The 144,179-nt window shown below is 36.1% G+C and overlaps 3 protein-coding genes across 4 annotated transcripts in view; 1 reads left to right on the top strand and 2 right to left on the bottom strand.

Moving 5' to 3' along the window:
• The window catches only part of MS3_00002583 (uncharacterized protein), an 8,728-nt gene extending 6,480 nt beyond the window's left edge, over window positions 1–2,248 (bottom strand). For both annotated transcript variants that reach the window (XM_051210180.1, XM_051210179.1), the window contains exon 1: window positions 2,179–2,248. The gene's annotated coding sequence lies outside the window, so the exon portion shown is untranslated. The remainder of the gene's footprint in view (window positions 1–2,178) is intronic.
• Window positions 2,249–25,799: 23,551 nt separating this feature from the next.
• Window positions 25,800–26,433, top strand: MS3_00001043 (uncharacterized protein; the record flags this gene model as incomplete). The annotated part of the gene is made up of 3 exons (XM_051208567.1): window positions 25,800–25,904; window positions 25,953–26,045; window positions 26,094–26,433. Coding segments are annotated over 3 exons (351 nt in total), but the record flags the coding sequence as incomplete, so codon positions are not given.
• A 22,287-nt stretch (window positions 26,434–48,720) lies between these two features.
• On the bottom strand, window positions 48,721–100,597 carry MS3_00010274 (uncharacterized protein; the record flags this gene model as incomplete). The annotated part of the gene is made up of 18 exons (XM_051218638.1): window positions 48,721–49,118; window positions 51,422–51,626; window positions 53,403–53,596; window positions 56,832–57,111; window positions 59,840–60,175; window positions 61,587–61,867; window positions 66,240–66,925; window positions 72,978–73,008; window positions 76,822–76,884; window positions 78,648–78,783; window positions 82,203–82,960; window positions 85,815–86,043; window positions 87,123–87,186; window positions 91,637–91,850; window positions 94,398–94,431; window positions 95,209–95,377; window positions 97,062–97,336; window positions 100,508–100,597. The coding sequence occupies 18 exons, from the start codon at window positions 100,595–100,597 to the stop codon at window positions 48,721–48,723; spliced, it is 4,443 nt and encodes a 1,480-aa protein (XP_051070144.1).
• Between the last annotated feature and the right edge of the window lie 43,582 nt (window positions 100,598–144,179).

Here is a 144,179-nt window from a genome sequence, read left to right as displayed (position 1 = left end):
CATTTCCCGGCGTAATGTGTTCTTTGGTCTACCTCTTTTCGTTTAGCCTTGAGGATTTCATGTGAAGGCTTGTCTTGTGAAGCAGTTAGGTGTTTTCCTCAATGTGTGTCCTATCCACTTCCAGCGTTTCTACCCGATTTCTTCCTCCACTGTGATCCGGTTTGTTCTCTCCCACAGTACGTTGTCACTAATAGTGTCCGGCCAACTGATCTGAAGTATTTTGCGTAGACAACTGTTAATAAACACCTGTATTTTCTGGATGATGGCTTTCGTAGTTCTCCAAGTTTCCAACCCATACAGTAGGACTGTCTTGACATTTGTATTGAAAATCCTTACCTTGGTGTTGGTTGACAGTTGTTTTGAGTTCCAAATGTCCTTCAGTTGTAAATATACTGCTCTTGCTTTGCCGATCCGCGCCTTCACATCTGCATCAGGTCCACCCTGTTCATCAATGATGCTGCCCAAATATGTAAAGGTTTTCACATCTTCAAAATCTTCTCCGTCAATTGTGACTGGATTGGTGCATGTTGTGTTGCATTGTATCGGAGAATCTTGCTTTTCCCTTTGTGTATATTGAGACTTACTTCTGCTGAGACTGCTGCTACACTGGTCGTCTTCTCCTGCATTTGTTGTTGCGATTGCGATAGGAGGGCCAGATCATCTGCGAAGTCTATATCATCCAACTGCATCTTAGTTGTCCACTGTATCCCATGTTTTCGTTCAAATGTTGACGTCTCAAGGACATTAAATGGTATAATAATTGTTCATAGGTTAAAATTGTTAGGATAGTCGGAAAAATATACCAATAATTATCGTGCTAAGTCTACGGTGGCCTTGGACATTAAATGTACATTTCCTATTGGTCGATGTTTATTTCACTTGTTAAATATTGTGTAAATGTTGTTTTCTATTTTATGGTACGATTTGGTTTGTTTGTTTGTTTGTTATATAAATAGAGTATGTCTGAAATACAATGATTCATAACTCAGAGGCTGTGACTTGTGTTCTTGACTCAACTGGCTAGGACAGACAGAGAAGCAGGGCCAATCAGGGCACTAGGTCGTCCATTACGTGTTTGCGTGTTCACTGTAATCGATCGATATAAATACGCTGCTTATTAAAACCTGCAGTTTCACACCCGTTACAACAAAAATAAAGCTTATAATATGGGAAACATGAATATGTATAGCTTAGCTACTTAACTATTATACAATAACAATACGAGTTTAGTACTGGTTCCATAAATAATTCTCAAAAGTTGCCATTCATAATTCTCGTTGGGATATAACACTTTTGTTGAAGAACTCAATATTGTTATTCATACGATTCAAATCAGTAGGTATTAATAAGATCATTATGCATAACTACACATTAACTACAAATCAACAATAATAATCAATATGGAAACGGTGATGTAATTTCTTCAATTGTTTAGAGTTTAACATTAACACCATTGGATACTGACTCAATCGTCTAAAGGGTAAGTATTGATGCACAAAATCAATAAGCGTTACGTTCAAATCTCGAGGAATAATAATCATGGATACACACCACTGAAGATACCCATATTGGGACGAAACGGTCATCCAGTGATTCCAAGTTTTTCACGGTGTCTTAGTTTTAATTAACTCACTAAATAAGTAAATAAGAAACTTATTACCTCTTAGATTTTCGGCATAAATCCATTGGATTCATAACGTATTTCTATTGTAAATGTTATTGCAAATGAATTTTCTGTTTAAAGGATCCTCTTTTCTAAGTTGAATGAAAAAGAAGGAAAGAAGAGCAAGACAAAGAAAAGAAACGAAAAGAAAAGAAGAAAACTGTTTTTAACAATCACAATGGTTGAAGTTAGACATTAACACCGTTGGATGTCAGCCGGCTCAGTGGTCTAGTTAGTCAAGGGCCTTGCGCGAGACTGACAGGTCCTGGGTTCGAATATTGCGGAGGGCGGGATCGTGGGTGCGCACTGCTGAGGAGTCCCATATCGGGACGAAAAGGCCGTCTAGTGTATAATTCAAGAATGATAAATCGTATAATAATCATCCATAGGTCAAAATAAAGCTTATGACAAGAGGGAGACGAATATTTAACAATAACAATATACGTATAGTATTGATCCATAAATGGATCCCAAATGATTACCATTCATTATGATTATCGGGACATATCACTTACTCTTTTGGTTTACTATTCCATAAGAATTATAATCACTATGCATTGATTTATTGTATATTGAACTATTTCAATTCCTTTCTATGATTATTATATTAAATGTTGAATTGTATAGAAACGAATTCAGAAGTAGGAATATAGCAATATGATGAGTTTTTTTGGATATCATTATCACCATAGTAACAATGAAAATACTGACCTTGATGGAAAATATTGACAAATATGAAAATTGACAAAGTACATTTATTTGTATAGAACAAATGTGATCGATAATATATCATTATATAATATAAATGGTTTTGTAAGTAGTATGATTTATATGCCCTCATATAAATCAAATGATTTATGTAAAGGTTAGAATATTGTTCCTAGTGCTTTAAATGAAGCAGATGGTTTTCTTAGGGGCCCATAACCAGAGCCTCTGATCTAAAGGTCTAATCTACAAGACAGTGGAGTAACTTTATGAAATGCAGTCTCATGGTAGCTGATTAACAACAATTGATTCATATGCCATTTGTTTCTTTAGGATATTGGAGCCCATTTACATCATTGGTTTGGAGTTAAGATTTTGCCACTCCCCTTGGTAGAGCCTCCATATCCACCAACTCGGTTAAAGCGCCAAACATTCGCTTCTCGTCCTCTCAATTTCATAAACAACAACGTTTACGCGAGATGGCAGCGAGTTGAACATCCCTGGTAGTGAATGTCTGCACATGGTTATGTGAGGGCATTTCGAGAGAGTCGAATCTCCCCATTCTCAACCGTCCCAGGATATTTGGGGAGAATGCGATCTTACTTGAGTATATTTGATTTAATGTTGTGCAAACCACTGTTAAATAACTTTGTAACTGTGTTACTCATTACTTTACTTAGATTTCATGTTTACACATGAACAGGATAACCTTCATCTGCTTGCATTCCAATTTATTCTTTTATTTGTTGATCAACATAGAAGAGGCCGTTTTCGTGGATATTATAGTAGAGTCAGATGAAGCTATATAACCATAGAAAAACTGAAAGCACTGAACTGGATCATGGATACGCACTGTTTACGGGTCCTATAATAAGATGAAACGGCCTTTCAATACATTCAGGTTTATCATGATGCTCTACTTTCAATTGATTCATGATCAATTAAAGTGTTGTTGAAATATATATGCTCAATGTGTCCATAGCCATATTTTCTTTCTTTTAAAATAATTTCATAATTAACTTCCTTAAACTACTTACTTCAAATCAATATAGATAGTGGCTAGCAATGGAATCCAGTTTGACACTCATTTCGTCCTATTTGGGAATCGTCAGCTGGGTGTACCTGCATCTCAGAGTTGATGTTCACTCTAGGACTCGATCAATTGCAGTCTTAAACCTCAATGGGAAAATACAAGCCAAACAATACCAAGTGAATATATAACTTAATAAAATCACAGTGTTAGTATGATAACATCTTCACTAACCAACTATTATAGGCATATGATTATAAATCAGAACTCAAGTGATGTATTCAGCCTGATTAAATGAAGCACTGGAAGCCCATCAATACCCATTGCCGGTAGCAGAGGATTTATTTGCGAAACTGAATGGGTGTTAGTATTTTGCGAAATCAGACCTATCAGACGCTTATCTACAGATTCCGGTAGCGGATGAGTGTGAGCATTACTTGAGAATAAACACTCAAAAGGGTTTGTTTCGATACAACGGACTTCCTTTTGGAGTAGAGACCGCCCCTTCAATCTCCCAATAAGCTATGGATACTATGCTACAATTGATTTGCCATCCTTACCTAGTACCCGTTTCCTAACAACTGGATTACTTACTCAATGGTCTCAGGATATACGATCAATGCTTCAAAGACACCAATGATCAAATACTAGTAACAATAATATCTGAATATTACTGGAGATCAGTTTCAATCCTAGCAGCTCAATATCTGATTCTCTGATTGAAATTGAGTAATATGGGTTCAACGTACTCAGAGAAAGTCAATCCTCTCAAGATTACAGATATGTCATACTGTCAAGTTCTACATATTATAAGTAGTTGGATAATCACGGCCTCCCACTGAATGGCCCATACCATTTGACATAAATAAATGACAGATCCAAACACATCATATTAAGTGAATATCGAATCACTTAGGAAAGTTGTGTAATACTTCTCAAAGTTTTTTATGGAAATTATTCACTTACAAACAGATCAGTTAAGCGTAATCCTATAATTACATAATTACATTTTTTCATGATTAGATAACTCTGATGAATAAGACATATGTTGATATGGAGAGCCAATCAGAAGTGTTCTAACGCAAAGGTCAACCGATGACAATCACAAATGACCTGAAAGACATTTTCATTTCATTGTCTGTGAAATGGATCAATTTCCTAAGGATTAGAGTGGTATATGTATATGAATGAGTACTGATGATAGTTTTTCTTGATTAAAAAGCAGCATTTGACTCAGTGGATTGAGAGGTGCTGTGATAGTGTCTGTCATTGAAAGGCACACCTCAGAAGTACATAAACCTTGTGAAGGCTGTTCACTCGAACACTACTAGTGGAGTCAGAGCTTATGGCGAACTGTCATCTGATTTTGCAACGTGGTGTCTGTCAAAACTGTCCACCTTCTCAACTTTTGTTTAACTTCATCATAGACCTACTGATAAAAATGAAGTTCTCGTCGATTGAATTCTCGGGCATTGATCTCCTTCCAAGAGGTCCGCTTATCAACTCAGTATACGCAGATGATGTCGTCCTGTTTGGTGAAAACACTGATGAAATGCAACGTTTTTCGGTGGCACTGAGCGACAATGTTAGAATGTCTGAAATGAGTTTCGCCCTCTCCAAATGCAAGTTGTTGATTCAGGACTGGCCTGAATCAACGCCTGAACTGAGGATAGGGAATGATGTAGTCGAACGTGTTGACAATTTCACCGATTTTGGTAGTCTGATCAGCCCTAATGTGTTGGTGTCTGACTAAATCTTAGCACGGACTCAGAAACCTCGTTTGGCTTTTGCCAACTTGCGTCACCTATGATGAAGGCGAGATATCCGTGGAGCACCGTCTTCATCGTAAACACAGTACATTAGCATCTACACCGAATCCAAACCATTTGTCTAAGTTGTGTCCAATGGATTTTGCTGATATCGACCACTGTCATGTTGCACTTCCTCATTTACATAATGATTGAATGGTCCTCCTGGTCTCACACATTGTCCGAACATTCCATGTATCTAAATTAATTGTTGTTCCGGCTATTACAAGGAAGTTTGTCTTGTGACTTCGGAATAATCTCGACCTCGCCATGCACCATCACAGTTGTGGTGCAAGAACATCCTTCAAATTCCAGGTCAGAGTTCGTATGCTATAATTTGTTTCTTGTGTTTGACATATTTTTAGCGACGTTGCTTTCTGAACTATGGAAATGCTGACTTCATATTAGACCGTCCTTATTTACTTGGATATATGATCTGCAATAACCTTAGACGAGCTACAGGAATGACTTGAATAAGAATTTATGTGAATTGTCTAGTCAAAGCAGTTTCGTGTTAACTGCAGTCTTCTGTTGCTAGGTCTCAAGCTATTACGATTTCACTTAATCTGCGAACGAGAACAAAGACTCAGTGACCAAAGACCAATAAGCTAGACATTGTGATGCGCCCCAGCCCCGCTAACTAGAGGAAGAATTCCAAGTTTGGAATGGGTAAGTACATTCTGCAAACAGCCAGAAACGAGCGATAACAATAATCATGAATCCAAACGTATATATACCGCACAAAGCCGTCCTCGCGGAGACTTGACAAACAGCACACTGAAAGGCGCAATAAACCAACAGCATTTAAGATATTTCTCAACTGGGAAATACTACATGAAGGTGACAGGAACGCTTTTACGACAAAAACAAAACAATTCAAATTTTCTAAATAAAATTACCACTACGATCATTTGAAATTAATTGGTGAATGGTTATAGTGTTTATTCATAGCTGGAGCAAGACCATCTATGAATTGACAATCAGGACATTTGTTTTCACTTCATCTTCTTTTTAGAAAAGTAGTAATAATAATATGTAAAATGAGAATTTCACTCATCATTGATGTCAGCCAAATAAACAACAACCAACATTCACATGACACCCACGATACACAATAGAGAATACCAGATTATTTATTGATTAATGAGATGCAATGAGGTGATCAATGATAAACAAAGTATGATCATAGCTGATTCTATAAACAAAAAAGAGGTCAACACAATTATGTTTTTGTTCATTAGACAAACACGTTGTTTACACTGAGATTGAAGAAGAAGTAATCAGTTTTACCTTGAAGGTGTTATCGGATGTAAATAGAAATGGTGATAGAACGTGGTGTTATGTTATATTCAATGCAATGAATCAGACAGAATTCGCAATTTGTCTTTGCAAATCTTATTCCTCAATGCATACGATATACCGGTTTGTGGTGTTTGTATGAAGTAGGTTTGAAAATTGACAAGTTGTCGTGATAATTCCCTTCAAAAATTCACTTTATCTACGGTTCAATGAATATTGATTGAACCTCTAACTTGCGAATGCTAAAATAGTTAACTATTTCCATACATTCATACACACACTCTCGGCCATACTACCTGGGCATTTGGCAACCTTGATAAAATATCACAACCATTGCATTGAATACATCATTTGCGAATTTCCATTATTTGTCCATCACATTCTGCATGATTCTTCCAGTCCACACTCTCTTTTTCCCCTTATATTCTCTTCAACTCGATCTTCTTAGCCTCCTGCTGTCAGGTTTTCCACTTCCGATCGGTGCTACAAGTTAAGTTTCAATAACAACAGCTTGTGTGTTGAAACGTTTTATATCATGTTTATACAAGTGTTTATTTAACATTAACGAATTGCATAAAGTTAAAATGTAAGCATATTGATAATCCGTGGGGCCAATAAAAAAATAGTAATCCATATAAAGTAGGATTTTCTTGTGTTATGAGAGCAATCTCAGGATTTGGTCTAGATAAATATGGTGGTTGCTACTTACCTATCTGTCCAGTGAACTCTTCTTCCTGATCTTGTTGCAGCTTTTGCTGCTGCTGAACTTCGATCTGAAGTATTGTTTGTTGCAGGTAGTTTGAATGGCGCTTGCTCTGCTGCAGGTTTAGACGGTTTTACAGTTGTCTGTTTTTCAGTGTTCTCGAAAAATGCTGGTTTTACTCTGTCGATGCTAACAGAATCATGTTTACCTGCTCTTTCCACTGTAACCGTTTTGTTGTCCTTTCGGATGATTTTAAAAGGGCCGTCGTAAGTAGTCTGTAACGGTTGTCGTACTCTATCATTTCTGACGAATACATGTGAGCATTTGTCCAGTTCATTGGGCACGAATGATTTCGCCTTTTGGGTTCGTGGTTTAACCGACTTAATGGATTCCATCTGCTGCTTTAATTGTTGCACGTAGTTGGTTATATCTGCTGGAATATCTGTTGCACGGTGTTCCAAAAACCAACTCAGCAGCACAACAACCGAGGTCTTGTTTGATGGTTGAGCGATTGCCTAATAGTATCAAAGGAAGCTTGACGAACCATTTGTAATCCCCACGTGCGGCCGTCAAAGAGGCTTTTAACTGTCTGTGGAACCTTTCTATCATTCCTTTAGCAGACGGATGATAAGCGGGGGTTCTAATTCTCATTATACCGAGAGTATCAGTAAGTTGCTGAAATAGTTTGCGTTCCAATTGCGTTCCACGGTTGGTCGTAATTGTTGTAGGGACACCGAAGTTTGTAATTCAGTGTTTCACCAGCTTCTTTGCCACTGTTGATTTTGACGTGTCTTTTAACGGAACAGCTATGGGCAACTTAGCAAATCTATCTATATATGTTAATATATGCGTGTAACCATTAGAAATTGGCAACGGTCCAACAATGTCGATATGAGTGTGGTCGAACCTAGCGCTAGCGGCGGGAAAAATTCCTGTAGGGGATATGATGTGCCCATGTACTTTTGGCTTTTGGCATTCGACGCATTCCCGTAACCATTTTCGTACGTCTTTGTTTATGTTTGGACATACAAATCTATCTGTGACAACCTTTACAGTGGCTTTTATACCTGGATGAGATATATTGTGTAATTTCTCAAAACTGTTTCGTCTCATACCGTAAGATACAGGGGTGCGAGTTTTACCTGATGAGGTATCACAAGCTAAGGTGTCCTTGCTGTTTATTGGGATGTTGTAAAATAATAATTTCGTTTCCTTAGACTGCAAAAGTTTTTGTAGCTCCGTATCGAGCTATTGATGCTTTGCCATTTCTTGATAGTCTATATAAGGGATCGAGAAGGTATTGATATTTATTCTCGATAGTGCATCTGTTGCCTGATTTGCATTGCCTTTATTATAGCGCATATCAGCTGCAAATTGTGAAATGAATTCTAGTTGACGAATTTCGCGAGGACTGCATTTATCATGGTTGTGCATCAAGGACGTAGTTAGAGGTTTGTGATCATTGTATATCGTGAAAGAATTGCCTTCTAACATATAGCGAAAGTGTTTGACGGCTAAGTAGATAGCCAACGGTTCTCTACCGAATGTGCTATATTTTGTTTGCGTTGCGTTTAGCTTTTCTGCGAAAAATGCAAGAGGTTGCCATTGTTGATTGACACGTTGCTCAAGTACAGCACTTACTGCTAAATTAGAAGCGTCGGTCATTACTGCTAATGGTGTATCAACCTTTCGTCGTGCGAGCAATGCTTCTGAGCTTAAAGCGCTCTTCAACTGGTCAAATGCTTGAATTGCTTGTGGTGTCATTGCTAATGATTTAGTTCGTCCCCTTAGTAAATCAGTCAGCAGTTTTGCTAAGTCTGCACATTTAGGGACAAAACGTCTGTAAATGTTGATCATCCCAAGGAAACGTCGTAGTTTCTTGAATGAATCAGGTAAAGGATGATTTTTGATAGCATGTGCTTCCACAGGATCTGGTTTAATGCCTTGATTATCAAGTATGTGACCTAAAATGGTGAAGGATTGTTTTTCGAACTAACATTTGTCAGGGTTGACTGCCAACCCATAGTCGTTTAGCTTCTCTAAAAGAATTTTCAGATGAGTTAGATGTTCATTTTAATCTTTGCTTGCTATAAGTTTGTCATCTATGTAAGCATATATAAACGGTGAGCCCCGTACCACTTGGTCAATAAAACACTGGAAACTTTGTGCAGCATTTCTTGGTCCGAAAGGCATACGGACGAATTCGTATAGTCCAAAGAAGGTAGTAATGGCTGTTTTAGAAACATCGTCCGGATGAATTGGAATGTGATGGTAAGCACGGACGGGATCAATTTTTGAAGAAATCGACACATCAGATAGGCCATGAGTGAAATGGTGAAAATGTGGGAGAGAGTATCTATTTGGTACGGTCCGACCGTTGAGAGCTCTATAGTCACCGCAAGGACTAACTTCTGAAGAGTTTTACTTGGGTACCATATGGAGCGATGATGCTCATGGACTATTGGAGGGGCGTATGATACCCAACTCAATCATTTTGTTGAATTCGTTCTTTGCGAGTGCCGGACGAGAGGGTTCAAGGCATCTTGGGCGTGCCAACACTGTTGGACCCTCTGTCTTTATGTGATGTACAACGGTATGTGTCGGTTTGTCGTGTTCGAAACTCGGTCGTAATAAGTCTGGAAGCTGATTAAGTAAGTTGACGTATTTGTCGCTCTCGTGATGAGGTTTAACTAATAAAAGTATGGAAGTCTCATTTGATATACTTCCTCTAACTTCTCTACTCTGTTTGGCAAGGCCAAGTTTCCTATTTCTGACGTCTACCAGTATTTTGTGGAATTGCAGAAAATCAATGCCGATTATAGGAACGAGGACGTCCGCTATGATGAAGCGCCATGAAAAATCAAATTCAGGACCGAAATTTAATTGTAACCGCCTTTTGCCGTACGTCTTGATGTCAGACCTATTTGCAGCTCGTAGTTTTAGTTTGGGGTCAGGTGTGATTTTCTAAAGTGCAGTGGGTGGTACTACACTAACCTCTGCCCCAGTGTCGACTAAAAACTGTGTGCCGGTTCTTATGTCTATAACATATAATAGACGACTGTCTTCAGGGTTGTGGTCAGTGACTGCAGTCGTCATTTACCGGCAGTCTTGACGTCCCTTTTTCTGTGTGCTTGCAAAGTTACAAGGCGGAGTACATTTTCTAGCTTTTTGCCGCACGTTCTGTGGTACCAACAAATGTTGTGTCTAGTAGTGCTTGAACTACGACTTCTACGGCTTCTGGGTGTTCCTCTACACTCACGATGGGAAGCATTCAATAATTTGATCTGGGCTACTAGTTTGGTAAGCGTGTCAACTGGCCGTCGTAACTCGGCGATCTCGTCAGTCCAGCTTGATTGGATGTGAGATGCAGGATGAGTCTTAGACCGCCCGTAAATTCTGTCGGCTATGTCCGCTAGCCTATCAAAGTCGACGTCTTCGTCTCCAATTGCAAGTATCTGTTGGATGTTTCGTGGAAGACGTCTGAGCCTCAATTGATATAATAGACGTTAGTCTACTGTACGATTTCCTAATAAGTTTGTCATGTGGTGTTTTAACTGTGATGGTGTATTGTCACCTAGCTACACGTTGGCTAAAAGTTGATAAATTGTCTGTTGGTTGGTGAGAGATGTGACACGAATGACCCCTCATTTTAGACAATCGAATGGTGAGTCAGGATCCGGCTTACGTGTAGAAAAACAATTTGTCGTAACCTTGAATTTACCTTGGTAATCCTTAAGTCATTCTATGGCTTAGGATAACGCGACAATTTCGTATTCATTCTCTCCCCTTAGTTATTTTAATTGTACTCTTATTTGTTTGACCTTTACTAATTTTCATATAAAAATGCCCTGACAAGTACATGTATGACCAGATTGTTCGAAATGTAGAGCGCAAATACATCAAATTTGTCAAATCAACTCCGTCTTCTTATTGTTCTATCGAAGTTTATAAAAGGGACTAATTGCTATAAATCTATATTTCGTTAAAATTCGGGACCCAATCACAGCTCTTCTTTACATGCCTTTGTTCACTCAGCCTTATAGTCTTAACATGTAGTCTATGAAAATAAACCAATGAATCACAACTCAATCACAATTCATGACTTCAAACGTCAACCTCCTTGATGATGTATCACACATGGTTATCTTTGTGTTTGATCTACACAGAAGTACACATTCCGGTTTTTGTTTTTAATATATGAAATCTACACAGATTGAATACTGTGATATTGTGCTATTCACTCATTTAATAGATTGATGTATTCAACCAAATGTTGAATAGTAGTTCGATTCGTGTATCATTCAGAAGACACTGGTGTTATGCTGCTAATAAGATTCAGATTCTGTTAGTTTGCTTTCCTCAACAGTTCCGAATGGAAATTAATCTGATCCTAACTGCATTCAGACCTCAGTATTGTAGATGTTCACGAATTGATCTGGAAGATTTCTTAGAAAGTCTATTGCGGTATATATGATCAAGGTGCTATCAAAAATGACGATTCGATGAACCACAAAGTAGCAAATATATATTTATAAAGTGAAGATGAGCATGATGTCTGGGATCATTATCATTACCATCATCATCATCATCATCATCATCATCATCATCATCATCATCATCATCATCATCATCATCATCATCATCATCATCATCATCATCATCATCATCATCATCATCATCATCATCATCATCATCATCATCATCATCATCATCATCATCATCATCATCATCATCATCATCATCATCATCATCATCATCATCATCATCATCATCATCATCATCATCATCATCATCATCATCATCATCATCATCATCATCATCATCATCATCATCATCATCATCATCATCATCATCATCATCATCATCATCATCATCATCATCATCATCATCATCATCATCATCATCATCATCATCATCATCATCATCATCATCATCATCATCATCATCATCATCATCATCATCATCATCATCATCATCATCATCATCATCATCATCATCATCATCATCATCATCATCATCATCATCATCATCATCATCATCATCATCATCATCATCATCATCATCATCATCATCATCATCATCATCATCATCATCATCATCATCATCATCATCATCATCATCATCATCATCATCATCATCATCATCATCATCATCATCATCATCATCATCATCATCATCATCATCATCATCATCATCATCATCATCATCATCATCATCATCATCATCATCATCATCATCATCATCATCATCATCATCATCATCATCATCATCATCATCATCATCATCATCATCATCATCATCATCATCATATCATCATCATCATCATCATCATCATCATCATCATCATCATCATCATCATCATCATCATCATCATCATCATCATCATCATCATCATCATCATCATCATCATCATCATCATCATCATCATCATCATCATCATCATCATCATCATCATCATCATCATCATCATCATCATCATCATCATCATCATCATCATCATCATCATCATCATCATCATCATCATCATCATCATCATCATCATCATCATCATCATCATCATCATCATCATCATCATCATCATCATCATCATCATCATCATCATCATCATCATCATCATCATCATCATCATCATCATCATCATCATCATCATCATCATCATCATCATCATCATCATCATCATCATCATCATCATCATCATCATCATCATCATCATCATCATCATCATCATCATCATCATCATCATCATCATCATCATCATCATCATCATCATCATCATCATCATCATCATCATCATCATCATCATCATCATCATCATCATCATCATCATCATCATCATCATCATCATCATCATCATCATCATCATCATCATCATCATCATCATCATCATCATCATCATCATCATCATCATCATCATCATCATCATCATCATCATCATCATCATCATCATCATCATCATCATCATCATCATCATCATCATCATCATCATCATCATCATCATCATCATCATCATCATCATCATCATCATCATCATCATCATCATCATCATCATCATCATCATCATCATCATCATCATCATCATCATCATCATCATCATCATCATCATCATCATCATCATCATCATCATCATCATCATCATCATCATCATCATCATCATCATCATCATCATCATCATCATCATCATCATCATCATCATCATCATCATCATCATCATCATCATCATCATCATCATCATCATCATCATCATCATCATCATCATCATCATCATCATCATCATCATCATCATCATCATCATCATCATCATCATCATCATCATCATCATCATCATCATCATCATCATCATCATCATCATCATCATCATCATCATCATCATCATCATCATCATCATCATCATCATCATCATCATCATCATCATCATCATCATCATCATCATCATCATCATCATCATCATCATCATCATCATCATCATCATCATCATCATCATCATCATCATCATCATCATCATCATCATCATCATCATCATCATCATCATCATCATCATCATCATCATCATCATCATCATCATCATCATCATCATCATCATCATCATCATCATCATCATCATCATCATCATCATCATCATCATCATCATCATCATCATCATCATCATCATCATCATCATCATCATCATCATCATCATCATCATCATCATCATCATCATCATCATCATCATCATCATCATCATCATCATCATCATCATCATCATCATCATCATCATCATCATCATCATCATCATCATCATCATCATCATCATCATCATCATATCTGTAATGTGATGTCGCGTCATGGTTGACTATGAACACCACTACAAAAGGACTACGTGCCAGTTAACCGATAAAATCCCACGTAAGCCAAATATCAGAAGGTAGGTGATGGCTGTTGTCGATATGTATTTGTTGGCGATTATACAAGCGAGCACAGTAAAACAATCACTGGTACAATTGGTTACAATAATGATTGTTTCCATTAAACCCTTTGTGTTCTCTTGATGATAGTAGGTAACTACATATTCAACATTGCAAACTGTAATCAAATATTGACATTATAGAGAGAAGAACTGTTGCTCAGAAGGTTGATGTTTTATCTTTTGAACTGACGTATTGATTAGTTGCTCTATAAACATGGTCTCTTCCATGTTCCATATGCCGAGTACTTGACTTCTCTATTGGAGCCCAGGCGGTTCAACTCCACCACAGTCATCTTACATCATCATTCATTGTTCATCTGTGTTACTCAGTACAATCGCTTTGTTATTACTGTAATAATTCACATTGCAACTCCAAACAATGATACTTCCATGCATTTTCCGGTCAAACCATTCCATCACTAAATATCTATAGATATACTTATAATATAACATCCTCAATCTAGTAATTTCGGAGTTAATTTGATAAAATTCAAACCTGACATGGTCAGTAAAGAAACCGTGAATCAAAAGCACGATTTATATGGGGACATAATAGGAGCTAGACTACGTGTACTCAGCATAACTGAAGTTATCTGGACCAACCCTTGAAAACCGAACTAATATATCGAGAAGTGGTATATACAGCCTTCATGTTCACCGTGGTCTACAACTGAATCCGCAGACACTTCAAATTCATGTTATAAACTTATTATTCCAATTCTTTTTGTGATTATCTCTTTCCTAATCCACATTGATTCTTTTTCTTCGTAATTACCTTGACTATACTACTCCTTTTATTACATATTATGATCACACAACGTTGTTATTATTATCACCATTATTATTAGTAGTATTATTATATTGATAAAAATGTGGAATCTCACTACAAGTCATTCCGATACTTATGAAGTGACCTTCCTAATCACACCATCTCCAAATATTTCCATGGTAACAGATGAGAATGTTCATCATTGTTTATATATGTAACTATGTTTTAAAAACGTCTGATCTAAAAATATCATCTAAAGCAAATTAACTCAGCGCTACGAGTTATGCGAAAACTTAATTTAAAATAATTACGACTTCTTATGGTGAAAGTAGAAATTCTTTAGAAGTCACGAGATCTAAATGTGTCAGATGTTGCTCAAAATAAGAAGATAAATCATTTCAGAGTTCAAGGGAAAAATGAAAGTCATATATTGCATATTGTGCAAAAAAAGTCTTACATTCAAGGAATATGTTGCTGGTCCTACGTCAATAGTAAACAATCTGTTCAGATTGATCATTACTGATACTTGTATATTTGCGTCAAAGCTACTACTATTACTACTACTACTACTACTACTACTACTACTACTACTACTACTACTACAACTAATACTAATACTACAACTGCTACTACCACCACTACGACAACAACTACTAATACTACTACTACTGCAACTACAAATAATACTAATACAACTACAAATAAGTCTACTATAACTGTTACAATTACCACTACTACTGCTACTACAATTACTACAACTAACACTATTAGTACTACTAAAACTACTACAACGACTACAACTACTACAAACACTACAATTCTACAACTACTTCTACTACTACATCTACTACAAACACTACAATTCTACAACTACTACTACCACTACATCTACTACAACTACTACAGCTACAACTACTAAAACTACTACAACTAATACAACTACTACAACTAATACAACTACTACAACCACTACCGCTAATACAACCAACTAGCATTTTTGGATATATTGATCACTAGAACTGATACAGGAAAACTGGAAACTCAAGTATATAGGAAACCAACCCATACAGATCAAATTCTCAACTACAACAGCAACAACCCAAGGGCTCACAAAATCAACTGCGTACATACATTGTTCAAGAGGGCGAGGACACACTGCAGCACACTGGCAGCACGAAGAAATGAAGAGAAATACCTGAAGGACATATTTCAAAAGAACGGCTACCCAATCAACTTCATCAAAAAGCACCAACGGCACACAGCATCACAACCCAAGTCAAGCACAAAAATCAGTAAAAGGATCACTCTACCGTACATACAAGGGATATCAGAAACTGCAACGAGACTGCTGAAAACCTTCGGGATAGGTGTGGCACACAAACAAACAAAATCACTACAATCACTCTTATGCAAACCAAAAGATGAAATAACAAAGGAGAACAAATCAAACATTATCTACAAAATAAATTGTACCAACTGCGACAAACACTACATCGGACAAAGCGGACACCCCTCCACCTACGCCTACATGAACATCAATTAGCAGTCAAACGCCATGATATCTCTTCACTTATTTCAATACACGTGGATAACTACGGACACTCATTCGATTGGGAAAATGTAGAAATCTTAGACAGAGGAAACTCCAAAAACACCAGAGAATTTCTAGAAGCCTGGCACTCAGGTCAATCAGCAATCAACAAACATATTGAAATCAATCCAATTTATCAACCAATCAGGAAAATCATGCATAAATATAGGAACAAAAATCAAACCAATGGGAGACACAACCAAAACAGAGAAGTGAACAATGATAAATTTAAGGTCAACAAGAACCAATCAACATCGAGGTGCACAGAACAAGCTGTGAAACACATATGGAGAAATTCGAACACTTCACTTCTATCTGAAGTTTGGGCTGATGATGTCGTTCAGAAGAACGATGAAAGCTCCACGACCAAACCATCCAGCTCAGAGAACAAAACTCCATCAAAAACTACTACAAATACCACAAATAGTACTACTACAATTACTACAACTACTACAAATACTACAACTACTACACCTACTAAAATACAACAACTACTACAACTTCTACAAACACTACAACTACTACAACTACAACAAATACTACAACTACTACAAATACTACACCTACTACAACTACTACTACTATTACAACTACCACTACTACTACTACTACTACTACTACAACTACCACTACTACTACTACTACTACTACTACTACTACAACTACTGCAACTACTACAAATACTACACCTACTACAACTACTGCAACTACTACAAATACTACACCTACCACAACTACTACAACAACAACTACTACTACAACTACAACTACTACTACTACTACTACAACCACTACTACTACTACTACAATTACTACAACTACTAAACTACTACGACTACTACTACTACTACTACTACTACTACTACTACAACTACTATAACAACAACAACTACTACTACTACTGCTACTACAACTACTGCTACTACAACTACTGCAACTACTACTACTACCACTACTACTACTACTACTACTACTACTACTACTACTACTACTACTACTACTACTACTTCTACTACTACTACTACTTCTACTACTATTACGTTTACTCTATCATCATCTTTGTGAAATGCACAATTCGCTTTCATATTATCAAGAATTACTATTTTACAAATGTAATCAAAACATAAATATTTTTGCTTTTCTCAATGAAATGATTATTGATTTACGAAAGTATGGACTGTTATTCATTCCATTGATTGTAATCATAAATCAATTGAATTTAGACCACCTTGGAAAACCCGGAAGCACTGGACGGTTGTTTCATCCTAGTCTGGACTCCTGACCAGTGCACATCCAAAATGCCGCAGCACGTGCTATTCGAACCCAGGACATATCAGTGTCTCGTGCACTAAACCTATCCTGATAATAATCATTTGCTCACTAGTGACTGACATCAAGAGACACTCATGGAGTTCTAGTGAGAAGCCGCTACCATTGGAGTTCAACCATGTCTGTTGTCAGATATCAAATCACTGAAGACAATGGTGACGGTGGCGCAACTTCATGGATTGGTTGAAGTTAGACATGAACACCGTCGTATGCTGGCCTGCTCAGTGGTCTAATGGTTAGGCGACCGCGCACGAGACTGATGGGTCCTGGGTACGGATCTCGCGGTGGGCGGGATCGTGGATGCGCACTGCTGAGGAACGGCCGTCAAGTGCCTCTAGATTTTACATGGTTATCTAGCTTCAATTGACTCATGATTTCAACCAGCGAAAGAATTCAATTTATTGGAATAAAATTTAAACATATAAATGTGAATTTAGGTCATTTAATGAAAACAGCGTGCTACTTTAATTTTAACCAATCAAATCAAAACTATGCATCGGTGACAACCAATTCATAGTTGATTACAAGTAACACATAATGTTTGTTCGTGAAAATATGAGCATTAATTACTTAGTTTAAAATATTGTTAATCTTATCCAAAATAGTTTTCATCAATAAGGTGGGGGGTCAGGAATTTCAATCAACTATGGATCAATATCAGACTATATTACGTCAACACGTGTAAGACTATAACATAACAATGAGTTCATCTCCTGTGACGATTGGTTAATAATTATGAAATGATTTTATGAAATTTGATCATCCTAATGGTCAATTTGAATCACCCAATCTGACAGAAACATACAACCACTTCAACAAAATTCTATATAAGACTCAACATGTTCTACCAACGTCTAAAACAAGAAAATGATGTGAGTGTTGACTGTACACTTAAGTCAAATGATTGTATTATACCCATTTCAATTTGATCTAATGAGATAACATTGTTCTATTCATTTGAACCATTTCAGATCTACATTTTCATTTGTTCAGTTGGTAACGATCTATTCAATCATTGTCCTCACATCGGAATCTTTCAACTGTCATGAATTTTGTGAAAAACCTGATTTACTTAGTGAAGGAAAAGTTATTTTCGAAACTGCTACATATAAATATGTAAGTGATCAGTCAATTTGCATTACAAATATTCAGTCTCTTTTTTATCACTATTCCCAGTTCATTCGCCTAGATCAATCCCCTCCAAAGATTAGTGGAAATTTTGTGAAATTGGTTGATGATGAGGTGAGTTAACAACATTTTGCAACGGAGATGATAATCTATATGTTTGCATATTTCTAGAAAATAGATCTGAATTTCCCTTTACATTTTACGGTGCTGATCTCAGCACATTCAATATAGATGATGATGGTAAGAGAATTCTTTTCCTCGAAATAAATTTTTATTGACTCACATTACAATTCCATGAATCAAAGTCGTTTTCATTACTTCAATAGATCAGTTTGAGCCATTTTTTGTTTCACATTCAATACATCTGCTAGTGTATTTCCTTGTTCAAAATGTACCGTTGTAGTAAACTAATTACAGTTCATGCAATTCATTCTAGTCTCCAGTGAATTTCAAAGTGTTTCATTCATTCACTATAGATTATCAATCAAATTGCATATTTTCATTTGATTAACACAGGTAGAATTTTTTTAAACGGAGAAGGGATTCAAGACAAATTTTCAACTATATCAGGGATGTTGGGTGTGAAGTTGAGATTTTGAATGGGAGTGAGTTCTTCTATTATTCAGAGACGTGTTTTTGTTTTATGTTTTACATTACTCATTTTTATTTTACATAAATGATTCAGCATCTAAATTGATTGTTACATGAGAGCTAGTCAGTACACAGTGATTATTTTATTTGTGTGATCTCATGCCCCAAAAATGTGTTCACAACATGTTTTCATTACTGTGAAGGGAAAATCTTGAATAAAACAGTGATTCACTTCAAAGTAGACACAAATTGATTGAGTAGAAATAAGAAATCAAACAATGTAAATGCGAAGGTGAAAATTATCTACTCTTCAATCTGTTCAAACTATCATAAAACTGATATTTCATCAATACGACACTTCTTGATAGATTGAGCGAATCAAGCTGATCACAGATGCATTAATGAGCAATGTTGTGTGAGAAATCAGTTTAAATTATTGAAGCACATGAACTATCAACGATTTATATTTGATGTCCTCCAAATTTATCTGTCACTTACTTGGTTCTTAAAAATGCAGTCCCTTTTATTCACTGTCGTTGAACTATTGGATATTAAACTCACTCTTAATGATCATAATCGGGTAATCATGAAGTTCGAACTCATGCACCACCTCAAACATACAATCAACCAACAATCACGAATAATGTGCTAGTACAACATGATTGATTTGAACTGGAACACCTAAAATATCAAGATGAAGGGTATTTATTTAAGTCACTTAACGAAATTAATGTCATTGGAGTAACATTTTCGGGCAATAATGGGTTCAGTTAAGAGAATACTGTTCAATTAGAATGACAGAATTTCACAAGATAATTATGTATGTTTATTGCCGAATAGATATTAACGGTGGTTTAGGTAGCCAAAAGCTTACAAACAAGTCGAACATTGCAGAAGTATGATATTTTACTCAGTCGATTAAAATGAAACGTTCATCATATCGGTGAAATAATAGTGCAGATCACTGAGACTCTCATTGAGTTGAATTGTTTCATTTCAATCTTGAAAAGGAACATCATAACTTGTGTTGAAACACATTTCGTGTTAAAAATGTCTGTTTATTGAAAGAGGTCAATATTCATCATACGGATAGATGAACACAAATTTATTTTACTTTCATTGTTTCAGAGGAATCCTTCGCTGTCAAAGTGTCTTGTCCTACAAACATCGATAATAAAGGTATGTATCCATATCCATGATTGTTTGACCACGTATGAACTATGAACACTTTACATCATTATCATCATTGATTGTTATTACTCAAATGTTTTCTATTTCGTTTGAGTAATTGAACTCTTCTTCAAAAACTGACGACAGTATTCAAGTGTAACCATTCTACACATAGAATCCATCGATTTGCCATACATATTTGAATACATTAGGTCATATTCTCATTTCATCTGTAGATAAACGAATATAGAGATTCATCTTCATTGACAGGTTTCAAACGAACATGATGACAAGTCTGTACATATGTGTTCATCGGAAAATCATTTCTGTATACATCACATTCATCTAGATATTCACTCACTATGCAATCATGCTTAGCTTTTATTCTTTTAAATTAGGAGATCGCTAAAACAAAATGTATTAAGCGTATTTACTTCTCATCTTTAATACATAATGTGGACAAAGTCATTTGATCGAAAGATATACCAATGTGTTACATAACTAAATGAATTCTAAAACTCACATTATAAACAAACAAACAAACAGCAGCTCATGTCACTTAAGTGTAAAGTCGATTGTATCAGCTGAAATAAAGGAAATATTCCACCAATTTGAATACCACTCCAACTACCAGATCCAATTAGAAACTAGATGATCTATTGTTTGAATATGAAAACTAAACAAACTAAGCATCTGACATTCATTATGAAGGATACATGCTTATTTCATCTACACAACATTCACGAGATTATTTTCATTACGAAAACATTTGAGATAACACAGTATATATCTGCAAACATCTGATCCCACTGTGTGTGTAGGCACATACAATGTGACATCTAGCAATGACATGCTCGACACTAATCCTTGAAATTTTAAATATCGATAGTTTTCCATTTTGCAGATGATACATTCAAGGCAATGCACCTGATACACTCGAATGGGAAGATATCTTTCTATTATGAGAACGTAAGTTGCACAAATGAATGGATTATTCTATAATTTCATGCATATCAGTATAGTCAAATACATCGAAATATATTGAAAAGGATAAACCGATACCAGCACTTTGTATTGTGCATACAGACTTTATGAAACTACTCATAATCCGTTCATGACACAGTGTATTCTAGCACATTTTATAAAATAATGAACAACAGAGAAGTGATGTAGTTTGTAACCAAATTCTGATACCAACGAGCCAATTAACGACAAAGAGTGTATGTCAGAGTTCTGTACGTGAATGATCATTTTCAGACTTCCACAGACAAGTTGTTAGAAAAGTTCATAATTGAATATTTCGAGAGAGAGATGTTGTTAAGATCTTGATCGCTTCTCAGATTGTATTTGTTCGGATGTCACTATTTAGAACTTAATCGATTTGCAATACAACAAATACTGGATGACTAGAACTGACCGGTGAGATGATAAGTTTTATGAGTGTTGAACTGAATCCGTCTTGTTTGTTTGAAGGTCATCAGAACAAATTTTGGAATCAATACTGTTGAGAAATGAACGGCAATTGATATAAGTAGGCACATAAACACAAGTCCACAACAAAACAACCAAATTCACGTTCAGCGACACTGCAGTTATTAACAATCACACTTCTACCAACGGACGTAGATATTCATCTTACTGTGCATAGCCTCATTCCGTGATAAGTAGATCGTTCATCTAAATTCACTGAAGTTGTCAGCTGAGGTGAGTCAGAATAACTTTGTAAATTAGATGTAGAATATTTCTTAGGGAACTGGGGAGATCAGTTTGCTTACTGTAAGTGTAATTACTTGTCTTCGAATAAGTTAATGTGAATGACGACACAGTGCTTCAATGTTTGGCTGGTTTTGATATAGGTGGTTGTGTATTGACAGATCTTGACTCAGACTTACATTACTTCTTTTCAGATTCCTCGAGGACTTGAGGATTACAATGTTATATCAGGCATTGGTTATTATATCTGGTGTGAGAATCAAGGTAACATATGTTATTTACATTCTAATTTACATTGGCTTACATGATTAGTCATCTGTTAGCATGATGTCGCCTTCTGTTTGTACACGATCATCACTATGTCAACGTGGAGATTTTCTGTAATTCATAATGGTGACCGAATTTTTGTTTCTTACAGTCTACAGTATTCAGTTGTTTTCTGTATGTACAATAAATTGATGAAAGTGCCGATGAAGTGCTGAGGAAAATTGTGTGAAATAGAATCTGAATAATTTAGGCAAACTCACTGTCCCAATGTTACTGTGTATTGAAAATTCAACGTCAATTTGATGTTTAGAAATCTTGAAGCGACATTCATGTGTCACATGTAATAAAAACGCATAATCAATACTCATCCTGAAAATATTTTGTCTTTCAAACTGATACCAAAGTATTTGTATCCTCAATTCAACAACCGTCATCCACGTTGATATTGCAAAGCAGATTTGAATTGTTGTGATTCAATCGGAATCGTATCGTTTTGTCGTTTTGAGCTAAGCTCCATAAAAAGAATTCCAAGATCCACGTCAGCTAACGCTTGTCTAACTTGGAATACTGATTTATATAACTAAGATGTGTGAATGTCTTCATCACGAATTGGCGAATAGATATTTGGGGAAGTCCTCTGTAAAGTCTTAACGATCCAGACAGGAATATATGAACGAGAATACTAGACAGACGATTTATCTACTCATTTATTCACTCACCCACTAATAGACAGTCTAACTTGCAGCCTCTCAATATTGACAATTTCTGAAACAATTTGTAACGAGATAAACATATTTTCTCTGTATATGTTGCATTGACACCTTAGTGAAACAAATCAGCAATTTGACGAGATCATTTTTCATTTAGTGGTTGAACATCGGTCAATTTCAGTACCTTAAGCGATGTAGAGCATATTTCATAAGGATGTTATTTGACAGTCATTTTATCTTTAATCAGATATTAAACAGTTTCTTTTTTGCTCGCCTTTTAAACGAACAAACAACGTGTTATATCCAAAATTGAAATCAGAATTTTAACTGTCTTCTTCTGTTCAATTAGTCATAGTAGGTTATCAAAGGCTTAGTGTGAAAGTTCCTTTCGAATGGATCCGAAGTGGAACGCTAGTGGAATATGAAGTTCTTGGGGGTATGTCAAACCTTATTTCATCAGAGTTGACAATTTTCACACTTGAATGCATCATCTTCGTTTCATAAAATTGGAAATTTCATGTATGATTTCAGACAGTTATTACATGATATCAAGCCATCAGTCTCAATTAGACGTTACATCAAACAACGACTCACTGTTGAACATTTAAAATGATTATAGACACATTTGGACTACAATAGAAGTTTTCATTTTGATGAAATTTACTTGAACAAAATGTCGCAAGACAATGGATGAGATGATATCAGTCAGTTAGTTGATTTTGCATTCACTGGGAAGTGTTATTTGATTTTCATTTGGTGCATGCAATATCGAATTTCACCGAGGAATTGACATTACAGAAACACTTCATGAAACTGTTATTGCCTTGGAAACAATAGTTTAATTTTCAAAACCTCGACTTTATCCTACTCATCCGATAAACTGAAGGAGTAGAAAAATCACGTGTTCAAATTTCAATTTATCATAGTCAGTAAATATTTGTACATTATCGAAAACAATGAGGGTTTTCACAGTATGGAAGCGTTTCCTTTCTCCTGACTACGTACAGTGAATAACCACAAACATTGTTTTGTTCATCATGTATTAAACTATTGAAATAATATTGCAACAACAGAGAGAATCATTCCATAATCTGATGTCCAGATCAACTTCAATATTCGTTGACTAGAATATTATTCATTATCGACAAAGTTTCATGAACCAACGAGTCTAACATGCTAACTGATGACACACAGGGTAGAATGTAGCCACATGAAATATTTCAATCATAAAGCAGTAACGAGATTCGTTGACCGTCTAGCGTGTACATTTCTTTTCTAATATTAACAGTCATTGACATCCGTGACATTCGCCTGACAAATTTCATCGTTCAACATGCAACGTAATCTTATTTAATTCCAACATGTTTTCAGGAAATGTGAATCACATTGAAAGTGTATTAATTTTCGGATTGAGCAATGTGATGACAAATGCCCAGAGAATGAAATACTCATTTAACTCCGAAATCGCCATCATTGAGTTACAGTTACATTTGTATTTGTAATTCATTTATCTTTTGTTTGATAACTTGAAATGCAATCACCTTCTTCTTCCTTTCACTGAAGATTGCCCAAATCACAGCTCGCCTGAAGCATGTCATGGCGCAACAACATTGAATAAAACGTGTATTTGGTGTAAATCAGCCAATATATGCACTACAAGCAATGATGAGCATGTTGATGTCTTCGAAGTAAATGGTTGCCAGAAAAAGTAAGCAGTTGGTAGACTTCAAAGATTGTTCTTATATTACGATAATCCAAATTGCAATCATTTGTATTGTTACGAATTAGTAGTGATTTCTAGTGTACCCTAAGTGCATAAATCAAAGTAACTTATACGATATTGAAGCACATATGAATGCGATGCTCTATTTTCATGTGGAAAGATGTTAATTCATTAGCTCATAGAATGTGTAGTGATTCCCGATGTTCCATTTGAAACCGTATATCCACGTGAACTGTTGAAGAATACAGATGAAATCAGTTTGAATGATGAAGCGTAATCTGTTGAAAATTGTGTAGCATGTTCGGATAATGAGTGAACGTTCGTAGTCCCATTGTTGAAGTACAGAACAAGTATTTCTGATTCCTTGTTATGAAATGTTTACCCTGAATGTATTGCTTCAATAAGGCCGCCAGTCATAAGTTTGTTGAATAATGTATAGATTGTGATATGATGTGACATCCAGGAAACAAATTTCATTACCCAAACAAAAGTCGTCAGTTAGTTGTTGGATAGTGTATACTTATCACATTGTGCGAATGTATATTATGTAACTACTTGTCGATTTCACTTCTCTCATCACAATACTGACAATGGTGTATAATGAATGATGAAACATTTGATATTTAATTATATTTCCACTGTTTCTTTCTTCTGAAGAGCTCGGTTGTCAAGGTTTACCCTGAACCAACAACTCCAGCAACTACTGAAAATGATCTAGGAAATGAATTGAAGGAGACTAATCCAACCACTGAATCACATATGGTAAATATTTGATATTTTGTAATCATTATACTATTTCGTTCATTTCAGAACATGTCCACAGATACAACAACTCTAGCTACTACTGAAACTGATCTAGGAAATGAATTGAAGAAGACTAATCCAACCACTGAATCACATATGGTAAATATTCGATAGATTGTAATCATTACACTATTTTGCTCATTTCAGAACATGACTACAGATACAACTGAAGACACTGAGGAAACAAAAATACTGCAATACGTGTATATCGTTGTACCATTAGTTATATCTTTCCTTATTGTATGCGCTGGCTGCGGTATTTGGGTATGGTTCCACAGAAGGAAGAGAGTTTATCCATAGTCCCCACAAACAGCTTGTCAATTGTTTTCATTAACTGCACTTTGTCATTTTCATTCTCGTATTTTATGAAATACACTTTCTATTTTGTTAATCATTTCAATACATTGAAGATTGTTTCATGGAACTGCATATCACATTGATGAATGTTTACGTAATGACTGATGTCAGTTTGTTGGTAGAATATAAAAACATAACCTTTTTGTATTTATGTCATTGTTTTCATTCAATGGGAACATGGGTCATTTCACAAGAGATTACAACATTGCTCTTGTCAATTAACACTATCGTGTATACATGGTTATAAGACCATTGAAATCAGCCAAGAGTCCGTTGTAAATGTCCATTATATTAGAGACTCAATACTGAGAAATACCATTCGAAATTGACGCGGTTCATTGTTTTAAACTAAACTGTCGGAATGCGGCATCAATATTTAACAAAGCACCTCAATCCTTCGTTATTTGAACTAATTTCAGATGGTCTAGCAGATACTCGAGTATGACTGAAAAAGATGTAGAGTGAATGATGAACTAGTGACGGTTCTCTCGTAGCATTGGTAATAAGATGAGAGACTTGAATGAAACACACTTAAGTGTTTGCGTCAATGATTGATCACATTATTAAACATGACTTGGCTAATAATCGGCATTATTCTCATGGATTTGTGAGAAACTAGTCGACAAAAATTCATTCACATTGCGTGTTCGAATGTTCTCGTTAGTGCTTAGGACTGAAAAGTGTTCAGTCTTTTAATGTTATATGTGAATCATGTGCGAGCTCTGATATGAAACGTTGATTGTTGGTTGCAGTATCCCAGAGTGTCTTCATAAAATATAAAAACCACACATTCTACACTTCGCTTGCATGTCTTCCGTCAGTTGACTCTCACTCACTTCATTGTTCTTTTATTCCAGATGAGTTCGACTGTGTTCAGTGTGAGGCAGTTACCTACCAGAAACAATGGTAGATGGTCGTGTAATCTCCTGAATCGGTTGAAGTTACACGTGAACACCATTGATTGCTACTCAGTGGCAAGAGACTGAACGTCCTTGTAAAACTGAACGTCTTAGATTCGATTTCTGCTTTCATGATTGTCAATAGGTACTGTTATGGGGTCTTGTAATACAACAAACAGGCTTCTGAATGATTCCGGGTTTTTAATACAGTCCCAACATTTATCGGTCCATGATTTCAATCAAAACTCATATATCCAGCAATCCATCTTGTTTCATTAACAAAGCATCACACATTGCGTTTATTGTAGTCATTTTTATAGACTATGTGAAGAATAAAAATTTTCGTTTCATGATGATTGTGACGGTGATATTTCAGTTTGAATTTTCATCCATACCACTGACTGTGAAATATTTTATCTATAAATACTGTGGAAATATTTCCGCAGTACGTTACTCGTGAAGTTCACACTGTGTTCACTAGAACAACTTTGTTTCGTTATTCGAAAAAGCTGTCAAGTAAAGTACATTAACAATTCGTTGATCGTTCAGTATTAAGTCAAGCACCATTGAACGCTAACATCAACCTACTCAACTTTTGTTTCAACTAAATCGTTTCACAAACACTTTTGACAATCGAACGTTCATGAATACTTATTTATAACTGTTGCGTTACTAGAGGCCACAGGCGATATCCAAACTGGGAATTAAAAAGTTCTTTTATAAGTACAACGAGTTTAAGGTTGTACGGTTACTTCCCGATTGATGTTTGTTCAAACCACAACATTATTCTCAGACTGATATACTCATCTACATATATTGAGTGATATTTTAGCAGGTTCTAACATTCGACAACATATCTCATAATGATGAAATAACCGCTTCCATAATGAGCACTCAGTTCATCATTCGTAGTGTGAAAGAACTAGTTTTGTAAAGTATCACAGCGTTTATCCCTCCAGTTTAAATAAACGTTTCTAAACTGATTACTTTTGCTTTGAACTCTTCTCTTTATCCAACATTGATTTCACAAAGAATAATTCGTTTACACAACATTTGTCTCTGATGTTTTGAATGGACTAATACCTCCTGTAAGATCCATTTTGATGGTTTTGTGTGTGTGTGTGTGTGTGTGTGTGAAAATCCCTCCATGTATACATTTGTAGTTTGTTCCTATTGTTGTTCGTTTAGTTGTACATTTTGTTATTCTTTTTGATTCCATTTGAATTGGTCATATTTGTATTTTATTATAGTTTTTATTTTTCTTACGCCTTCACTAAGTTTCCATGTTTCTTGCTGAACTGCATTTATGTTCTGTTTACTTGATACTAAGTCTTGACAGCAGCCATATTGGTTTGTTCCTACTTTTGATAATGTTGCTTGTATTGACTAGACTTGTGCAATTTTCGGTTGTGAATTGAAGCGCACCTCCAGAATTCGAAGCACTCTTTATTATAAAGCAATCAAATAGTATCTTTTGAACCAACTAGTGCGTGATCTACCCAGACAGGATGGAATAACATTGATTTGTTGCGATTGGTAATTTTTGGGCATCCTTTATCAACTTCATTACTTATTGTAATTTAGATTTGATTGATTTGACAATTGTTGGCTGAATAGCTGAGTGGTCATATTTGTTCAGGTGATAGGGTATATTTTTAAGTTTATAATGAATTTCAGAAATGTCATTTTACCCACACACATTGTTTTGCTTTCAACTGGGCAAGGGCGCCTATCTAACCCACCTAGACAGTCATTCTTTAGTCCAAATCTTAGTTTGCATCTAACACTTCCAAGAATTTGTACGTTAATTAAAATGAAGTATCTTTCAAATTATGAAAACAAAACTTATGTACCAGAAAATTTACGAAGTTATAGAAGGTGATTTAACGTCATTGAGATTTTCTCTAAATGGAGTGTTAGCGTTAATTCTGGCATTGAATGATGGAATATATAAGAGACATCTCTTTTCCCAATAAAACTTCAAACAGCATTAGAATATTGTCAGAGTGGGTATCCGTTGACATCGCAGTAATTTTCACGTTGGGATTCATGAGTATTATACTAAACGGCTTTCTGATGATTCCAAGTTTTTAATGGTGGCCTAGCCCAGATTGATACTTGGGTTCAGGCATTGTCCTATTCACCATAGTAGTTTAATTTTACATCACCTGAGAGATACACTTCATGTTTTACGCTTCGCAACTCATCCAGTGTATGTAAATCTACCAGGAGTGTGACAAAACAGGAATCACAAAAACACTTATTCTTTTCATAAAATATGAAGTTAGTTGAACAATACAACTGAGATGGTCGATGATTGAAGAGTTTATTCTAAGCTGGAGCAAGACCATCTATGAATTGACAACCAGAACATTTGCTTCCACTTCATCTTCTTTTTAGCAAAGTAGTAATAATATGTAAAATGAGCATTTCACTCATCTTTGATGTCAGCCAAATAAACAACACCCAATATTCATATGACACCCACGATACACAATAGAGAATACCATATTATTTATTGAATAACGAGATGCAATGAGGTGATCAATGATAAACAAAGTATGATCATAGCTGATTCTATAAACAAAAATAGGTCAACACAAATATGTTTTGTTCATTAGACAAACACGTTGTTTACACTGAGATTGAAGAAGGAGTAATCAATTTTACTTTGAAAATGTTATCGGATGTAAAGAGAGATGATGATAGAACGTAGTGTTATGTTATATATTCAATGCGATGAATCAGACAGAATTCGCAATTTGTCTTTGCGAATCTTATTCCTCAATGCATACGATATACAGCTTTGTGGTGTTTGTATGAAGTAGGTTTGGAAATTGACAAGTTCTCGTGATAATTCACTTCATAAAGCCACTTCATCTACGGTTCAATGAATATTGATTGAGACAGGAACTTAAGAATGCTAAAATAGTTAACTATTTCCATACATTCATACGTATACTCTCGGCCATACCACCAGGGCATTTGGCAACCTTGATAAAATATCACAACCATCGCATTGAATACTTCATTTGCAAATTTCCATCATTTGTTCATCACATTCCGCATGATTCTTCCAGTCCACATGCTCTTTTTTCCCTTATATTCTCTTCAACTCGATCTTCTTAGCCTTCAGCTGTCAGGTTTTCCACTTCCGATCGGTGTTACAAACTACATATATCGACAGACAAAAGCAGTATACGCCACAGCTGTATGATTTTTCATTCCACGTTACTCGCTTTCCCCGTTACTGACTTATGCTAGCTAGGGAAATTCTGATGAATATACAACAACCTATATCTCGCTACAATACACGACTCAATCACAGCTCTTATTTACATGCTATTGTTCACTCAGCCTTTCAGTCTTAACATGTAATCTATGAAAAATAAACCAATGAATCACAACTCAATAACAATTCGTGACTTCAAACATCAATCTCTTTGATGATGTATCACACATGGTTATCTTTGTGTTTCATCAACACAGAAATACACATTCCGATTTTCGTTTTGAATAAATGAAATCCACACAGAATAAATACTGTGATATTGTGCTATTCACTCATTTAATAGATTGATGTATTCAAGCAAATGTTCAATAGTAGTTCGATTCGTGTATCATTCAGAAGACATTGGTGTTATGCTGCTAATAAGATTCAGATTCTGTTAGTTTGGTTTCCTCAACAATTCCGAATGGAAATTAATCTGATCCTAACTGCGTTCAGACCTCAGTATTGTAGATACTCACGAATTGATCTGGAAGATTTCTTAGAAGGTCTATAGCGGTATATATGATGAGGGTGCTAACAACATTGACGATTCGATGAACCACAAAGTAGCAAATATATATTTATAAAGTGAATATGAGCATTATGTCCGGGATCATTATTATTATTATTATTATTATCATCATTATCATCCAAATCATCATCATTATCATTATCATCATTGAGTATCATTAAACTGTTCTTCCAATCACTTGATTTCTAACGATCACATTAGATTTCACTTGCTAAGATGATAATTGTAGTGTGGTGTCGCGTCGTGGTTGACTATGAACACCACTACAAAAACTACGTGCCAGTTAACCGATAAAATCCCACGTAAGCCAAATATCAGAAGGTAGGTGATGGCTGTTGTCGATTATACAATCGAGCACAGTAAAACAATCACTGGTACAATTGGGTACAATAATGATTGTTTCCATTAAACCCTTCGCGTTCTCTTGATGATAGTAGGTAACTACATATTCAACATTGCAAACTGTAATCAAATATTGACATTATAGAGTGAAGAACTGTTGCTCAGAAGGTTGATGTTATATCTTTTCAACTGACTTATTGATTAGTTGCTCTATAAACATGATCTCTTCCTTGTTCTAGGAGCCGAGTACTTAACTTCTCTATTGGAGTCCAGGCAATTCAACTCCACCACAGTCATCATACATCATCATTTATTGTTCATCTGTGTTGCTCAGTACAATCGCTTTGTAATTACTGTATTATTTCACAAATCGATGTGGCAACTCGAAGTGACGTACGTCCGTACGAAGTTCTACGTTGTAACTGACTGACTGAATTCACATTGCAACTTCAAACAATGATACTTCCATGCATTTTCCGGTCAAACTATTGCATCACCAAATTTCTGTAGATATAAGTATAACATAACATTCTCATTCAACGTTCTTTGAGGTTCAATAATTCTGGATAATCAAGGGATTATCTTATTTATTTTACAAATAAATGTATACCATGTGTTCATTGATCCCATGTGTGAACTGACTGATTACCAGAGTCATGTTTGTTTAATGCTTTTATTGTAGCGTCACCATCAGTCTTGTCGTTGCATATTATAAGGTTCAATGTTCAGTAATTGAAAGCAATCGAGAGGAGCCTAGAAACGTATGCATCGTGTTAGTTGACAATGACCAAAATGATGTATCTCTTCACTTTAGGGAACTAACGGTGTTTGTGAGATGAGAATCTAAGTCTATTTCCATCTGGAACAAGACCAGTAAGTATTTCTAGAATTGTCTGAACTCTAAAGAATGAACAAACATAACATTGATGTAACAAATCTCACTCACACAGAGAGCTTAATTAGTTCGGTAGTAACTCGAATTCAGAACCTCTTATCCGAATTCTTTTTATGTTTATATCTTTCTAAAACTTCCCATTCATCTCCCCCAATTCACATTGATTTCTCTTCATCGTAATTACCTTGACTCTACCGCATTTATTACATAGTGAATTCACAACAACGTCGGTTATATCACTACTACTACTACTACTACTAATATTATGATTATTATTATAATATTGATAAAAACCTCACTACAACTCATTCCGAACTTCATTAACTGACTTGGCTTATTTACAAACCACACCATCTTCAAGTAGTTCTGTAGAAACAGATGAGAATGATTATCACTTTTCACATATAACATTGGTCATTTTATTCATGCCTGCCTTATATTGTCATACCCTTTAGTTGTGTAAAATAGATTTAAACTATTTATCGAATGTAGTTGTTTACAAAAGAATCCTTACAGAGGCTCTCAAAAGTGAAATATCTTCCTCACCTCTTCTCTGACTTGCAAATTTACAACCATACTAATGAGCTCAACACTAAAGCTTCACTTGACATTTGAGAAGACAACAATCCATCAAATGGAATCCATCAAAGGAAAAAATAAATTTGATCGGAACAAAAGATACTACTTATTTGATGATTATTTTTAAAACAACAACCATTTCAAACAAACAATTTAAAATTCCGGTAGGTGGGAAAACAGTGAGAAGATCAAATAAAAGGAGAAGATGCTGAATGGAACAAAACAACAAAGATGACGACGATAATGACAACATTGACACATGCACACACACACTCACACATGCTTATTTACATGTTACCAGATTTTAAAGATTGTTAGTGTTTACTAATTGTAGGCAAATATATCAGTGTGTGGGTGTGTTCAAGCAAAGAAACTCGACAACAACTTCACATCACACTAAAGTGTATTAATACATGGAATCAACCAGATTGGAGACTATTTGAAAAATCAGACATGATGTCAGGTCCTCCCTTGAACTGTGTTGGTTGACAAGTCATGCTGTTGCTACAATGTGGAATATTGGTACGTAAATGCTTATATGAGTCAAATGTATTGAGAGGAAAAGACATGTTTAGTCAGTAATCAATCAAGTTCAAAATATATCCTGACTGACCTGCTCTTTTAAGTGTAACTTGTATTTCATTGTTTTGTTTCCTACAATGTTATATCATTGTGCTAGACCTGTCATTGTCTTGTATTTACGAAACGTCAATGTCGAAGCTGGAATCAGATTTACTTAAAACATGAACCATGTAGGTTTGTGTCTGATTTGACGATATATTATTGTTGAAGAAGTGTGTTATATCCGAGCGAGTAACCTCTGAGGCATAATAATTGACTAATATACATAAGCCATAAAAATTGCCGGTGATTTTGGAGTTAATATTATTAATAACACTGAAAAAAATGGCGATTTCTGTAGAACAGTTACAGTTAATATTACAACAGCATTAGCAATAGTACCAGCAGATGTTAACAGTGTGTGAATGAAATCACGTATGAAGGAATTTGGATTTAAAAATCGCCAGAAAGAAAGCAAACTAATGGCTCGATAAGGTACGGGAAACATGTACGTTTAGAGATAAGAGTCATCGATTACAAACACTCAAACACGAGCGGTAATACAGGAGATTCGATAATACAGGTAGTTATAAAGAAATATCAAAACTGTCGAAGAGATGCTCCTACTGAGGCAACGTATATTCTAATGCTCAGTTGTATTTGAAATTTGTTAAGTATAAGCTATATGGGATTACGAGTAATTGGACAGTTTACAATTCCATCACATTACAATGCAGTAGCGTTGTAGCTAGAAACGGATAGAGTGAATTTAGTTATGAAATAGAAATTTTCACTTGATAACTGTTGGTCAACAAAAGTAGTTTATCTAAATTCATTAAACGAGCAGGATCAGAGATACAGAACGGTATTTATAAATGGAGTAGTAACAATATGATAAATGGACTGAAGTTAGAGTAGTAAATCAACTGATGCATCGTAGAAAATGTCTGCAGATCTCGGTTTTGTCTTCGGTAAAATAGCTGTTGTGCTCTGTTGAGGTTTATTACGCTTGAACAGAAGAGATTTCATCATAAACTGGAACGATATTTATGTTCAGTAATATCTGTGATTGTTTTGATATCAGCCTTCAATGGAACTGTTTTTCAAGTTAATTGACTTCAGTAGTAGCTTATATTTTAAAAAGATTCATGCAACCAGTCAATTCCTACCGGAGTAACGTTACATTCTGCAGTAGTTACGTGACTTTTGTTACCGTCATTCTAAATACAGGTAGCGATACAAACGCATCATTCATTATAATGCACATTCAGTCAATTCCAGATCGAGCACGACATAAATTGACGACAATTCATGAGGAGAGGATGATTGAAGTCTGATGGTGGTCATATTGACATTCCAAATAATGAAAATTGACTACTACTTTTGTGGGACAATGATCTTTGAAAACATTTGTCCTACTTGTAAATAGTTCAAAGGCATGGATAAAAAATTAGCCACCAGCCTGAGTTTTGATTTGTATTATGAATCGATCAATGCTAGACAACCATTGAAAACCTGGAACACAGGATGGTCATTTCGTCTAAGTACGAGACTCAAAAGCACTGTGCATCCATGATCGCACATTCGTGACCCAAACCCATGACCTTCGATCGTACACTGAAATCGGAGAGAGGTCACTGTACAACTGAATATTTACAAGAGACCGGTCACGGGCATAGTATGGTAGTAGTAGTAGTAGTAGTAGTAGTAGTAGTAGTAGTAGTAGTAGTAGTAGTAGTAGTAGAAGTAGTGTGAGTAGTAGTGATAACCATAGTTCGTAGATCTTTTCAATGTCACATTTTCTTCAGTATACGGTCCGATACAACAACAGTTTGTATAATTATTATGTGAATAAAATGAACTGTTTATCGATAGAGAACTGTTTGTAGCTTAGTCTTCTGTTAAAGATGGACCACATAATGAAACTACAACGAGATTGTTGAAGCCTTTCGGAATAGACGTAGCACGAAACAACAATATTACCACAACAAATAATATGCAAATCAAAAGATGAAATGACAAAAGAATAATAATCAAACATCATCTACAAAATAGATTATGTTAATTGTGGAAATCACTACATCGGAAAAATGGACGCCCTCTTCATCTTCGCCTGTATGAACATGAATTATTGGTCAAAAGCCATAGCATATCTCAATTCTTGTCGTTGATTTCCGTCCATGTGATGAGATATTTCACGCGTGCCTAAGTCAAAGGAGATTAATTCAACTGTCGTTGTACTTTTAATCACAACTTCACTTTATACGTTGTACAGAATATATAGCAAGTAGTCTTTTGATATTTCACCAGAATAATAGTGAGAAATTTAAAAGTGCACAAATGAGAAATTCCTGGCTGATTGATTATTTCACAACGATACATAGTTTCACTCATTTAGATATGACGAGTAGTATGACCTGATTTTCATTCACATAGTGTTAGCTAATTAATAATCAATTAAAAGAACAGCATAATAAGAATAAAGTGGATGATTGAAATGTTGATTTACAAATTGATTAGACGTTTTGACTGAATACATTTGACTAAGAAGGAACAGCAAATTTCAGGAATTGGTACAATTATTCGTCGATGATGTGTGATGAGGTTGGCGAATTCGCTAACACCTGAACCAACAACTCAACAGTATCATGCTCATGGCCATACTCAAGGGTTTTGAACTTGATCTCATGTGAATTCAATGGTGTGTTCAAAATGGAGTCTGGAAACGAATTCACTTACTAATCATTTAGTTTTTGTTTCAACCGAATTATTGTCTGATATAACTGTTGTTTTTGTCAAGACATGTACTGCTTATCAAGATAGACATCTCAAGCAATGAAGTGGAATATGAGGTTTATGGAAGAAAAGATCTAGATGACTTGACTGATGACGATCTAATTGAAAACAATATTGTTTGCCTACATGTGTTGTTCTAATTTTCACAATCGGAGTCCTGAATATTGAAGAAAATTAATACATTTTCCTGAAGTGTCATCCTTTTTATTGACATTTTGCCACAATGTTGTTTTCTATCCTTACTGTAGGTCTCCCAGATATGAAATTAATCATAATCATCCTATTCCGATGAACCCGATTTTTCTTAGTTGCACGCATTTACACCGCTTATATTCTTCACTTTTCAATCTTCCATTTATGTTCTCGAACAGGATCAAACTCATCTGAAGGTGAAGAGAGACATCTTAACAAACCTTCATTTATTCATGATGTTTGTCCGAATGGGCATTTCTTCGGACTAGTTACATTTATTGAATATGTTTCACTGAATATAAAAACTAGAATATTTACTTTCCTTGAAGCCTTTACGGTTGGTTTAAATTTGATTTATTTGGTAATCTTTGCCTTATTTCTTCTCTTTTTTTCACGGTACTGTTGCTGATGTTGTATAAGATTTTGGTGTTCTTAGTAGTAGTAGTAGTAGTAGTGGGTTTTCACCACTAGTTGTTTTGCTTAATCATTTACAACAAGCAAACATTCGTTTTTTCGGTTGTGAAAATGGACTACTTCATCATCATATGAGTAGTATACGTTTATCTGTCTAAATGATATGCAATTTGTTTCAATAGATTTTGATTTTCTTTCATACTTTTTGTTGAAAAAGCTTTGATGTCCAATTTATTCACCTATAATTTGGTCATGTTTGATTTCTTAATGTGTGCCTTCAGGCTGTCGTAATTGAATTTCTATCATGAACAATAACGTGACCTAATTAGAAATCTTTTTGAATCACCAGTCATCATCTACACTTTTACGATTCTAGCGGTTTACTGCTTGGTGTATGTATCAAAGCTAGATTTGTGACATACTCAATCGTCATCAGTAAAAACGCCGCTTTCTTCGTCGTTCTCAATTTCGATGATCCACTTAAAATTTCGGTGCTCAAGTGTCGTTTATCGAAAGTCACATAATCAAACTATTTCAACGAAGTTATCTGAATGATCATCTACATTTCGAATTATTATACGACATTTTGAATTGTCAAACATTCCAGCATTTCCATCCAAGCGTGCCCAATTCAATAAATCTAATCGATAGTGGGAAACTTCACACAATGAAAATTGTTTATATTTGCTTCACTGTCGTTTCAGAATATTCCTTAACATATATCCGTAGATGCTGAAGAGGTATTGGTATGTTTAGAATGAATCTTGTTTAGAAAGTGGTTTTGTCTACTGCTTCACAGAATAAGACTGTTTATTCCATTCAGCTTGATTCGATTAAATTATCTATGTGTAAAATGTGCATTGTACAGAATTATTTATGGTGATCAACCTCTACTCAAAGTATTCCATTGAATTAAACAATGAAGGTAAATATCTTCTTCATTCAAACCCAGGGCCTTCAGTCTCCAGGATATATTTGGTTTTTGGTTTCATATTGTAGACTGACTAAGTTTATAGAAAGTGTATTTCAACTTATTAATAGTAATATAAATGGTTTAACCGATTAAGCATCACCTCATTATAAGAAAGTACTGTGGTGCGTGCTACTTATATTGATATAATTAGTATATGACGCGAGTAAAAACATAATGTCTGGCAGTAGAAGATGGGGTAAGATCAAGATAGGAAGAGCGACAACACAATGCAATTTGTAAGGCAACTCACGAACAATGAAATGTGAGACAATCGATTGATGTTTGCAACAGGATCAATCCAGGTTGATTTGATGCATTGACATTTTGCAAATTGACGATTTGCTATATGGTTTTTCAATTTTACCAAGTAACTCTGTATTTTTGCGCTAAATACAATTCGGTTGACCTCACTTGTGTTCTCCTTCACTACATTTGGCGGCGCCGCCTCCACTAAGGACGAAGATTCCATGGCCGAAGTTATTGGAGGACGGAGATGTGCTGAACTGCCTGAAGCAGTTTGAGGCCGTGGCGGAGCAGGTGGGGGCGAAGGAGCCGAGGGCGAAGCTGGTGGTGCTGGGGACGCTGCTGAGAGCCAGGGCGAAGGCTGTATATGACAGCTTGGACGGTGTGGGCGGAGAGACGACATGAGAGACAGTCACCAGGCGGTTGGTGACGGAGTTCGACAGCCCAGTGGACAGAGAGGAGGCACTGCAGGGGTTCCAGTTGGTGAGGTTGCCGGTCGATGGTGACCCGCTGGTGCTGACTATGGAGCTTACCAGATTGTTACGCCTTGCGCTGCCGAGTCTGGATGTGGAGTCCGGAGAACAGTTGCTGGCGTCGCAGTTTATCGAGAGCGTCCCCGCCACCGTCTTCCAACAGCTGAAACTAGTGAACGCAGCGCAACCAATTGATATCAGTGAACTGGCGAAGGTGACTCGTCAGCCGATGACGCGAGCAGTAGCTCCGGTCGGGAGATAAATAACGTCGAGAAGAAGATTGAGGAGATGGAGCGTGAGATTGCAGCAATACGAGTGAACCATAAAAGGAACGATAAATGTTACGCTTGTGGAGGAACAGAACATTGGAAGATAAACTGTCCAACAAGACGAAGACGCAGATATTTTGGACGTTACAACGAGTGTTCTTTCTATCCTGAGAATCTGAGGGCTGTTGCGTTAGTAGACAGTGGCGCAGTGCATACGAGAGTGACATAAATGAACGAGATATAATTTGTATGATCGATACAGGGGCAGCAGTATCAGTAATAGGCAAGGAGCAATATAAGAGACTCAGGCCGTGTACATTAGCTGTCCACACTACAAGAGGCCATATGTTGGAGCTGTTGGAAGCATCTAACAGCATCGTAAAAGTGAGAGATGCTGAGATAAATTTTCCGTTCGTGGTAACCACAAGCTTATCGAGACCGATATTAGGAGTAGATTTTCTATGAGAAGTAAAAGCGATAGTTGACTTAAGAAGCGATAAGGTGGTCACAAAGTATGGTTCACGGCCAATACACGAAACTAGCGAAGTGGCTGAAATAAGAGTGGCAGCGGATGTCTCGTCGAAGAAACCAAACATTACCGAGTTATGCAAAAAGTACGCGAAACTGTACACTGGAGATAGGGAGTGATAAGTCGTGTGGATCGAACGCTATATTAGTTTCCTAAGCTATTCCGGTAACTCGCAGTCTACAACTACACAGTAACTTGAACAACACAGAGAAGACACAAGTATGAGAGAAGATACTTTGTCCCAAGGTTCATTTTATTACAGAAAATAGAGGGTTTCAATAATATATCTAAGTGTCCTTGTGTCGCTGGAATATTCTGGAACGCTACTAAACATAGTAGCACTGTAGTAGCCAACCAATCAGAGCTTCCACATGTGACGTTTAGCTACCTTGATATTTTTGGCCAAAACTCCAAATGAACGCTGATTGGACGAAACACTTCTTAGTGTTTCTTCATGCTTGCTTGTCTTTTGCGAGCGACTTCTGTATCACCCCAACACCTCCCACCTTACGAAAAACAAAACCTCTTCTCCGGGTCTACGTGCAGCTTGATACTGGTTTCGATCTTTTGTTTCATCGTATGCCAGTATCCGTAACTTCGAGCCAACGCTTTCATCTTATTGATACCAGGATGACCGCTGTGGAATCGTCTCAGAATCTTATAGCGTAAAACTTTTGAGACAATAATTCTGTCACCAAACATAATACATGAGTCGACCATCATAAGTGAGTTCCGTCGGCGAAAATATTATAGCATCTCTCCTTGAAAACGACGGCTCGGCCACTTGGTGAGAAGATAACCACTAACTTCTCTTAAAGTCTTGTCATTCTCCGTGGCTTCTTTGATGGCCATCAACTGCGTCTTCCAAAACTCGATGTACTTCTGTTTCCGTCCCGATTGCTGCCACCAAAGTGTCTTCTTCCCGTTTTACTTGTGAGCCAATCAGTCTAGACAAAGCGTCAGCTTGTCCAAAATCAGTAGTGGGTTGATACTTGATCTTGAAGTCATAACCCAAGAGTGTAGTTCCCCAACGTTGCAGTCTATTTGCAGTGTATACAGGTATACCTTTCTTTGACATAAAGGCTGCTGCCTTTGGAATACCTCGTAACATGGTACGCATAATTTGCTGGAAAATAGAGGGCGTTGTCTTCACTCTAAAAGGTAGTCGGTTATACCGGTACAGACCTTTGTGTGTGTTGATCGTTAAGAGATCTTTGCTTTCGTCCGATACAGGGATTTGTAGGTATGCGTCTGATAAGTCCGATTTTGCAAAATATCTGCCACCGTTCAGCTTAGCGAAGAGATCTCCCGATAAGGGCAACGGATACTGGTGGGACTCTAGAGGTTCATTTAATTCCGTAGAGTAGTCTGCACATAGACGGACACTTCCATTCCACTTCTTGACCAGCACTATTGGTGCAGCCCAATTCGAGAAGTTTACAGGCTCGACAACACTCATTCGCTGAAGTCGTTGTAATTCCTGTTCAACTATTGGAAGAAGAGCATGGGATACAGGTCGTTTAGGTCGAAAAACAGGAGTAGCTGCAGGTTTTAGAGTTAGCACTGCTTTGGCCTTCGTACATTCCCCCAATCCTTCTTTAATCACGTTTTGGTGTCTTTGAAGCATGGCATTTTTCTGGCTCCACTTTGGGGTGTTGTCTGTTCTGATTCGTCTGCAGATACTGTTAATAGAATGGTCTGCTAATTTAAGTTTCTATAAGATCTAACCCAATTAAGTCAACTGCTGGCTTCTTTGTAAGATATATTGTTGCATTTGTTGTTACAGTACCTTTAGAAACAGTGCACGGCAGTTGTCCAACAATATTTAAATTCCCCCAGACGCACTGTGTGCCAGCTGTGTTGTTGAGAAAACTGTGAGTCTTCCAATGTTCTTCCATGTTTCTGGGCTGATTAGAGTAAAATCAGAAGCTGTAGGAAACTAAAGGCGATTACGTTGTTTATTAGTATTCAAGGTTACATACTTTTTTGGTGGCAGCTTCGTGCTTTGTTATGTGATACCAATATTTTGTTGGTTGGAGCAGTATCTCTGTATTTCTTTGGGTTAGGTTTCAAGGAATGTTGTTTACAGTTTCTTCTCCTGCAGAGGTTTTCTTTATGCCTCTTCCAAAAGCACTTACCACAACAATGTTCTTTGTACGGGCAGAACCGTTTATAGTGCCAACCTCCTTATGAACAGCATGGAGATGATGGTTGGCCGTTGTTATTTCGATAATTATGCGTACTGGAACCTTGAAAGACTTTCGTCTTGACCGCACTGACGTTATGGAAACAGTTACCGTTTTCTTACATTGAGGTATCATGCTTCAAGTTTACTAACATTTGGCACTCGGTAGTCACTTCCTGCAGGGACATGTTAGGGCAGTGTTCGAGTTTGCTCAAGATTCTGGTTCGGATATCGGCATCCTCGGATGAACCAAAGCTGCAGATAAATACTAAGCATTTAAACTGATCTTCAGACATGGACGGCAATCTGAACCTTTCACATTCTCGGTTCACAGTTCCAGCATGCTTCACCAAAGTCATCTCCTGGTTCTTTCGTTAACTTGAAGCACTGGTAACGAATATTAAATAGAGATGATTGTTCTCCGAAGATTTGGGATAGGGTTTTGACTGTATCATCAAAACTAAAATCTCGTGGCCACTAGATTTTAGTTCTTCGGAAGAATGAAGTTGCTATAGCGTTCATGTTCCATAGTCCCAAGTTTTCTAAGAAGTATCCTGACTTTTGAAGCATCATCCAGTTTGCAAAGATCAATATAAAACAATTCTTCATACTTTTTAAACCACGACTCGAAAGTTACACCTGCTACACCATCAAAATTAAATTCATGGATGGCGTTAATGACTGAAGATACTTGTGATTCACTAGAAGCAGGGTTTCTCTCGGACAGGCAGAATTTCTGCATCAGGGTTTCCATGCATCTAATTTACAACTCTTCAAACCTCGTTTCTTGACGCACCATATAGGCTTCTAATTGCTCCAAGGAAATATTCACTGTAGTTTTCATCCCCGTTGCCACTGATAAGTCGTGTGGATTGAACGCTATATTAGTTTCCTAAGCTATTCCGGTAACTCGCAGTCTACAACTACACAGCGACTTGAACAACACAGAGAAGACACAAGTATGAGAGAAGATACTTTGTCCCAAGGTTCATTTTATTACAGAAAATATAGGATTTTAATAATATATCTAAATGTCCTTGAGTCGCTGGAATATTCTGGAACGCTACTAAACATAGTAGCACTGTAGTAGCCAACCAATCAGAGCTTCCACATGTGACGTTTAGCTACCTTGATATTTTTGGCCAAAACTCCAAATGAACGCTGATTGGACGAAACACTTCTTAGTGTTTCTTCATGCTTGCTTGTCTTTTGCGAGCGACTTCTGTACCACGCCAACAGAGAGCCGTATGGATTTGGTGACAAAATACAGCACGAAATCCCGATAAACAACGACCGAGTAAATATATTTGCAACACGTCGTGTCCCGATGCATTTGGAAGCTGAGATAATTCTACAGGTCCAGGAAATTTTGAAAGAAGGTATAAATGAGGAAGCGGACAGTTCACCGGTACTCTTGGTAAAGAAATCAAATGGAAGGTATAGATTTTGTGTCCACTTCAGAGAATTGAATAATATATGAGACGTGAAACCTTGTGCGGTACCAACAGTGTTGGAAACATTAGATCGACTTCAGAATGTCGCGGAGTTTACAGTGCTTGATTTACGATCAGGTTATTGGCAACTGCTTATAAAACAGAGCGATCAGAGCAGAACAGCGTTTACTGTACGTGATAAACAGTATCAGTTTAAACAAATGCCGTTCGGGTTGGCGGGTGCACCGTTCACGTTCAGAAGATTAATGACACTACTGCTCAAGAATCTAGATAATGTCGAGGTATATGGCGACGATGCAGTTGTGTACAGTCAGGCAGAAACAGATCATGTCAAGCACGTGGAAGCGGTCTTAAAGCGAATTGACGAATTTGGACTTCGAATTAATAAGGACAAGTCGCAGATAGCGAGAAATAGCGTCACGCAGTTGTGACTTATAGTGTGAAATAAAGAAATAAAACCATTGCTGGAGAAAATTCTTACCATAGAAAATATTGCAGTACCTATTTCGAGAAGGAAGTTGAGACAGTTCCTGGGAAGAGCGGCGTTCTACAGTCGGTTTGTCAAGAATTTCAAAGAAATAGCAGCACCCCTATATAAGTTGTTGTGCAACAGCAGGTATACGTGAACTGAGACTGCCAAACTAACGTTCAACCGATTCAAAAGCACGCTAAATCTCAGCACGGATTCAGAAAGCTCGTTTGGCTTTTGCCAACTTGTCACCTCTGGCAAAGGAGAGATATTTGTCTATCAATTAAGAGGCAAATATGCTGTGCGGCAGTTCCTTCTGTTCTATATTATGGCTGCGAAATATAGCCATTAAGTATAGAAGATACTGAAAGCTACTAGTATCTGACCACAGATGCCTTAGAAATATTGCTCCCATCTGCTGCGATCATCGGGTAAGTAATAGTGAGGTTAGACGCAGGGTATTAGGGGATGATGGTGAGTCAGTTGACGAGGTTATGAATCTTCATCGACTGAGATAGTTGGGTCACGTGTTACGTATGCATGAACACCGATTACCACAACGTGCAATGTTGACTAGTGTTGGGGATGGTTGGAAGGAAGTTAGGGGTGGTCAAACGAAAACTTGGCATCACTCCTTGAAATCACAAAACTCTGATGTGAACCATGTTTGTAGATAAAGTCTACTTGGTTGGTGTCCGTGCCACTATCATAACCAATGGTTGTAGACTGTGGGTGACATGACTCAGAATCGACCGATCACAATGATATGGGTGTATACACACTCTGTCTACCCTTAAATTGTGAGATTGAAATCGCTTCATATCTTTGTTTGTACCAACTAATTCTTTCTTTCTTCACTATATCCTTACATAAAATCTTGCTCTTATATATTACCACGATTGAGTTAACTACTTCTATGAAACCTGTGTTGGTCTTGTTGTGCTAATGAGGTATGGCGACTTGAGCCGATACATATATGTGCCTGATCCTATTTCAAAGCCATATTTTTGACCTTATTGTGTATGTTATTTCCTATCTTATGGTGTGTTGCAGTATTTTTGCTTGATGCCTACGGATACCTGCACAAACTTGGATGTGTGCATCATGTCCTTATTTATAAGCGTTATTTTGTGGACCCTACAACTGGAGTACACACTGACAATATTGAAGTTATGTGGTCGAAGCCAAAAACGTTCTTACGATCCTACCATGGCTCGAGAGGTCGACTATTATAGAGCCACATGGATGAGTCCCTCTATCGTATGTACTATTATTTCAGTACCTCTGAACCTTTTTCAAATCACGATTAGTCTTCGAACCACCTTAATTCTTTGGGTTTTTTGGAATACATATATTTCTGAAGGACATCCAAGATTCGTTCAAAGGTCGTCCATAGAGTCTCGTCAATAAGAGATATAATCAAAATATTAAAAAAGTAAATAATGATGAGTTGAAGATCAACTAGAAACTAATCAACATGAAGATCTACACGAATAAGCTATGAGTTATATGTGGAGAAATGTGAACATTTCATTACTGATGATAACGTCCAGAAAAGCGACGAAATCTTCAAAACCAAATGGTTTAGTTTACTGAAGAAAACTTCATCTAGAATATTTAATAAAACAAAAAGCGATGAGATTATAATTTATAGACGACTCATTTGGAGTTATGAATAGAAAATGTTGGATTTTGACATGAAATTCATTCATTGATTTGGTTAAATACTGTTATATCCAAGTGAACATTACATTACGAGTAGCGTTTGAGATCTATTAATGGACTAATATTATTTAAATATTCTTATGGTATAGATATTCAGTAACTAGACTGTGTATATCTATATTCCCCCTGTTATAAGCTTCATTTCAGCTTATAGATTATTAGTATATGGTTTATTGTTCTTAAGCTATGTTCAGTTTATTAACCAGTGCCTTCCACGTTCATAGCCACATTTTTGACCTTATTGTGTATGTTATTTCCTATCTTATGGTGTGCTGCAGTATGTTTGTTTGATATATAAACTCAGTATGTCTGAAATGAATGATTCACGTAGTGGAGGCTGTAGTTGGCATTCTGGACTCAGCTGAACGGGTTAGGCGAACAACGAACCATGAGGACGATAGGCTGATCAGACCGGTTGGATGTCGTTAGTTTAGTACAGCACACGGGCGAATAAGTCATATTTTGATAGGAAAATAGGTTACGTGATAACTAGCCCAGCATAAAGACATAACAAATACCATTTTGATATTACAGCTGGTGTCTATTCATGATGAAAATACTAAATCTTGTTCCTTAGTCTAACATTCGACTGTAAGTGCTAATCCTCATTCCTCAATCTAATTCATAACTCTCATTTAACTTTAGTAAATAGGTGAATATTGTCAAGGTCATTTTAGCGTTTCTTAGAGGTTGTCCATAAATTATAGTCGCACCATTGACTTCAGTAGTATATTATGGTTAATCTGTACGGATAAATTATCGTAGTCTTATTAAAATTGACAGGTATTTTTGTGTGTTTAACTGTAATATTGCCCATGAATGCCATGGTATGGTCGGGGGTGAGTATAGTCCACTCTCCCTCTCGAAATGCGCTCATATGGTCCCACGTGCACAGCCACTATCAGGGAAGTCCTACTCACTGTTGTTTACGAAATTGAGAGAACGAAAAGCGAAAGTCCGGCGTTGGGTTGATGGACAAGGAGAGTCCACCTAGGGCAGTTGGAAAACCCTGATTCCGAAACAATTTTGTACATGGGCTCCAGGATCCTAAGGAAACAAATAGCATATGAACCTATTGTTGATCACCGGCTACCTTGGGACTGCATCTCGCGACGTTTGTCCACTGCCTTATGGATGACACCTGTAGGTCAAAGGCTTGGGATATGGCCCACTAAGATAACCACCTGCTTTGGTCTAAGCACTTGGTTAGTATCACAGCCCATACTATAATCAAGTGATTTGTGTGGTGTACATGTTTTCCGTGCCCCTCTGTATCAATATTTATGTGTTCAAATAAATAAAGTTCGTCAGTCAGTAACAACGTACAACTTCGAGCGTAGGTACATCAGTTCGAGTTGCCACACCACATTATCACAGACATGCAGTTAACTCTAGGATTGCTCAAAAATAGCTAAAAGTGTTCATACAAGTGTTTAAATAGGTTAACATAAAGACTAAGAATGAACTACAAACTCAACTAGAATATCTGATTCAGTATTTGCTTGTATCTACCATTTATATAAGATGTTTTGTGGTTTTTCAGCTGGTTGGTCGTTAAAACAATAAAGATAAACTATCTAGCGCATAATATTTGTAAGTATTTATGTTCTCTCGTTGTCATTATTGTTAAGGATCAAACTGATCAATCTCTTTTAAAGTATGTACACCTTCAGAGAACGTCTTATATAGTTCTATTTAGTTGCAAGATTGAAATAATGTTATATAATAGATGGCAATGGAACCTAGAAATGGGATTTTGTCCTATGCAGAACTCCTAGATTAGGTGTACTTACACTGAGTGTTAATGTTGGCACTAAGACTGTCAACTAGTAACTTTCCAAAGGTACCTAATCTTTGTATACATCTGATCGTTCGTTTAGTTATCGGATTGTCACACACACACACACAAACAGTCGAACTTTAAAAGGTAATTAATTTGTTACAAGTTGATACTACCCAGCGAGCTGTCAAAAATCATATAACACTGAATAACTATTCTATTCTCGGACAGTATCTTTCAACTGACAATCGAGCTTATAGCATTTAGTCCACATGATCAGATATCTTTTGACCATTGAAATCCACTGTCATTAATACACATTTCCAAATCTAGTCAATTCTCATGACTGAGCAAGTAACTTTAGTGGTCCAGGTTCTGACTCCTGTTGAATCGCATGAGTGTGTAGTGGCTGGTCCTATGTCAAGCCCACATAGCTTATTTTAGCCTCTGGACAGGTCAATTTAACGGTTCTTCTTGAGTCACGTTTTCAACTTGTTAATTATTTACTTATCAACCTTGACTGTTTCTATACGAGTGTATATATATATGTGTACACTGCTTATCCAACTCATCATATGTCTGTAGCTTACTTTTGTGTGACTATAAATATTGATTAACGCTTGGTTAAATAGAGTTGACTTTTGTACATTCTCCACACCTCATCATTTCGCTTCGTCGATCTGAATGTCTGCCCAGATCAGGAGTGTACAATATATATATATATATATATATTCAAAATCCATTTACGTATTTGACTTATATAATTCCGTTAATCACTAACGTAGATGAAGTTGATAATAATACACGACAATTGGCAACATGTATGTTTCAACAGCAATTAATCACACGTTCCAACTGGAGTCATATATCTGGCCACTAAAAATGTTATCGAAATATATATCCTGGCATTCCTCTTAGATAAATTATAATTCAATTCGCGTTAGCGACATGAGGGAATTAAAATAAGTTCAATACGAGAAAGGATTTTGAATATGTATATTTCTTACAACCGTTAATCTGGACAGACATTCAGAGGAACGATAAAAATAGAAGAGAATGAAGTGAAACGACACACAGTGGAGAAGGAGTGTAAGCCAACTCCATTTAACCAAGCTTTATTCAATAGTTGTAGTTACACAAAAATAAGCTACAACCATGTGATGAATAAGATAAGCAATGCCCACACATACACTCATATACAATCAGTTAAGGTTGTTAAGGGAATAAGTCAAAAGGTCTAATTAGCCTGTTCACCCAAAAGCTAAAATATGTTATATGAGCTTAACTATCCGTATAAGGGTAGTGGAGATTATTAATTCATTGATTGAGTTCATGAACCAATTGATGTTAGACCACCACTAAATACCTGGAAGCACTGGAAGGCCGTTTCATCCTATTGTGGCACTGAGTATTGCGCATCCACACTCCCGCTCACGGAATTCAAACTTAAGGCCTTCAGTCTCGCACGCAAACGCTTAACTTCTAGACCACAGAGATCCTCATCATTTAATAGTGTTAATCTCCACAAAACCTTTTCTGATACTATTAAATATATTCTCATTGGTGACTGACTTGAGGTTTATCCTAGAGTTCTAGTGAGAAGCAATGACCAGTGGAGTTCAACTGGATCTGTTATGAAATAGTAACTCATTAATGACAATAATGGAATGATATTTAGAGAACAGTGAATTATCGATCGGACCAATAACGTATTAAGCACTGAAATTAGCATCGTAACCTTGAAATCTCTTTTAAACACCTTTGATTGACTCATTCATCAATTAGTTGTTATATTATATTAATCACAATGATTAATCCTACTTACTTGAATCATTTTCAATAAATCAATATAATTTTGTTTATATTGATTTTGTTTTTTTTTAAATTTAAATCTTCAAATTTTAAATTTTTTAAATAATCATTAAATAATTGATATTTGAATTTTAAAATGTCATTTAAATTTTTATAAGATAAACATTGAATTTGTTTTAAAGAATATTCTAGAATAAACCATGGATTCATTGAATAAGAATTCATAATAGATTGAACTTGTTCAATACGTTTACATTCAATCTCATTGAAATGATGATAGAATTTGTTTAAATTCATTAATTGAATTGGATAAAGTGTACGATTTAATTCTGGTGGGAATTTTAAAATATAAATTTGAGATGGATCTAATAACAAAGTGTGATCTAATGGAGAATGATCTTTTATCATTTGTATTAGATTATCTAAAGAAAGAAAGAGAGTGAGAAAGAGAGAGAGATGGAGAATTTTATTAAAACAAAAGAAAATGAATGATTTACATAGTGAAATCTAATTTAACGCATGTTTCGTCTTTTTGTGAGATTCGTCAATTGTTCATATCTATGATTTACGATTTTACTTCATGTTAACTTCAGGTTATAGAATAAGTTAACCATGTATTGATAAATTATTTAGTGATGTTTAAAAGTTGAAAGAAAACAATCAAACCTTTTTGAGAAAAAGTGAGTAGGATTTGTTATATCCGAGCGAAGATAAAATCACGAGTACGTCTGAGACAAATTAACTGACTAATCTATACATTCTTATGATATAACTATTCAGTAATTGGATATAAATCGAATGTTCGAGTTCCCTAACTGAAGCAGGTGGGTTTCTCAGGGGGTCATAACCAGAGCCTCTAACCTAAAGATCTAATCCACAAGACGGTGGAGTAACTTTAGGAAATGCAGTCTCATGTTAGCTGGTTACCAACAATTGATTCATATGCCATTTGTTTCCTTAGGATATTGGAGCCCATGTGAATCAAGATGTTGCCACTCCCCTATGTTATATCCGAGAGAAGATTAAGTCACCAGTAACTTCTGAGATCTATTAATGCAGTAATATTATTTATATATTCTTATGGTATAAATATTCAGTAACTAGACTGTGTATATCTATATTCCCCTTGTTAACAGCTTTATTTTAACCTATATATTATTATTGTACGATTTACGGTTCTTAATCTATGTTCAGTTTATTAACTACTGCCTCCTACATTCATAGTCACATTTTGACGTTACTGTGTATGAATGTTATTTCCTATTTTATGCTCCGTCGCAGTCTGTTTGATTGATTTATAAACCCCAGTATGTGTGAAACAAATGATTCGATTCGATTTGCATAATGGAAGCTGGTATTGATGTTCTGGACTCAAGTGGATGGACTAGGCGGATATAAGACCAATAAGGACGCCAGACTGCCTATACCAGTCGAACGTCATTGGTTTTGGCACAGTGCGAAGATTGTATAAGTTGTATTTTGATTGGTGAATAAATCACATGATAACTAGCCGGATATAAAGTCATAATAGGAATTGTTGAATTATTACTTCTTCATATGATACAGATGTGAATTTAACAAGGAATTGAATGATTAAGTTTTCATGCCAGGGTCGTAACTACAGTGCAATGTGAATATTATTACAAACAAAATACTTTCCTAATAAAAACACTGGTAAGAGTAGGGAGAAATAAGCGTTTGAATAAATGAAAGATTCAAGATGTAAAAGAGAAGAAGTGAATGAATATATTGGCTTCATGATTGTTCATTTTCATTTTAACAGTTCAGTTAATCATTATATCAAAGTTCTTACAAGTTTTCAAATGACTATTTATAATTTTCTGTGATCAACTCTATGTCTTACGATGTTCCTAGTTAATGTTCAATAAGACAAAATATTACAATCGATTGATCATTGGATGATGATCAATGTTATGTATGTCAGGTCCTTCTTAGTTAAGATTGAATCCTATCGACCAATTTGTAATGTGGCCATCAGCCTAGGTGATTCGACATAACGTGCACTATACAACTTGATCGATAAGATTCGATCTGCACTAAAATCCACCTGACATAAATGACATTGATCACTACCCAATGACCAATCAATTGTAAATACATTTCAGTCATACAGGAGCTCGGTGGAGGCCCAGATAGCTCAGTGGTTACGTCTCTAACTATGAAGCTGGGTGTCTTGGGGTCGAATCTGCCAGGGAGCATCAGTCTACTCAAGATTACAGGTACATCTTGCTGACAAGTGACAAGTAGCACGAAACCTAGGTCAAGGGGTTCCTGTTGACTACCTCCAACCACCATCTTATCTCAATATGATATCACTTCAGCTTAGTACGTACACAGAAATATATGTCTGGGTATCCGTAACACATATATTGATAATTTTATTTCATAATACTAATGACTTCCCCATTCGTGTTTAGGTTGTGGGTAACAGCTGACTGAATGTTCTAGGAATTCAGATCCAACAATATTGACAATTATCAGTCAGAACTCTTTCATACTCATATTTATAAAGTTTGTGAATTTCAAATGGACATGTTCGAATTCTGTACAATTTGAAACCTACAATGTAAATCAGTTCCATCAAGACTACAGACATGCTTAGTTTATGAGTAATGGTTGAGTTGAAACTTAGATTAAACAAGGTCTCTTGATGACAACACATACAACTAACAATAAAAAAAGTTGATTGATTCACACAACTAACCATCAGATTTAATTGTGATCGTCGATCCTGAATCATCTACAATAGTTTTATTATCCAATTTATTTATTAGACCATATTCTTCAAGATAACGGGCTCTTGATAATTCAGCTCTTATTGCTCTACCAGGTTCCATTTCTTCCCAAGCTCTTTTTAAAGCTTTAATTTCTAATATTTTATTATCCATATTAATGATTTTAATGTCATTCTAATAAAATAATAAGAGAGTAGAAACATTCTATAAGCATAAAAGCAGGCAAATCAACAACATTCTATTCTTTCACTCAATTTCTATTCTCCAGAATCAATTATAAATAGTATTGCTTAATGATTACTCACTTACTTACTTACGCCTGTTACTCCTCGTGGAGGAGCATAGGCAACCGACAAGCACTCTCCATCTAAACCTGCCCTGGGCAATCCTTCCCAGTTCTTTCAAGTTGTTATTCATATCTGTTTATATTTCCCAACATAATGTGTTCTTTGACCTTCCTCTTTTCCACTTTCCTTCAGAACTCCATGTTAGCGTTTGCCTCGTGATGCAGTTTGGTGATTTCCTCAGTGTATTTCCTATCCACTTCCAACGTCTTTTCCTAATTTCTTCTTCATCTGGAAGCTGGTTTGTTCTCTCCCACAAAAGGCTGTTGCTGATGGCATCCGGTCAACGGATGTTGAGTATCTTGCATAGACAACTATTTATAAATACTTGTACGTTTTTGTTGATGGTTGTAGTAGTTCTCGAAGTTTGAGCTCCGTATAGTAGAACTGTGTTGACGTTCGTATTGAAGATTGTGACTTTGATATTGGCTTACAGACAGTTGTTTTGAGTTCTATATGTTTTTCAACAGCAGGAATACAGCCCTTGCTTTGCCGATCCTCACCTTTACTTCTGCGTCGGATTCTCCTTGTTCATCGATGATGCTTCCCAGGTATGTGAAGGATTCCACATCTTCCAAAGTTTAACCATCAACTGTAGTATTACTCTGAATGAAATATCTGTTGCATGATCATTGTAGATAATCTGAAACTGTTTCAGTTGCTATGGTGAAAGCAACAATTAACAATCAACGTTAGATAAAAATAACAAAGAAGAAACAGCCCAGTTCAATATGACAAAGTGTATGACAGTTATATCAACCAATAAAACGAGAACTCATGATCTCAAATATTAAGATTACTATGCTATCCATAAAAACCTCTTCTGATATTAATCAACATATGCTCATTAGTGACTGGTTTCAAAGGATATTTTATGGAGTTCTAGTGAGAACCAATGACCAGTGAACTTCAATCGGGTCAGTTGTGAGATAGTAATTCACTGAAAACAATGGTGAATATGTCGCTGAATTTCGTGGATTAGTTGAAGTTAGACATTAACACTGTCGGATGCCGGTCGGCTCAGTGATCTAATGGCTAAGCGCTCGCGCGCGAAACTGATGTGTACTGGGTTCGAATCTCGCGAGGCGGGATTGTGGATGTGCACTGTTGAAGAGTTTTATGCTATGACAAAACGGCCGTCCAGTATTCCCATGTTTTCTATGATGATCTAGCTTCAATCGAATTATGATCTCAACTATTAAAATCATTATAATATCAACCAAAACGCTTTCTGATATTAAAAAAAGAACATGCTTTTTTCAACTGACTATTAGCATCCCGAACTACAATACGATTGACATTTATAAATGTATACTTGAATTCATAAGTCAATTATATCTAGACTACCATGGAAACATGGAATTACTGGATGGCTGTTTCGTCCTAGTATAGAACCCCTCAGTAACTCACTGAAGATAATAACAGACGATGGGGCAATGTTGTGAATTGGTTAAAGTTGGACATTCTTAATGTTCTACTAATAACTATGCATCTATCAAAAGGAAATAAATTGTCTGCCATTAGAACAATTGTCATAAATAAACAACAGATAAACATCGAAATAGTTCCATTTAAGAAACATACTGATTCTAAGAATAAATCTTACAGAATTATTACATATTATTCTCATTTTCCAATGAGCTTGATTAAAATCAATTTTTGCTGAAGTACCACGTGTAGAACCAGATTTTTGACCAGTGATACCAATTGTTTTGTTTCCAGGTGATTTTGTTGCTGATTTAATAGTTCTACTGTCAGAACTTTTATCAGCTGAAGTATTTCGAGAAGTTGTATTATTTACTGAAAAAGTAAATCAATGAATGAACGATGATTAAGACAAATGATATTTTATTATTGTAGTATTTTCTTATAATGAAGTGATGCCTAATTGGTTAAACCACTTATATCACTATTAATAAGTTGAGATACACTTTCTAAAAACTTGGCCAGTCTACAATATGAAACCAAAGACCAAATATATCCTGGAGACTGAAGGCCCTGGGTTCGAATCCCGCGAGAGGAATCGTAGATGCGCACTGCTGAGGAGTCTCACAATAGGACGAAACGGCCGTCCAGTGCTTCAAGGTTTTCAATGATGGTCTAACATCATCAATCGGTTCATGATCTCAATCAAAACTTAACAATCTCCACAACCTCTATACTGATATATCCTGGAAAGCTGAATTCCCACAATAATTCGAATAGTAATTGACACAAACCTATAGTACATACATGTGTCAGGGCTGACCGAAATAGATGTGTGCAAGGAATTTTTTGGTCCGATGAATAATGCTACTCCCTGCCCAGATTGATACAGACAGGGATATATGTACAGTTACCGTGGTTACATGAATGACCTATACTTGTAGCTGACTGATCATCTGCATATCATTTCATAAAAGCTGAGAGTCAGAGAATAAGTTATACAACACAGACAACTAAACTAACTAAGCTTTTCTCGGGCATATGTTAGTTCGAACAAAGCCAGTTTCATTAGTAATGAGTAATAGATGAAAAAAATAGTAGAATTTCACTGGTCACATAATGTCATACGATTTGAAAGATTTCAGACTGATTATTCGAACCTAAGACTATCAAATCACTTTTGATGTTAGACGGTTAGGTGAAATCTATAGGAATCCCTATATTTCATACTAGGTGAAACGTATCAGCAAGGCATGTACCTACACGTTTGAAGAAATAGATATTTACTCTGAAACACAAAGCTGCACTAACCAGTATCACAGTAAAAAAAGTTGCCACTATTGTAGAACATATAAATCAAATCTTCAATGAAGATGTTAGAATAAACATGACATACTCATTGATCAGTCAGTGTGTATATTCTGGTTATACAGAAAATCAATCACGACTCAAATAGCCACATTAGTAACATCTCTATGACATTGAGTGATATGGGTTCAATTCCAGTAAAAGAAATGGGATTCTTCGAGATTGTGAGTATGTTTTGATGAAGGATAGTACATAGCACTGGGAATTATATCTAATACCTCTTCTTGATAACATTCTACGACCTAACACTAGAAAAATAGGGTACTTAATGTCAAGTCACCCATGATAATGATCAAATAATCAACACTTGTTGAGGACGATAGATCCCCAAACTCATATTTTGTGATTCCACATATCGATTAACTTATCGATTAAATGTTTAAATATTTGAATGGCAGTCAATTGATGAGCTTATCGATTAAATGATTAAATAGCAGTCAATTGACGAACTTATCGATTAAATATTTGAATGGCTGTCCATCGATGGACTTATTGATTGATGTTTAAAATATTTTACCATGACAATATCGATTATAAATATTTGCATAAATACGCTTGACTTGTGTGCCTGATTGACTTGACTTGATCTGACATGACTTGGTATCTGCTGGTTACCTGTAGAATACACTTCTACGTCTTACCAAGACTTCTTGATCGAGTTAGCTGAGTCGGGGACAACGGACCGGAATAGTTCATCGAATCTCTGAATCCTGATCCTTCGTTCCGTTCCGAATAAGCCGAATCAGTAGTACCATTCAAGCTTAACGAACCTAACAATTTGGCGGCGGTGGTTTCGGGAACATGGATCCTTCTAAACTTGAATTATTACTCGAGCAGCAGATGAAACTTATTCAGATGTTAACAGATACAAAGCTTACTAGATGTCGCTGTGGTAGTTTTATGCGAGTTGGGTGGTTGTTGGACTACATGAACTTCGGCACGATCTGAACCACCACTCTGTACCATCGTAGTATCACGCTGTAGGTTGATTAGGCGTTGATATTCGTTTGCACTATCATTAAGAGTTAGTTTTGGATCTTGATTCAAACGACTTAGCAAGCGTGTTCTAATGTCACTGAACTTCTGCGATTGAAGGCTGCAGATGAGAATGAGTGCTTTAAGTTGGTCTTCAGTAAGCGACTTCAACCGGAAGCGTTCACATTCTTGGTTGACGATACCCACATGTGTGAGAAAATCATCATCTTCATTCATAGTGAACTTCAAACATCGATAGCGCGCATTGAATAGTGAGTTGTCTCCGAATTGTTGGCTCAATGACTGGACAGTGTCCAAGAATGAACGATCGCGTGGATTTAGAGGCAGAATTAGATTGCAATACCTGTCTAGTTCCTAATATGCCGAATCAGTAGTACCATTCAAGCTTAATGAACCCAACACACTAAAACTAGACAAGAATGAGTTTGATAAATCAGTATCAATGGTGTCTTCGAATCAATAATTGTATATCCTGGAACAACCGAGTAAGTAATCCAGTTGTTAGGAAACGAGTAATAGATAAGGATGGCAAATCAATTGATGAAATGATGAAACTTAATCAGTTGAGATCAATGGGACATGTGTTACGTATGCCCGACCACCGATTGCTCCGACATGTGATGTTTTATGATGTAGGAGTAGGCTGGAAGAAAACCAGGGGCAGCCAAAACAAAACATGACACGAATTCATGAAGTCACTAACAAGTGGACTGAGCCATATTGGTTGGTGTATACTACCTGATTGGGATCCACGAGATGATAGTAACTGATGGTTAGAGACCTTGAGTGACATGGTTCATAATCGTTTGCGATTGTGTGGGTGCATCCACCCTCTATGTTCTCCCAAGTTATAATCTTCTGAATTCTTCATGTCCTTTTATTTCTTTTCTCTTTGCAACTTTATTTCACTGGGTTGTACTCCCTGAATAACATTTTCAAACTGTAATGTTTCCGATTACTGCTTATACTTTTACTACTTCTACCAGTATGGGATTTGACTGGACAATTGTATGTGTGTGCTGATGTGGTATAGCAACTCGAACTGATGTACGTACGTACGTACGTACATACGTACGACGTTCTACGTTGTTGTTGACTGACTGACTGATCAGTCAGTATATAATAGCCTTGATCAAACCATGGACAATTGTTTTCATAAAACTTACTTAAATTATCTGCTTCAATATCAAATAAACAAACAAATAATGAAAGAAAGAAAGAACAAATAAAGTAATCAATAATTAACCTTGACACTCTTCAAGTTTATTACAACGCTGTTCTTCTAAAAATGCCCAATTACTTATACTCAATGGCCAATTTTTACCATCTACATAAGCTTCAATCCAATAATATCGTTCTTCTTCTTTTTCTCCTTCTATTTGCTGACTATCTGATCTATGTGAATGTGGTGAACTGGAATTGAATTGTTCATATTGATTTGATCGCTCTATATTAGCACTATTAGTACTACTAGAACCTCGACCACTTCCTGTTGTACTACCACCAGTTGAACTGCCAGAACTACTCTAAATTATGAATTGATTTGTATAGAGGAAACATTGTTGTTAATTATTTAAAAGGAGTAGAATACTAAGTTAAGTAAAGTTATCAAATATATTAGAAAATAATGGCAACCTGTTCAAACGTTTAACTCCGCCTGGAGCCCCTCTTGGGCTACTGCCGATCCTAAGCTCGAATAAAGGAGGGTTGGGCATGGGGTTAGCAACCCCATCCCGTAGAAAACGAACTCGCTAAAAATAATTCAAACCATTTAAACTCTGCTCTGAAAGTTAGAATGTCTTCATTTAAAGTTTTTAGTTTATGTTTAAACGTTCGCATTACCTATTTTCCAATTGTACAATATCTTTCTAAATAACTATTCTGTTTTACATTTGTTTGAAGTGAATAATTAGGATACCCAAATGTATGTGCTTACTCAGTATTATGAAAGAATTAAAACCCATCATAATGGTAAATTGTCGAGGAAGGTACTGAGTTTAATTTCAAATATGAATATAAACATTAGGCTGCTGGCTCATCCAGCTGACGAATCTCAAACAGGATGAAACTCGCTTCCTGTATTTCACTACTACATATAAATATATTTATTATATACTGTTGTTGTTCTTTCGATACAACGCCGTAATTACTAAGATGACCGTACTGATTATTTTTCTCAGTAAATGTTTGAAGTGGTCGGAGGTAGTCGACTGGAATCTCTAGAACTAGGCTTTGTGTTATTTATATCTCGTTAACAAAGAATACCTGTAACTCTTAGTAAACTGGTGTCCCTTAGTAAACTTGATCGTGCGTCATATAACCTTACAATCTGAGACATCACTACTGAGATGTTTACAGTGCTCATTCTAGTAGAACTTATTATTCCTATGGGATTAGAACCCAATTCAAAATTTACTGAAATAAGAGACTCCAACTATTTTGTCTTAGTTTGTCACTAACCAGTTGTGTATAGACACAACCTTAAACTGGATAGATCCCAGAATCTTGACGTTTGGCAAGTCATGAATGCAATAATCCAAATTCTCAGCTACAAATAATATGTGACATAATATGATCCCTAACCAATGTCACTAGTGAGCTTATAATTCATTCTCAGGTTGAATGGTCTAAATAATCTAAGTCTACCATTTAAAGACTTCTCGAAATTCATACCGAAACTACTCATTAGTAAGCACAAAATTATTATTAAGTAACTTCTAGTTCTCATGAAAATTAGCTTCTAACTGTATAAAAACTCTGGAAGCTAATATTTGAAGAATTAGTTCGCATCACTCTAATATAAATCTATTAATTAGTTGATTTGGTATTTCACAGGTTGAAATCATGAGTCGATGGAAGCTAGACCACCATGGAAAACCTGGAAACACTGGACCGCCGTTTCGTCCTAGTATGGGACTCCTCAGCAGTGCGCTTCCACGATCCCGGTCTAGTGGTTAAGTGCTCGCGTGCGAAGCCAGTAGGTCCTGGGTTCGAGCCCCGCGTGGTGCGGGATCGTGGATGCGCACTGCTGAGGAGTCCCATACTAGGACGAAACGGCCGTCCAGTGCTTCCAGTTTTTCCATGGTGGTCTAGCTTCAATCGACTCATGATTTCAACCTGTGAAATTGCTAAAACTCTACATAAAACCCATTCTGATTTGGTATTGTTTATTTGTATCTTACCATTGATGTTTAGGACTGCAATTGATCAGTCTCTAGTTGGCTAATGTGTATACTGTAGGGATTGCCTCGATATTACCTTACTGTACAAGCATTATAAGTAAAGGTGGATGATGGCTGATAATGGAATCCAGGTAGCGCGTTTCGTCCTATTTGAGACTCTTCAACTGGACGTACCTGCATCCTAGAGTTAATGTTTACCCCGAGACTCATACTTAATACCGTTCGCTTCAAACGTCATCGCGTTATCCTGTATTCTACTGCTAGTCACCATCCATCTTTGCTTATTACTTAGTTGGTTTATGGAATTTTCGAAAAACCTTGATTATAAGTTTTCATTTGCCTAATCAATTGTTACTTTATTCTTTACCATTTGTAAATGATAGCTGATTAACAATCAATGTGTTACCCAACTTTACATCCATAACTATGTCGCTATTTCATTATATAAAGTTATTATTTGTAATGAGTTGTTTTTTTCTGGTCATCGTATTTTTAGAGAAAGAAGCGCTGGAAGTGAATAGGACACACATTGAGGAAATCACCCAACTGCGTCACAAGGAAAGTCCTCATCTGAAATCCTCTAGGCCGAAGAAGAAGAAGAAAACCAAAGATTACATTATACCGAAAAATGGAGACAGACATGAGAAGAATTTAAAAAATTGAATAGGACTAGAAAGGAAGACTCAGGATAGAGTGAGTCGGAGAATGCTAGCCGGCGGTCTATACTCCATTGGGAGTATAAAAGATATCAATAATTGAGATCATGAGTCAATTGAAGCTAGACCACGATGAAAAACCCGGAAGCACTGGACGACCGTTTCGTCCTATTGTGGGACTCTTCAGTAGTGCAAATCCACGACCCTGACTCGCGGGATTCGAACCCAGATCTGGCTTCAATTGACTATTTGCAATCATTCATCAGACCTTCTAATGTTCTGTTTTTTTTTTGTAAGGTTGGAAAAATTTGAATGTTCTATGAGATTAGTAACCATGATGAATACAACGTCATAACTAATGGATTGATTACATAAAATACGTAATTATTTTCATTGATAGAATTTATTCAACTTACTCCCGGTTTCATATTTTTCTTCACTGATGCAGATCTTCTTGGAGATACTTTAGTAGTATTCAATTTATTCGATATAACTTTTGAATTGGTCACATCTTTTATATTTAACTTGACATTGTCACCTTTATTCACTTCTAATAGACGTCCTGAATTAGATGTTTGACTATTTCTGTCATCTATTATTGTATCAGCTAATATAATATAAGCAAAAATACATGCTGCACCAAAACCTTCAGCAGAGATCATTTCTTTATTGCCCATTTTAATGCATAAACGCGTATAAACATTTGGTACAGATAATCGTAAATGAACCGTTATCAAACTATCATTAGAAGCCTATTAGTAAATGAGAAAAAAAAAGAAAATATAAATGGTTAGAATTTTTTGATTGAGATCATGAACCGATTGATGTCAGACCACCTTTGGAAACCTGGTAGCACTGGACGGCCGTTTCGCCCTATTGTGGGACTCCTCAGCAGTGCGCATCCATGATCCCGTTCGTGGGATTCGGACCCAGGGCCTTCGGTCTCGAGCGCGAACGCTTAACCTCTAGACCACTGAGTTGGCCGGCATGCGACGGTGTTAATGTCCAACTTCAACAAATCCACGAAATCGCGCGACCATCTTCCATTGTACTGAGACAGATACCTATCTCTACCCGATATGGATTAGCTCCACTGGTCACGGTGAATAAGTAGTTGTTTTCTTCCAGATTTTCCATGTTGATCTAGCTTCAATCGACTCATAATCTCAACTATTGAAATTATTATAATATCCATAAAAACCTCTTCTGATATTCATCAACATATGCTCACTAGTGACTGGTTTCAAGAGATATTTCGTGGAGTTCTTCTAGTGAGAAGCAATGAACGGTGAAGTTCAAAGGGGTCTGTTGTGTGATAATCACTCACTGATGACAATGATGGACAGTGGTGAGATTTCGTGAATTGTTTGAAGTTAGACATTAACACCGTTACGTACCAGTCGGCTCAGTGGTCTAGTGGTTAAGCGTTATCGCGTGAGACTGATAAATCCTGTGCTTGAATCCCGTGTGCGGGATGGTGAATGCTCACTGTTGAGGAGTCCCATACTAAGACGAAACGGCCGTCCAGTTTTTCCATGTTTTCTATGGTGGACTCATGAGTTCAACTCTAATTTTATTTAGCTTATTCGATAACTGTTATGAGATAGAGAACCATTGAAATCTACATAGCACTTAACAATCGTTTCTTCATAACTTCTTCGCAGAAGTGAACAATGATGCTATATGAGATTGATAATATGAACTTCAAATTACATAAACTGGAATATATACCCTATCATAACAATCATCATATGTTTACTAGTAATTCTTGAAATTCGAATAAGAACCTATAAGCTATAGAATTCAGAAATTGATTGAATTTAGAAATAGAAATCTTTACATCCATACTTAGTAGTCTAAAGGTTTGGGATCTCCTATATTCAATCCAAAGTCAGGGTTATGAACATGCTGTGTTGATAAATCACATACTAGAATGAAATAGTTATGTCATGAATTGACTGACGTTAGACATATCAATGTTTAAACCTAAGCCTCATAGTCTAATAAAGGTTCTAGATCTCTTATGTTCAATCCAAAGGTAAAGTTATGAACATACTTTGTTAATCAGTCATATACTTAAATGAAATAGTTGTTCAGGGTTAACTAGTTTTAAAAATGATTCCCTAACAACAAATAAGGCAGTTACTATATAAATAAACTTACTATAATTCTACGTCGAAATAATAGATTTTTCCGATTTGGTTCATAATAATCTTCTAATTCAATAATATGAAAATTTGACCATAAATTTAATGTTGTATTTAATGGTTTAGGAAGATTTTCATTACCAATGATACCAGGTCCTAATAATTGTAAATTCCATTTACCATTTGATATAGGTGTTATATGATTAGTTACTAATCCTAATAAACTATATCCATGTTTATTTTCGTTAAGATTTAACCAACTATAAGGATATTCAATGGATGGATGAATGATTTCACCTACAAAAAAAGAAAACATACATATATATAGAAAGGGGAGTGGTAAAGTGGATAGTTTATGATATTTTTTCTTGTTTTTAGAAGTACTTTATATAATTAATCACTTCATATCATATCTAGGATTTACAATCCAGAATAAACAACCAGATTCAATCAGTTAGTCAGTAACAAAGTAGAATTTTGTACGTATGTACATCATTTCAAGTTGCTATACCACATCAGCACAGAGATACAATTGTCCATCTAAATCCTATAGTGGTAGAGTTAGTAAAAGTATAAGAAGTAATCGGAAAGATTGAGGTTTGAAAATGTTATTCAATGAGTATAATACAGTGAAAGGAATTTGGAAAGAAAAAATGGGATATGAAGAATTCAGAAGATTAGAATTTGGGAGAACACAAAGAGTGAATGCACCTTGCGCACACCATTTCAAACAATCTTGAGTCATGTCATTCAAGGTCTCTAACAATCGCTTACTATCGTCCCGCGGATCCCAACAAGGTAGTCTACACCTACCAATATGGCTCAGTTAACTTGCCAGTGACTTCATGAATTCGTGCCGTGTTTTGTTCTGGCCGCTCCTAGTCTTCTTCCAACCTACTCCTATACCGTAAAACATTGCTCTTCGAGGCGGTTGGTGTTTGGGCATACATAACACGTGTCCCAGCCATCTCAACTGATGAAGTTTCACTACTTCATCAATTGATTTGCCACCCTTATCTAGTACCCGTTTCTTAACAACTGGATTACTTACTCAGTTGCCTCAGGATATACGATCAATGATTCGAAGACACCTATGATCGGATACTAGTAACCTACGAATATCCTCTACTCTTACAGGCCATGTTTCACAATGAAGTTACAAGTGATCACTCTCCATGAGTCCGGTGTATAAATCAAGGAGAGGAATGGAAATCACATATTTTCTAGTTCATAGGTCAAGTGCCTATTCGTTCACACTCAATGAACAATCATATTTTACATTCATAACTACAGATCAATATCACTGATTGATATGAGATAAAAAGCTTTAGAAAACTATAAAACTTTATGTATTACATTTATTTCATCATTTTGAGTAATACATAATCATAGTTCAATTCGTTATCCAACATATGATCAACAGTGAACATGATAGTGTTAAACTACCAATTCACAATCCAACACTTCATATTTCCCATTTCACTCCGTTGAAAATGGTCATTTATTGGTTCTATGTTCAAGGGATTAAGATATCACCTAGGATCAGCAAACGGAACGAAAGACAGCAAGAAAACAACAGGACAAGCTAGGCTATTTACCTGTACCTCAGCGCTGTTAACTAAAAGGAGAAGGCAAGCCGCAATCGGAAAAATATGTACTTCACAAGGAGCCCGGAAGAACGCAACTCATGCGTATATATACAATTAACTTGAAAATTATAAGAACTAAGATAAATACTGAAATTACTTCGAATAATCAGAGTTTTTTAGAAACATCTGAGAGAATTCAGAGAAAGACTTTATTTTTTCATTATCCTGAGTGGACAACTACCAATTTTAGCATGTTTTCCAGAATCTCACATCTAATTACATTAATATCCTTGTACTGTGTTCACTAAATCATCAAGCAGGAATTAGATCCGATGTTTCACAGCGTGAAAGCTGCTCGAGTACTTACATTTTCCCAACTCTGTACATAAACTAAGCTCCAAAGTTAAACTTCTTTCATATTTACTATTCGTTCGTCGTTCAAGAGTATAAGAGTTTTGGGGAGCAGGAAATAATAAGGAAATTTGTGCGAAATCGGTCGAATATAAGATGTATCAGAATGACTGAAAATTAGATAACGCTAGATGACTCGATAGTCATGAATATGAATAAAACTATTTACCTGTGTCCCCTGGTTTTCAGTGATATTTTAATCTATTGGTTTTCAGTGTCAAATCTTATCACCAAGTAAAATTGACCTTTTAAATTTATCCAATAGACTAGCTGTTTCTTATAGAGTAACTGACTGTGGGATGCTTGACCAATATTTTATCCAGACTTTTATCAGTTAACAGGTTAGAACTGAATTTGTATTGGTGCCGGTCATAAGGTTCAACTGAACATTTATTACTCTAAAATCTTGAATATTATTCATCAAACTACTTAAAAGCTACTCCTTATTTTGTAAACACATGTTGTTACCCTAATTTGTAACTTAGGATATTGTGAGGATGATCCACGGGTGAACTCAAGGAAGCTCTAAGAAGATATCCCATCCAATCAGCTTATGGAAGAATATTCCAGAATCCCTACGTTCAGCTTTCCTATTGGACAAATGTATGGACAAGTGCATGGATTGGATAACTATAATGATGATTTCGTTTTTACTAAAAACTATAAATACCTGGCAGTTTTGTACCATAATTGACACTGTTTGGGATAACATTCCTTTCACTTGTCTTCTGTCTTCTCATTTGAAACTTGGAACAGTTCTAGCGTCCGAGTAATTGAGTTATAAGCTGTATATTAAGAATCTAAGCTCTAGATATAACAGATATCTATCGTTCTGAAGAGATATATTAAGGGTTAATGAACTTCATTTCATCAGTGTGCTGTGATTGGCTCTTATCAGATAATATTTGTACTCAGTTAATCAAATTATCAGATTTCAATTCACAATTAGAACATTTGAAGAATATTTCTCGTGTTATGTTCTGTTACATCCAATTCATTTACTATATCAATCATAACGATTGACTAACCAAATAGGTAGAGATTAAAAACCTAGACTACGTGGTAGCGCTTTATTACCAAAAATGTGGTGATAGTGTTAACAGTTCATCAACATCTTCAGAGGTTATCCGACTAATGGAAACATATGAATACTGACGATGACAAGATAACTAGAAAAATTCACTTATTCATAACCTATCATGTATAATTCATTTGATATAGATAGTCTTTAGGATAGTTTAATAAAACAATTTTTACGTTACTCTTTTAATTACAGTAAACTCTCAACTAAACCATATGAGATGGGCTTTGTGGATATTATAGTAATTTTAATGGTTAAGATCATGAGTCAGTTGAAGCTAGACCACCATGGAAAACCTGGGTTTGAATCTCGCAGAGGGAGAGGTCGTGGATGCACACTGCAGAGGAGTCCCACAGTCGAATAAACCATATCAGTAAGTACATATTCAAGGTAAACATTCTTGTCTTGTACGAACTACTTAAATAGATCTGGTATTTAATTAAACAATGAAATAAATTACATAAGATAACTAGACGAGACTATAATTTATGGACAACCTTTGAACGAATCTTAAGTGAACTTGAAAAATATTAGCTAATCAAGAAACACTTAGTATAGAGTAAAATTATATTATACGAAACTAAAGAAATAAAGTGTATACACTTCATGTACATGGTTCAGAAACTTGTCAAGGTTAGAAAGAGGTTCTAATATCGTATTGCATGCAGTAGAGGAAATCATCCATACGGCTACAGAATAGTCAGCCTCTGGAGCCATGATAAAGTCTCAAAAACTCTCTCAGCCTCCACCACATAGTTTCAATATTATTTATGTGCACTCCGGTTGTTGAGTGCACAAAATGTCACTTGTGGATAACGACACGATGCACATAACCAAACCTATGTAGGAGTCTGTACGCTCTCTAAACATCTGTATATATTGTAGTACCTGGCTGCAGCCAGTGTTACTGGTGCTTTTATTATCCAGTTCGCAATAATTGTCATAATTTGCCTTGGTTAGGAATTATATATATATGAGGTTTTCGTCATGAACTGACATCAGCTATAATGATAATGTTGAGTCGGCTTTCCGAGAACTGAAACGGAGCCGAAGAGTCCTAGCTAATCAGAGCATGATGGAGCTTTCTAGAATGTCAACGTGGCGTGCTACTATTGGTCAGTAGAATAATATGTCTTTTAGCGGATTGGCCAAAATATGATGTTGATTTAGGAAATGTTAACATCTATAAATACCCATGTTTTTCTATATAAAAATGAATCTTGGAGTAAAGTACTTCTCGCATACTTTGCGTCTTCTTTCTCGTGTTCAGGTCGCTGTATAGTTCTAGCTTGGGGGTTACAGAATGCCTTAGGAAACGAATATAGCGTTCAATCCGCAAGACTTATCAGACAAAACTTTATTTAGCCAAATAGATAAATGACTTTAGCACCAATATAAATCATAGTCTCGCCATTTTATTTGTTATAGTTCCTCAATTATCACGTTCTGTATGAACCGATTGTCCGTTAGCATCAGGTAGTGGAATTGGCACCGTAACCTTGAAATCCCTCAGACACTACTGATTGGCTCATCCATAACTATATACTACTCATAAATAGTTACTTATTGTACGTATTTGTAAACTTACCATTATCATTATTGATCAATAGGATATAACTATCCGGTATAGTAGTTTTTAAACGAAATGAATATTGAATTTCTTCTTCATCATTGATTATTATGCTCTCATTTTTTAAACATTTTGATGAATAAATACAATCACGAAATAATAAATGAATCCAATCTTGATGTAATGAATTATGTAATCGATTCATATGATGTAATTCTGATCCTGTATGATGCATTGGACATGGTGATGGTATATCACCATAGTTACCAGAATATTCTTTAATACTTAAATAAGAATTCATATCTTTATATAATTTATTTTGTATACTACTATTATTATTAATATTATCAGTAGTAGTTTTGGAATTAGTAAGAATTAAGTTTTCAATTAATCGATTTCCCGCCTCACATTGTAAATGACCTTGTTGTAATACATTTAAACAAGACATCCAACCAATTGATAAACGTTTAATTCTTAATAATGATCGCTTATGCATCAAATGATTATTATCTATATTTGATTTATTCTGTGAATTGATGATAGATAATAAAGTTTCTATTAGATATTTGGTTTGACTTAAACGTATTGTATTTCGAATACGACAACCACGATAGAATGATTGTATACGTACTATAGCAATTAATAGATCAGGATTAATGATTGGTTGATTCCAACGATTAATAATTGTTTCTTCAATTGGATTACTATAAACAAAAGTAAATCAATGAAATAAGAAAAAAAAGAAGAGTTATTGGTGAAACTATAATTGAAGGATGAACATATGCGCCACACAAATCTCATTCGATATGTATGAGGGCTGTGATACTGCCCAGGTGCCCTAACAGAAGCGGGTGGTTTTATTAGGGGCCACACCCCGAGCGTATGACTTGAAGGTCTGATCCACAAGGCAAAGGATCATCTTAAAGAGATGCAGTCTCATGCTAACCGGTGACCAAAAATTGGTTCATACGCCATTTGTTCCTTCAGGATACTGGAGCCCATGTGCACCATTGGTTTGGAATCCGGTTAAAGCACTGGACACTCGCTTTTCGTCCTCTCAATTTCGTAAACAACACCTCCGCCAGGAGAAGGCAGTGAGTAGGACTTCCTTGGCAGAGGCTATATACGCGTGACCATGTGAGAGCATTTCGAATGGGAGAGCGCACTCTCCCCACTCTCGGCTGTACCAGGGCATTTGGGGGCAAACGATGGACTAATCAGGTATAAGTTCATTGGGTTTCGGGGGTTAGAGCAAAATTCATTCATTTATTTCGTTAAATAGAGTTCTGATATCATAGCTGATTTCAGTTCGTGATGAACAACCCCCCCCCATCAATTGTGAATCATAATTCTAATACTTCACACTGGTTTATAACCTTTGTTTGATCCTAGTTATTAGGTGCAAACTCTCATAGTCAGTCTGGCGTCGCTCAAAGGTTGTCCATAAATGATAGTGAATTATTAGTGGATAAATATAGTTAGGTTATCACACATAAATTCAAGATCTTCAGTCAGTACATTGAATCAGTTCTTATACAAACAAAGTTTCGACTAAAACAAGAGAATATCATGTGATTAATCGTAAGGAATAGTGCTAAATTCGTAGGTCATGGAGTCATATAAGTAATATATACGCTTGATGAGAAAGGGATGATAAGAAGATGAAATTTGTTAGGGCAATATATATATATATATTATCAATCCATTATGAACGTTGGTCAGAGTTTGAACTACGTTTAAGGTGACATTTTAAGGTCAATCCTTTTTCCTCCTCACTAGTGACTAGCTTCGCGAGGGAATTCTGGGAGTTCTAGTGAGAAGCTATGACCAGTGGAGCTAGTCCGTGTTGGATAGAGATAGGTATCTAGCTCATTACAATGGAAGATGATCGCGCGATTTCGTAGATTTGTTCAAGTTGGACATTAACACCATCGGATGCCGGCCAACTCAGTGGTCAAGAGGTTAAGAGTTCGTGCGTGAAACTAAAGGCCCCGGGTTCGAACCCGCGAGGAGGATCGTGGATGCGCTCCACTAAGGAGTCCCACAATAGGACGAAACGGCCTTCCAGTGCTCCCAGGTTTTCAGTGGTGGTCTAACATCAATCAGTTCATGATCTGAATCAAAAACATTTTTTGTATCAATTCAGTATAAACTTTGTTCTACATGACAAATGTGAACTCTCGTCCATAGTGACAACTTTATTCCCTCTGATAATTCAGGTGAACTACATTTATTGTATGCGTTTTTACAGTAACTGTAACTACTTCCTCCTTTATGTACTATAAAGTTGTTATATAAATGATTGTATTATAGTCTAAAGATGGTGTGATTTTGAAATTTTTTTGGAGACGGGTTTTCAAAGAGTCAGTAAATCTTCATCACAACAATCTTTCGTGTTCTCATTTTGTGTTGTGGGAATTGGAGTGGATGGAAGGACGTCAGTGGTTCCAACTTATCAAGATTATCAAGGCAATAAGACTGTGAATTCAACAGAGTCGATACGCACATAAAAAGCGACAATCCCCTATATTTTTAATAGCTGCTTATCCAGTTACAAAAGTGCCGAGAGACTCAATTTTACAGTTATCATAGTGATAAAATTTATAGGTATGTTCATCACTTAGAACATTTCAGTTAAGAAAAAATGGGATAGTCTAATTTGAACTAAACGATTGTTTTAAAGTGTACAATGTGTGAATAATATTAGAATCCCGATTGAGCATTTCATCCTATTTAGAGATTATCAGTTGTATTTACCTGCTATAACTCCTCAAGGTTGATGTTTACACTTAACCTCAAGTCCAATAATTTACATGTCAACTACTAACGTATCATTCACTGAACAGATAGCCATCAACCTTTACGACGGGTTAAAAGTATTATATTATTAGTTAGCGTTTTTAGGAATAAACTAAAAGCACATATAAATGTCATACTATTCTAGTTACAATCAGGTTTAAAATTTGCTCCTATAGTTTATTGTTACCATTATCAATAATAGTGTTGAATGACTTGAAGTCGAAATTCATGAAAAGATACTTATCATATTGTTATGATTGATATGCAAGAATATATGAAACAATGGCCCCCAAATGCTCTGGTACGGTCGAGAGTGGAGAGATTAAACTATCCCCCTCCAAATGCTCTCATATAGCCACGTGCATATAACCACCGTCAAGGAAGTCCTACTCACTGCATTCTCGTGGTGGGGGTGTTGTTTACGAAATTGAGAGAACAAAAAGTGAATGTTCGGCGCTCTAACCAGGTTGGTGAATATAGAGGATCTGTAGGGCCAGTGAAATGTCACTGAGCCCTAGCCAAATCATCCGGCAGTTGGATCACTGAATGTCGAACAGATCATCGCTCCCTGCCAAGGTCATGTACAAGCAACGCGCATTAGTTAATCATACGCCATGGACTGGCCCGTGCGGCAGTGGTCTTACTTTCGCTTGTATCTACTTTAACTAATATATTTCTGTAATAACGTCCTTTGTGTTGTACAGTCTTCAAAGCATCTATAGTACCTTGTTACGTCAATGAAGGTAGTCCACGTAAGGTGCTGACCACGAGGTGTGACTTCGACGTTAGTTGGTTCGTCACACTATTCACGTCTAACTCGAGTCGGCCTCCAATCATTTCGACATAGATCATCTACGTTGGTGATCTACACTGGTGAGCAAGACTTCGAATAACGCAACCTATCACTATAATCTTTATTATTGTATTCTATACTTATTCTTTTTCATTTTTATCATCGCCTATGTTAATCTGTGAACTTTCGTTGCTTCATGTCAATGTTGATTAGCATTTAAACCTAGATAATTCGTTCAATCGACAGAACTAACCAATCAACTACGATTATAATCGGCTATTGTGGTTCTTTAACAAGCATTAGCAGCATGTAAATGCTCCTGTGTAATATGTCTGTTAAAATATCAACCACTCGTGAGTATAGCCACAAGGCAACACGAACGCATATCTCTTTGTACCTTATCCACTGGTATAAATAAGACAAGATTAACTATCGACTATAAATTCATCTTTCTGCTTAACCACTATCTACTAGAATGTTCTGCTTTTTTTTTACCACTGCCTGCCTAATTTCCAATTGCTGAGTTCCATGGCCAAACAGAGGATACGAATGCTAGAAATTCACGGTGAGTTTGAACTATAAATTTCCTGCGATCTTAGATCTCGTTTAGACTGTTCGTCAGTCTACAACTCTGTGTTAATCGAAAAATTTAATCAACAGTACCTCGTACATAATCCAGATTCAAACTACTGCCTACTTCATTACTTAAAGGCAAGAGTAACCCAGGCGAGTTTCATAATTTCATTAGATTATTTCGTACTATATTTATGATGCGTGATAACATTTCGTAGTTGCTTTCACGTAAACTAGTCATATGTTCTGTCACTGCCGTCAAGTTTTAGTCGAAATCATGTACATTTATGACTCGTTAGTCGACGTACTGTGGTAAAACATATTGCATGTACACGAGCACGCTTAGTCCATGTCCCAAGTACACATGTTGTCGTATTTAATATGTCACTTAACGCTAGGTAATAAGCTCTTTGCATCAGCCTTTTACGAAATGGCCACGTTACCTGGACCCTCTAAACCTTAGTTTCATTGGTGGTTACCATTTTAATTAATGTTTATTATACCCCTAGTATTTGCTATTAATTCACACGGTAAATCATGGCTCGACTTCCTTATTACACGACAGTCATTTTAATTCTATTTTCGGTTTATTTACATGCGATACGGGTTTGAAAAATATCTAAACGTCCTCGAAAATTCTCCACGAACCCAACCATAGTTTTCGTATATGTTTTTATTCACACATCCAACTGTTACGCTAACTATACCTAAACGAACGTTCAGTGCAACTGTCAGTATACGTAAGGACGATGTTATTTAGACTTGACATTGTAACACATCTGAACAATTGTAGTTGTTCTACTTCGATGTCGTACTTCATTTTATGAAGTATTGTTTCCTCGTGGCTGTTATTTAACAGATGATTCCGGTACATCAATCGGCTGTTCAACTACTCGACGATTTACAACCTGTCCAGTTCAATTGGTGGTCTGACGACAATATCATTCGCGCGAATCATCAGTTTATGCAGTCGAGCGAATCTCCTGCAAACTGAAAACGATATTGTCGCCTCTATCCCAACACTGACAGCGTTTTTCACGGGTATCATTGACATGAGTCCAGAGTGACACTCTTGGTTTCTTATGTTCTTTTCGATATTTTTCTGTTCACTAACCGGACAAACACGCAGCATTCACCGTTTATCATCTTTTAGAGACTTCATCGTGCCACCTTTTGCTGTCGATTTGTAGCCTTCAACCCTTACTGACTGTAACAGCAGTCATCGACTTTTCAAACTGTGACTACAAGTTGGTCAATAGCTTCGCACAACGAAATCACGACCACTCTTCACTGTTATACTTCTGTACTTACGGTTAGTCTGTTAGATATAGATATAACTAGAATTCGACACTAATTAATAGCTGTCAACGACACTGTCCGACTTACAACTTTAAACTAATGACAGTACAAATATGGATGTCGATTGATAAAACACTTATCCTACTATCGCTATAGCATCATTACTCTTGCGGCAGACTTAACGTTTGTCATCGGAGGAACTGAATTACTTGTCAAGGCTATATATTTCAGCGCGACTTGATAGAACAATAAAACGTTTTGTTCTTTTCATTATTTCTATGGTTAATCGCTTTACGTTTAACCAAGGTCCTACTAACATATTATGACTCGCTGTTTCCCGACCAGTTTCTGCCGCCTCCTTTCCATTTCTTTTACAGATAAGCAATACCTGGAGAATTTATAATATTCGTTTGGCACTCTCTGGCGCGCGACTGCTCCCAACATGTTTGGTACCGATTCAAACGGCCGTTGAATCTGGTGGGGAGTATTGTAGGGCCAGTGAAATGTCACTGAGCCCTAGCCAAATCATCTGGCAGTTGGATCACTGAATGTCGAACAGATCATCGCTCCCTGCCAAGGTCATGTACAAGCAACGCGCATTAGTTAATCATACGCCATGGACTGGCCCGTGCGGCAGTGGTCTTACTTTCGCTTGTATCTACTTTAACTAATATATTTCTGTAATAACGTCCTTTGTGTTGTACAGTCTTCAAAGCATCTATAGTACCTTGTTACGTCAATGAAGGTAGTCCACGTAAGGTGCTGACCACGAGGTGTGACTTCGACGTTAGTTGGTTCGTCACACTATTCACGTCTAACTCGAGTCGGCCTCCAATCATTTCGACATAGATCATCTACGTTGGTGATCTACAGATCCACCTAGGGAAGTTGGAAAACCCTCATTCCAAACTAATGGTGAACATGGGCTCCAAGATCCTAAGGAAACAAATGGTGTATGCAACCACTGTTGGTCATCGACTACTCTGGAACTACATCTCCTTACGTTGCTCCACTGCCTTTTGGATTAGACCTTTGGGTCGAAGGCTCTGGTTGTGGACCCTGAGTAAACCGCTTGCTTCAGTTTGGGCACCCGGACAGTATCCCAGCCCTCAAACAAATCGAATCATTTATGTGGCGCATATCTATTTGGTGCGTCCTTGTGTTTAAATATATAAATAAATAAATGAAATAACAGTTAAACAAACAATCATATCAACTTCATTCATTCATCCATCAAAGCGGGATCATTTTTTATAACACTGATTTTATACAAAACATGAAAATCAACTCACATTTTAACTGATTGATTAGCTTTCTCTCCACCTATTGAAAGAGAAAAATGTTTGATATATATAGTAGTAATAGTAGTGCGAATAGTACTAGTAGTGTTAGTAGTAGTAATCACTACTTGAATTTCATTTCACTATAGTTTCTATTCGAGTTGATTCATTTATACAACGTTCATTGTTAACCTAATGCAATGTAGTAAAAAATTAATAAATATGTTTCTCTGTTATGAATCTGCTATATTTGAAAACATTAAAAAATCACCTAAATTGGTGAACAGGACGAAGTCAGTCAGTCAGCTACAATAAAGGACCAGGAACATATATGCATCGGTTCAAGTTGCCATACCTCATTGGCACAGTAAAATGAACACCAGATTCATAGAAGTAGTTAACCCAATCGTGGTAATATATAAGAGAAAGATTACACATAAGGATATAGTACTGGTAGAAAGAGTTCGTCGGTAGAAAGAAAAATATAAAGCAATTTAAATATCACAATTTAAGGAAAGACAGAGAGTTTATGCATTGACGCCATTGTGATTGATCGATTCTGAGTCATGTCACACAGTCTCCAACCATTGGTTATGATAGTCACACGGACACCAACCAAGTAGTCTGCATCGATCAACATGACTCACACCAGAATTTAGTGACTTCAAGGTGTGATGCCACGTTTTGGTTTGACTGCCCCTAACTTTCTTCCAACCATCACCAACACCAGTCAGCATTGCATGTTGTGGTAATCGGTGTTTAAGCATATGCAACACGTGGCCTAACCATCTCAGTTAGTGAAGAAATACAACCTCATCAACTGACTTACCATCATTATCTAATACACTGCGTCTAACCTTACTATTATTTACCCGGTGACCCCGGCAGATGTGAGTAATATTTCTCAGGCATCTGTAATCAAATACTGGTAGCTTAAGAATATCTCCAACTCTTAATGGTCACGTTTCGCAGCCGTAAAGTAAAACAGAACGAACTGCCGGGCAGTATACGGAACGAAGACTCAGAGACCCAATCATAGGACAGCTAAATTATTCCAATGCACCCCAGCCTCACTAATTAGAGTGAGAATTTCAGGTTAAGATGAGAGAAAGTATATTTCACAAGCCGTCAAAAGCAAAAACAATAACAAGCACACAACTTAGGCGAATATATAGCACATAAAAATTTCCCTGGGAAACGTCACATATTAATAGATACAACGCACCAATGACATTTAGGATCCTTTCAAGTAGAAAATACAATTTGAAGGTAAGAATGGGCGCTTTTGGTGCGAAATCCAGAAATAAAATCACAAAAGCAAGACATTTACCAAGTTAGTTCTGGGTGTTCTAGCATCCCCAACAAAATCGTAGTGAATCTTCAATGATTGCTGATTCTACTCAACTAATCTCTGATTACACAGATCATAGTTTAGATTCGAAAGCTCAGATCCTCGATCAACTAAGCTGAATCTATAAAATAATTTCTAAATGATGCTTTGTAACTATTCCCTTAAGCTAGATAGGTTTGGATCCAATCCTATTCAATTATAGCATACGAGTCCGCAGTAATGTTTATGAAGCGTATAAATCTGAAACTGAATATGAACAAATCCCTAGAACTGAAAGTTTAAAATGATACTTTTTTCAATGGTGGAGAAGATTTGTAGCTCAGGTGGATGATTTTGGTGGAGTTTTGTTCTCTGAGCTGGATGGTTTGGTCGTGGAGCTTTCATCGTTCTTCTGAACGACATCATCAGCACAAACTTCAGATAGAAGTGAAGTGTTCGAATTTCTCCATATGTGTTTCACAGCTTGTTCTGTGCACCTCGATGTTGATTGGTTCTTGTTGACCTTAAATTTATCATTGTTTACTTCTTTGTTTTGGTTGTGTCTCCCATTGGTTTGATTTTTCTTCCTATATTTATGCATGATTTTCCTGATTGGTTGATAAATTGGATTGATTTCAATATGTTTGTTGATTGCTGATTGACCTGAGTGCGAAGCTTCTAAAAATTCTCTGGTGTTTTGGAGTTTCCTCTGTCTAAGATTTCTACATTTTCCCAATCCAATGAATGTCCGTAGTTATCCACGTGTATTGATATAAGTGAAGAGATCTCATGGCGTTTGACTGCTAATTGATGTTCATGTAGGCGTAGGTGGAGGGGACGTCCGCTTTGTCCGATGTAGTGTTTGTCGCAGTTGGTACAATTTATTTTGTAGATGATGTTTGATTTGTTTTGTGTTTTCATCTACAAAATAAATTGTACCAACTGCGACAAACACTACATCGGACAAAGCGGACGTCCCCTCCACCTACGCCTACATGAACATCAATTAGCAGTCAAACGCCATGAGATCTCTTCACTTATATCAATACACGTGGATAACTACGGACATTCATTGGATTGGGAAAATGTAGAAATCTTAGACAGAGGAAACTCCAAAAACACCAGAGAATTTTTAGAAGCTTCGCACTCAGGTCAATCAGCAATCAACAAACATATTGAAATCAATCCAATTTATCAACCAATCAGGAAAATCATGCATAAATATAGGAAGAAAATCAAACCAATGGGAGACACAACCAAAACAAAGAAGTAAACAATGATAAATTTAAGGTCAACAAGAACCAATCAACATCGAGGTGCACAGAACAAGCTGTGAAACACATATGGAGAAATTCGAACACTTCACTTCTATCTGAAGTTTGTGCTGATGATGTCGTTCAGAGAACGATGAAAGCTCCACGACCAAACCATCCAGCTCAGAGAACAAAACTCCACCAAAAACTTTTTTCAATTATTGTAAAAGATGTTGAATTTGTGAGTGTTGATTATCAGCAGGAAGCTTTAAACACATATTTAGCATTTCAGTAGTTGAAATCATGAAACAGTTGAAGCTAGACCACCATGGAAAACTTGGAAGCACTGAACGGCCGTCTACTCCTGTTGTGGTACTCCTCAGCACTACGCATCCACAATCCCCCGCGAAATTCAAACCCAGGAGTCCCACACACGGACGAAACGACCATCCAGTGCTTTCAGGTTTTCCATGGTGATCTAGCTTCAATTAAATCATGATTTAAACTATTGAAATCCCTAAAATCTCCACAAAGCCCCCTTCTGATATTTAGCATTGTTATCGCTCAAATAAAAAATTTGACCTTTAGAAGTGGAAGTAAATAGGATGTTCATTCTTTGAGATGGTAATGTTAGAATTTAACTCATACAGTGACAACCGCTAATGAAAATCACATTGAACTAGGCGATTTGCCCCCAAATTCCACGGTACGGTCGAGAGTGGGGACATTAGGCTCTCACTCCCAAATGCTCTCACATGGTTACACGTATACAGCCAATGTCAGTGACGTCCTACTCACTGACTTATCACCGCATTACTGTTGTTTACAGAAATGAGAGAACAAAAAAGCAAATATCTGGTGCTTTAAACGAGTTGGTGGACACGAGAGGTTCACCTAGGGAAGTTGGAAAACCCTCATTCCAAACAGCTGGTGCACATGGGCTCCAGGATCATAAAGAAACAAAATGTGTGTGAACCAATCGTTGATTACCAGCTACCGTGAGAATGTATTTCCTTGGGTTGCTCCACTGCCTTGTGGATCAGGCTTTCGGGTCGAAGGCTCTGTTGTGGCCCTTAAGAATAGTGCCTGTTTCGGTTTGGGCGCCCGGACAGTATCCCAGCACCCATATAAATTGAATGATTTATGTGGCTCATATCTATTTGGTGCTTTCTTTTATCAATGTTTATGTGGTTAAATAAATAAATAACGAAAATATGGTATTTCAGCTCAAATAAAATACTCGGAAAGAACAATAAATCTATTCAATACTTACGTGAACTAAGCACTTTTGATTTTTGTTTTGTTATAACTGAAGGAGCAGGATTTGAAACCGTTTCTGAAATATTTTTTGTTAAAAAAGTCTTTAGAAAAAATATAATTCCTATTGTGATGTGAGCTACTTATATTCACATAAGTAGTATATGACACTTGATTGTCCCGACGTGTGTTCTTGTTTACTACACTATGGATATCAACTAAATTTCTGTCATATTTTCTAGAAAGTCACTTAAAATCTTGAAAGACTACATAGCCGTTTCTACGTATTTCTTTCGGACTCCACAGTGTTATCTACGTCGACCAAAAAAACTATTTGAAAGAAAAGTAATTTTACTTACGCCTGTTACCACTGATCGAGGAGTATAGGCCAACCATCGACATTTTGCATTCAACTCTGTCCTTGAGAATACTTTCCAGTTCCTGTTTATCCTTTTCATATCTGCTTCCAACTCCCGACTAAGTATTTTCTTTGGTCTTCCTCTTTTTGTTTCCCTTCAGAACTCCAAGTCAGGGCTTACCTCGGGATGCAGTTTGATAATTTCCTCAATGTGCGTCCTATACACATCCAACATCTTTCCCTAATTTCCGCCTCGACCGGAGGTTGGTCTATTCTCTCACACAGTAGGTTGTTGTTGATGATATCCAACCAACGGACATTTACTTTCTTACGTAGACAACTGTTTAGAAATACTTTTATCTTTTTGATGATGGTTGTAGTAGTTCTCCATGTTTCAGCTTCGCATAGTAGGACTGTCTTGACGTTCGTATTGAAGAATGTGTCTTTGATTTTGGTTGACAGTTGTTTTTAGTTCCATATGTTCTTTAACTGTAGGAATGCTGTCCTTGCTTTGTTAATCCTCGCCTTTACGTCTGCATCAAATCCTCCTTGTTCATTGGTGATGATGCTCCCCAGATACGTGAAAGATTGCACATCTTCCTGAGCTTCTCCATCAAATGTGATTGGGTTTGTGTTCAGCGTGTTGTATTCGAGGACCTTCCTTTTTCCCTTGTATATGTTGAGATCTGCTCACGACAGGAAAGTGTGGATTGGCGGCCTATGCTCCTCCACGTGGAGTAACAGTCGTAAGTAAGTAAATAAGTATGTTGAAGCCTGCTGATGCAGAGACTTCTGCTTCACTAGTTGTCTTCATCTGCACTTTTCCGTGTGTATGGGACAGTAATTTTTAGTGCTCACTAATAATTTGCTTTTATATAGATACTCCAATTTTATTGTAAAAAACAACAAACAGTTAATCGTCAATATGTAACTTTTAAACTTCATGCTGAATAAGTAAAATCATATTTCATTACCAGTCATTCTAAAACCAAGGAATAGTGGAAAGTTGTTTCAGACTAGTATGAGATTTCTCAGTATTAAACACCTACAACCTCCAAACTCACTTAAATTAACTACCTTCACAACCTTTACCATCGTTGTTATCTATCTCACTTTCAACATCATTGAACTCTATCTATCATAGATGATAACTAGAGCTTCAGAGATCTATCTTAAATTTGGCCGCTAGTAAGGACATCATCATTTTCAAAATGATAAGGTTAAGCATTCGCGCGCTAGACTGAAGGCCATGGGTTTGAATCCCAAGGTGCAAAGTCGTGGATACACACCGCTGAGGAGTCCCACAATAGAACGAAACAGCCTTCCAGTGCTTTCAGGTTCTCAGTGGTTGTCTAACATCAATCGGTTCATGAATTAAATGTCATCAATATGAATCTACTTGTTGAACTCCATATCATTACATATACCTAAACGAGCTAATCAATGAAATAATAACAAAACAGACAATTATTACATCATATTACCATGACTATAAACTACTCGAAATGGATTGATTGTAATAAAATCTGTTTGTAATATACGCCAAGCATAATTCATATCGGACGTTCCAGAATTTTCAGTGAAACGTTGTAGTATTAACAATAAAGTTGGTTTAATTATCTAAATAGAAAAGTATATCATACTTAGGATTATAATTATGACACATAGAATGAGATTTGTGAGTACCAAGTAGTACTGAACATGTAGTGACCTACTTTTATCAAGAAAACGCGATGGGTTTAATGGAAACAATCATTATTATAATCAATTGTACCAGTGATTGTTTTACTATGCTCGTTTGCTTAACTGTGCTAAAGACAGCCATATTACTGCTCCATTAAACTTCGATTGATTGTGACCTTGCACGGGTTGGGTTACGCTCGCTTACCACGCTTGTACTCCTTTGGCACGATCTCGGTATCCATTCGATACCACGAGATCGCCAACAAATACATCTCGACTACAGCCATCAACTGCCTTCTGATATTTGGCTTACGGGTGATTTTATCGGTTCAATGGCACGTAGACTTCTTGTAGTGGTGTTCATAGTCAACCGCGACTCGACACCACACTACAAACATCTACTATATCCTAGTTTAGAAATTTATTTGTAATAGATATCAACAAAGCACTAGGGATCAAATTGAATATCCGCAAATCGATTGAAGATTGTATTACTCCAAGATTGTTAGGTTGTATACACTAAAAAGCTACATATTTGATAAGTCTTGTTAATTTGAACGCTTTATTCAGTTCTTAAGCTATTCTGATAACCCACAAGCTAGAACTACGCAGCGACCTGAAATCGAGAGAAAAGGCGAAAATTAAGCGAAAAACACTTTACTCCAAAGATTCATTCTTTGTACAGAAAAACACGGGTATTTATAGATGTTAACATTTGTTAAATCAACATCATATTTTGGCCAATCCGCTAAAAGACATATTATACTACTGATCAATATTAGCACGCCACGTTGACATTCTAGAAAGCTCGATCATGCTCTGATTGACTGTGACTCTTCGGCTCCTTTAGGGCCTCTGGAGGCTCTGTTGCAGTTCTCGGAAAGCCGACTCAACAATATTCCCATAAGATATCCATCTGGTGTTCTTTTAATTTTCAATAGTTGTCTAGTTAGTAACAATCCATGATGTACACTACCTTCAACTAACAATTTACTGAGGAATCTAATAGAGATTCCAGTTTAACGATCTTTAAAACTGGATTACAGATTATAGCCTTGTGGCCTTGTTCCCCTATCAATATATATGATGTAATGATACTGTCAATTCAAGAATAGTGACTTATCAACCGGATTAATGATGCATAAACCCGTACGAGAAGTCTAGAGTTCTTATCGGTCATTCTTTCTACCTGGCTCTGCCTATCAAGTTCAGAACATTAATCTCAGCCTCTATGATATGAATCATGATATTTCAAACATACTGAGTTTATATACAAACGAAACAGACTACATCATACTATAAAATGGAAAATAACATTTATACAAGATCTAAGCCAAAAGTCGCTGTGAATGTGGGTGACTGTAATTAATAGACAGGGCATAACTCAAAGACGGCGAATTGTATAATAATAATCTTTGAGTCAAAATAAAGCGTATAATAACAGGAATATAGATATACATGATCTAGTTACTGAATAGTTATAGAATAAGACAATGTGTATAGTATTAATTCATTAATAGATCCGAATAGTTACCATTCAGTATTCTCGTTGAGATATAACAATATGATCTAAACGTATTATGTTCTATCTAATAAATGTTCATCATGTTCTGAATTCATAAATACAAACCATGATAAAAATCCTCCTTGTTCTTCTCTGACTATTCGATCACTACACAACCTTCTTATGATATTTGAATGTTATGAACACTTTATGATGTAATCTATTTCTGTTCTTTTGAAGTCTCATATATCTGCTGAAGAGTCTTATAATAAGACGAAACGGTCGTCCAGTGCTTCCAGATTTTCCATAGTGATCTAGCTTCAATTGACTCATGATCTCAACTAGGGAAATCTTTCATATATATATATATATACTAAACAACTTAAGGACGAGACTATAATTTATGGATGAACCAATCAGGTATAAGATAATAGGTGTCGGATTTTGTAGCGAAATTCACTCATCCATTTGGATAAATAAAGTTTTGACATTATACCTGATGTCAAATCTTGATGAAAACCCTAAATCTAATTCCTAACCTTAACCATCAACTATAATCCATAAATCGAATTCCTCTCACAGGTTTTGAGATGGTGGAGAAGATTTGTGGCTCAGATGGATGATTTTGGTGGAGTTTTGTTCTCTGAGCTGAATGGTTTGGTTGTGGAGCTTTCATCGTTCTTCTGAACGACATCATCAGCACAAACTTCAGATAGAAGTGAAGTGTTCGAATTTCTCCATATGTGTGTTCACAGCTTGTTCTGTGCACAGAACTCCACCAACATCCCACAGGTTTATAACCCTCATTTTGTCCTAGTTACTAGGTTTACACTCTGAAGCTCACTTTACCGTTACTCAAAGGCAGAGGAAATTCCAAAAACACCAGAAAAATTTTAGAAGCCTGGCACTGAGGTAAATCAGCAATCAACAAGCACATTGTTATTGATCCAATATATCAACCAATTAGAAAAATTATGCACAAATATAGGAACGAAAATCAAAACAATGGGGAACACAACGAAAACAAAGAAGTAAACAATGACAAATCTAAGGTCAATAAGAACCAATCAACATCGAGCTGTACAGAACAAGCTGTGAAACGCATAAGGAGAAATTCGAACACTTCACTTCTATTTGAAGTTTATGCTGAAAACAGATATATCCAATCAAAGATGGATAGTGGCTAGCAGTGAAATCCAAGAGGCACGTTTCGTCTTTATTTAGGACTCATCGGCTGGATGTACCTGCACCCCAAAGTTGATTTTCACTTCAGGATTCGAACCAAGTACCTTTCGCTTCAAACCCTGGGATACAGATATATCCAGCTGATGAATCCCAAATAGGATGAAACGTGAATCAAACTGGATTCCACTACTAGTCACTATCCATATTTGCTTATAAATGCTTAATTAATGTAATATCGAGACATACGCACAGTATGCACATATGCCGATAACAGATTGATCAATTTCAGTCTTAAATCTCAATGGAAAGATACAAGCCAAATAATACCATGTGAATTTAAATTCACCCCATTGCACAAGTAAGTGGCTATCAGGACTCAGTAGCTAAGTAGATAACACAATAGCGTTTGAAGCGAATAATACTGAGTTCAAGTTCCAGAGTGAACATCAACTCTTTAAGATCCAGGTACATTCAGTTGATCAATCCCAAATAGAACAAAACCTACATCAAATTGAATTCCATTACTAATCACTATCCATCATTGCTTACAAAAATCTTGTGAATTAAGTCAATATCGCGGTAATACTCACAAGATACACATATATTACTAACAAGAGATTGATTAATTACACTTTCTAAATAACAATAAGAATATACACTTCCTTACTTTTTGATTAGGCCATATAGATAATAATTGTTTAAGTTCATTTTCTTTAGTAATTAAATTGTTTATAGCATTTGTAAATTTTTCTTTAAATTCTAATTCATTCAATTCTGTATTATTTATTATAATACTACTATTATTATTGTTACTATGAGTAGTGGTAGTGGTGGTAGTTGTGGTGGTGTTGGTGGTGTTGGTGGTGGTGGTGATGGTGTTGGTAGTCATGTAAGATACATAGATCTCAGTTAAATGTACTAATATTTCTATAGATTGTCCAATATTATACATACACTGAATCAATTGATTTGCATAATATTTAATTAATAATGGACAGATTGTAATCCCATTTAATAATATATAATCATAATCATCAAATAATATATTGATTGATTGATGAATATCTTTATTAGATAATTGAATGAATTGATTATTGATATGAATTGATGAACGTTGACGTCCAAGAATAGTGATAACATAACCTAATGGTGCATAAATGATTAATTTATAACAATATCGACTAAATGTTAATAATAATGATATAGAATTAGTACCAGTTGTTTCAAGATATTTCATTGGATCACCTTGTATTGATTTATTCCAATGATAAGATTCAATTAAAAGTGTAGATGGATGATTAGATATAGATGTAGATGATGTAGATGGTAATGTTTGTATTGATGGATTCATACCATAAGTTGTAGATTGTAAATTATCAGGTGAATTATATTGTGAATTTGAATTATTCTCTTGTATAAATGAAGCTAAAAAGAATAGGAGATAATTCAATGTTATAGTAGTTAGATATGAAGATAAATTAATTAGTGCTGGAAATCATTGGGTAAGTAATAGTGAAATTAGACAGGTACAGGATATTTGGAAATGATAATGGTAAATTAGTTGATGATATCATGAATCTTCATCGACTGACCTGCATCAACATCTGAACTAAGTAGTTGAACATGCTGAGAATTTCACTTATCTTTGATGTCTGATCAGACCTAATTAGTTAGTGTCTGACTAAATCTCAGCACGGATTCATAAGCCTTGCTTGGCTTTTGCCAACTTACGTCAACTCTGATGAAGGCGAAATATCCGTCTACCGATTAAGGGACAAATATGCTGCGTAGCAATTCGTCTTGTTCTACATTACGGCTGCGAAATATGGTCATTAAGGATAGAAGATACTCGTAAATTACTAATATTTGACCATTGATGCATTAGAAATATTGTTTACATCTGCTGGTACCACCGCCTAAGTAATAGTGAGGTTAGAAAGATACAGGGTATTTGGAAATGATAATGGTAAATCAGTTGATGACACCATGAATCTTCATCGACTGAGATGGTTTGATCACCTGTTACGAATGCATGAACACCGATTACCACGGTGTGCAATGATAACTAGTGTTGGGGATGGTTGGAAGAGAGTTAGGGGCAGTCAAACCAAAACGTGGCATCACATCTTGAGGTCACTAAATTCTAGTATGAGCCATGTTGATCGCTGCAGACTACTTGGTTGGTGTCCGTGTGACTATCATAACCAATGGTTGGAGATTGTGTGTGACATGGCTCAGAATCGACCGATCACAATGGTATGGGTGTATACACACTCTGTCTACCCTTAAATTGTGAGATTGAAATTGCTTCATATCTTTCTTTGTATCAACTAATTCTTTCTTTCTGTACTATATCCTTACATAAAATCTTTCATTTATATAATACCATCATTGAGTTAACTACTCCTATGAATCTGGTGTTCGTGTTGTTGTGCTAATGAGGTATTGCAACTTGAACCGATGCTTATATACGTTCCTGGTGCTTTGTTGTAACTGACTGACTGAATTAGTGCTTGTCATGGATCTATAACGTTTGAGGCATCACTTAAAATTATGGAGCATTAGACAGATCTTCAATATTTCTATTTAATCATAACACATCCAGAAATATCAAACCTCTCAGTGGGCATGTTATTTATAGATCATTAATGTTGTATCAACTGATTTAAATGTTAGAATTCAGTCAATTTGTAAAAGAAAACATATGCGCATTTCCAAAGAACTTGAGATTGTGTGACAACGGACCACCGGTGAACTCGAGGAAGCTGTAAGAGGCTCAGAAGGAGCCGAAGACGTTCCATCCAATCACCTTTCGGAAGAATGTTCTAGAATTCCAACGTGTAGCTTCCCCATTGGATAATGCTAATAACCCGCTGTACGCGGATTGGAAGACTGTAATGATGATTTCGTTCTCACTAAAAACTATAAATACCTGACAATTTTGTACTATGTTCGACACTGTTTGGAATAATATTCCTTTCATTAGTCTTCTGTCTTCTTACTGCGACTTGGAAGGGTTTTGGTGTTCTAGTGCTCAGTTATACGCGATAGTATCAAGAATAATCGTTTTTTCAAGATATAACAGATTGAAAGGCGCAATGGATGTGAACAGTGCAATAACTCTCCATAGCACTTGATTGACATTCCTCAATCTTTCAAAATGATTAACAGACAAAGAAACACATCGTCTTGATGGAGTTTTGTTCTCTGAGCTGGATGGTTTGGTCGTAGAGATTTCATCGTTCTTCTGAACGACATCATCAGTACAAACTTTAGGTAGAAGTGAACTGTTCGAATTTCTCCAAATATGGTTCACAGCTCGTCCTGTAAACCTCAATGTTTATTCATTTTGATGCAACTAGTACATAACAAATAAATTATTTCGTTTTGTATTCCTTAGTTCAAGTTTAACTCTAAGGTAAAACATCTTTTCATTATTTCACCGAATAAAAGCTACTTCGATGGTTTAGAAAGTACTAAAACAGATCAAAGTTTCTGTTTATTAACTATCTAAATCGTTGTCTTACAATTCAGTAAGATTGTTGAAAAATATCGTAAAACCAATGACCGATAGATCCTGGGTTCGAATCTCGCAAGGCGGGATCGTGGATGCATACTGTTGAGGATTCTCACAATAGGACGAAACAGTCATCCAGTACTTCCAGATTTTCCCTGGTAGTCTAGCTTCAATTGATTCATGATCTCAAGTATAAAACTTTATTCATTTATCCACAATTCGGAAGAAGGTTTATCTACACTAAAACAGATGAGTTTTTATCATAGAATTTCTTTAATAAGATTAGAAGACTGTTAGGATTTCTTGAAAAAATTCATAAGTTAAGGGAAACCCTCAAAACTAATTTACATTTAACTTGTCTTTTAACTGTTTGTTCATTGAATTCACTTGGTGCTATTTAACTTGTATCTTCCCATTGTTATTTAGGACTGCAATTGATCAGTCTCATGTTGGAATATGTGCATCATGTGAAGATTGTCTCAGTATAGCCTTAAATCACAAGCTTTTTAAGCAAAGATGGATAGTGGCTAACAGTGGAATCGAGTTTTTGATGCGCGTTTCATCCTATTTTGGACTCATCAGCTGGATGTACCTGCATCGCACAGTTGATGTTCACTCCGAAAGGGACTCGAACCCAGTACTTTTCACTTCAAACTCTGTCGCGTTATTCATTGGTTAAAAATGTACATACTTATCTGAAGGACATTCATAACACTACTAAAGATCCATATAATGAAAACAAACTGAAATTTGTACACATACCTGATGTCGTAGTTATCGGTAAGAAATGTGTACTACTATGTTCATTTACTGGTATTGTTGATGTTTCATCTGTTTCAGGCATACAAGTAATACCACGTGAATAAGTAGATGGAGTTAAATGTTTCGCAATAGGTAATGGCCATTGATAAATAACTGAGAATTGAAGAATAATTTCACATGGTTGAATACTATCACAAAATAAATAATGTACTTTTGATTGATCAGATGGCTGAAATAAATTGAAATACGATATCATAGAATGTCTTTTTTTATGGCAAATTTAGGTCGTTTATAGGAAATGGAGATAGATATGAGAAGAATGAAAAACAATTTGATAGAACTGAAAAGGAAAGCTCAGGATAGAATGGGTTGTAGAATGGTGATTAGCGGCCTAAGCTTCATGGGGAGTAACAGGCGTAAGTAAGTATGTATGATCTGTACTTTAGGCATTGTCTATGAGATCGAAAATCTTTGGTTTGATTACTGCTGAAATCATGGATGCATCACTACGGAAAAGTCTCATATTAGAACAAAATAGCTATCCAGTATTTCCTGGTTTATAATGGATGTCTAACTTTATTCGGTTCGTGATATCAATTATGAATGAGCTCTTCAGAAAAACTATAAAGTTCCAGAAGCGGATATTAGAATTAAGAATACTGTTAGGAAACGAAACTGATTTGATGTCATTGATCGCTTGAATAATAACATTCAAAGAGATCAAAGTTTCTTCTCCTCTTGTGTGTGCACCTATTTCATACATCCATAGATCAGATTTGTATCGCCCTCAAATGCCCTGATACGGCCGAGAGTGGAGAGATTAAGCTCTCCCTCTCCAAATGCTCTCAAGTGTCCACGTGCATACAACCGCTTCCAGGAAATTCCTACTCACTGACTTCTCGTGGTGGGGGTGTTGTTTACAAAATTGAGAGGACGAAAAGTGAATGTCCGGCGCTCTAACCAGGTTGGTGAATACAGAGGATCCACCTAGGGAAGTTGGAAAACCCTAATTCCAAACAGCTGGTACACATGGGCTTCAGGATCCTAAGGAAACAAAAGGTATATGCACCAATTGTTGGTTACCGGTTACCATGAGAATGTATTTCCTTGGGTTGCTCCACTGCCTTGTGAATCAGGCCTTCGGGTCAAAAGCTCTAGTTGTGGCCCTTAAGAAAAGTGCCTGTTTTGGTTTGAGCACCCGGGCAGTATCCCGGCCTTCATGTACTAATGTTTATATGTTTAAATAAATAAAGATTTGTATCAATATGTTAAGTCATAAAAATTGTATCATACATTGGATTGACTCACTTTTAAATTGGAATATGTTTTCACAATTGAATATGTATTTGGCTTATGATAAATGGTCACTGTCCTGAATTGATTCATTAAAAAGAAAACTATATAAGATATATAACATGATAGTAGAGATTCAAATACTATTTACAGATATAGGCATTCTTATAATAAAGTTGGATTAACTCCGACAGTATAATATATAAGGTGTGTTTCATCCTGTTTGGAACTCATCAAACGGATCTACCTCTTATATTCGTATCCGGATTAAGATTCGAACTTAATATATTTCTTCGGATCAGTATAGGGTTGTGGAGATTAATAAGTTTCTGATCGCGATCATGAACCAATTGATGTTAGACCACCATTGAAAACCTAGAAGCATTGGACAGCCGTTTTATCCTATTGTGAAACTTTTTAACAGTGCGCATTCACGATCCCGCTCATGAGATTCGAACCCAGGGCCTTTAGTTAAACCTCAACACCTTCGATTGTACTGAGGTAGATACCTATCTCTACCCGACACGCATCAGCCCCACTGGTCACGGCTTATCATTAGAACTCCTTTTCTTTTCAAGCGATCAAATGAGCTTCTAAGTTCAAACAGTTTGTCCCTAGCTCAATCGGTATGTAGCTATATATACTTGGGAAAAATGAAGCATATATATAAGTACACTTATTTGATGTAGTACTATTAACGTTATTGATATGTAAATCAGGTACTTTATTTGTTTACTGTAATTTTAATGTAGAATGACAATAGATTCTGATCAAGATATGATCTGGATAAGGCAATCGATACAATAAATAACAAATACGGAATGTTTATCATATTACATTTTATCCTATTAAGGTACAATAATAACTCAAATGAACACCTAACCTTTGAATATCTGGAGTTGTGAAAGAAATTTCACCTTGAATGTGTTCTGGGGATTATAAATTCATGTTATGTACGGTTTCAGATTTCATACCAATTATGTATTGTAGTCTAGTAATTAAAGTATACTATCGTGTAAGTTTTAGGCCATAATATATGCAGAATGAATTGGAGTTTTTCGGTACTCTGATTGTGCAGGATGGAGTCGGAGAAAAGTTATATGTGTCAATTAGAGTCAGTGTTTTTTTTAGTGGGGATAAGGAGTAAAACGAAGGTCATTCATGTTGTTACAGTTGGGTGAACTGACTATTAGTGGATGTAGTAGTTTATTAATTCGACAAAATGGGCATACAGAAGGGAAGATATGCAAATGATGATTTGTCAGTCAGTCAGCTACAACAAAGGACCAGGGACATATATAATCATCGGTTCAAGTTGCAATACCTCATTAACACAACAACACGAACACCAGATTCATAGAAGTAGTCAATTCAATAGTAGTAATATATAAATGAAAGATTTTATGTAAGGATATAGTACAGAAAGAAAGAATTAGTTGATACAAAGAAAGATATGAAGCGATTTCAATCTCACAATTTAAGGGTAGACAGAGTGTGTATACACCCATACCATTGTGATCGATCGATTGTGAGTCATGTCACACACAATCTCCAACCATTGGTTATGATAGTCACACGGACACCAACCAAGTAATCTGCATCGATCAACATGGCTCACACTAGAATTTAGTGACTTCAAGGAGTGATGCCACGTTTTGGTTTGACTGCCCCTAACTCTCTTCCAACCATCACCAACACTAGTCAGCATTGCACGTTGTGGTAATCGGTGTTCATGCAATCGTAACACGTGACCCAACTATCTCAGTCGATGAAGATTCATGATGTCATCAACTGATTTACGATCATCATTTCCTAATACCCTGTATCTCCCTAACCTCAATATTACTTAGACGGTGGTACCAGCAGATGCAAACAATATTTCTAATGCATCTGTGGTCAAATACTGGTAACTTACGAGTATCTTCTATCCTTAATGACCATATTTCGCAGCCGTAATGTAGAACAAGACGAATTGCTACGCAGCATATTTGTCCCTTACTCGGTAGACGGATATTTCGCCTTCATCAGAGGTGACGTAAGTTGGCAAAAGCCAAGAAAGGCTTATGAATCCGTGCTGAGATTTAGTCAGACACTAACTAATTAGGTCTGATCAGACATCAAAGATAAGTGAAATTGTCAGCATGTTCAACTACTTCACTTCCTATCCTTAGTTCAGGTGTTGATGCAGGCCAGTTCTGAAGCAACAACTTGCATTTAAAGAGGGAGAAACTTATTTTAGACATTCTGGCATTGTCCCTCAGTGCTACCAAAAGGCTGTGTTTCATCAGCGTCTTCATCAAACAGTACTATATCAGCTACGTCCTGTAAGTCGGTAAGTGGACCTCCTGGTTGGAGATCAATGCCCGAGGATTCAGTCGACGAGAATATTATTTCCATCAGTAGGTCTATGATGAAGTTGAACAAAAATGATGATTTACATAATAACTAATTCAGAATAAAAGTACTCTAATCAAATCTATGGTATTTATAAATAAACTTCAATTATAATTTGTTCTATCGAATACATTAAGATATCATTAAGTATTAATCAATGAAATCTTGTCTAATCCTTAGTTCGAATCAACGTTACCATGAGATCACTAATCACAAGGTGATTTGAGTTTGACATTAGATACTTGAAAACAATTAACAAGAAATCCTAATTAATTCCATATTTTCATGCTAGTTTAACAGTTGTTAATGGAATACAACTACAATCCTGAAGAAGTTGAAGTTCTTCAAAGGATCAGATTATGATCGACAGAATATGATCAGAATCAAGAAATACATGAGATAACAATTGGTATTACTCCGCGATAATTTTACGTAACACCTCAGTTCTAGAGGAATCCTACAGTGTTAGAAGATACTGTCTTGACTAATGTCGATCAGAATGTAACATAGGTTAAGAAAATCTTTAAGAAGATCATTAACTGCTTAACATTATGATAATAGAAGGTTTATGAGAAATAGACTTCATATATTTAAATGAAATACGAATGTATTTTTAAACTTTTGAAGTTACTAGATAACAAATAAAATTACAATTATCTTGGAATCAGAGTAGATTTCGTGGCGAGACTCTAATTTATGGACGAGCCAATCAGTGACGTTTTAGAGATTTCAAGGTTACGGTGCCAACTTCAGTGCTGCATGCTAACGTACGATCGGTTTACAGGGGATTTTGTACAAAACGTGATCATTGAGCGGCTATAACAAATAAAACGGCGGGACTATAATTTGTGAACGAAACAATCAGGTATAAGATAACAGATCTCGGATTTTAACGTGAAAGCCTTTCATCCATTTGGTTAAATAAACTCCTGGCATTAGAGCTGATGTCAGTTCGTGATGAAAACCCTATTTATATATAATTCCTAACTAAGGCAAATTACGACAATTATTGCGAACTGGATAATAAAAGCACCAGTAACACTAGCTGCAGCTAGGGACTACAATCTATACGGATGTTTGGAAAGCGTACAGACTCTTACATAGATTTGTTATGTGTATCGTGTCGTTATCCACAAGTAGCATTTTGTGCGATCAACAATCGGAGTGCACATAAACAATATTGAAACTATGTGGTGGAGGCTGAGAGGGCTTTTGAGACTTTATCATGGCTCCAGAGGCCGATTATTCTGTAGCCGTATGGATGATTTCCTCTACTGCATGCATTACGATATTAGAACCTTTGAACCTCTTTCTAACCCTGACAAATTTTTGAACCACGTATAAGAAGTGTATCCACTTTATTTCCTTGGTTTTGTATAACATATTTTTTACTCTATACTGACTGTTTGCTGACTGACTAGTAATTCTCTAGGTAGCTTAAGTTTCGTTCAAAGGTCGTCCATAAATTAGAGTCTCGCCGAATCGTATGTCAAAGATTATCTATGATATCAATACTGTAACTGTAGTCAGTAAAAGTTATGATGATTATCATAATTAAACAAAATGTTATAAAACGTTTAGTCCATGTTCCTTACTTGAATGTTCCCACTGTTGTGTTAGGACTACAGCTGATCAGTCTCTTATTGGCATATGTACATCCTGTTCAGGTTACCTTGGAATCCAGCATGCACGTTTCGTCCTGTTTCGGACTCGTCAACTGAATGTATCTGCATCTCGGAGTTGATGTCCACTCTGAGACTCGAACTCAGTACGGTTTGGCTCAAACGTCATCGTGTTATTCACTTATCTACTAAGTCCTAATAGCCACTTGCTTGTGTGATGGGGTGTATTCTGTGTGTATTGCCTCGATATTCCCTTAATTAATGTTTTTATTCTAATTTCGATTCATTTCATATTTACTAGTATAGGGGTTGTGGAGTTTATTAGGTTTTTGATTGAGATCATGAACTGATTGATGATGTTAGACCACCTTTGGAAACCTGGAAGCACTGGACGGCCGTTTCGTCCTATTGTGTGATTCCTCAGTAGTGCGCATCCATTTAATGTTTATTGTCTAAAAACGTTTGAATCCATACTTCATCGTAAACAATGATTTTTACAAAAGATTAACTTACTTGAATATTTCACAAAAATCTTTTATATCAAGCCATATTTCTTTAGGATTCGTTACAGAACTAGTTGTTATTGATACTTCAGGTACAATATCTTCACTGCATGATTTCATGTGTAATGAATTGTTTGTACGTGAACTAGAATTTTGTTGACTACTTCCACTTGTTTCTGGAGTTTTATTCTGTCCTTTAGCTTCTTTTGATTTACTTGTCATCCCTGAAGTACATTTTTTTAATCAATTTAGAGGTATGGATGATCATTCGAAAATATGAATAAACTCACAATTTAAATAACTAACACTGTAGCCGCTAAGTGGACGACCTAGACTTCGCAGATGATCTGGCTATCCTATCGCAATCGCAACAACAAATGCAGGAGAAAACGATCAGTGTGGCAGCAGCCTCAGCAGCAGTACATCTCAACATACACAAAGGCAAAAGCAAGATTCTCCGATACAACACAGCATGCATCAATCCAATCACAATTGACGGAGAAGATTTGGAAGATGTAAAAACCTTTACATACTTCGGCAGCGTCACTGATGAATACGGTGGATATGATGTAGATGTGAAGGCGTTGATCGGAAAAGCAAGAGCAGCATATTTACAATTTAAGAACATCTGAAACTCAAAACAACCATTAACCAACACCAAAGTCAGAATTTCCAATACAAATATCAAGACAGTTCTACTGTATGGGGCAGAAACCTAGAGAACTACGAAAGCCATCATCCAGAAGATGTAAGTGTTTATTAACAGTTGTCTTTGCAAAATGCTTCGCATCCGTCGGCCGGAAACCATTAGCAACAGCCAACTGTGGGAAATAACAAACCAGATCCCAGTGGAGGAAGAAATTAGGAAGAAGTGCTGGAAATGGATAGGACACACATTGAGGAAAGCACCCAAGTTCGTGCGTCAAAAGACAAGCTCTCACATGGAATCCTCAAGGCCAAATGAAAAGGGGAAGACTAAACAACACATTACGTCGAGAAATGGAGATAGACATGAGAAAAATGAACAAGAATTTGCTGGAATTAGAAAGGAAGGCCCAGGACAGAGTGGGTCGGTGAATACTGGTCAGCGCCCTATGCTGCATTAAAAGTAACAGGCGTAAGTAAGTAAGTAACCGCTAAGGCTTAAATAGAGTACCGTATGTGAGCAATTTAGTGACCATGAGTGATCAATAAAAATACGGCTTTTCGGTATATATTTATTTGTGAAATTTAAAGGCATGTAACATCATACAAAGAATTCTAGGATCTACAGACTTTAAGTTTATAGATTCAATATCTGATTAGGTCATACACCCTTAATGCTGAAGAAACTCCTACTGGAATTAAACACCTGTCCAACACTTTCCAACTTTCAGTGGTTGTATAGATTACATCGACTCATGATGTAAACTATCTTGATGGAGTTTCCCTTGTTAATTGTGTGTCAACGATTCATCAAACCAATGATAACAAAATTTATCTTAAACTTCACTTAGATTCAATGAATATAGATTCACTCGTGATAGACTTTCACGTTGAAATATTTTGCTGATCGTTCATTATTGTTCTATTACAGAATAATCACAAAAGATCATCAGATTAAGAAAAAAACATTTTTGATAATCTTTAAGTCTAGATAATCCACAGTAGATCCTTCATCGATATTGTTCATAATCAACCAATGAATATCAAACTTCATTCTGATTGATCATCATTAAGATCCTGTAAGGACAGTAAATTCTAAGGGACTAAACATTTTCACTCTAATTAATGTAACAATAAATATTATATTATCAGAATGGGTTTTGTGGAGATTTTTAGAAATTTCACTGGTTGAAGTCATGAGTCATTTGAAACTGGACCACCATGGAAAACCTTGAAGCACTGGACGGCCGTTTCGTCCTATTGTGAGACTATTCGGCAGTGCGCATCCGCGATTCCGAACCCCGCGGGATTCGAACCCACGACCTACTGGTTTTGCGCGCGAGCACTTAACCACTGAGCCGACACCTAACGTTGTTAATGTCTAACTTCAACCAATCCACGAAGTTGTGCCACCGTACACCATTGTCTTCAGTGAGTTCCTATCTCACAACAGACCTGGTTGAACTCCACTGGTAACGACTTCTCACTAATGGTTAAATGCTCGCGCGCGAAACCAGTAGGTCCCAGCTTCGAATCTCTCGGGTTGCGAGATCGTGGATGCTCACTGCTCAGGAGTCCCATACTAGAACTAAACGGTCTTCCAGTGCTTCCAGGTTTTCCATGGTGGTCTAGCTTCAATTGACTCATGATTTCAGCCAGTGACATACTATATGTTGTAGAATAAAAGATTTACTAGAACTCCAGGAAATACCTCTTGGAGATAGTCACTTATGAGCATACGATAATTATAATCAGAGAGGGATTTTGTGGATATCATAGCACTTTAATAGTTGAATGTATGAGTCAATTAAAGCTAAACCACCATAGAAAACCTAGTAACACTGAATCGCCGTTTTGTCCTAGTGTGGGACTCCTCTACAGTGTGTATCCATGATCCCACTCACGGAGTTCGAACTCAGAACCTGAGTTGTTGATGTGATACTCGTTAAAAATAGACTCATCATTCTAAATAACTAATGGAAATAGCTTCTCAGTTGAAGATGGTTTGTGTTTAATTGTAATGGGATAAGTCACAATGTACCAGAGTATTTACAACATCCTCAATGTTCACAATTGCTATACTAGTCATCATATCTTTATAGGGTGGTTTATATTTTGTAACTTACCTTTCTTTAGTATGTCTTCACGTGAACCCCTTTTCTAGAAAAGATAATTGAAGAAAATTAGTACTCTAGGATACATATATGTCATTTTAATCACTAGCTATGAATAGGTAAATAAAAATGAAATCAACCTCTATCAGGGGTAATCTATTTCGTCAAGATTACAAGTATATCCTACTGATAAATGTCAGCTAGCATGAAACTTAGGGGTGAGACTTTAATCTATGGAACAACCTTTGAGCGACACTTAAGTGATCTTGACAGTGCACACCTAGTAACTAAGACAAAATGAGGGTTATAAAGCAGTGTGAGGAATTCAAACTATGAATTATAGTTGATGGTTAAGGTTAGGAATTAGATTTAAGGTTTTCATCACGAACTGACATCAGCTATAAATTCTAACAATTAGACATCAATAATCCATAACGAATCTTTCCATTAATGTTTGGGATAGCTACTGATCCATTTCTTGTTAGCATATGTACATCTTGTACCGATTGCCTTGATATTGCCTTAATTCACAAGAATTATGAACAAAGATGAATAGTGGCTAACAGTGGAATCCAGTTTGACTCATGTTTCGTCCTAGTTGGAACTCGTCAGCTGAATGTACCTGCATTCCAGAGTTGATATTCACTCCAGGATTTACCTTAAAAGATCGTAATGATCAGTTCAATTATAAAACATTTTGATTATTAAGAACTATCCAATACTAACTCGTTTCAATGTTTCCTAGGTAACATAAATTCCTTTTAATAAATGATCTTTAAATTTCCACTTATTTTTCATGAATCATGAATAAATTTTTACTAACTTGAGATCTAGATGGACTTGGATTATTTGAAATGGATTCACGTCGACGACGTGTTGGTGATGCTTGAGAATTTGATCTAGTTTTTAATGTCCCACTAATTTGTTTTCCTGTATCAGGTGAAGAACTTGACATATAAACTGATTCAGCAGTAGAAGTAGGCGGACTTGTTCTATAAATAAAAGGAGTAATAATAATTTGTATTTAAATATAAAACGTCAACTTATTAGTTTAAGGGTGAAAATAGTCGATAAATTGGTTTTGAAGTGTTTCCAGACTAGCGAACTATATCATTCAACAGGACTCAGTTGCTGAGGGGATAACATGATGACGTTTGAAGGAAACGGTACTGAGTTCGAGTATCGTAGTGAACATCAACTCTGAGATGCAGATACATTCAGTTGACGAGAACTCAAATAGGATGAAACGCGTGTCAAACTGGATTCCACTGCTAGCCCCTATCCATCTTTGCTTAGAATGCTTGTGACCTAAGGTAATATTGATGCAGTCCGCACAAATTATAGATATACCAACAAGAGACTGATTAATTGCGGTCCTAACACAACCTACTCTTACACCATAAAACATCACACGTCGGGGCAGTCGGTGGTTGGCCATACGTAACACATGTCCCAGTCATCCCAACTGGTGAAGTTTCACCACTTCATCAATTGATTTTCCATCCTTACCCAGTACCCGTTTCCTAACAACTGCATTACTTACTCGGTGATCCCAGAATATACGAGCAATGCTTCAATGACACTTATGATCGATTACTAGCAACCTACGAATATCCTCTACTCTTACCAGCCATGTTTCACTACTATAAAGTAGGACAGGACGAACTGCTGCGCAGTAAACTCTTGATTTGGTTGGTAGACGGATATCCCGCCTACGCCATAAATGACGCAATTTGGTAAAAGCTAGTCGAGCCTTTTGTATCCGTGCTGAGATTTCGTCACACACTAGACCACAAAGGTTGATGAGACTCCCAATATAAGTGAAGTGGTCGACACGCTCGACTACCTCTCTCCCTATCATTTTGCATTTTGAGGGGGGGGAGAGTCGCATCCCGAACATGCTAGCATTGTTGCTTATAGTGATCAGAAGACTGCATTTTGTCAGCGTCTTCACCAAATAGAACTATTTCATTAGCATATTCTAAGTGAATCTCCTGGTAGAAGTTCAATCCCTGGACTTAGCCATGTTAGTAGGTATATACAACCTGATTGGGATCCGCGAGATGATAACAACAGATGGTTAGGGACCTTGAATGACATGGCTCAAAATCGTTTGCAATGGCGTAGGTTCATCCACTCTTTGTGTTCTCCCAAATTCTAATCTCCTGAATCCTTGTCTCTTTTTTCTCTTTCCAAATTTGTTTCACTGGATTATACATCTTCAAACCTTAATCTTTCCGATTACTACTTATACTCTTACCACCTTTACCACTGCGGTAATTGAATTGATAACTACATTTTTATGCTAATGTGATATGGCAACTTGAACTGATCTATATACGTACGTACGAAGTTCTATGTTGTTCTGACTGACATCATTTGGTTTCAGTATATTATAATAAAAGCACTAGGTTGTTTTAATGCTGATTTGATCAGTTAATGACTTGATAATACGATTTGGATTTAAGAAATAATCCTTTAAACAAAATAATTCCATCTATTCATTTATTTATTTCAATTCGATTCATGGGGTGAATATCAATTCTGGGATGTAGGTACATACAACTGATGAGAGTTCGAATCGGATAAAACACGTGTATCCATCTCTATTTGATTGATAGTTACACTTCATACAAATCATTACAACAAAATCTAATATCAATACTTATAACATACATAACTTTCACTGGTTCATAAAATATATGCTCTTGTATAGGTGTCCATAGAAGTAATGAACGTATAGGTTCTTTCTCTTTATTACTTTGTAAATTATTATTGTTAGATGAATCAAATGGAAAATCAGGTGGTCTTGGTCTGATCAACTTCCATTGAGGTGTAGATTGTATAGGTGATGGAGGAATAAGTGGTATAGTACGACGTTTAGCTATACGAATTGGATATGAATCTGTATAACTGAATCCATATTGTTTAAGTTTCATTGTAATCTCCTCCTTAAATATTAAGAAATTTTATGCAAAATGTATTATTGATTACTTGTAAAAAAAAACATATATAAGTAATAACCTATACTTTACAGTTCATATTATCTTCTTTCTTCTTTTACTATATCCTTATATGCAATCTTTGCTTTTGAGATGGTGGAGAAGATTTATAGCTCAGGTGGATGATTTTGATGGAGTTTTGTTCTCTGAGCTGGATGGTTTAATCGTGGAGCTTTCATCGTTCTTCTGAACGACATCATCAGCACAAACTTCAGATAGAAGTGAAGTGTTCGATTTTCTCCATATGTGTTTCACAGCTTGTTCTGTGCACCTCGATGTTGATTGGTTCTTGTTGACCTTAAATTTATCATTGTTCACTTCTTTGTTTTGGTTGTGTCTCCCATTGGTTTGATTTTTGTTCTTATATATATGCATGATTTTCCTGATTGGTTGATAAATTGGATTGATTTCAATATGTTTGTTGATTGCTGATTGACCTGAGTGCCAGGCTTCTAGAAATTCTCTGGTGTTTTTTGGAGTTTCCTCTGTCTAAGATTTCTACATTTTCCCAATCGAATGAGTGTCCGTAGTTATCCACGTGTATTGAAATAAGTGAAGAGATATCATGGCGTTTGACTGCTAATTGATGTTCATGTAGGCGTAGGTGGAGGGGGTGTCCGCTTTGTCCGATGTAGTGTTTGTCGCAGTTGGTACAATTTATTTTGTAGATAATGTTTGATTTGTTCTCCTTTGTTATTTCATCTTTTGGTTTGCATAAGATTGATTGTAGTGATTTTGTTGGTTTGTGTGCCACACCTATCCCGAAGGTTTTCAGCAGTCTCGTTGCAGTTTCCGATATTCCTTGTATGTACGGTAGGGTGATCCACGACCAAACCATCCAGCTCAGAGAACAAAACTCCATCAAAATCTTTGCTTTATATATTACACCATTGAGTTAACTGCTTCTATCAATCCGGTGTTCATCTTGTTGTGCTAACGAGGTGTGGCAACCTGAACCGATGTATGTACGTGCCTGATTCTACGCTGTAACTGACTGACTCACTGACTGACTGACCATTACCAGATAATTTAATTAATATTTCATACAACTTTTCCCGTTTATAGTCTTTGTTACATCCTTAGACTATAAGATTATCGAGAAATACGATTACCAAATGAGATACACTGATTTATATAATCAAACTAATGATGCATACACCAGTACAAGTAGTCTAGAGTTTCAGTTGGTCTTTCTACCTACCTAGCTCTACCTATTAGAGTTCATAAAGCCTATCTCAGCCTCCCTGGTACGATTCATATATTTCAAACATACTGAGTTTATCATACAAGCTAAATAGACCAGATCATACCATAAAATAGAAAATAATATTTGTACAAGATCAATTCATAAACTGGCTGTGATTGTGAGATGCTGTAACTAATAGATTGGGAATAATTTAAGAGTGGTAAATCATATAACAGTAACCAATAGGTCAAATGGAAGCTTCTAATGAAATGAATATGAATGTACATATAATATAGTCGTACAATGAGAATATTCGTATAATATTAGTCCATAAGTAATTCCTAATGGTTACTACTCATTTATTCTCGTCTGGGTATAACACTTGGATAAAGAGCTTGTTGTGGATGCAGAGGAATAGACCAATAATTATCATGTTAAGCCCAATGGTGTCCTTGGACTTTAAATGGACATTTCCTATTGGTCGATATCTGTTCACTTGTTGAATACTGTACAAAATGTTGTTTTCTATTTTATGGTACGATGTGGTATGCTTGATTGGTATATAAATAGAGTATGTTTGAAATATAATGATTTATTACTCCGAGGCTGTGACTTGTGTTCTGGACTCAACTAACTGGGCTAGACAGGGAAGTGGGACCAACCGAGACTCTAGGCCGTCCGTACGTGTTTACGTGTCACTGTAATCGATCGGTAAGTACTCTGCTCTCTAATTTTCCAGTCAAGGACACAACAATTAGCACAGGGTAAAAAACGACCACAACCTAAAGCCATAAGAGAGCTCCAGTCAGCTACTTACAACCTAAAACAATAATATTAATCAATAAAACAAATGTCGTGGATACGCACTGCTGAGGAGTCCTACAATAGGACGAAACGGACGTCCAATGCTTTCAGATTTTTCATGGTGGTCTAGGTTCAATTGACTCATTATCTCAACTGTTGAAATTACTACAATCTCCACAAAACCCTTTCTGATACAAATGTACATACTATTAAATCTAAGGCTTAGATCCTTGATATACTGCGTACAACTCGAGCATTTAGATGCTAGAACCTTCCAAGTCACAAATAAGAAGATAGAAGACGATTGAGAAGGAACGCTATTTCAAAAAGTGTCAAATATAGTACAAAACTCTCAGGTATTTATAGTTTTTTATTAAAAGTGAAATTATCATTTTAGTCATCTAACCCGCATACAGTAGTTTTTAGTACTTTTTTAATATGGAAGCTACACGTCATGATTCTGGAATGTTCTTTCAAAAAATTATTGGATGGAATACCTTCTATTCTTTCTGAGCTTCTTAGAGCTTCCTCGAATTCACCCGTACATACACACATACTTAATATCAAAAATGTCTAAAATGAACTGAATTAAAATGTTAAGAACACCATTGAATGGTCTAGAGGTGGAATCGTGGATGCGAACTGTTCACTAGTCCCATACTAGATTGGAACGGTCGTCCAGTGTTTCCAGATTTTCAATGGTGATCTTATATTCATCCATTCATGATATCAATCTAAATTCCTAAACTGTATATGCTATTTCCTTTCTTGAATTGACACTTTAAGAAATCAATAAAATTTATCTAATGATCAGCGCCTGATGCGAAACTGATATGTCCTGTATTCGAATCTCACGCGGTGTGGGATCGTGGATGCGCACTACTGAGGAGTCTCATACTAGAGTGGAACGGCCGTTCAGTGCTCCAAGGTTTTCCATGGTGGTCTAGCTTCAATCAATGAGATTAAATAACTAACAATACAAAATGAATAGAAATTTATGTAATGCTTATACATAGATCATCATCGGTTGCCAAGTTAGAATTCTCAAATCAACTCGAAAATAACAATCTAATTAGTAACTAAATAATAAACTCAATAAACTAACAATCATTTCATAGAATTCATCTAACCTTTGATGCTGAAGGAACAAGTGATGCCAATGATGAAACTGTATTTTTACACGATGCAAATATTATTGTTTCAGGAATCTTAGGATTCATTAATTCGGTTGTATTATGCCCAACTAAATGTAACAATATATATAGAGAGAGAATGAGTAAAATAAAGAGAAAACTAATGACGTTAGAATATATTCAAACCCTAATTACTGGTAGATGGACTAACAACTAGATTCATGTTTTAAAAGAGTCCAAACCAGTATTTATCAGTTGAATAATGTAAATTGTAATAAACGTTTAGTTTAGTTACTTACTTACGTCTATTATTCCCACTGGAGTATAGGCCGTCGACCAGCATTCTTCAACCCACTCTGTTCTGAGTCTTCCTTTCCAGTTCTATCCAATTGTTGTTCATTTTTCTCATATCTGTCTCAATTTCTCGGCGTAATGTATTCTTTGATCCTCCTCTTCTCATTTGGTCTTGAGGATTCTAAGTGAGGGCTTGCCTTATGACGCAGTTTGGTGTTTTCCTCAATGCGTGTCCTATTCATAAGTTTCAAATGTAGTTTTCTGTAGAGATTTTCTTTTTCGACTCTTCAAACTAGGATACAAATACAAAACTTACATAAGACTGAGACCAGTAAATCATTGAGGATTGAAAGCATTTTTTTAAAAATCGCATCTCATTTTTTCAAGTTCAGTAGTCCTTTTCAACCCCGACTTCTTAGATCCTAAATTCCATATGGAGTCATTAATGTACAATGATGAAAAGTATCATATTAGGTAGGATATAATGATCAGGATGGGGTTGTGGAGATTATTAAGTTATTGATTTAGATGATGAATCGATTGATGTTAGATTACCATTGATAACCTAGAACCACTGGATGGCCGTTTCGTCCTATTGTGAGTCTCCTCAGAAGTGCGAACATACGATCCCCCTCGCGGGATCAAAACTAAACAATCTCAACAACCCTAAACTGATGATATTTATTCGTTTAATAATTATCATTAATGATTATAAAACTTGAATGAATAATTCTCTCAATGAATCAACACAAAACAAACTCTTGATTGATTTCACTGGTTGAAATCATGGGTCGATTGAAGTTAGTCCACCATGGAAAACCTGGTAGCAATGGACGGTTGTTTCATCCTTGTCTGGTACTCCTCACCAACGCGCATCCACAATCTCGACTCCCGCACGGTTCGGACTCAGGACCTGTTAGTCTTGCGTGAGTACGCTTAACCATTAGACCACTGAGCCGGCTGGCATCCGACGGTGTTAATGTCTAACTTCAACCAATGCACGAAGTTGCCCTCGCGGACGAGATCAATAGCTACTAGGTTCGAATATCGCGAGGGGTGAGATTGTGGATGCGCGTTGGTGAGGAGTCACAGACTAGGACGAAACAACCGTCCAGTGCTACCAGGTTTTCCATAGTGGTCTAACTTCAATTGATTCATGATTTCAACCAGTGAAATTTCTAAAATCTCCACATAACTCCTTCTCTATTTATTGTCAATGTTTCAGTTGATCAGTAATCTAATCTATTTGGTAATATCGATTCAAGTTTATTCATCAAAGAACATATTTTTGTATTGTGATATGTGGTACTTATATCGACATAAGTAGTATATAATGATAGTCAAGAATAGAATGTCAGACAGCAAAATGTTAAGAAGATCAAAGAGGAAATAACGGGAACAAAGAGCAATTAGTATGAAAGTGCAAGAACAATCAGGTTTAAAACTATTAAGTGATATTTACAAAAGAAATATCTCGGTAGCTCCGAACGCATTTACCAATTTACATGTACATGTCAAAGCGCATACATTGGAAGAATCGAGATAAGATTACATGTTTGCATTTCTGAGGATGTTACAAAGAAATTGAGGCTGAGAAGGACTAGGGCTCCCAACAATACAATAGCTCGGAAATTACTTGACATCGGTCATATCATCGATATCTCTTATGCTTTTAAATTATGCTGAAGCGATCGGGATAAAAAAGAACTAAGACCGCATCTTTGTATTCAAAAAAGAGATAGTAATAAATTTATTACTACCCTGGCAATCTCTTTTGTGTGAGTGTGTTTATTGTTTTGTTTTGTTGGGTCTTTGGTTGTTAGTTTTATTTTGTTAATGTTTAGTTTGTGTTATATTCCTCTTCCATTAGCGAATTCTTAAACCAACCTTTAATTCACACATTTCCACTCAATTGATTCTCTTAAATTATGTGAACTCTTCAAATTCTATTCAATCATTACGTGATCCAGTTTATCAGTTTTTAGTACCATGAATCTTTCATTACCTACTAAAATGATCACAGGATTACAACCATTGAAATTACTGTAATATCTACAAAACACCTTTCTGATATGAATCAGCATATGCTCACTAATGACTGGTTTCAAGAGGTATTTCTTGGAGTTCTAGTGAGAAGCCGTTACCAGTGAATTTCAACCAGGTCTGTTGTGAGATAGTAACTCACTGATGACGATGGTAGATGTATGGCTGAATTTCGAGGATTGGTTGACGTTAGACATAAACACCTTTGTATGTCGGCTGGTTCAGTAATCTAGAGGTTAATGGTGCGCGCGCGAGACTGATAGGTCCTGAGTCAGATTCTCTCAAGGTGGGGTCATGGATGCACTTTGCTGAGGAATCCCATTTTAGAATGAAACGGCTATCCAGTACTTCCTGGTTTTCTATGTTGGTATAACTTCAGTTTTTATTTCCATGAATCTTATGTAAACCCTTTATTACTTCTAAAATTTACCACACAATTTATCTTATCTGTCTCTGAACTCAAATCGACTATTTCAGCACCCATTCTTAATTGTTTCCTTGATTCTAACACATAGACATTAATTACAAGGAGGCACAAAATACATATGTGCCACACAAATCTCACTTGATTTGTTGGAGGGCTGTGATACTGCACGGGTGCCCAAACCGAAGCAGATGGTTTTCTTAGAGGGCCACACCTCGAGCCTTCGACATAAAGGTTTGATCCACATGGCAGTGGAGCATCGTAAGGAGATGCAGTCACATGGTAACCATGACCAACAATTGGTTCATACACCATTTGTTCCTTCAGGTTACTTGAGCCAATGTGCACCATTGATTTGGTTTGTGACCGGTTGAATCGTTGGACATTCTCTTTTCGTCCTCTCATTTTCGTAAACAACACCTCAACCACGAGAAGGTAGTGAGGGGACTTTCCTGTCAGAGGCTTTATACGCGTGGCCATGTGAGAGCATTTCAAGGGGAGAGCGGACTCTCCACACTCTCAGCCATATCAGGGCATTTGGGGGCGATTCTAACACCAAATAACCTCTGACCTGTTCTCGCACATATATATAGTTATCATTGATAACCAACGTCATTCCAATTCTTTACATTCACTTTTATCAATTGTTCCATACCTATATCTTACCTCTATGTAAAATTCTAATACAGATTTGGTTGTAAGCAGCTGATGATGAGGAACCACGACAACAATAGTGAATTCATAATATTCTACATCCATATTTGTTCTAGCTTCATTTAAAGTCAAGTAGTTGGTGACTACTGACCTTCGACTATATTAGAAGGTATGGAGTACCTGATTTGAAATCACATAATTGATTTTGCATATACCTAGAGATGAGTGAAATGACAGAAATTGTGTTACAACAGCACAGTTGTGGTGATTTTTTCCACTTTACACTAAATATTGAATCAAATGTTATTCGTAATTGGTAATTCTTTTATATTATTTATCAACTTTAGTCTGTACTGCTTTTCGGATTGGCGGTAATTTTTAGCAAGTTAGTTTTCTACAGGATGGGGTCGCTAACCCCATGCCCTACATTCCTCCTTTATCCGGACTTGGGACCGACAGTAGCCCTCGGAAGGACTCCAGGCGAAGTATGTAGGCTGTACTGCTTATGTTTACCATTAAAATCATATTGATCTCTTCTTTGATTGCATCAACTTGAACTAATACATATTGAATGATCAGACTTTTCTATTGATTATCTCTAACTGTAATTGGTTTTGTCTATTCAGGATTATAAATCAACAAACATATCGATGGAATGAATTTTCAAGTCCAACAGCGTTGAATAAATCAATACAACTTCGACATATTCGACACATTCATGATTTTAACAATGCCATGGATAATGATAATAATAATAATGTGCAATTAGCTGAGAACATTTTATATCAAACCAATGACAATTCTGCAATTGATATGATCACATTCAATACAGATCGTCGTAAATCCAGAATGAGGTATACTTTTTAAATGTATTACTACAGTATGTGCTTATCTACTTAACAGTTTATTCTATGTTATATCCATCCAGGGCGTTCACGTCATCCGATTGAAATACGCGCAAAATCGAAGTTCGCAAAACAACGATGTGTCCACAATGGAGGTTCGTTATTGAATAATACACTAAATTAGTTACAAACCTCAACTTGTGAGGTGTCTGAGGCGTTTAAACACGTCCCTTTGTATAAAATAAAATGGCTTCTTGTAACGGTAACATAAAAAATAGTTACAACGTACGATAGGACAAAGACAACCTGATGGATGTGTCTAAATTTGATAGCAGTTTATCAGCAACCGAAACCCGAACCAAGAGTAAAACAATATGGAAACTGTTGCGTTTAAACAAATGCACAAAACTGTAGATAACCGCTGCAGTGATTAAGGTACAGTAATTAAAATGATAAATACAATGTTAATTACAATATACGTTTCAGTATAAGTGAATATTTCAGAATGCTACGCAACAACTTGCGTCACAACAGAAGTGAAAAATTGCTGGGAATACAACTACTTACTAAACATAAATAAGTAGTATAAAACAATATATACAAAAGACTGGAAGAAAGTGAGTAAGAACAATGTAAAACAAACTAAACACTCTAATTGAAATAAGATGACTTGATCATGTGAATCAGGTGGAATGAGCAAGATCACGTATATAACTCTAACTTCTGGATCAACGTTATTTTTCTCAACTGTTGATTGATAACTAGAAAATTACTAGAAACTAAAGAAGTATTATCAAGATAGTTTGAATGAATTTCCCTCTTTCCTTTCTCTGGTCATTTAAGGAATGAACGGTGGTTACTATTGAATTTACAGATTGAGTGCTGTAGTGCAAGTTTCTATGTTAATCCCACATAAGTTATTCTAGCTTCAGGATGGACAGGCCAATTTAACGGTTCTTCTTGAGTCACATCGTGATCTTGTTAATTATTCACTTATCAATCTTGACTAATTTTATATCAGTGTGTATGTGTGTGTACATCCTATCCTACTCATCACATGTGTGTAGCTTATCGATTAAATGGCGTTGGCTTATGTGCCATCTCCACCACTGATCAGAATTTAACTTCGCACTCCTCTATTCTCATCATCCCTCTGATTATTTGTCTAGATCAATGATTGTATGAAATATACGTATCCGAAATTCATTCGCGTATTTGACTTATTTTTATTCCTTTATTCACTAACCCGAATTAAGTCGATTATTATTACACATGAGGATGGGCGACATATAGATTTCGACATCGTATATTTCAATGATAATCATTCATTTGATCCAATTGAAGTCAGATATGGGGTCACAATAGTACATTCCACAATTAATTTAAAATTCTCTAATCTAACCAAACACATGGATCATTTATGCATGTTGATGATAACATTTCCATCTCTTGGATTATTCCATCATCACTGCTGAATACTATGAATTTCAATTTCTTCAAAGTATAATAATGGATCGTTATAAACAAAACGCATGAAAATCAGAACCTCAAATGCCCTGGTATGTTTGAGAGTGCGGAGATTAATCTATCCTTCTCGAAATGCCTTCACATGGCCATGTCAATACAACCACTGTCAGGGAAGACGAATAGCGAATGTCTCACGCTTTAACCAGGTTGATGGACAAGGAGTATCCATCTAGCGAAGATGGAAAACCCTCGTTTCAAGCCACTGATGGCATATAGACCTATTGTTGGTCACCGTGTACCATGGGACTGCATCTCTTGACGTTGTTCCACTGTCCTGTGGATCAAACCTTTAGGTAAGAGGCTGGGGTTGTGGCCACCTAAGAAAACCACCAGCTTCGATTTGGTTACTGAATTAGTATCACAGCCCTCACACAAATCGAATGATGAAGTATGAAGCATATCTATTCGATGCTTCATTGTATCAATGTGTTTAAATAATAATACAAGAATAACAAGTTAGATGAGATGTACTTTTCGATCTATTTTCTATACATGGAAATTGTTACATCCTAGTGAAGATTGAATTACGAGTAGCGTCTGAGACCTATTATTCAGTAACTAGACTGTGTATATCTACATTCCTCTTATTATAAGCTTTATTTTGACCTATATATTATTATTGTACGATTTACTGTTCTTAAGCTATGTTCAGTTTATTAACTACTACCTCTCACGTTCACAGCCACATTTTGGCGTTACTGTGTATGAATGTTATTTCCTATTTTATACTGCGTCGCAGTCTGTTTGGCTGGTATATAAACCCAGTATGTCTGAAATACATGATTCGCATAGTGGAGGCTGTTGTTGAACTCAAGTTGACGGGCTAGGCGAGCACCGAACCATTAGGACGCTAGGCTGATTAGACAGGTTGGATGTCATTAGTTTAGTTGAGTATAAGAGCGAATAAGTCGTATTTTGATTGGCGAATAGATTACGTGACAACAAGCGGATAATAAAGTCACAACAGAAATCAATCTTCATCATTCATCCTCCTATTCTTTTGTTAGTGCACTAAATCGTATAAGTCGAGAAGTAGATGTCCAGAATAGAAGGATTGTGTAGTGACTAGTCTATGGAAAAGTGAACCCCACGTAGAATGGTATTTCATTAGAAATTTTAGTCAAGAAACAAGCAGTCTCTTTATTCATTTGAAGTTAAATCAATCGTTCGAATTGACAGTTTGTCTAGAGAACATATCGATGTATTTTGATTGAGATAATGAACTAAATGATGTTAGACGAACATTGAAGTCCTGGAAGCACTGGACGACCGTACAGTGCTGTTAGTGATGGTCAAACATCAATCACTTCACGATCTAAATCAAAAACATAATGATCTCCACAACCCCATACTGATAATGATCGATATATGACTGGATAGAGGAGATTGTATAATTTTTCATGAAGATATGATTGAAATCAGTTGAAAGATTATTGAAAACACGAAAGATGTTGTTATGTTTGTTTTACATTATTCCTACTTTTCCCTTTCTACTAATATGTATATTGTCTTATTCTACTTATTTACATTCAGTAAGCAGTTGTATTCCACACAATTTTCACACTCATATTGTAACGCAAGTTGTACTGTAATATTCTGAAATGTTCACACATACCTATAACGTTTATTGTACTTGTCATAGTATTTATCACTATAAATACTGTACCTTAATCACTGCGGCGGTTATCCACAGTTTCGTGCATGTGCTTAAACGCTATAGTTTCCATATAGTTTGCTCTTCGTTTGGTTTTTTGGCTGTTGATAATCTGTTATCAAATTTAGTCACAGCTATCAGCTGTCCTTTGTACTATCGTATGTTATAATTATTCTTTATGTTACTCCAAAGTTCATTTCAATACAGAAAATATAAGGTTTTTATAACATTTTAAATGTCCTTGGGTTGCTAGAAGATTGTGGAATGCTACTACACATAGTAGCAGTGTATTATTTAATAAAGAAACGCTATTGTAGACAAACCGTTGTTTTCCGAATTTTCGATTTGCACGTATCTCAATCGGGTGACTTGGACGCTTCGATAGACTTAAAAGATGTCTATTCAGAATTCTAGACTCATCATCACTATGAGTTAAAATATAACGGTTTACATTTTCAATTCTATCATAAACCAATGGAAAGCTTTCATCACATGTTATCTAATTCTTGACATTATTTACATCTCTATAGGCGATCTACACGGAATCCCACCTCATCTCTCATTGTACTAGTTGGCGTCCATTAGCTAAGGCATATGTTCAACTCTGATAAGATTGATATTCTCTGCGCGTTCAAAATAGACATCAAATATCCTTATAATCTGAGTTGTTATCATTGGCGATATTCATCTAACGATTGATCTTTTTCTAATCTATGAAGTTGCAATTTCTTGATTTAATAGTTGTGAATAATAGTTGCAACTTCATACGTGTTTTTTTTTCTCTTGATGATTATCAACCACAATGGTTTTCTGTTTTTCTTCAATTTACATAAGGAATAGGATGAGTCCATTGTCTCCACGATGTTCTTATATTCCAAAACCAAAATCTCCACATTCAATATCTAGTCTTGATGAAAATGAAATCGATGAAGTTCGAAAGAAGTTAGATCATTTTCAATCATTACTAATACAAGTTAAAAATCAACTCAATTATTCACACAATGATGAAGATGATGATGATAATATGATTGATGAATGAATCTTTCCTAATATTTCAACTGAAGTAAATCTTTTTCAGACTACTGAAAAGAATATCGAGGAAAATGGAGAAGAGATTGATGATTCATGTCAAAAGTTGCCTAATTATGTTACATTTTCAGTGAAAAAATCACATGAATATGCTGTGAGAAATTGGTTACTATCAAATTTTAATAATATTTAACTACTTATATCGATAAAAGTAGTTAGAAACAATTGTGTGATTTAATTTCTATGACATGAAGATCAAGTTTGTCTTTATTTCTTTTTAAATAAGTGTTTTCTTAAAATATCATTGATCTCATTATAATTAGCATTGGTATGTATGACGTCCATCGTATCAGTGTTCATCTTAACTTTGCTCTTTAATGTTAATTGTAGAATGTTTCTGGAAAGATTAATTGATTTATTTAGATATTTATGAGTGTAGACTAAATCGATATTATTGGATAATGTGGTAGATTTAACGTGAACCAAGAGCATCTTAACCCAAAATGTTATCGGATGTAAGAGAAATGATGATAGAACTTGGTGTGATGTTATATTCAATGCGGTGAATTGGACAGAATTCCCGAATTCTTCAATCATATTCGTAAATGCACACTGTTCAGAGGTCTTTGTTTCATTAGCAGGAGTGACATATATAAGAAGGTCAGTGTGTGCTGCTTCGATCTCTGGTGGACTCAACAAAGCTGGTCTATTCAAGAGTTGCTTGAAATATTCCACCCATCTATTCGTCTGATCTTGGATCTCATTGATTGACTTGACTACTTTATCCTTTACAGGTCACCCTGGTTTACGATATTTTCCTGCCAGTTTGTTTGTCGTTTCGTATAGTTGTTTCATGTTTCTTGCAGCTACAGCTTTATCAGCTCTCGTTGCTGGGTCTTCTACGTACGTTTGCTTATTGGCTGTAATGCTCCTTTTCACTTGCTATTTTGCTTCCGTTTATTCAGCTAGAGCCTTGATTTCCTATGTTATTGTTCGGCTGTTGTTGATTGGTTTCTCCATGTTTCTTTTTATTTTGATCTGTCTGATTCTATGCAGTGTGATCCGGTGAGAGCCGTGAAGCTTTGTGAATGCACTTGTGTGGGGATGTTGTGATGCCTATAATTAACTTGTTGAATGTACACAGATATACAGATCTCTCTCCATTTCCAATTCTTTCTCCCAGTCTCATGATATTTTCAAAGCCGGTGTTATACATTCCTACTTTTGCGTTCAGCCCTATCCGTGAACAATCACAACTGTGGTGCAAGAACATCCCTCAAATTCCAGGTCACAGTTCATATGCTATAATTTGTTTCTTGTGTTTGGCATATTTTCAGGGAGGTTGCTTTCTGAACTATGGAAAAGCTGATTTCATATTAAACCATCCTCATTTACTTGGATATATGATCGACAATAACCTTAGACGAGCTACAGGATTGACTTGAATAAAAATTTATGTGAATTGTCTAGTCAAAGCAGTTTCGTGTTAACTGCAGTCTTCTGTTGCTAGGTCTCAAGCTATAAAGAAAATTTTCAACATCAACTGATATGTCTGAAACGAATCCAGCAACACATAGGATTCCATTAAACTATGATATCCAACCTTAATCAATGTTCAATGAAAGCATACACTTGGGTCATAGTCTAATGTGTTAATTCAGAATATCAGCTAATGATGAGTTTATCCGTTACAGTGATTGGTATAAAAGATACACAGAACGCGTTGTGGATTATTGAATCAAGATTATTCTCCACAGTCTCCTTCACCAATGATACACAGGACGTGACAACTAGTCGACTTTTGCAGATTCAAATTTAACAATGGACATTTCACAGATTGATAAATCACAGAGATGAAAATGGACGGGTTTATGAGAAGAAACGACCACCACTACAATCATTTGAAATTAATTGGTGAATGGTTACAGTGTTTGTTCTTAGCTGGAGCAGGACCATCTATGAATTGACAACCAGAACATTTGCTTCCACTTCATCTTCTTTTTAGAAAAGCAGAAATATTAATATGCAAAATGAGAATTTCACTCCGTTTTGATGTCAGCCGAATAAACAACAACCAACATTCATATGACACCCACGATACACAATAGAGAATACCAGATTATTTATCGATTAATGAGATGTAATGAGGTTGTATTCGATTTGGGATTACCGATTGTAGCGTGCTGTCGAGTTGAGTTGTTTACACTGAGATTGAAGAAGGCGTAATCAATTTTACCTTGAAAATGTTATCGGATGTAAATAGAAATGATGAAAGAACGTGGTGTTATGTTATATCCAATACGATGAATCAGACAGAATTCGCAATTCGTCTTTGCAAATCTTATTCTTGAATGCATACCATATACAGGTTTGTGGTGTTTGCACAAATTAATGATACCTTTGTACTTGGAGACTGTCCGATTTCGAATTCCGAACACAATTCGTTGGTCTGTCCTCATCTAGTTGTCACGCAATATAACTCAATCTTGATAAGGAAAGATGGCTGGTGACTAGCGATGGAATGCATGATGTGCTTTTCTCCTTATTTGTGACTTGTCAGCTGGATGTACCTGCGTCCAATTATTGATGTTCCTTCCGTGACTCGAACTCAGGATCATTCCGTTCAAGCGCCATCGTGTTATCCACCTAGTTTGATTTGTGTCTTGACATAATCGAAATCTACACAGATTGAATATTGTGATATTTTGTTATTCACTGATCATTTAATAGTGTGATTTAGTCAACAATATGTTGAATGATTCTTCGATTCCCGGAAAATTGTATCATTCAAAGAGTATTGGTGTAATGCAGCTAATGTGATTTAGGAGAGTAATCTTTCACCAAAGTCACATTATTCTATTAGTTTCCTCATTCTAATAATTCTAAACTGAAATTAATCTGCTTCTAATTGCCGACAGACTTCAATATTGTAGAGATTCACGAATCGATCAGGAAGATTTCTTAATAGGTTCATGGTGGCATTTATGATGAGGATGCTTTCAAAAATGGCGATTCGATCTACCACAAAGTGGCAAATATTTAATTATAAAATGAAGATGAACATGAAGTCCGACTTCAATCATTTCTGTTGGACATTACTGATTGATTTCTTTACTACTTATACAAATATCAGTAGCTTCTAACAGTACATCAAAACACCATAATTCAATTCATGGTCTAATGCATACGAATGTTCAAATTACCTCAACTGCACTATTAAGATGTCGTGTTCATCTTCAGATTCAAAATGGTCCTAGGGAAAATCATTCAGAATATTAAGTGAGGTAGTACAGCATACATGTCAGAAGTTTCTTCATCATCATCTACCTCACCAGGAACAGTTTGACAAGTTATCAATCCATATTGATTGCCAGATAAGTTGAAAATCACTGTTCACTAGGTGAAAGATGGTTTTGGTTATGATCAAGATACATTGATGCAAACATTTGATGGAAGGTATACACTGGTTGAATCTGAGGAGGAATGTTAGTCATCACACATGGCCTTACCTTCCCGCAACAAAATACCCTCACACAATGTTGACTGGTTTATTCAAATATTCATTGTACTCACTTTTACTGTAGGTTTAGTTAGTTCGATAAATGTTTCTACTTTCTTCAACATGATGAAATAAGGTTTATATCTGTGGGATTGAAGCAAAGAACAAATTCTTAGTTGAATCCAGAATGAACTGTATTTTAACGAGTGGTGAATTCTGAGTTGAAATGTATATGTAACATTCACTATTTCGATTATCATGAAGCTGTTCTTCCAGTTAAGTGATTTGTAACGATGACATTACAATTCACTCGATAAGATGATGTTCAACATTACAAACTGTGATCAAATATTGAGATTATAGAGAGAAGAACAGGTGCTCAGAAGGTTGATGTTGTATCTTTCGAACGGACTTATTGATTAGTTGATCTATAAGGATGGTCTCTTCCATGTCGTTGCATATTATAAGGTTCAGTGTTTAGTAATTGAAAGTAATCAAGAGGAGCCCATAAACGTATGCATCGTGTTAGTTGACAATGAACAAAAAGATGTATCTCTTCACTTGAGGGAACTTACGGTGGCTGTGAGATTATAATGTAAGTCTCTTGATATCTGGGACTAGACCGTTAGGTATTTCGAGAATTGTCTGAACTCTAAAGAATGAACGAACATAATATTGATGTAACAAATCTCACTCACACAGAGAGATTAATTAGCTCGGTAGTAACTCGTATTCAGAATCTCTTATCCAAATTCTTTTCATGTTTATATCTTTCTTAAAATTCCCATTCATCTTTCCCAATTCACATTGATTCCTCTTCATCATAAATACCTTGACTATACCGCATTTATTACATGCTGAATTCACAACAAGCTTCACTTGATGTTTGAGAAGACAATAATCCATCAAGTGAAATCCATCAAACGAAAAAATAATTTTGATCGGAACAAAACATACTACTTATATGAGGATTATTTTTTAAAATAACAACCATTTCAAACAAACAATATAAAATTTCCGGTAGGTGGGAAAATCAGTGAGAAGATCAAATAAAAGGAGAAATTGGTGAATGGAACAGAACAACAAAGATGACGACGATAATGACAACATCGACGCACGCACACACACACTCGCATATGCTTGTTTACATGTTACCAGATTTTAAAGATTGTTAGTGTTCACTAATTGTAAGCAAATATATCAGTGTCTGTGTGTGCTCAAGCAAAGAAACTCGACAACAACTTCACATCACACTAAAGTGTACTAATACATGGAATCAACCAGATTGGAGACTATTTGAAAAATCAGACATGATGTCAGGTCCTCCCTTGAACTGTGTTGCTTGATAACTCATGCTGTTGCTACAATGTGGAATATTGGTGCGTAAATGTTTATATGAGTCAAATGTATTGAGAGGGAAAGACATGTTTAGTCAGTAATCAAACAAGTTCAAAATATATCCTAACTGACCTGCTCTTTTAAGTGAAACTTGTATTTCATCGTTTTGTTTCCTACAATGTTATATCATTGTGCTAGACCTGTCATTGTCTTGTATTTACGAAACGTCAATGTCGAAGCTGGTATCAGATTTACCTAAAAGATGAACTATGTAGGTTTGTGTCTGGTTTGACAGTACTGCTCCATTAACCTTCGATTGATTGTGACCTAGTACGAGTTGGGTTACGCTCAGTAAACAATGAACGATGATGAATGATGACTGTGGCGGAGTTGAATTGCCTGGATTCCACATAGAACATGGAAAAGACCATGTTCATAGAGCAACTAAACAATAAGTCAGTTGAAAAGATACAACGTGACAGCTGAAGGTTAAGAAGATCGAATTGAAGAGAATATAAGGGAGAAAGGAGAGTGTAGACTGGAAGGATCATGCAGAATGTGTTGGACAAATGATGGAAATTCACAATTGAAGGATTCAATGCAATGGTTGTGATATTTTATCAAGGTTGCCAAATGCCCTGGTGATATGGCCGAGAGTGTATGTATGAATGTATGGAAATAGTTAACTATTTTAGCATTCCTCAGTTACTGTCTCAATCAATATTCATTGAATCGTAGATAAAGTGGCCTAATGAAGTGAATTATCACGACAACTTGTCAATTTCCAAACCTACTTCATACAAACACCACAAACCTGTATATCGTAAGCATTGAGGAATAAGATTTGCAAAGACGAATTGCGAATTCTGTCTGATTCATCGTATTGAATATAACATAACACCACGTTCTTTCATCATTTCTATTTACATCCGATAACATTTTCAAGGTAAAATTGATTACGCCTTCTTCAATCTCAGTGTAAACAACTCAACTCGACAGCACGCTACAATCGGTAATCCCAAATCGAATACAACCTCATTACATCTCATTAATCGATAAATAATCTGGTATTCTCTATTGTGTATCGTGGGTGTCATATGAATGTTGGTTGTTGTTTATTCGGCTGACATCAAAACGGAGTGAAATTCTCATTTTGCATATTAATATTTCTGCTTTTCTAAAAAGAAGATGAAGTGAAAGCAAATGTTCTGGTTGTCAATTCATAGATGGTCCTGCTCCAGCTAAGAACAAACACTGTAACCATTCACCAATTAATTTCAAATGATTGTAGTGGTGGTCGTTTATTCTCATAAACCCGTCCATTTTCATCTCTGTGATTTATCAATCTGTGAAATGTCCATTGTTAAATTTGAATCTGCAAAAGTCGACTAGTTGTGACGTCCTGTGTATCATTGGTGAAGGAGACTGTGGAGAATAATCTTGATTCAATAATCCTTAACGCGTTCTGTGTATCTTTTTATACCAATCACTGTAACGGATAAACTCATCATTAGCTGATATTCTGAATTAACACATTAGACTATGACCCAAGTGTATGCTTTCATTGAACATTGATTAAGGTTGGATATCATAGTTTAATGGAATCCTATGTGTTGCTGGATTCGTTTCAGACATATCAGTTGATGTTGAAAATTTTCTTTATAGCTTGAGACCTAGCAACAGAAGACTGCAGTTAACACGAAACTGCTTTGACTAGACAATTCACATAAATTTTTATTCAAGTCAATCCTGTAGCTCGTCTAAGGTTATTGCCGATCATATATCCAAGTAAATGAGGATGGTTTAATATGAAGTCAGCATTTCCATAGTTCAGAAAGCAACCTCCCTAAAAATATGCCAAACACAAGAAACAAATTATAGCATATGAACTGTGACCTGGAATTTGAGGGATGTTCTTGCACCACAGTTGTGATTGTTCACGGATAGGGCTGAACGCAAAAGTAGGAATGTATAACACCGGCTTTGAAAATATCATGAGACTGGGAGAAAGAATTGGAAATGGAGAGAGATCTGTATATCTGTGTACATTCAACAAGTTAATTATAGGCATCACAACATCCCCACACAAGTGCATTCACAAAGCTTCACGGCTCTCACCGGATCACACTGCATAGAATCAGACAGATCAAAATAAAAAGAAACATGGAGAAACCAATCAACAACAGCCGAACAATAACATAGGAAATCAAGGCTCTAGCTGAATAAACGGAAGCAAAATAGCAAGTGAAAAGGAGCATTACAGCCAATAAGCAAACGTACGTAGAAGACCCAGCAACGAGAGCTGATAAAGCTGTAGCTGCAAGAAACATGAAACAACTATACGAAACGACAAACAAACTGGCAGGAAAATATCGTAAACCAGGGTGACCTGTAAAGGATAAAGTAGTCAAGTCAATCAATGAGATCCAAGATCAGACGAATAGATGGGTGGAATATTTCAAGCAACTCTTGAATAGACCAGCTTTGTTGAGTCCACCAGAGATCGAAGCAGCACACACTGACCTTCTTATATATGTCACTCCTGCTAATGAAACAAAGACCTCTGAACAGTGTGCATTTACGAATATGATTAAAGAATTCGGGAATTCTGTCCAATTCACCGCATTGAATATAACATCACACCAAGTTCTATCATCATTTCTCTTACATCCGATAACATTTTGGGTTAAGATGCTCTTGGTTCACGTTAAATCTACCACATTATCCAATAATATCGATTTAGTCTACACTCATAAATATCTACATAAATCAATTAATCTTTCCAGAAACATTCTACAATTAACATTAAAGAGCAAAGTTAAGATGAACACTGATACGATGGACGTCATACATACCAATGCTAATTATAATGAGATCAATGATATTTTAAGAAAACACTTATTTAAAAAGAAATAAAGACAAACTTGATCTTCATGTCATAGAAATTAATTCACACAATTGTTTCTAACTACTTTTATCGATATAAGTAGTTAAATATGATTAAAATTTGATAGTAACCAATTTCTCACAGCATATTCATGTGATTTTTTCACTGAAAATGTAACATAATTAGGCAACTTTTGACATGAATCATCAATCTCTTCTCCATTTTCTTCGATATTCTTTTCAGTAGTCTGTAAAAGATTCACTTCAGTTGAAGTATTTGGAAAGATTCTTTCATCAATCATATCACCATCATCATCTTCATCATTGTGTGAAGAATTGAGTTGATTTTTAACTTGTATTAGTAATGATTGAAAATGATCTAACTTCTTTCGAACTTCATCTATTTCATTTTCATCAAGACTAGATATCGAATGTAGAGATTTTTCTTTTGGAATATAAGAACATCGTGGAGACAATGGACTCATCCTATTCCTTATGTAAATTGAAGAAAAACAGAAAACCATTGTGGTTGATAATCATCAATTTGCGTTACAATATGAGTGTGAAAATTGTGTGGAATACAACTGCTTACTGAATGTAAATAAGTAGAATAAGACAATATACATATTAGTAGAAAGGGAAAAGTAGGAATAATGTAAAACAAACATAACAACATCTTTCGTGTTTTCAATAATCTTTCAACTGATTTCAATCATATCTTCATGAAAAATTATACAATCTCCTCTATCCAGTCATATATCGATCATTATCAGTATGGGGTTGTGGAGATCATTATGTTTTTGATTTAGATCGTGAAGTGATTGATGTTTGACCATCACTAACAGCACTGTACGGTCGTCCAGTGCTTCCAGGACTTCAATGTTCGTCTAACATCATTTAGTTCATTATCTCAATCAAAATACATCGATATGTTCTCTAGACAAACTGTCAATTCGAACGATTGATTTAACTTCAAATGAATAAAGAGACTGCTTGTTTCTTGACTAAAATTTCTAATGAAATACCATTCTACGTGGGGTTCACTTTTCCATAGACTAGTCACTACACAATCCTTCTATTCTGGACATCTACTTCTCGACTTATACGATTTAGTGCACTAACAAAAGAATAGGAGGATGAATGATGAAGATTGATTTCTGTTGTGACTTTATTATCCGCTTGTTGTCACGTAATCTATTCGCCAATCAAAATACGACTTATTCGCTCTTATACTCAACTAAACTAATGACATCCAACCTGTCTAATCAGCCTAGCGTCCTAATGGTTCGGTGCTCGCCTAGCCCGTCAACTTGAGTTCAACAACAGCCTCCACTATGCGAATCATGTATTTCAGACATACTGGGTTTATATACCAGCCAAACAGACTGCGACGCAGTATAAAATAGGAAATAACATTCATACACAGTAACGCCAAAATGTGGCTGTGAACGTGAGAGGTAGTAGTTAATAAACTGAACATAGCTTAAGAACAGTAAATCGTACAATAATAATATATAGGTCAAAATAAAGCTTATAATAAGAGGAATGTAGATATACACAGTCTAGTTACTGAATAATAGGTCTCAGACGCTACTCGTAATTCAATCTTCACTAGGATGTAACAATTTCCATGTATAGAAAATAGATCGAAAAGTACATCTCATCTAACTTGTTATTCTTGTATTATTATTTAAACACATTGATACAATGAAGCATCGAATAGATATGCTTCATACTTCATCATTCGATTTGTGTGAGGGCTGTGATACTAATTCAGTACCCAAATCGAAGCTGGTGGTTTTCTTAGGTGGCCACAACCCCAGCCTCTTACCTAAAGGTTTGATCCACAGGACAGTGGAACAACGTCAAGAGATGCAGTCCCATGGTACACGGTGACCAACAATAGGTCTATATGCCATCAGTGGCTTGAAACGAGGGTTTTCCATCTTCGCTAGATGGATACTCCTTGTCCATCAACCTGGTTAAAGCGTGAGACATTCGCTATTCGTCTTCCCTGACAGTGGTTGTATTCACATGGCCATGTGAAGGCATTTCGAGAAGGATAGATAATTCTTCGCACTCTCAACCATACCAGGGTTTTTGGAGTTCTGACTTTCATGGGTTTTGTTTATAACGATCCATAATTATTCTTTGAAGAAATTGAAATTCGAAGTATTCAGCAGTGATGATGGAATAATCCAAGAGATGGAAATGTTATCATCAACATGCATAAATGATCCATGTGTTTGGTTAGATTAGAGAATTTTAAATTAATTGTGGAATGTACTATTGTGACCCCATATCTGACTTCAATTGGATCAAATGAATGATTATCATTGAAATATACGATGTCGAAATCTATATGTCGCCCATCCTCATGTGTAATAATAATCGACTTTACTCGGTTTAGTGAATAGAGGACTAAAAATAAGTCAAATACGCGAATGAATTTCGGATACGTATATTTCATACAATCATTGATCTAGACAAACAATCAGAGGGATGATGAGAATAGAACAGTGCGAAGTTAAATTCTGATCAGTGGTGGAGAAGGCACATAACCCAACGCCATTTAATCGATAAGCTACACACATGTGATGAGTAGGATAGGATGTACACACACATACACAATATGACTCAAGAAGAATCGTTAAATTGGCCTGTCCATCCTGAAGCTAGAATAACTTATGTGGGATTAACATAGTAACTTACACTACAGTACTCAATCTGTAAATTCAACAGTAAACACCTTTCGTTTCTTTAAAGACCAGAGAAAGGAAAGAGGGAAATTCATTCAAACTATCTTGATAATACTTCTTTAGTTTCTAGTAATTTTCTAGTTATCAATCCACAGTTGACAAAAAAAATGATGATCCAGAAGTTAGAGTTATATACGTGATCTTGTTCATTCCACCTGATTCACATGATCAAGTCATTTTATTTCAATACGAGTGTTTAATTTGCTTTACATTGTTCTTACTCGCTTTTCTTCCAGTCTTTTGTGTATATTGTTTTATACTACTTATTTATATTAAGTAAGCAGTTGTATTCCCAGCAATTTTTCACTTCTGTTGTGACGCAAGTTGTCGAGTAGCATTCTGAAATATTCACCTATACTTAAATGTATATTGTACTTAACATTGTATTTATCATTTTACTTACTATACCTTAATCACTGCATCGGTTATCTACAGTTTTGTGCATTTGTTTAAACGCAACAGTTTCCATATTGTTTTACTCTTGGTTCGGGTTTCGGTTGCTGATAAACTGCTATCAAATTTAGACACATCCATCAGGTTGTCTTTGTCCTATCGTACGTTGTAACTATTTTTTATGTTACCGTTACAAGAAGCCATTTTATTTTATACAAAGGGACGTGTTTAAACGCCTCAGACACCTCACAAGTTGAGGTTTGTAACTAATTTAGTGTATTATTCAATAACGAACCTCCATTGTGGACACATCGTTGTTTTGCGAACTTCGATTTTGCGCGTATTTCAATCGGATGACGTGAACGCCCTGGATGGATATGACATAGAATAAACTGTTAAGTAGATAAGCACATACTGTAGTAATACATTTAAAAAGTATACCTCATTCTGGATTTACGACGATCTGTATTGAATGTGATCATATCAATTGCAGAATTGTCATTGGTTTGATATAAAATGTTCTCAGCTAATTGCACATTATTATTATTATCATTATCCATGGCATTGTTAAAATCATGAATGTGTCGAATATGTCGAAGTTGTATTGATTTATTCAACGCTGTTGGACTTGAAAATTCATTCCATCGATATGTTTGTTGATTTATAATCCTGAATGGACAAAACCAATTACAGTTAGAGATAATCAATAGAAAAGTCTGATCATTCAATATGTATTAGTTCAAGTTGATGCAATCAAAGAAGAGATCAATATGATTTTAATGGTAAACATATGCAGTACAGCCTACATACTTCACCTGGAGTCCTTCCGAGGGCTACTGTCGGTCCCAAGTCCGGATAAAGGAGGAATGTTGGGCATGGGGTTAGCGACTACATCCTGTAGAAAACTAACGTGCTAAAAATTACCGCCAACCCGAAAAGCAGTACAGACTAAAGTTGATAAATAATATAAAAGAATTACCAATTACGAATAACATTTGATTCAATATTTAGTGTAAAGTAGAAAAAATCACCACAACTGTGCTGTTGTAACACAATTTCTGTCATTTCACTCATCTCTAGGTATATGCAAAATCAATTATGTGATTTCAAATCAGGTACTCCATACCTTCTAATATAGTCGAAGTTCAGTAGTCACCAACTACTTGACTTTAAATGAAGCTAGAACAAATATGGATGTAGAATATTATGAATTCAGTATTGCTGTCGTGGTTCCTCATCATCAGCTGCTTACAACCAAATTTGTATTAGAATTTTACATAGAGGTAAGATATAGGTATGGAACAATTGATATAAGTGAATGTAACGAATTGGAATGACGATGGTTATCAATGATAACTATATATATGTGCGAGAACAGGTCAGAGGTTATTTGGTGTTAGAATCGCCCCGAAATGCCCTGGTATGGCCGACAGTGTGGAGAGTCCGCTCTCCCTCTCGAAATACTCTCACATGGCCACACGTATATAGCATCTGACAGGGAAGTCCTACTCACTACCTTCTCGTCGTTGAGGTGTTGTTTACGATTATGAGAGGACGAAAAGAGAATTTCCGACGCTTCAACCAGTCACAAACTAAATCAATGGTGCACATTGGCTCAAGTAACCTGAAGGAACAAATGGCATATGAACCAATTGTTGGTCATGGTTACCATATGACTGCATCTCCTTACGATGCTCCACTGCCCTGTGGATCAAACCTTTAGGTCGAAGGCTCGAGGTGTGGCCCTCTAAGAAAACCACCTGCTTCGGTTTATGCACCCGGGCAGTATCACAGCCCTCCAACAAATCAAATGAGATTTGTGTGGCACATATGTATTTTGTGCCTCCTTGTAATTAATGTCTATGTTCTAGAATCAAGGAAACAATTAAGAATGGGTGCTGAAATAGTCGATTTGAGTTCAGAGACAGATAAGATAAATTGTGTGGTAAATTTTAGAAGTAATAAAGGGTTTACATAAGATTCATGGAAATAAAAACTGAAGTTATACCAACATGGAAAACCAGGAAGTACTGGATAGCCGTTTCATTCTAAAATGGGATTCCTCAGCAAAGTGCATCCATGACCCCACCTTGAGAGATTCTGACCCAGGACCTATCAGTCTCGCGCGCGAACCATTAACCTCTAGATTACTGAACCAGCCCACATACAAAGGTCTTTATGTCTAACTTCAACCAATCCACGAAATTCAGCGATACATCTACCATCGTCATCAGTGAGTTACTATCTCACAACAGACCTGGTTGAAATTCACTGGTAACGGCTTCTCACTAGAACTCCAAGAAATACCTCTTGAAACCAGTCATTAGTGAGCATATGCTGATTCATATCAGAAAGGTGTTTTTGTAGACATCACAGTAATTTCAATGGTAGTAATCCTGTGATCATTTTAGTAGGTAATGAAAGATTCATGGTACTAAAAACTGATAAACTGGATCACGTAATGATTGAATAGAATTTGAAGAGTTCACATAATTTAAGAGAATCAATTCAGTGGAAACTAAACATTAACAAAATAAAACTAACAACCAAAGACCCAACAAAACAAAACAATAAACACACATACACACAGAAGGGATTACCAGGGTAGTAATATGTTTATTACTAACTCTTTTTTGAATACAAAGATGCGGTCTTAGTTCTTTTTTATCCCGATCGCTTCAGCATAATTTGAAAAGCATAAGAGATATCGATGATATGCCTGGTGTCAAGTGAACATCGAGCTATTGCACTGTTTGGAGCCGCAGTCCTTCTCAGCCTCAATTTCTTTGGAACATCCTCAGAAATGCAAACATGTAATCTTCTCTCGATTCTTCCAATGTACGTGCTTTGACATGTACATGTAAATTGGTAAATGCGATTGGAGCTACCGCGATATTCCTTTTGTAAATATCACTTAATCGTTTTAAACCTGATTGTTCTTGCACTTTCATACTAATTGCTCTTTGTTCCCGTTATTTCCTCTTTGATCTTCTTAACATTTTGCTGTCTGACATTCTATTCTTGACTATCATTATATACTACTTATGTCGATATAAGTACCACATATCACAATACAAAAATATGTTCTTTGATGAATAAACTTGAATCGATATTACCAAATAGATTAGATTACTGATCAACTGAAACATTGACAATAAATAGAGAAGGAGTTATGTGGAGATTTTAGAAATTTCACTGGTTGAAATCATGAATCAATTGAAGTTAGACCACTATGGAAAACCTGGTAGCACTGGACGATTGTTTCGTCCTAGTCTGTGACTCCTCACCAACGCGCATCCACAATCTCACCCCTCGCGATATTCGAACAGAGGCCCTATCGATCTCTTGCGTGACAGCAACTTCGTGCATTGGTTGATGTAAGATATTAACACCGTTGGATGTCAGCCGGCTCAGTGGTACAATGGTTAAGCGTACTCACGCAAGACTAACAGGTCCTGATTCCAAATCTTGCGGTAGGCGAGATTGTGGATGCACACTGCTGAGGAGTCCCAGACAAGGATGAATCAACCGTCTAGTGCTACCAGGTTTTCCATGGTGATCTAACTTCAATCGACTCATGATTTCAACCTGTGAAATCAATCAAGAGTTTGTTTTGTTTCTTTAAATGTTATCACTTACGATTTAGGAATAATTAAATTATTCACTTGAATTTGACCATTTTCTTTCATTAATTGAACAAGTAATTGATCATAATGTAATTTCATTGGATATAAATGATCCTTTCTTTGATTGATAGTCAATAACAAATGGTTACGTTTTGATTGTTCAATTTGTAAAGATTTCATAGTCAATTGTGTTTCATTTGGACCTAAAATACTGTTTATATGAAACGTGAATAGTAGTGTGTGTATATAGATTGATTCATTGAGAAAATTATTCATTCGAGTTTTATAATCATTAATGATAATTATTAAACGAATAAATATCATCAGTTTAGGGGTTTATGAGATTGTTAAATTTTGATCCCGCGAGAGGGATCGTATATTCACACTGCTGAGGAGACTCACAATAGGACGAAACGGCCATCCAGTGCTTCTAGGTTATCCATGGTAATCTATCATCAATCGATTCATCATCTCAGTTAATAACTTAATAATCTCCACAACCCCATCCTGATCATTATATCCTACCTAATATGAAACTTTTTATCATTGTACATTAATGACTCCTCAATGATTTACTGGTCTCAGTCTTATGTAAGGTTTGTATGTGTATTCTAGTTTGAAGAGTTGAAAAATAAAATCTCTACAGGAAACTGTTTTTAACAATCACAATGGTTGAAGTTAGACATTAACACCGTTGGATGTCAGCCGGCTCAGTGGTCTAGTTAGTCAAGGGCCTTGCGCGAGACTGACTGGTCCTGGGTTCGAATATTGCGGAGGGCGGGATCGTGGGCGCGCACTGCTGAGGAGTTCCATATCGGGACGAAAAGGCCGTACAGTGCTTCCAGGTTTTTCATGGTAGTCTAGCTTTAATTGAATCATGATTTCAACCACCGAAATCACAATTCAACAAATACTTCGAATACTTACTGTTATTACATGTGAACTCTGTGCCCTGTGAATGTATCGTGTAATGATATCATCAATTAGAGAACAGTAATTTATCGACTGGAACAATGACGCGTAAAACCCGTACGACTAGTCTAGAGTTCATATCAGTCCTGCTTCCTGTCTAACCATGACTGTTCAATCCGGAACATCACTCTCAACCTCTGTAATATGAATCATGATATTTCAAACATACTGGGTGTATATGCAAACGAAACAGACCACATCGTACCATAAACTAGGAAATAACATTTGCAGAAGATCTAACCAAATGTGGATGTGAATAAGTGGAGGTATTCATCGATAGACAGTGTGTAATTCAAGAATGATAAATCGTATAATAATCATTGATAGGTCACAGTAAAGCTTATGACAAGAGGGAGACGAATATGAATCGTTTAGTTAGATAACAACTATACAATAACAATATACGTATAGTATAGATGCATAAATGGATCCCAAATGATTATCATTCATTATGATTATCGGGACATAACACTTACTCTTTTGTTTTACTATTCCATAAGAATTATAATCACTATGCATCGATTTATTGTACATTGAACTATTTCAATTTCTTTCTATGATTATTACGTTGAATACTGAATTGTATAGAAACGAATTCAGAAGTAAGAATAAGGCAATAAGATATCATTATAAATCAATATTCATCACCATAGTAACAATGAAAATACTGACCTTGATGGAAAATATTGACAAATATGAAAATTGACAAAGTACATTTATTTGTATATAACAAATGTGATCGATAATATATCATTATATAATATAAATGGTTTTGTAAGTAGTATGATTTATATGCCCTCATATAAATCAAATGATTTATGTAAAGGTTAGAATATTGTTCCTAGTGCTCTAAATGAAGCAGATGGTTTTCTTAGGGGCCCATAACCAGAGCCTCTGATCTAAAGGTCTAATCTACAAGACAGTGGAGTAACTTTATGAAATGCAGTCTCATGGTAGCTGATTAACAACAATTGATTCATATGCCATTTGTTTCTTTAGGATATTGGAGCCCATTTACATCATTGGTTTGGAGTTAAGATTTTGCCACTCCCCTAGGTAGAGCCGCTATATCCACCAACACGGTTAAAGCGCCAAACATTCGCTTCTCGTCCTCTCAGTTTCATAAACAACAACGTTTACGCGAGAAGGCAGCGAGTTGAACACCCTTGGTAGTGGTTGTCTGCACATGGTCATGTGAGAGCATTTCGAGAGAGTTTAATCTCCCCATTCTCAACCGTACCAGGATATTTGGGGAGAATGTGATCTTACTTGAGTATATTTGATTTAATGTTGTGTGAACCACTGTTAAATTACTTTATAACTGTGTTGCTCATTCCTTTACTTAGATTTCATGTTTACATATGAACAGGAAAACCTTCATCTACTTTCATTCCAATTTATTCTTTTATTTGTTGACCAACATAGAAGAGGGCGATTTTGTGGATATTATAGTACAGTCGATTGAAGCTATATAACCATAGAAAAACTGAAAGCACTGAACTGGGTCATGGTGCTCTACTTTCAATTGATTCATGATCAATTAAAGTGTTGTTGAAATATATATGCTCAATATGTCCATAACCATATTTTCTTTCTTTCAAAATGATTTCATAAATAACTTCCTTAAACTACTTACTTCAAATCAATATAGATAGTGGCTAGCAGTGGAATCCAGTTTGACGCTCATTTCGTAATATTTTTGGGAATCGTCAGCTGGATGTACCTGCATCTCAGAGTTGATGTTCACTCTAGAACTCGATCAATTGCAGTCTTAAACCTCAATGGGAAAATACAAGCCAAACTATACCAAGTGAATATATAACTTAATAAAATCACAGTGTTAGTATGATAACATCTTCACTAACCAACTATTATAGGCATATGATTATCAATCAGAACTCAAGTGATGCAAACCAATGAATCATAGTCCTATGGTAAAATTTGAACATCATACATTAAATACATTATTTCTATACATTCTTTCACTTGTCCTATACATAATTCTTCATTTCTCAACCTTGTTTGTTATTTCAATTCTTCTCTGTTTCACTTTATATTCTCTTTAATTTGGTCTTCATAATCTTTTTCACTATTAGGCATTCTATTACTGATTGCTGTTATATACTACTAATATCTATCAATATAAGTAGCATAAAGCACAATGTTATATAATATACGAGAAATACAGTAAATGATTGATCATTATATTAATAATTTAGAAGTAGAATATTATAGACAATATAAGCTGTGAAGTCATTTAAATAGAAACTGTTATATCCCGATAAGCATAATGAATGGTAACTTTTTGGATCCATTTATGTACCAATACTATGTGTATACTGAGCCATGTCATCAAGAATCTTCAACCATTGGTTACGATAGTCACGCGGACCTCAATCAAGTAGTCTGCATATTGGAATCACTAAGGTCAAACGAGCAGATCAAGACCAAACATCACATTACGCCGAAAAGTGGAGATAGACATGAGAAGAATTCTAATCTTCTGAATTCTTCATTTCCCTTCATTTTTAATCTTTCCTTTGCATATAAGTAACAGTTCGTTCAGTCCTTCATTCTTCCATGATCTTGACCTACCTTTCAATCTTCCATAATCAATTGTTTGTTCGTTTGAGAAAAAAAAGATTATTTGTACTCCTTTCCAATTTTTTTCACAACTATTTATTAACCATTATGACACCTTCTGGTTACTTTGTTCTTGTTACCTACTAAGTGGACAATTATCTTCAACTTATCTCTTTTCACTACCCGATTAATACATAACTTCTATTCAATATCTGATTTTCATAAACCATTCTGATAAGCCTTGCAGATTGAACGCTATATTCGTTTCCTAAACTATTCTGTAACCCACAAGCTGGAACTATACAGTGACCGGAACAACGAGAGAGAAAGTGCAAAGTATGCGAGAAGTACTTTTCTCCAAAGTTCATTTCGATACAGAAAATACGGGTTTTTTCTCTTTTAAATGTCCTTGGGTTGCTAGAAGATTCTGGAATGCTACTAAGCATAGTAGCCGTGTAGCAATCAGCCAATCAGAACCTCTGCACCGGGCGTTTCACTTCCATGATATTTTTGGCTAAAACGTAAAGTGAACATTGGTTGGATGAAACGCTTCTTAGCGTATTCTGATGCTTGCTTGCGTTTTGCAAGAAATTTCCTGGATCACTACAACACATTCATGTCAAAGCAACACTTCAAGTTGTTGTTTTCATTATTCAACATCATTCTATTTTATTATAGACTACTAGTATTAACTATACATAGGATTGTATAGAAAATATTCTTCGCTGAATTGCCTTTGGTAAACTGCATCGTTATTAAAGAAAATCTCCTTTTCTGATGTTAGACGACCATTGAAAACCTGGAAGCACTGGACGACCGTCCAATGCTGTTGGTGATGGTCAAACATCAATCACTTCATGATCTCAATCAAAAACTTAATAATCTCCACAACATCATACTGATGATGCTCGATATATGACTGGATAGAGGAGATTGTATAATTTTTCATGAAGAAATGATTGAAATCATTCGAAAGATTATTGAAAACCCGAATGATGTTGTTAAGTTTGTTTTACATTGTTTCTACTTTATCCCTTTCTACTCTTTTGTATACTGTCGTATACTACTTATTTACACTCAGTAAGCAGTTGTATTCCGTACAATTTTCACACTCATATTGTAACGCAAATTGTACTGTAATATTCTGAAATGTTCACACATACTTATAACGTTTATTGTACCTGTCATTGTATTTATCACTATAATTACTGTACCTTAATCACTGCAGCGGTTATCCACAGTTTTGTGCATGTGTTTAAACGCAACAGTTTCCATATTGTGTGCTCTTCGTTCGGGTTTTCGGTTGTTGATAAACATTTATCAAATTTAGTCACAGCTATCAGCTGTCCTTTGTACTATCGTATGTTATAATTATTCTTTATGTTACTCTTACAGGAAGCCTTTGTTATTTGCATTCTTGAAGGACGCGTTCAAACGCCCCAGACACCTCACAAGTTGATGTTTGTAAGTAAATGTTGTGTATTATTTAATAAAGAACCGCTATTGATGACAAATCGTAGATTTGCGAACTTCGGTTTTGCGCGTATCTCAATCGCGTGACAGTCTGTGAAAAGAAATTATCAATACATTTTAATTTAGATCATGAACCAATTGATGTTAGACGACCACTGAAATCCTGGAAGCACTGGACGACCGTCCAGATAAATTCATAGAAACGGACTGCTGATTACATCACTTATCTCAGTGGAACGATCGCCGTTTGGTCGTTCATTTCGTTTGGAATCACCAAGTGACTTCACCAAACAGAACTATATCATCTGCGTATACAGAGTCGATAAGTGGACCTTTATGAAGGAGATCAGTGCCCGAGAATTCAATCGACGATAGCGTTATTTCCATCATTAGGTCTATGATGAAGTTAAACCAAAATAAAAAAAGTGGACAAGCTTCACAGACACCGATTGATGTTGCAAAATCAGATGACAGTTCGCCAAAAGCTCTGACTCCACTAGTAGTGTTTGAGTAAAGGGCCTTCATAAGGTTTATGTACTTCTGATGTGAGCCTTTCAATGACAGACACTGTCACAGAACCTCTCGATCCACAGAGTCAAATGCTGCTTTTTAATCAATAAAAACTATCATCAGTACTCATTCATATATATATATATATATACCACCCTGATCCTTAGAAAATTGATCCATTTCACAGACAATGAAATGAAAATGTCTTTCGGGTCACTTGTGATTGCCATCGGTTAATATTCGCCTTAGACTACTTCTGATTAGCTCTCCATATCAACATATCTCTTATTCATTATAGTTATCTATGTATCAAAATATGTCACTAATGCTTTATGTAACTACAGTATAATTTCTAATTGCTTCGATATTCACTGAATATGATGTGTATGGATTTATCATTTATTTATGTCAAATGGTAGGGGCCAATCGGTAGGGAACCGTGATTATCCAACTACTTATAATATGTAGACTTGACAGTATGACATATCTGCAATCTTGAAGGGATTGTAGTTCTCTGAGTACATTGAACCCATATTACCTAATATCAGTCAAAGAAGCTGATATTGAGCTACTAGGATTGAGAGTGATCTCCAGTAATATTCAGATATTAATGTTACTAGTATTTGATCATTGGTGTCTTTGAAGCATTGATCGTATATCCTGTGACCATTGAGAAAGTAATCCAAGTGTTAGGAAACGAGTACTAGAGGAGGATGGAAAATCAATTGATGGATTAATGAAACTTCATCAGTTAAGATCACTGGGATATGTGTTTGGTATGCCCAACCACCGACCGCCCCGACGTGTGATGTTTTATGGTGTAGGAGTAGGTTGGAAGGAAACTAGAGGCGGCTAAAACAAAACATGACACAAATTCATGAATTCACTGACAAGTTTACTGTGACATATTAATAGATGTAGACTGCCTTGTTAAGATCCGCTAGACGACAGCAACCAATGGTTATAGACCCTGAATGAAATGGCTGAAAATCGTTTGCAATGGCTGAGGTGCATCCATTCCTTGTGTTCTCCCAAATTCTAATCTTCTGAATTATTCATGTCCCTCTATTTTGTCTCCTTTGAAATTTATTTCACTGGATTATAATCCTTGAATAGCATTTTCAAACACTAATGTTTCCAATTACTGCTGATACTTTTACTACCTCTACCACTATGGGATTTGAATGGACAATTGTATCTGTGTGCTGATGTGGTATGTCAACTAATGTACGTGCGAAATTCTACTTTGTTACTGACTGACTGAACAGTAACTATGGTAAAGTTTGTCTAATCACATTCCGAGTTTATTCCTTTGGGTTAAGAAGCTCTTGGTTCATGTAGAATCTACCACTTTATCCAATAATATCGATTTAGCCTACACTCACAAATATCTAAATAAATCAATTATTCTTTCCAGAAACATTCTACAATTAACGTTAAAGAGCAAAGTTAAGATGAACACTGATACGATGGATGTCATACATACCAATGCTAATTATAATGAGATGAATGATATTTTAAGGAAACACGTATTTAAAAGAAAATAAAGACAAACTTGATCTTCATGTCTTAGAAATTAATTCACCCAATTGTTTCTAACTACTTTTATCGATATAAGTAGTTAAATATGATTAAATTTTGATAGTAACCAATTTCTCACTGCATATTCATGTGATTGTTTCACTGAAAATGTAACATAATTAGGCAAATTTTGACATGAATCATCAATCTTTTCTCCATTTTCTTCAGTATTTTTTGCAGTAATCTGTAAAAGATTCACTTCAGTTGAAGTATTTGGAAAGATTCATTCATCAATCATATCACCATCATCATCTTCATCATTGGGTGAAGAAATGAGTTGATTGTTAACTTGTATTAGTAATGATTGAAGATGATCTAACTTCTTTCGAACTTCATCTATTTCATTTTCATCAAGACTAGAAATTGAATGTGGAGATTTTTCTTTTAGCATATAAGAACATGGTGGAGACAATGGACTCATCCTATTCCTTATGTAAATTGAAGAAAAACAGAAAACATTTATGGTTGATAATCATCAAGAGAAAAACAAACACATATGAAGTTGCAACTGTTATTCAAAACTATTAAACCAAGGAATTACAACTTCATAGATTAAAAAAAGATCAATCGTTGGATGAATATCGCCAATGATAACATCTCAGATTATAAGGATATTTGATGTCTATTTTAAACTGATAGGCCACACCCTTAAAACGAAGGTAAGGGCTTCATGTCTTTTAAATTTAGAAATCATCTGAATCGCCTTTAACATTTATCAATAAACCCATCATAGTCGTTGTTGCTAATCGTATTTGGGTTTATGGATTGGTTTATCATATTAGCAGCCTAAAATGCGGATATAGTTTAGATACGAAAATTAGAAATTTAGAGACTATCAACTCTGGAGCCTACTAAAATTAACGCCTGACGAATATTTTCGAATTGAAATTTACAATATATTAAGGTAGCTCTGATTCCTTAACGCTACAAATTTATGATAATTTCGAATCACCTAAAGCAACAATACCTATTTTTTCCACTGGCTAATCCTCAATCAACACTGTAACTAGTCAAACATAATAGTTTCAGGATTTCGTCATAAAGTGATTGTCACGACTTGACAATCACGTAATATAATTGATGAAATTAATGAAATCGGTCAGCAAATTGACTTATAATTATCACTAGTGTTGTTTTTCTTTTATATTCATTCACTACAGATGATTACAGTATGTTTCTCTACAAGTTGTTCATTCAGTAAATATCTCAAAACCTTGTCAATCTAATTGATGGTTTAGCGACACAATCATGCATGCAAATAATCAGTATAAGCAGTCGAGCAAATCTCCTGCAAACTGAAAACATTATTTACCCCAACACTGACTAAGGTTCAAGCCATTATCATAGACATGAGTTGGGAGTGTACTCCCCTTGGTTACAACTTGTTTCCTCGCTGATAATCACATGAGCGTCACTCACTGTTAATTATCTTGTAAACACTTATTTAGCTGAATACATCTTGCAGCACATCACCTAGTAATGTAGTATATTGACTTAACTGATTTTAGTACCTTATAATCACTATATCTCAGTTGAATCGTATTCCGCCTTATGATAAACTGCATACTTGCAACTAACTTGTATGCATCATCAGCGGTCAGGTATAAATATGAATAAATAGTCTATGGCAACTCAGAACATTGAGTCTAGAGTATGTCTCTTACGAATACACTCATGTTTAACGATTTGTTCTTAGCTATCTGTCCAAAATTCATATAATTATCATTCACGTATTTAAATTTTGTTTTGATAAACAATCATGTGTATTAGTAGTATTAATAAATTCTATCACCGTCAAGTAAAAATGAGGTTGAGAAAATCTCCCCGTGACTAAATAAACCGTATCAAACTAACTGGAACACTACTTGGAATTCTCCTCCACGGTAATACTTTTGTTCCTTCAGTTAGGCGACTAATACAAATGCAATTGAAAATCAACTCATATGGACAACTTACTAACATGAACGTTATTTGATTTTATAATTTAAACCAAAACTAATACTAATAGTAACATTTCTACAATACTGATTACTTTTATTATTTCTAAACACAAAATACATACCACGTATGAGTTAAGTTATTAACCCAAAGGCTATTAACACGCATCGTTTTATTATCATTACTATTGTAATCCCATTTTCTATAGCTCAAATAATTTTCACCCAAATTTTCATTTTAACCGTGTTAAGCATGAAGGCAGGTATTTTAAAATTATTACAAATATTTTCCGACCAGATGCTGCCGCCTTCTTTGATTTATCTTTCAGCTTATCATTACCCGGAGGATTCTTACTAGTCCTGGTGACCTTAAGCGCACGACAATCCCATCCAATTCGGTATCGAACCAACATCACGTTGATTCTGGTGGGAGAGTAGTGTAGTGGCATTGGACCATAATCACACAATCCTCAAAGCTGAACACGAGACTACTCGGAAAATAGATATTGAATATTCAACGTGGAGAAATACCTAACGATGGGGAAGGCGCGAACAAGAAATTGAATGAATTGAAGTTAATCGGATGGCATGGCTCAGCCATGCAGGCGTGGTCCCTCTGAATATTACTTTATATCTTTTATTCATAATAAATATATTGTTCTTTCTCTAGCCTAAGCTTGTTCTTCATCATGTATTGGTAGTTGTTACGATACAGTGAGTTGGTGTAGACGATGATGTGACTTCCACGTAAGATCTTATAGATTAGGCAGTTATATCATGAGAAATCTACAATTTTTAGGATTAGGTCTATTATTAAAGGAGTACTAATATCATAGTAGACCATAATTCTACATTGATAAGCCCGACTAAAGAAACGAAACCTATTACCAATAATCCTTATTTCCACTTTAACCTTGTCGATCGATTTTATATTTATGTTAACCCAATATTCTAATAGTCCTCTGATTAATGCTAACATGTATTATCGTAATGTTATATTGATTATTACTTATAACATACTCACTCAATCGATACCAATAACCGATTATCTATATCAATTAGCTTTGATAATTCATTAACAAGCTTTCATAGTATTTATATGTTTCTGTGGAATAAACTTGTTGAAACATCTAGCTCTATCTAAATACAACGTGAATATACATCGACTAACAATGCAATCAACGACTAGATAGTTACTATTATTATTATTATTATTATTATTATTATTATTATTATTCACAAACATCTTATGGGTACATAAGTGTTGTGAAGAAACCATTTCGGGTTTCTTCAAAAATGCAATAATACACAATTTTCAATAATGTCAGCATTATACTTGCCATTTAAAAAAAATTTAGAGCAATAATAGTAGAATATTAATAATAATTAATCGGGTCTGTGCAATTGAGAAGAATATTGAATTGCGTTTAAAGAAGGAAATGGAGAAAATGAGGCAAGAGAAATAAAGGAGACGTGAAATACGCAAACAGTCTAATAGTCGTGTTTATGAACACAGAACAAGAATAAACGACCATGTGTGTATCATTAAATTAGTAACAAGAAAATAACTTATAATTGCAGTAAGATATGACGCTAGAATAAATGTTTGTGCAGTCACATAGCTTGGAGTGATGCGATGAAAGTCTCAATTGAGTGAAAAGGATAGTGAAATATCAATATGTATGAGTAGTCCTATATGCATAGTGAAGATAAAACGAGTCTGACAAGTTAATTCAAGTGTAACACAAGTTATTGTCTTCATTACAAACTTCGTAATCTTAAGAATAAGATTTATTTAGAGGGAAAGTAGAGAGACAAGAGAAGTGAACACTTAGTGAAAAGTTTTGATCCATGATAAGAATAACAATTGTGTAATGAATATCAACCTCAGAAGGAAACCAGCAATTGAGAGAAATAAAATAAAAATCCCTTAAAGCACTCGGATGAATACATTTAGATTTATGTAATAGTATACAGAGTGAAACCGGATATTAGTATAAGTATTTATGCAATAATAAATAAGATTGATGCTATGAAAGTCAAAATTGATTTTAAAGGATAATCTGGAGTTAAATATGTTTAGAAGGATAAGAAGATATAAAAAGAATATCTAATGTGTCGGGGAACTAATAATGATGTGATTATAACGGTACTAATGATAAACACGAACATAATCAGATTTCATATATTAAGATAAATAGAAATAAAATAAAATAGATGTGGAAAGATTTAAAGGTTTTATTTTGCTTTTCAAGCAATTAAATGGATGACGGACCTTGTTTGTATAAATCATTATTGAATACATTGATATTCAATAAGTGACATAATCCACTATCGGAAAGAAAATCGTCAAGGAGACTTTTGAACCGGGTTGTAGTTTCACTGCAACGGAGGTTCACTGGTAGTCTGTTCCACATGGTTGAGTAGCGAATAAGGAAAAAATTCTGACGTAAGTTTGTGTGGGTTCTTGGAATCGCTAGAATATTCTCCTTATTGCATAGATTATGGGATGATATCATCAGGTATGAAGGGGTGGATACCGAGGAGTAGAAAATACCGTTAATAAGCCGGTAGATAAATTATTTATTTATTTATTTGAACACATGAATACTGTTGCAAGAGAGCGCCAATATGTATGCGCCACACAAAACAATGAGAATTCGAAGAGAAATAGAAAAAAAAAGCTAAGGAGCGCAACAAAACAAGAGAGAACAATAACGAAGAGATTGGTTTAAGGTAGTGTGGTAGTAATGAGGGAACGGAAAGGTACAATCAGAAGAAATCTTTCAGGTAAGGAAGACAACACCACTTTTTATGAAGTAAAAGAAGGTTACAGCACGATCACTACTGCGTTCTATTCTGAGCCAGATCTGATAACGTCTCTAGCCACTGTGTAGCACCATCTCTCAGACCCCAACCAGGGAGTCGCGAAGGACCGACAGAAGCCAGTCCTTTGCACCTTTCTTTCATACCACGACACAATGTCATGCACTGACCACCTCTCCGCTTCTTCCAACCAGTCCCAGAGTCGGCAAATAATGCACGACGTGGAATTCTCTGGGACGACATTCGGAGAACATGTCCAAGCCACCGAAGTCGGTGCTTCAAGGTGATGACACCAATTAAATTATCGTCTCCGTGCCCGAACACACGATGCCGAACCTCTGCATTATTAACATGATGTTGCTACTGGATGTCAGCAATCCTTCGGAAACAACGATGATCAAACACTGAGTCGTCTAACATCATCAACTCGAAGAGACCAGGTTTCACAAGCATAGAGCAAAACTGCTCTCACCGACGCGCTGTAGATCCGACCTTTCACAGCCAGACTAACATCACGAAGGCGCCAAAGGTGGCCCAGATTGGCATAAGCCGCTCTGGCTTTCACTATTCGTGCATTGATCTCATCACTCACACCCCCACAAGCACTTATGCAGCTACCCAGATACACGAACTTCTCGACTACGTCTATCTGCTCACCATCCAGGGTGAGTACAGGATTGGAATCCCGCCAGTCCTGTAGAAGTACTTTGCACTTCGAAGGTGCAAAGCACATACCATACCTACGGACACTGATTGCCAACCGATTAAGTGCGGAATGCATGCCTTGGGCATTATCGCACAGTAAGACAATATCGTCCGCATACTCAAGGTCGAGAAGTCTTTCTCCAGGCAACAGATCCACACCGCCATTACTTACACCCATCAGAGCTGTTTCCAGAATGTCATCGGTGGCGGGCTTCAATGAGTTGTAAGGAACCTGCAGAAACCCAGTGCTTATAAGCTGGACGTTTCGCGAACCCACAACTGACTGTTCCCGCCATTTTCATGGCGTCATGCAATTGCAACCAATGCTCATCTATACTTTTCGGTGGAGTGGTAGCTAGCCTAGAGGCTAGCTCGGTTCGATACTTATTTGCAACAGAAGTTGCAACCAGCTTGCTAATATCAATCCGTTGATGGCGGTCACTTCGTTGTCCACTGAAAAGTAAGGCAAGATTGGCGCAGACCAAGGCATGGTCAGAGTCCAGACAGGTACTCCAAAAGGAGCGGCAGTCTTATACACAACCACGCCAGCGGTAGCTGATCGCGATGTGATCAATCTGAGTCCAGGCTTGGGATGTAGAGGGAGGACGCCAGGTGGCACATCAGCGATGACTGTGCCGAAAGTTAGTGCTAGCCAGAAACAGGTTGTGGTCTGTGCACAGTTGCAGTAGACGGTCCCCGTTATCTGACCTGCGACCAAAGAGTCCCCATCGGCCACCTAAACGACTCTCTTCTGTGCCCAGACGCCCGACCTGAGCATTCAAGTCTCCGGCTAGTACCACAATATCTGTCGAACGCACTTTCTGGAGAATAACAGTTAACTGGTGGTAAAACTCATCCTTGATTGCATCCGGGCTGCAATCTGTCGGGGCATAGGCGGAGATGACGAAAAGACATCGTTTCTCACGCCGATTTCTTCTCACTTTGATGGAACTTTCTAATCTAACAGCACATAACCGACTGTTAATGGGGATCCAATCGACTAGTGCTGCCTCAGCTCTAGCGCTTAGTGCGACACCAACGCCAGCAAGACCAGACCAAGATGCCACAGGGTCCCCGGATAAGCGCACGTTAAACAAGCTTTTCGAAGCGACAGATGGAGATCGAATTTGTAGTGCTTCGCCAGAGTCTTGAATACGGGTCTCGGATAGACAACACACGTCGATATTAAGACTATCCAAAGACATAGCAAGCCCTATCTGTTGTCCGACCTGCATAAATGTGTGAACGTTGAAGGCAGCCAGTTTAAATGGTGCACGTGGTTTCAGAAAAACTGCTTCAGTTCTCGTATTCGGTGGTAACATACAATTTTCAACCGGACAGTGACTCGAGAACGTTTAGATACAGTCGAATTTCCACCAAAGACGAGCCGCTGTATAAGTATAAAAGAAGGTGAATAATGTGGGAAAAAAAAAAAAATAATAATAATAATAATAATAATGACAATAATAGTAATAATAATGATGATAGTATCAATAATGACAATAATTGTAATGATAATAATTTGAACCAATTGATTGTTTTTCGAAGCGAGGAAAGTAATTTCCATAGGCATAAAGAGTTCATCATTTGTGTGTGGGCTGTGATACTGTCCAGGTGCCCAAACCGAAGCAGGTGTTTATCTGGGGGCCATACCCCGAGCCTTTGACCTAAAGGTCTAACCCACAAGGCGGTGGAGCATCGTAAGGAGATACAATCCCATGGTAGCCGGTGACCAACGATTGGTTCATACACCATTTGTTCCCTCAGGATACTGGAGCCTATGTTCACCATTGGTTTGTGATCCGGTTAAAGCGCCGGACATTCGCTTTTCGTCCTCTCATTTTCGTAAACAACACCCCCTCCACGAGAAGGCAATGAGAAGAACTTCCCTGGCAGAGGCTGCATACGCGCGGCCGTGTGAGAGTATTTCGAGAGGGAGAGCGGACTGTCCCCAATCTCGGCCGTACCAGGGCATTCAGGGGCAAGATTTAATTTGATACGTCTGATCCAAAGAGGTTCTAAGTTGAGTTGTTGACATCTTTGGTATTAGTCTTTGTTATCGGAATACCCCAGAACAGCTTTGGTGAACTTTCTTTGAACACCTTCAATTCTAATCAGGTCATTATGTCTACAATTACTGTAAACTAAAATACCATATTCAAGAATGGGTAAGATACAGTTTCTGTATAGTAACAATCTCGATTCGATATTATTGAAGTTTATCATTATCAATCCGATGAGCGTTCTAGCTTTGGATACTTGAGATATAATGTGTTCAGAAAAGTTCAGACTATTGCTATATCTTAAACCCAGGTCACGAACAGTGTTGAGAGGTTCAAGTGTATGTGTCTGTACAGTCAGATTTAAGTTAAGACAGCGACCAATGTGAATAAATCCACTTTTGTCAAGTATTGATAATTCTGGGCTTTTACTACGTAGAGCTTTATTTTCTATATTCATGAAATACTTACGTTTAGATCAAGCATTTCTGTCGATTAATTTAAGTATACTCTGAAGTGCATACACATCATTCTGTTCATAGTAGCGGTATTTTAATTTCCTCAGCTTTCTTTTAAAAGTATTTTGGCCCCCATTAGCATTATAAGCCACACGACCAATAACTGGAGCAGTGCAGTCAAGACAATATATCAGGTTGTGGTATAGATTGGAAAGCGCAATGTCAACATTATTTGTGCTAAAATAAGTTTCCCATGGTAAACATTGAATGAGAGTTTCAGTCCATTTCCATGTTTGTTGATCAAAATGTCTGCTCTGGTACGTCACTGAAGCTTTAGAGTTCAATTGTATGGCGTTTAAAGAGTGAATAATACTCAATACAATTCTATGGTCACTCATAAAAAACTCATGACTGGTATGCACTGAGATAGAGTCTATGTTGAGTGTGAACAATAAATCAAGCGTATTATTCCCCCTGGTTGGTTTTCGGACCTGTTGAACCCATCCACAAATTTCTAATGTTTCAACTAGCTTGTTATATCGACCTGGTACCGGAGTCAAGCCCCATGTAATCTTTGACAGATTAAAATCATCGGAGATGATTTTAAAAGTATGCGCTTGGTGCGAAGCAATGGAAAATATAGTTGTTAGTAATCTGTCAAACTTAGTATCCGCATGAGGTGGTCTATATATGCATCCCACCAGTAAATAATTTTGGGATCCACAGTTTACAGTAACCCAAGTGGAGTCGTCTATAGCATCAAGGGATTTATCCTCGAATTTGCACGCGTGCTGATATCGAGAATTCTATATTGTACCAATAAGATAATATTGAATAAAGCCATTAATAATAATAATAATAATAATAATAATAATAATAATAATAATAATAACTGTCAAGTTGCACTTCCTCATTTACATAATGATTGAATGGTCCTCTTGATCTCACAAATTGTCCGGACATTACATGTATCTACATTAATTAAGTGTTGTTCTGGTTATTATTATCTCGACCTCGCCATGCACTATCAAATTTGTGGTGCAAGAACATAATTTAAATTCCAGGTCAGAGTTCGTATGCTATAATTTGTTTCTTGTGTTTGGCATATTTTTAGCGAAGTTGCTTTCTGAATTATGGAATTGCTGACTTCTTATTAAACCGTCCTCATTTACTTGGATATATGATCAGCAAAAACCTTGGACGAGCTACAGGAATGACTTGAATAAGAATTTATGTGAATTGTCTAGTCAAAGCAGTTTCGTGTTAACTGCAGTTTTCTGTTGCTAGGTCTCAAGCTATAAAGAAAAATGTCAACATCAACTGATATGTCTAAACGAATCCATCATTTGTCCATCACATTTTGCATATGTGGTGTGGTGTCGCGGTTGATTATGAACACCACTACAAGAAGACTACGTGCCAGTTAACCGATAAAATCCCATGTAAGCCAAATATCAGAAGGCAGTTGATGGCTGTAGTCGAGATGTATTTGTTGGCGATCTCGTTTTATCGGAAGGATGCCGAGATCGTTCCAAAGGAGTACAAGCGTGGTTACTGAGCGTAACCCAATCCGTACAAGGTCACAATCAATCGAATGATAATGGAGCAGTAATATGGCTGTCTTTAGCACAGCTAAACAAACGAGCACGGTAAAACCATCACTGGTACAATCGGTTATAATAATGATTGTCTGCATTAAACCCATCGCGTTCTCTTGATTAAAGTAGGTCACTACATATTCAACATTGCAAACTTTGGTCAAATATTGAGATTATAGAGAGAAGATCTGTTGCTCAGAAGGTTGATCTTGTAGCTTTTGAACCGACTAATTGATAAGTTGCTCTATAACCATGGTCTCTTCCATGTTCTATGTGCCGAGTGAGTGACTTCTCTATTGGAGTCCAGGCAATTCAACTCCACCACAGACATCATTCATTGTTCATCTGTGTTGTTCGGTATATTCATTTCGTTTTGACTGCAGTTATTTGCATTGCTACTGCAAACAATGATATTTCCATACATTTTCCGGTTGAAACATTCCATCACTAAACATCTAAAGATATACTTATAATATAGCATTCTCAATCAAGTAATTTTAAAGTGAATTTGATAAAATTCAAACCTGACATGGTCAGTGAAGAAACGCTTAATCATCGATGACGTTTATCTATAAACGTATATGTTTCCCGTACCTTATCGAGCCATTAGTTTGCTTTACTTCTGACAATTTTACCTTCCAATTTCCCTCATACGTGATTTCATTCACACTCTGTTAAGATCTGCTGGTACTATTGCTAATACTGTTGTAATACTAACTGTAACTGTTCTAAAGAAATCGCCATTTTTTTCAATGTTAATAATAATATCATCTCCAAAATCACCGGCAATTTTTATGGCTTATGTATATTAGTCAATTATTATGCCTCAAAAGTTACTCGTGATTTAATCTTCTCTCGAATCTAACACACTCCTTCAACAATAATATACCGTCAAACCAGACACAAACCTACATAATTCATCTTTTAATTAAATCTGATACCAGCTTCGACATTGACGTTTCGTAAATACAAGACAATGACAGGTCTAGCACAACGAAACAAAACGATGAAATACAAGTTTCACTTAAAAGAGCAGGTCAGTTAGGATATATTTTGAACTTGTTTGATTACTGACTAAACATGTCTTTTCCTCTCAAAACATTTGACTCATATAAACATTTACGTACCAATGTTCCATATTGTAGCAACAGCATGACTTATCAAGAAACACAGTTCAAGGAAGGACCTGACATCATGTCTGATTTTTCAAATAGTCTCCAATCTGGTTGATTCCATGTATTAGTACACTTTAGTTTGATGTGAAGTTGTTGTCGAGTTTCTTTGCTTGAACACACACAGACACTGATATATTTGCCTACAATTAGTGAACACTAACAATCTTTAAAATCTGGTAACATGTAAACAAGCATGTGTGAGTGTGTGTGTGCATGTGTCAATGTTGTCATTATCGTCGTCATCTTTGTTGTTTTGTTCTATTCATCAATTTCTCCTTTTATTTGATCTTCTCACAGCTTTTCCCACATACCGGAACTTTTATATTGTTTGTTTGAAATGGTTGTTGTTTTAAAAATAATCCTCAAATAAGTAGTATCTTTTGTTCCGATCAAATTTATTTTTTCCTTTGATGGATTCCATTTGATGGATTGTTGTCTTCTCAAATGTCAAGTGAAGGTCTACCGTCGAGCTTATTAGTATGGTTGTAAATTGCAAATCAGAGGAGGGGTGAGGAAGATATCTTACTTTTGAGAGCCTCTGTAAGGATTCTTTTGTAAACTACACCATTCGATAAATAGTTTAAATCTATTTTACACAACTAAAGGGTATGACAATATAAGGCAGGCATGAATAAAATGACCAATGTTATATGTGAAAAATGATAATCATTCTCATCTGTTTCTACAGAACTACTTGAAGATGGTGTGATTTGTAAATAAGCCAAGTCAGTTAATGAAGGTCAGAATGAGTTGTAGTAAGGTTTTTCTCAATATAATAATAATCATAATAGTAGTAGTAGTAGTAGTAGTAGTATTAGTAGTAGTAGTAGTAGGAGTAGTAGTAGTGGTATAACCGACGTTGTTGTGAATTCAGTGTAAGATCCAAACTACGTTTGGACTGCTGGACAGCTGCCTGGATAAGTTAGATACGCGCCCTCGCCCGTTTGAAACCAAAACAAAGTAATTGGATAAGATAGCGGTTCTATAATTTATCATAAATTCAAGTGTACATTATTACCTAAACAAATATAACCACTCAGCTATCCAACCAATAATTGTTCAATTGATCAAATCTAAATTACAATAAATAAGAAAGTTGATAAAGGATGCAAGAAAATTACCAATCACCACAAATAACTGTTATTCTATCCTGTCTGGATAGATCACGTACAGATTCGTTCAAAAGGTAATAATTGGTCGCTCTATAACACAGAGTGTTTTCAATTCTGGAATAGTGCCTCAATTCGCAACCAAAATGCACGATTCCAGTCAACACAGGTCAAGCAATCAAAAGCAGGAACAAATCAATATGGCTGCCGCCTAGACTTAGTATAAAGTAAAACAACATAAGTGCAGCTCGGGAAGAAACGTGGAGACTCAGTGAAGGCGTAATAAAAATAAAAACTATAATAAAGTACAAATTATAACAACTCAAATGTAGTCAAAAAGTTAACAATGTACAACTAAGAGAATAAATAGGAACAAAGTGCAAGTATATACATGGAGGGATTTTCACAAACACACAAAGCATTCAAAATGGACCTTACACCGGACCCCAAAATCCCTCCATATCACACAAGCTACCTTGATGCCTATGGTCATGGTTCATTATGTAGCATATGACACTAAAGGAACGAGTAGGACTTACAAAAGTACGCCTACTCGACCTACCTACATCAATAACAACAAAGACTAAACCGAAGCTTCAAGGAGACCTGCTTCACTTGTTCTCTGGTGATCAGCAATAACACTCGTGGTTTAGACCTAATCACTCTTGCCCAAACTCCACCCATGCTATTGGATGAGGGCCTCGCTGACAATTCAATATTTATCTTCTGCTGATTAGACTGTTGCATAATCCTCTTTAACTCAGAAACGGCACCCATGAAGCTTGACGCACTGTCACTGTAAGTCTCTGGAGGTTTGCTTTTTCTTTTAATAAAGCGTAATAAGGCCATTATAAATGAACCAGTAATCAAACTATACATCAGTTCAATACGTACTGTCCATGTTTGCAAACAAGTAAACACATATCTATATCCCATTTCTAATGACCTTCCTATGTGTCCCGGTTCTTTATGACAATGTCTAATTATCATTTCCGTCACTAAGTGTCGACTGGGTAAAATTACTGGATGTTTAAAAGGCATTTGGGAAATCTGAGTATTTTAATCGACCTTCAACGCAGAGTAACACATCAAGCATTATCAATGCTATTAGCGGGAGTGACATATATAAGTAGGTCAGTGTGTACTGCTTTGATCACCGAAGGACTCAACAAAGCTGGTCTATTCAAGAGTTGCTTGAAGTATTTCACCCATCTATTCCTCTGATCTTGGATCTCATTGACTGACTTGACTATTTTGTCCTTTACCGGTCACCCTGGTTTACTATATTTTCCTGCCAGTTTGTTTGTCGTTTCGTATAGTTGTTTCATGTTTCTTGCAGCTACAGCTTTATGAGCTCTCGTTGCTGGGTCTTCCACGTACGTTTGCTTGTTTGCTGTAAAGCTCCTCTTCACTTGCTATTTTCCTTCCGTTTATTCAGCTCGAGCCTTGATTTCCTATGTTATTGTTCGGCTGTTGTTGATTGGTTTCTCCATGTTTCTTTTTATTCTGATCTGTCTGATTCTATGCAGTGTGATCCGGTGAGAGCCGTGAAGCTTTGTGAATGCATTTGTGGGGGATGTTGTGATGCCTGTAATTAATTTGTTGAATGCACACAGATATAAAAATCTCTCCCCATTTCCATTTCTTTCTCCCAGTCAGTCAATGTCGTCCCATGATATTTTCGAAGCCGGTGTTATACATTGCTACTTTGGCGTTCAGGCCTCCAATGGGGATGATCAGGTCATTTGCCGAGAACTTCTCCATGATCGAT

Source organism: Schistosoma haematobium, chromosome ZW, assembly GCF_000699445.3.
Source record: "Schistosoma haematobium chromosome ZW, whole genome shotgun sequence".
Lineage (NCBI taxonomy): Eukaryota > Metazoa > Platyhelminthes > Trematoda > Strigeidida > Schistosomatidae > Schistosoma > Schistosoma haematobium.
This window is presented reverse-complemented; position numbering and strand designations above follow the sequence as displayed.